The 144179-nt window shown below is 41.4% G+C and overlaps 1 long non-coding RNA gene and 3 pseudogenes across 2 annotated transcripts; 3 read left to right on the top strand and 1 right to left on the bottom strand.

Moving 5' to 3' along the window:
* Window positions 1–30251: 30251 nt before the first annotated feature.
* LOC110307290 (metallothionein-2 pseudogene) lies at window positions 30252–30468 on the bottom strand (annotated as a pseudogene).
* A 12584-nt stretch (window positions 30469–43052) lies between these two features.
* Window positions 43053–97452, top strand: LOC110306874 (uncharacterized). 2 transcript variants are annotated; one of them, XR_002379327.1, is made up of 4 exons: window positions 43053–43254; window positions 43697–43784; window positions 91807–91902; window positions 97307–97452. It is a non-coding gene; the product is annotated as an uncharacterized LOC110306874 (long non-coding RNA). The 2 variants fall into 2 exon arrangements; XR_002379326.1 differs by having other exon boundaries at window positions 91807–91929.
* Window positions 85801–86040, top strand: LOC147001094 (glyceraldehyde-3-phosphate dehydrogenase pseudogene; annotated as a pseudogene).
* LOC110306873 (glyceraldehyde-3-phosphate dehydrogenase pseudogene) lies at window positions 86152–86883 on the top strand (annotated as a pseudogene).
* Window positions 97453–144179: the final 46727 nt, after the last annotated feature.

Genomic DNA, 144179 nt, shown 5'->3' with positions numbered 1-144179 from the left:
CTCTAAGAGCTACAGTCTATTCAATGTCTTTGAAAATGTCTATTCAATGTCTTCAGAACATGGACGGAGGAATGATGCTTGAGTTTCTGGAAATTGGTGCCATCCGCATGCAACATGCAAGGACACAGTTGGAAATGGACACCGACCCTGTTGTCAGATCACTCTCCCCCTTGACCCCAAACATTCTTTCTTTAGAGGATCTGGGAAGGTTCTTCCCACAGCTCCCTTTTTTAAAGACAGTGTTTCTCTGTGTAGCCCTGACTATCCTAGAACTTACTCCGTAGACCAGGCTGACCTACCTACCTCTGCCTCCTGGGTGCTGTGGTTAAATGCCTCTTCCCAGGGCTAGCTCTTTTGTTAAAGCACAGAGGCTATCCTGATGTCTTTTCCTTGTCCTCCACATCTTCTCTCCCCTATCCCCAACACCATGGCTACTTCCTAGTATTCAGTACTTTACAAGGTCAGAACTCTATCTTCTCCACAATTAGGATCCTACATCCAGTGGGTTCACTTCAAAAATAGTTTTCCTTTTGTAGGCTTAACATCCCAGCCTTCTGGTCATTTCTACCCAGATTGCACTGCCCTCAGTCAACACAGGTCCAGAGCTGAAGAGATAACCATAAATATGTAGGAGAAAGGAGCAAAGAAATGTATTATTCTATCCATCGCGTAGTCTAGAAACAGACTGCAGCTTGTTGCAAAGGCATATTAAGCATACAATCAGCAGCATTCTCACGCCCAGATAAAGCTATTTTCATTTCATAAAGCAAGAGAGCAAGTCAAGTCATTAGGGAAACAGAAATGCGGAACTTAAATGCCTAATTGGAAGCTCTATTGCACTTGCAAAGTACCTTTGGTTTTTCTAAAAATTCAAGGGAAACACATTGAGCTTATAATTGCAGGAAGATCAATGCCATGTTCCTTCCTGCATTAGCACAGAAGAAAAATCCCTTCCTGTAGGCTCATGCCCAGCCCAGCTAGGTTGTATAAACATCTGAGACCTAGAGAGAGACAAGGGGCTCAAGGAACTTTGAAAGGAGAGCACAAGTCTTTTTCTTTTGCCCTAAATACAAAAATCAACATTCACAGTATCATTCTGGCTCCTGAAGTCTTTTCTACACCCCCCTAAGAAAGATTAATGCTTTTCATGCATATAGTGGTCAAGTCCCATGCATACTTGCAAATACAAGGCTAATACTTGTCTTCCAACCTCAGGGATTTCAATTGCAAAGCACAAAAGTTAAAAGAGGTCAGAAGTTTTCACCCTAGGGTTCCACGAGTGGACCTGGGAAGATGCTGATGGGAGGTGGCCATGCAGAAAATGAACAGATAAGAAGAGCATCCACTGCCATCCACTGGCATGACTCTCACCCCCACACTTGACCATGCCAGTGAGATGACCACAGTGATACCTGTTTTGGGATTCTATATATTATTTGTATAAGAAATTTTCTTTTTCTCTCTCCCCTCCTCCTCTTCTTCCTCCTCTTTCTCCTCCTGCTCCTCCCCTACTCCTCCTCCTTCTCCTCTCCCCCCTCTCCCTTTCATATGTGGGGGGTGGGAAGTGTGTGTCACACATGGAATCTACTAAGCTGAATAATCTCTGAAGATCCTGTTCCTATATCTGTCTGTGGAGTGGAAAGAAACCTACATTTCAACAGCCCACCAGCATGGTCAGAGTTGAATGCTTGTAACACATTCCAGGTGCTGAGAACAACACTGTCTCAATCACTGTTTCTTAAGAGATTTGGGGTTGACTTTGTTTTGTTCTATACCTGCAACTTGACTGTTTTGCAACAGAGCAAGAAGATTTCCACATCCCATGCTTCTATGTCATAAATGCATTAAGGTCATCCTTCCAACTCTTCTAAGCCATGGTTCTTAAAAAGCAAAGATATGAAAATATGAAGATTTTCCTAGAATTTCACTGGTATCATGGGCATCCCTTATGACTAAGAATTTTTTCTGGGAATCCCCTATTCAAGGCAGTTGTGGGAGCTTTTATTAACACAGGCATATCAATTGAGAGGAAGAATTAACAGGAAACACTGAAAAAATATTCACAGGTCTGATAGACGTTTCTGGAAATTCATATATAGCCCTCAACTGAATTGGGTTCTCTCCATGCAGGTAACAGAACCATTGAATGCTGCTGAGAACGAACATTCATGATGGCTGGGTAGTTAACTTTCTTGCACCTAACAAACTACCTGAACTGAAAAAAGGAAAGGTTTATTTTGGCTCTTGGTTTCAGGGAGATTTCAGTCCATCACAGTGAGAAGACAAGGCTTTATCATGGTGAGCGCTTATGGAAGAGACTCTATCTATATTGCTAGACTAGGAAGCAAAAACTCCAGCCAAAACAAGGGGTAGGTATAACTGCCCACACATAGAGGTATATTTCCACAAGCCAAGAAGCACTTCCTAAGATGTCACAGCTCTTCCTCAAACCAAGAGTTGCAGACATGAAGCTATAGGGTGTTGTTAACAGTTTACTCTAGGATTAAAACCTCCCATCTTGGAGGAAACCTTCTTAAGATTTAGGATACGTTCAGTGGAGTTAAACAACAGGATGATATCTAAGGTAGGAAGTGTCATTCCATCCCACTAGGAAGCTTATTAAGCTTGGGAAGTAAATAACTCTGAATAGTTTTAGGAAGTCACTGAAACTAACTATATATACTAGGTCCCTCCCTCCACAAGCAAACAGAAGCAGTTAGGATTACTGATAGATAGTCAGGTGATCTGAGCCTAGGAGAGGCTTAAAACAATTGAACTGCCTGGAAGAGTAGTTCACACATGCTGAGCTACCTGAAGATTGCACAATGCACTCCATGGTTCCTCCTTTTATGGATTCTCACCCATACTGGGGAGGAGGACTTGGTGACAGAGCTGTCTTTGAATCATTTTTGCTCCCGCAAGTAATCTTTCACCCACAGTTCTGTACATAACCCCAATAAAACTCAAGTTGGACTTTGGTGGTATCTGTGCTTTGGTTGGTCCTCTGTTCCCTATCTGGAGTGAGTAGATATGTGTCCCTATCTCTCTAGCAACAGTGTCACACAACATGGGGACACTTCAGACTTAAGATATAACAAAGCTTAGCATTCAACTTACTTTCCCTGTCTGTAAAATGAGAGAAAAGGTTCACACTACATTCTGGTGATCATCTTCCTTAGGTTGTGAAATGTCTGTTGCTCTTTACCCTCACTAAAGAGGAGGTAAGACGATAAAATGAGAAACAGCATCTTTCCCTTTACACTAGCAGTGACACACAGGTTTTAAGCTAGTGGATGACAATGATGGGTAATTCAGACTGATGTACAAAAGCAGATTTCCCAAAGTGTATGATTATGTTTCTAATTGTACTGAAAATGAAAGTACAGGTATGCAGTGGATGGCAATCAACCCAGTCAATAGCACCAAGATGAGTCCCATAGATCAGTCTATTTACTAGTGATGCAATGGGTCATACAACTCCACCACTGCCAGCTTAAGAGATAGGAATGTTTGTAGGAAGAGAATGAACAGTCTGCAGTGAACATGATCTAGGTTCCCCCAAAGACTATATATCCAGATGGACATAGCATGTCACTGGAGAAGTGGAATCATTGGAGAGAGGAAGAGTCGAGACAAAGAAGCAGAGTTAATGACAGCCAATCTTGTTTGCTGAAGCAGTTATCTCAGACCAGTTTGCCATTTGACCCCATGTATTTTTTAAAGCCTGCAGTTAAGGAGCATTTATTAAAGTGTTTCCAAGGTGTCCTCTGAAAGAAGAGATCCTGACAGGCCACTCCGTATACTGCAAAGGTGGGTTAAATGCTATTATCCCTGCATCAATGATGGGGAGACAATATATAATGGATTGCTTTAATTTCCTGGAGACACGCTGAGAATTCATTCTTGTGGGAAGTGAAGATCTGAGAGGAGACAGAACCAAAAGTCAGACGACAAGATCCCTTGCCAAGACTGCCAGCCTCTAAGAGGGGAGAAAGGACGAGCTCCAAACCTTGGAGAGCCAAGTTCTGCACTGTAGACTTCACCCACCTTTGAGGACAACAGATGAAAATGTCCAGGAAAATAAACAAACTTCAGGCAAAACTAGTGATTCCTGGTCTTCTGCACCTTGCACATGTGGGGTGGGAGCAGAACAATTCAGATTCTAATTTAGTTCATGGGCCTGCTTTCTTACACTGACAAACCTTTCTAAAACAAATAAAAAATAAAATAAATAAAAATAAAAATGATTTTCTGATGAAAGTCAAATGGCTGAGGCCAAAAACTCTGTGAGATTGGTCTGCCCTCAGCACACTAATGACGTTCCTTAGGAACTCTCCCTCCACTCTTAGGGGGAATAACATCTCTCTCTGCCAGGGGAGTAGAGACCAGAGACCAGGATAACCCATGGCCAGGGCTGGGACTCAGCCATGGAGTCTGATTAACTGATGGTTGTGGGGCAGAGTGACTAGCAGGACACAGGCATCCAGTGCCAGGGCAGCACGGACCTGTGTGGGGAAATGCAGGGAATTCAGTGAGAGACTCAGGCTGAGCCACCACCAGGTCTCAGTGTCTCTTCACTCCTTGTGACTGTAGTAATTGATGGTAGGAGGTGAAAAGTGAAGGGTCACTGTAGTCTCCCATGATCAGCTTGGCATGACCTTTGATCTGCATGTCTATTTTCCAAACACAGCCATCAAAATAGAGCCATGGAATCCACCTCTCCCTTCCCCGTCCCAACCAGGCTTATAGGTGTGAGAATGGTCAGCAGAGGTTAAGTCAATGAAGAAAAGAATTGGCTTTTCTGAGCTGGCTTTTTATTTTCTTATTTGTAAACTTGGAGCTCTGCTTCAGGGTTTTCAGAATTGGGTGGAAAGAAATGAAAATGTGGACTTTGTTTATCCATCGATGTTTTGATTTATTACACATTGACAGCTTGCCAGCTCCAGTCCTTTGTGAGTTTGCGTCACTCCTTTTAGCAATGAACTCTAAAGCTGGAAGAGACCAGCGTCTCCACCAACCTTATTTTCCAGAGGAAAATACTGAACCCTTGTGAACTTTGAGCTCACTGGTGGTTTGCTGACAGATCAAAAGCATGCATCCAAGTATTTCCACTGCTACCACTAATTGCTGGACCAGATGCTTCAAAACTGGACTTGGATGGTCTTGGTTTGAGAAAGGGATATGCGAGATTCAATTTGCCAATATTCTCATTCTTGGAGGAAATGATATCTATCCTAAGCCAAAACATACTGGTAAACTCTCTAATTTAGTCAGATGATGTCTCACTTTACATGATAAATGTTTCTAAAAAGTTGCACACAAATCAAATTTTTGTAAATTGAATTACTTTTTTTTAAAAGCACAAGATAGATTGCTTAGTAAAGGAACCCTGGGCTGAAAATGAGAAATATTTCTCCAATTTAAATAATAACTACCTCCATAATTTATCTCTTCTGTAAATTCATAATTTAATATTCCTTGGTTTTGTTTAGCATCACTTGTTTAAAACAAGAATGATCTATATTTATGTAGCTAGTGTCACTGGGAAGTTTGCAGTGCGTTAATAATAGCTAATTCATTTCTTACACATGGCCCTGAGAACTAATAAGAGAGCAGGACTCCCATTTGGCAGATGAGCAAAGTCAAGGCAAAAAGGGGCGTACATTCAAGTGCTGGGGGTAAATTAGTGGCATAGCTAAATATCTATATGTTCTTACTGTTTAATCCAGTGTGATAGGGTATGTTAGGCAACCATTGTGTCCAAAGGAGATATTCTCCATCAATCATAAACAAGAACTCCAAAGAAACTTCTAAACTACCTCAAGCTCTTGTGCTTCTGTAATCTAGGAAAAGCTTATTTTCCCTTTACCTTTTTTTTCCTGTGTATATGTGGTGTTTATGCACCACATGTATTTGCCGGTGCATAGGTGCATGTGCAGAAGCCAGAGGTTGTTGTCAGTTGTCCTTATTTATTGAGGTAGAATCTCCTGTTGAGCCAGAGTTCACTGGTTTGTCTAATCTAGCTAACCAGATTGTCCCTGAGATTCCCTCTCTTGATCTCCCAAGCAATAACATTATCAGTTTGGCTGCCACCATACCAGCCCAGCTTTTATCAAAACTCTTATCCCCATGCATGCTTGGCAAGTGCATTGCTCACTGAACCATCTTCTCAGCCCCAATTCCATCCTTTCTTGATTCACTTAGGAAATACCACAGGCAAACATTACTCTCCATGACTGTGTGGAGATCACAATGTGTGCTCACTGAATCCTCACTATACAACTACCCCCACCCATTGTAAGAGGAGGTGACGGTTCTGCCCACAAGGGCTGATGCTTTAGAGGAATAAGCAGAGCTCACATACAAGATTTCATGGCCCTCTTGATACCCTCTAGAAGATAGCCTTCACCTTTTCAAGGAAACATCTTGGCTTGGAAAATGTCAGTCTTTGGTTATTTTCAGATCATATTAAATTATGAAAATCTGGAGAGTTAGAAAGTATACTTACTACAAATATCTGAAAAGCTAATATAAATAGATTTGTGTGTGTGTGTCTCCAGAATAAAAGGACCTCATCTGCAAAGTGGGGATAATAATAACACCAGCCTTGGGGACTTTCGATAGTATCTGCATAGCACACTCATTCTAAAGCACTTTACAGCCCTGAGCACATAGACAGCCTCACCAAGAAGCACCTGTAATTTATACCAAGGCTTAACCTTTTCCATGTGCAATCCCTTTTCACCCAAAAAATAAAATAAAATAAAATAAAATATTAAGTGACTACAGCCTAAGTATGCACAAATCAAATATTTATGATAATAATCATAGAAACAATTCTCTGTTGTATCTTCAATTTTGCTAGTAATCAAAGATTAAAGTAATTATGAATACTAATACTTCCTGCTTCTATGAGAGTGTGCCCCTACCCATCCACCTACTCCCCCCCCCTCACAGTCCCTTACACTGGGGCATCGAACCTTAACAGGACCAAGAGCCTCTTCTTCCATTGATGCCTGACAAGGCCATCCTCTGCTTCATATATGGCTGGAGCCATAAGTACTCCTTGGTTGGTGGTTTAGACCCTTGGATCTCTGGTTGGTTGATATTGTTGTTCTTCCTATGAGGTTGCAAACACCTTTGGCTCCTTCAGTCCTTTCTCTAACTAATTCATTGGGGACCCCGTGATCAGTTCAATGGTTGGTTGCAAGCATCTGCCTCTTTATATGTTAGGCTCTGGCAGAGCCTCTCAGGAGACAGCTATATCAAGCTCCTGTCAGGAAGCATTTCTTAGCATCCACAATAGTGTCTGGATTTGGTAACTGTATATGGCATGGATCCCCAGAAGAGGCAGTGTCTGGATGATATTTCCTTTAGTCTCTGATCCACACTTTGTCTCTGTATTTGCTCCTGTGAGTATTTTGTTACCCCTTCTAAGAAGTAGTGAAGCACCCATACTTTGCTCTTCCTTCTTCTTGAGCTTCATGTAGTCTGTGAATTGTATCTTGGGTATTCCAAGCTTCTTGGCTTATCAGTGAGTGCATACTATATGTGTTCTTTTGTGACCTCACTCAGGATGATATTTTATAGTTCCATCCATTTGCCTAAGAATTTCATGAAGTCATTGTTTTTAATAGCTGAGTACTATTCCATTGTGTAAATGTACTACATTTTATATATCCATTCCTCTGTTGAAGGACATCTGGGTTCTTTCCAGCTTCTGGTTATTATAAATAAGGCTGCTATGAACATAGTGGAGCATGTGTCTTTGTTATATGTTGGAGCATTTTTGGGTAGATGCCCAGGAGTGGTATAGTTGCATCTTCAGGTAACACTTTGTCCAATTTTCTGAGGAACGGCCAGACTGATTTCTAGAGTGGTTGTACCAGCTTGCAATCCCACCAACAATGGAGGAGTGTTCCCCTTTCTCCTCATCCTCACCAGCATCTGTTATCACCTGAGTTTTTTGATCTTAGCCATTCTGACTGGTATGAGGTGGAATCTCAGGGTTGTTTAGATTTGCATTTCCCTGATGATTAAGGATGTTGACATTTCTTTAGGTGCTTCTCAGTCATTCTGTATTCCCCAGTTGAGAATTCTTTGTTCAGCTTTGTACCCCATTTTTAATAGGGTTATTTGATTGTCTGGAGTCTAATTTCTTGAGGTCTTTGTATATATTGGATATTAGCCCTCTATCGGATTTAGGGTTGGTAAAGATCTTTTCCCAATCTGTTGGTTGCCTTTTTGTCTTATTAACAGTGTCCTTTGCCTTACAGAAGCTTTGCAATTTTATGAGGTCCCATTTGTCAATTCTTGATCTTAGAGCATAAGCCATTGGTGTTCTGTTCAGGAACTTTTTCCCTGTGCCCATGTGTACTGGCTATTTTTGTGTCAACTTGACACAGCTGGAGTTATCACAGAGAAAGGAGCTTCAGTTGAGGAAATGCCTCCATGAGATCCAACTGTAAGGCATTTTCTCAATTAGTGATCAAGGGGGAAAGGCCCCTTGTGGGTGGGACCATCCCTGGGCTGGTAGTCTTGGGTTCTATAAGAGAGTAGGCTGAGCAAGCCAGGGGAGGCAAGCCAATAAAGAACATGCCTCCATGGCCTCTGCATCAGCTCCTGCTTTCTGACCTGCTTGAGTTCCAGTCCTGGCTTCCTTTGGTGATGAACAGCAGCATGGAAGTGTAAGCCGAATAAACCCTTTCCTCCCCAACTTGTTTCTTGGTCATGATGTTTGTGCAGGAATAGAAACCCTGACTAAGACACCATGTATTCGAGGCTCTTTCCCACTGTCTCTTCTGTTTTTTCTATTAGTTTCAGTGTATCAGGTTTTATGTGGAGGTCCTTGATCCACTTGGACTTGAGCTTTGTACAAGGAGATAAGAATGGATCCATATCTCAGAAGATGGAAAGATCCCCCATACTCATGGATTGGCAGGATTAATATAGTAAAAATGGTCATCTCACTGAAAGCAATCTACAGATTCAATGCAATTCCCATCAAAATTCCAACTCAATTCTTCATAGAGTTAGAAAGAACAATTTACAAATTCATTTGGAATAACAAAAAACCCAGGATAGCAAAAACTATTCTCAACAATGAATATATTTTTTTATCTGATTCCCCCACTCCCTTCCAACTACTCTCACACCCCACAACCACTTTCCCTCCCAATTTCATGTGTTCTTTTGTGAACTCACTGGGTCAAATTCAATAAGTGCAGTGGTGTAAGACCATCCATGGAAATATCAGGAGCTGAATACATAAAGAAAACAATCTCTCTCTCTCTCCCAGTAGCCATCAGTTGCCAATAGCACCACAGCAAGGGGTCGATTTTATGAGTCTTTCCCTGGTCTCTGTTGGGATTTTGGTTGGCTTCATCTTGCACAGGTCTTATGCATACAGCACAGATGATACTGTGAAATCATCAGTCTTTATTTTATTAAACATTCCCAGTGATTTTATGTAGTTCAACAATTTGGCATCTAACTACCTAAGCTTGAAAACTAGCTATGTCAGGAACACTTATAACTATAGTGTGACTTGCATATGATTTGCATGTGTACAGGTAGGGTACATGTGTTGATAGTTAATATACATAATAGAGAACTATCCAAATAGAAACACCACACACACACACACACACACACACACGCACAGACAGATAACATGTACACCCATGCAAACCCTACTACTAGTGATATGATGCTATATATCTCCCTGAGACTTTGTCAATAAGAAGGCTATCACTAGATGCAAAGCCTCATACTTGGGCCAGACTATCAAAATCAAATTCTTTTCTTTAGAAGTTAATATGGTTCAGGTATTTTGTTGTAGTAATATAAAAATAAACCAATATAAGTTTCTCCCAAAATTTATGACTCATTTGGAAGTTAAGCATGACATAAGGATGTGTTATTGTGTGTCAAGTTGACAAAGGATACACTTGTGATGGCTATTCTTAATTGTCTACTTGACTACCCCGGGCATTAACACAAACCCATGCAGCATGGTACACCAGTAAGGGATTGCTCCTTTATCAAATCCTTTGAAGTGGAAAGGCCCACTTTTAGTCTGTAACCTCTGAGGTGGCAATATTCACTTTTAATTTGAGCCACACCTTCCACTGACAGCATTATATAAAGGACATGAAAAAAGGAAGCTTTCTGTATTTTCCTGCTTGTTCTTGCTGCTGCTAGCAAGTTCATTTCTTCACTGTCATTAGAGCTCACTTCTTTGGGATTTTTTGACTCTGCAGAACACCAGCTGAGACCTTCAGCCTCATGAACTGAATAACTGCTGAATTCTTATGCCTTCTATTAGTAGACAACCATTGTTGGGTCAGCTTGGCCACAGCCTATAAGCCATGTTAGTAAATCCCCTTATATTTCTATCTAGATAGATCTGTATCTATAGACACATGATAGATAGATAGATAGATAGATAGATAGATAGATATAGATAGATGTTAAATTCATTTCATTTGTTCTGTTCCTCTAGAAAACTCTGGCTAATACAGATATTTGGAACCAAGAGTGGGGTTCAAACCCACACAGACATGTGTCCATTGAATATACGAGTTCCTCCATGTGTTCCAGATAGTGTCATAGAAAACAATACAAAGTCATAAATTGGAAAAGACTGAGTTCAAACCATTATTCTATTATTTCCTATTGAGATGATTTAAAATACATAGCTTGCCCTCTTAGACCCTCAGCCCCCTTATCTATAAAATATAGAAGAAAAAAACTATACAAAGATTCTCAAATCTTTCAAGCACATAATAAATCCTCAATGAGTATCTATGGACTTAATAGAAAAATACCTGCCCTGTTGCGAGCTTGATGAAGAGTAAGGACTTAACTCTATGTAATACTCTTATTCACCACCAACCTCAGCTCCTGTATTAGTAAGAAAAGTGAGTTTACCTAAACCATCAAGACCAATGAGAAGGAACCAATGAGAAAGGGGAGATACCAGACATGTCAAAAGTCAGAAAAAGAGCTCAGGGGATCCCCAAAGAAAGTGAGACCAAGTCTAAAACACAGCAACCCCTCTGTTCCCTAGGTTTTAGTGTAAGAGTAAATTAGTATGAAAACATCATAGATCTCTATGCATTTTGTTGGATGCTCTTAATCATTAAATTTGCATTTAGAAATACTTATATTTGCTAAAACCAAGAACCTTGGCACATAGGGAGAAAGAAAAGAGCAAGGGATGGGGGTCTAATCCATCATCGGGGAGCTGTCACGCTGACATCTAGGAGAATTGGAAAGTTACAAAGTACCAACACCAAGAAGCATCAATCACCCAGCGATGGTAAATAAATTAATCAAAAATCATTTGGTACCAAAAGGTCTGCGGGAAAAAAATAAAAGGCAGAAGAGAAAAATGATCAGGAGCAGCAGGCAAACAAAATACCAGTGCCTGAGCTGTTAAAACCGAATCCTGTGCCCTGGCAGATTTCCAAGCACCTTGCCTTCAAGACCTCTAAGCAAGTTACCAAGCACAGCTGGGTTTAAAATGACTTCTATGTGTAATGTTCGCACCTGTGACCCTTCTACTTGGGATAGGAGATCCACATGACATCAACCTCTGACCTCTTATTAAAGGAAAAGGCATTAGTCCTGGCCTACAATCCAACTTGAATGCCACTTTGTTCAAGCTTTCATGTTTGTGGTTTTGAGTTAAAGTTCTCCGCTCCCAAAGCCTTGGTAAAATACATGATTTTTTTTCCTTTTGTGATACCAACGATCTTTGATAACTTAGAATTATGATCATCTGGGCTACTCTCCCCAACCTGCCTCTATTTCCTCACATACTTAGCTGTCCTCTTTGGGGAAAAAATAATCATCATAGAGTTAATTAGCCAATTATCATCTTTCCTACTCTTCCCATTCAGAATGCATACCTGTCTCTCTAGGTCACCATAGGACACAGCTAAAAGGACTATCTACCTGAATACTGAATGGACTGTCATGCTATTCATGAAATATTTTAGTAGGATTCAATACACAATCAAGCTTAAGACCCAACTTTAAGAGATAAATGTGACTCATGCATGATATAGTACACATATCCTTTAGAATTTATTAATAAATGGTAGTTTGGCATTGGGTTCCACTTAACATATTCAGTAAACACACACAGGGATGATATAGGAATGGGAAGGGCCAAGTCTCTGAATTTTGAAAGCTCAAATGCTACTAAGAGATCATAACTTGCCTAGGAGAGATACCCATTGGTGCAATAGTGACAAAATGTTAGAGGGGCAACCATCTTTTCCGGGATTTAAGGTAAATTCTATGAGATGAAACCCGTACCTGATACTGTTAATGGGATCAAGAATCTAAGACTAGATAGGGAATGGGCCTAGGCAAAAACACCCTATTAGTATTCTGCTAAATGACAAGAACAATAAAACAACTACTAATGACACATGGCTATACCCATAGATTGGTGTAACCCTCAGCCCCCATCAAAGACACTTTATTCTTGCAGTAAATAGTAATTAACACACAGACCTACATCAGAACGAGGTCCAAAGAGTAACAGAATTTAGAGTGCTCAGCCCTGAATGAGATGTCCTTCCCCTCAAAGTTCATGAATCTATTTAGAAGAGGAGACAGAGAGATTGTAAGAGACAGAGATTGTAAATAACTTCAAGTAAATAGCATTTTTCAGACATAACAGGTCAGGTACACAGATGAACTACCAGAGACTGTAGAATCATGTACAAGACTTTCATAACCTCAAGCCAGAAAAAAAAAGCCACAGCATGGAGGTGCAAAATCTCACCAGTAGCCCAGAGGCTATTCACAATTGATAGCTGTTAGACAGAGATAAATAGGGTCCTCCCCTCCTACACATGGAGTGACAGTGGATATATCAACGAGGTTCTAGTGCAAGATCCATTTTCAAGAGTAGATGGACAACACAAATCAGATTTAGGTGTGTGTGTTATTTGTTTAGTTAGCTTGGCTCTGGATTTTTTATATATATTTTTTATCGGGTATTATCTTCATTTACATTTCAAATGCTATCCCAAAAGTCCCCCATACCCCCTCCCACTCCCCTACCCACCCACACCCACTTCTTGGCCCTGGTGTTCCCCTGTACTGAGGCATATAAAGTTTACAAGACCAAGGAGCCTCTCTTCCCACTGATGACCAACTAGGCATCGTCTGCTACATATGCAGCTAGAGACACGAGCTCTGGGGGTACTGGTTAGTTCTTATTGCTGTTCCTCCTATAGGGTTGCAGACCCCTTTAGCTCCTTGGGTGCTTTCTCTAGCTCCTCCATTGGGGGCCTGTGTTCCATCCAATAGCTGACTGTGAGTATCCACTTATGTGTTTGCCAGGCACTGGCAGAGCGTCACAAGAGACAGCTATATCTGGGTCCTTTCAGCAAAATCTTGCTAGTGTGTGTCAGCGTTTGGAAGCTGATTATGGGATGGATCCCTGGATAGCGCTCTTAACCACTGAGCCATCTCACCAGCCCAACTCTTGATTCCAAAGCCACATTGCAAATTAAGGCTCTGACTAAGGTAGCAAGAAGACATCAGAACACTAACATCCACAGAGAAGATCTAGAAATACCCATTTGCATACCCTAGAGATAGATGAAGAAGGGAACCGTTGTGGCTTCTCTCCTAGGAAATATTTTCTCATTGCTTTTTCCGCATCTAATGAGATGATCATGTGGTTTTTGTCTTGAGTTTGTTTATATAGTGGATTACGTTGGTGGATTTTCGTCCCTGTATCCCTGGGATGAAGCCTACTTGGTCATGATGGATGATCGTTTTGATGTGTTCTTGGATTCGGTTAGCGAGAATTTTATTGAGTATTTTTGCATCGATATTCATAAGGGAAATTGGACTGAAGTTCTCTATCTTTGTTGGATCTTTCTGTAGTTTAGGTATCAGAGTAATTGTGGCTTCATAGAATGAATTGGGGAGAGTACCTGCTGTTTCTATTTTCTGGAATATTTTGAGAAGAACTGGAATTAGATCTTCTTGGAAGGTCTGATAGAACTCTGCACTAAACTCATCTGGTCCTGGGCTTTTTTGGTTGGGAGACTATTAATGACTGCTTCTATTTCTTTAGGGGATATAGGACTGTTTAGGTCATTAATCTGATCCTGATTTAACTTTGGTACCTGGTATCTGTCTAGAAATTTGTCCATTTCATCCAGGTTTTCCAGAAATCAAAGAAGATCTCAGAAGATAGAAAGATCTCCCATGCTCATGGATTGGCAGGATCAATATAGTAAAAATAGCTCTCTTGCCAAAAGCAATCTACAGATTCAACGCAATCCCCATCAAAATTCCAACTCAATTCTTCAAAGAATTAGAAAGGTCAATTTTCAAATTCATCTGGAATAACAAAAAAAAAATCTAGGATAGCAAAAACTCTTCTCAATGATAAAAGAAACTCTGGTGGAATAACCATGACTGACCTAAAGTTGTACTACCGAGCAATTGTGACAAAAACAAAACAACAACAACAACAACAACAACAAAAACCCAAACAAACAAAATAAGCCAAAAACAAATCTGCATGGTACTGGTACAGTGACAGACAGGTAGATCAATTGAATAGAATTGAAGACCTAGGAATGAATCCACACACCTATGGTGACTTGATCTTTGACAAGGGAGCTAAAACCATCCAGTGAAAAAAGACAGCATTTTCAACAAATGGTGCTGGCACAACTGGCGGTTATCATGTAGAAGAATGTGAATTGATCCATTCTTATCTCCTTGTACTAAGATCAAATCTAAGTGGATCAAGGAACTCCACATAAAATCAGAGACACTGAAACTTATACAGGATAAAGTGGGGAAAGCCTTGAAGATATGGGCACAGGGGAAAAATTCCTGAATAGAACAGCAATGGCTTGTGCTGTAAGATCAAGATTCGACAAATGGGACTCCATAAAATTGCAAAGCTTCTGTAAAGCAAAAGACACTGTCAATAAGACAAAAAGGCCACCAACAGATTGGGAAAGGATCTTTACCAATCCTAAATCAGATAGGGGACTAATATCCAATATATATAAAGAACCCAAGAAGGTGGACTCCATAAAATCAAATAACCCCATTAAAAAATGCTGGGGCCTAGCAAACACAGAAGTGGATGCTCACAGTCAGCTATTGGATGGAACACAGGGCCCCCAATGGAGGAGCTAGAGAAAGTACCCAAGGAGCTAAAGGGATCTGCAACACCCATTCATGATAAAAGTCTTGGAAAGATCAGGAATTCAAGGCCCATACCTAAACATGATAAAAGCAATCTACAGCAAACCAGTAGCCAACATCAAAGTAAATGGTGAGAAGCTGGAAGCAATCCCACTAAAATCAGGGACTAGAATCACTTTCTACCTACCTATTCAATATAGTACTTGAAGTCCTAGCCAGAGTAATTCGACAACAAAAGGAGATCAAGTGGATACAAATTCGAAAGGAAAAAGTCAAAATATCACTTTTTGCAGATGATATGATAGTATATATAAGTGACCCTAAAAATTCCACCAGAGAACTGTTAAACCTGATAAACAGCTTCAGTGAAGTAGCTGGATATAAAATTAACTCAAACAAGTCAATGGCCTTCCTCTACAAAAAGGATAAACAGGCTGAGAAAGAAATTAGGGAAACAACACCCTTCACAGTAGTCACAAATATTATAAAATACCTTGTTGTGACTCTAACTAAGGAAGTGAAAGATCTGTATGATGGATATTTTTTTTTAAGAGAGAAAAAAATAACACGAATTCAAGTGGGTAGAGAATGAAGGCTAACACCTGGAAGATGGTAAAATATGTGATAAAAACTACAGTATATGAAATTTTCAAACTTAAATAATAAAAGTAAACTCTTCCTTCTTTAAGTTACCTTTACTGGATATGTTGTCCTGTCAATGGAAACATAACTAACAGACCAACTGTGCTGTTCCAGTCTTTGACTCAGCATGATTGTAAGGGGAAGAAAGAGAAGGAATCTGACAAGGAACTCTCAATGCAGAGGCAATCTGGTACTGATGCTCTAAGAAAATGATAAATGTATAAAGCTTTTCTTTCTGGGAAGTATGTGAAAACCTTAAACCCATATCCCTTCATAAGAGTAACCTTTCCTATGGTCAGCTATATTCCTTCAGTCTATGAAAATTTGTGGTACATCCCTGTCCCTGTGTCCCTTCTACCCTTCACTTCTTCAGCAGATTTTCTTGGGCAGCTGGACCCATGCAGATCTGTCTCCTCAGAAGTTTTATAACTCTATAATAAACATATATGTTGGGCCTAGTCACACCTATAGGCCATTTTGAATGGGGGAGGATAGGGGAGGGAGGGAAAAGCAAGGAAGAGAAGAGGGAAGCAGGGAGAAGAGAAGAGACAAGATGAGATGAGACAAGACAAAGGAGAAACAGAAAGGACTGAGATCCGTTTTCGTAGCCTACATCCAAGCTGAGTCAATAGTCTGGGTCCATCAAAGGTCTGGAACACAAACAAAGCTCCTAGATTTTCCTCTTAATCATCGGGAGGAACTTCTGCATCCCTTCCTATCCCAGGTTTGGAAGGATAGCTGACCAAATGTTAATATTCTTTTTCAAAAGAATCACTGATCAATGTCTCCTCTTTTCTACCTTTCTTTTTAAACTTAAAGATGGGTGATGTTTTTTTCTTTCATAATGAGTTGAGGCTTAGGATAACTCTTGTAAGTTCTTTGTAGGTAAACTGGCAAACAGCATGTGAGGGTACTTGGAATATATTTTCCTTATACTTGGGGCATCTACTAAAATTCCAAGCAACAATCAAATAATATGTTATTTGATATCCTAGTATATAACTACAAATCACTGGTGAACAGAGGCTCAAGAATACCACAAAATAACACAACGTTACCCCATCATTTTACACATTAGGAGTCTGAGATTCACTTCCACAACCTATACCCAGGTTAGAGGTTAGTAAAAGCTGGATGCAAACTGAACAACACTTGAAAGACAATGGTTCCTTCTATCTACTGGGGCAGCATTCCTCTTTGTAAGACCAAACTAAGCTTTTCTTACCCAAGAAAAAAGGGCCAGTAAGAGAAATAACGATTAAGCAACATGCATATTCAAGTCTAGGAAGGAATTACCACAGGGAGATTCATAAATCAACTGAGAGACCCGTGGACGAAAGGAGCACAGACTTAGGACTTACTCATACTCCCCTGGGAATTCCCATAGCAGAACACTACAAGCTAAGCCTACTTTTCATAGTTTGGAGGATAGAAATCTCACACCTAGGCACACTACAATTTTGTTTTGTTGGGACCTCTCTTCTTTGCTTGAGGATAGATGCTGTTTCAATATCCTCCTAGCACTCCTCAAAGCATCAGGAGAAGGGGACACAAGAGCACTCTGGTGCCTCCTGCGTGTGCAGTGGTTTGCACACAAAGCATGGATATATGTGAACATCAGTGTCAGGTGGCTTCCTCAACCTCCTCAATGACTTTTCACTTTATTTCTGAGACAGGGTTTCTCACTGAACCTAGAACTATACTGGCTGGTCAGTGAGTCCCTGGGATTCTTCAGTCACCATCTCTTCATGACTAAGATATTAGGCATAGGCAGCAGAGTTGCAGTAACTCTCCATCCCTAATAAGCCCTGGCAATGAAAACACGACTCCATCCAATACATGCTATGCACCTGGAATGGGCAGATCTACCACTACACTACCATCTTCCACATCAATGAGACCCCTTAGAACTTGCGATTTCTCCAGGTCACGTGCTTCTGCTCTGCTTTTCTTCTTCCTACTCTTCCTCTGCATCCTCTCCCTCTTCCATTTTCTCCTTCTCTCTCCCCACCTTCCACTCCACCTTCCCTTTTATCTGCCTGTTTTAGTCAGGGTTTCTATTCCTGCACAAACATCATGACCAAGAAGCAAGTTGGGGAGGAAAGGGTTTATTCGGCTTACACTTCCATACTGCTGTTCATCACCAAAGGAAGTCAGGACTGGAACTCAGACAGGTCAGGAAGCAGGAGCTGATGCAGAGGCCATGGAGGGATGTTACTTACTGTCTTGCTTCCCCTGGCTTGCTCAGCCTACTCTCTTATAGAACCCAAGACTACCAGCCCAGGGATGATCCCACCCACAAAGGGCCTTTCCCCCTTGATCACTAATTGAGAAAATGCCTTACAGTTGGATCTCATGGAGGCATTTCCTCAACTGAAGCTCCTTTCTCTGTGATAACTCCAGCTGTGTCAAGTTGACACAAAAATAGCCAGTACAATTGACCCCTTGTCAACTTGACACACAAACACATCACTAGTAAGCCTCAACTCTTACATTCTTTTTTTTTTATTATTTATTTATTATATGTAAGTACACTGTAGCTGTCTTCAGACACTCCAGAAGAGGGCGCCAGACCTCGTTACATATGGTTGTGAGCCACCATGTGGTTGCTGGGATTTGAACTCTGGACCTTCGGAAGAGCAGTCGGGTGCTCTTACCCACTGAGCCATCTCACCAGCCCAACTCTTACATTCTTATTCATCCCCAAGATCTAAATAACTTTAAAAGTCCCACAGTCTTTACATATTCTTAAATTTTCAATCTCTTTAAAATATCCATCTCTTTTAAAATCCAAAATCTTTTTACAATTAAAAGTCTCTTAACTGTGGGCTCCACTAAAACAGTGTCTTCCTTCAAGAGGGAAAATATCAGGGCACAGTCACAATCAAAGCAAAAATCAATCTCCAACTGTCCAACGTCTGGGATCCAACTCACGATCTTCTGGGCTCCTCCAAGGGCTTGGGTCACTTCTCCAGCCATGCCCTTTGTAGCACACACATCGTCCTCTGGGCTCCAGATGCCTGTACTCCACTGCTGCTGCTGCTCTTGGTGGTCATCTCATGGTACTGGCATCTCCAAAACACTGCATGACCCCTTCAGTCCTGGGCCTTCAATTACAACTGAGGCTGCACCTTCACCAATGGCCTTCCATGGCCTCTCACAGTGCTGAGCCTCAGCTGCTCTGCATGACCCCTTCATGCCTTCAAAACCAGTACCACCTGGGTGACCCTTACACATTACCAAGTCCCGCTGCAGAAGGAGTACAACCTTGCCTATCTCTGGAACACAGCCTCTTTGTGCTTTCAGAAAACACTTCCCAGAAGATGTCACCTTAACGATGCTGGTCTCTTCTTAATCACTGCTAATTTCTTAGCTCCAGCTAACCAGCATCAATAGTCCCAGTGATGCAAAGTTTTTGCTTTAGTAGTTCTGGTATCTTGTTAATCACAGCTGATTCTTCAGCCCCAGCTAACCAGAACCACAGAATCTTCACAACCAAAGTAACAATGGCCCTGAAAAGAGTCTTTAATTTTCCCTCTGAAATTTCACAAACCAGGCCTCCATCTTCTGCACTGTTCTCAATATTATCTTCCAAGCTCCTACACAACATCTGACAGAGCTCTTAACAACAAATGGATCTTCAAGCCCAAAGTTCCAAAGTCCTTCCACAGTCCTCCCCAAAACATGGTCAGGTTGTCACAGGAATACCCCACTCTGCTGGTACCAATTTGTTTTAGTCAGGGTTTCTATTCCTGCACAAACATCATGACCAAGAAGCAAGTTGGGGAGGAAAGGGTTTATTCGGCTTACACTTCCATACTGCTGTTCATCACCAAAGGAAGTCAGGACTGGAACTCAAGCAGGTCAGAAAGCAGGAGCCGATGCAGAGGCCATGGAGGGATGTTCTTTACTGGCTTGCCTCCTCTGGCTTGCTCAGCCTACTCTCTTATAGAACCCAAGACTACCAGCCCAGGGATGATCCCACCCACAAAGGGCCTTTCCCCCTTGATCACTAATTGAGAAAATGCTTTACAGTTGGATCTCATGGAGGCATTTCCTCAACTGAAGCTCCTTTCTCTGTGATAACTCCAGCTGTGTCAAGTTGACACAAAAATAGCCAGTACACTGCCCAATCATCAGCTCTCCTTTATTTTACAAATTAAGGTGGGAAGCAGGTTTACAGGGAATCACCTGAGAGTGCTGACTCATTCCTTGTTTGCAGCCACTCACAGGAGAATGGAATTAACATCAAATATAATTAGCCCCAAGGCTATCCACATTTTCCCCTTTCTGTCCAATTAAAAGACTATTTTATCTCAGATATAATTGAACATAACTATTATTATTTTATAATTTATAAAGTACAAGAGACCTAACACCCAGTCCATCATTTTTGTTAATTAAATAAAAACCTCTGTCATATATCCTTACTTAAAAGACTATAGTTCTGCACCTGGCTATGGCTTGGCTTTAGATTGAAAGCCATCTGAAAACCATCCTCTCAAATCTGTTCCGCTCAAAATAAAAAGCCTGGGTTGGCTAAGAGACTATGTAGTTTTTCAATCCCATCAGAAATCCAAGAATGACTGATATTAATTGAAAATATACAGGAAGCCTAACACAACTTCCAAAACTTAGCCAATTTATAGAGACCGCTGATCACTTGGACAGTCCCTTACTTCAACATGTTGGAGCATCAGTCTTCAGCCATCTGACAGACTTAGAGAAACAGGAATATTAAGGACTAGCCTACTCTGTCTCTGCAAAATCAAGCTGTCCTACCCTGTAATTGTGTCCTTTCTGGACAGTATTATGTCTGTAGATGAAATGAGGCAATTCTTGCCTAGTGACTGTTTCGCCACAACTGCAGTAACTCAAAGATGCTCAGTGTCTTTGAATCCAAGACAGGGAAAGCTGTCAGGATCAGACTAGTCTCGACAACAAGTGAATAAATAACACCCAGCTCAGTGGGTACCTGGGTATTATAGATTAAACTCAGGTTCTTATACTGGAGCAGTAATCACTTCACCACCTGAGCCATCATCCCAGCCCCAGTGATGTCCCTTTACTAAGAACACTAACACTATAAGATTATGGCCATATTTAATCTTAATTATTTCTCTATAGACATTGTCTCAAATATAGTCACATTGGTGGATTGGGCTTCAGCAAATGAATTTGGAGGAACAGTTAAGTTCAAATCACTGTTATATATCTATGTGGGCTGATAGGTAACCCTATCCAAGCAGTGATACAAGGATCCAGGCTGCTTTCTTAATGAGTTTATCTCATTACCTTGAGGATGTCCTTCAAGGCTATCAGCTAGTTAGCTAATATGGGGAGAAAGAAACACGAGTAATCAAATGATTCCTTATTGAACTCAGCCTGTATTATGTCTGCCCACATCTTTTTGGCCAGAATTAATCAGAGGTAAGCCTATATCAAGAAGTTGTGAAAAAGTAAAGAAGCCTACAGAAATCCCAGCAGGCCCAAGTCTGGATTATTTCCTGAACATTCATTGTACTCTGCAGAAAACAACAGGTCTTTTCTTTAGTCCACTATTAGAAGTATCTCTTGATTGCCTAAAGATCTTTGTTGTGATTTTATAGAGAAGAATATTGTATGCTTAGTCACAGGCCATATGGCAATAAAGTCAAGATTACAGACTTCACTTGAGAATGACAGGATCTGAATCCCATGTCTTGGAACTAGTCATGTTCCTGACCTTATTAATGTGGAAATGTGTGTGTATGTGTGTATGTGTGTGTGTATGGTAGGTATGTGTATGGTAGGTATGTGTATGGTATGTGTGTAATGTGTGTGTATGGTAGGTATGTAATGTGTGAGTGTATCTTTTCATATTTAGATATACAGAATGGGTTACATTATGAATGGGATAGAAGTCTAAGTGTGAAATCTATTTGTTTCATGCATACCTGATAAGCACCACTTAACTGTAATGTCCAACAATATTTTACTGTGCCTGTGTTTTACCTGTGACCCATCACAGAAAACTAGATGGAAATTTCAAAAAGTTTTAGATTTGGGAACATTAGGGTCTTTGGCCTTTTGTATTAAGGGTATTCTGCCTATATATCTACAAGATACAGGACTATCTCATGGCAATCTTTATGTAACTATTATTATTAATATCATTGTTATTAGTCCTATATCAACCCCCTTTCCCCATTAATTACAGTTCTTCCTGGTATAAGAATCACCTATGACAACATGTGCCTGGAGAGGCCAGAAGACTGTAGCTCTCTGATTTGTGGAAGCAGACAGTTCCCACTCTGTCCTAAACATTCAGCTCATTTGCCTAAGACCAAGCATAGTAGTAATAAAGCCTGTAGAGTCACTCAGGCTGGTTGATATGTTCCATGCTTTAGTAGCTTAATGGTCTCAAACTAGCCTTCAGTGGCCTGCAGCCCTCTACCGGAAGAACTGTGTACAAAGGACAGGAGCTTTTAGTTTCCCTGCCTGACATTCTAACTCTTGGACTTCTAGAAACAGAAAAACTATTGTCAGTGTGCCAGGACATGACGAATAATGTCAGGTTATGATACAACCATCCATCTATCAGAGGCCAAGACCACAAGGGGAAAGAAAAAGAACAGGGGAATTGTTAATTGTGTGGCTTTAAAGGCTACTCAGAGAAACTTGAGTAGGCAATGCTTTGCCTCCAGCCAGAGAAGCAGGATACACTGAACACCTTTCAGTGGCATGCTGCTTTCTAGTGAGGAGACAGGCAGAACTTGGAATAGAGGACTACACAAGAGATAGTAGAGGGAGCAAGAGGAAAAGTGCTATAGGCAATCATTGTGGAAAGTGGTTGTCTGATACACTTGGAGAGAGAACTGGAGCATTTTATGGCCCCATGTAAGTCTCTTAACACTTGAAATTGCTAGGATATGTAAATTAAGGTAAGATTACCATGCTTGCCTAAAGCCAGGGAGCTATTCTGGAGGACCCTCCAGAAACCAAGACTACATGTTTCTCGAAGTATTTAATGCCATTACTTTTCTCCAATTTTCTTTGCCTTTGATGTAGAATTCTTTGTTAGGTGTGAAGTGTGGGATTTCATGGTCCTGTATTCCACCTCATTCATAAACAGATATGAGTGGAATAGAGAGCATGTACACATTTAACAACATCTTTTCATGCAAATAACCTCTTTCTGAAGTGCAGGCTCCATCATCAGGCACATATCTAGCACACCATGAGGGTCTATTGCATAAAATGAGTCTTTCTAAGAGTAAAGTTCCAAGCCACATAGCCTTGATGCTTTAATTCCTCTAGACAGCAACTGAGACTTCCTGAAAAGAATTATCTCTTTAACCCTGGCATGAAGTCTGCAATATTCATATCAAAGCAACAAAGTAAGATTCTGCCTTTGCAACATGAGTAAGAAGGAACCTGACCCTTTGTATTATTCCTTTGTCTTGTTGCTTTGACCAAATACCTGATCAAAAGCAACGTAAGGAAAGAATTAGGTGTTGATCTCACAGTCTATGATGAAGAGGAGGGCACAGTGGTGGGAGCTATTCTACCTACAATAACTAACAAGGCTCCTTGCTCTCATTAGGTAGATCAGAAAACCAAAATATGAAAATCCTAGTACTCAGCTGGCTTTCTCCTTTCTTCCTTTATATTCAGCCTAGGGCTACAATGCACAGGATGATGCTACCAACATTCAGGGAAGATTTTGTCCTCTCCTTTAGTCAACTCTAGAATTGCCCTTACAAATGCACCAAACATATTCCTCAATAATATCCTAGGTATTTCTTAATCCAGTCTGGTTGACAATCAAATTAATCATCACAGCTTCCTAACTGGAAAAACAAACAAAGAAACAAACAAACAAGTTCTATACGTGAAGCATGGTTGCAAGCATTAGTCATCAATGAAGTCTGACAGAGGAGGCAAAATTGAGAAGAGACTTATTATTGATGTCCCAGCATACAACTTGAGTCTCTAAGTCATGACTCAAGGCCAGTGAGAGTAGGTAGAGCCTAGAAGGTTCCCTAAGTGATTCAGGCAGAGTTGGAGGCATAGAAAGACTTGAAATTTACTGTTACAAGGTGGTTTTCTGTACTGACTTAATCTTATCTGAAAGTAGGTTGTAATGATTTAAATATGTGTTTTATGAAATTTAAATAAACTACTAAAATAATTAAACAAAAATTATAAGTATAAGTAGAAAAAGAAGATAAAGTTATTTTGCATAACTCAATCCAAAATACATTATAACAAAGACAAGAAGACCTAAAAATAGATGGAACAAATCAAAACCAAAAATAACATGGTAAATTTAAACCTAACCATATCAATTATTGTATTAAATGTAAGAGATCTAAACACATGAAAAGTAGAGATTAATAAAATCAGAAAAAAAGCCAATACCAAAAAATGCCAAAAGAAAAGAAAGCAATATATCACATGAACTTACACACACACAACTTAATAAAAGACTAGCAAGACAAATCCAATGATACATGAAGATAGCTAAGTACTGTTGCCAAGTGGATTTATTCCAGGAATACCAGACTGGCTCAACATTAAATTTTAAATCAGTTAAAGCCATGAAACCAACATGTTAAAGAACAAATTTTATATGATTACATGAAATAATGTAGAAAGGAGATATTATTAAATTTAATACACTTTCATTATTTAATTAAAAAAAACCTCTAAACTTAGAAATTGAGGGAAACCACCTCAATTTAACATTTCTACAAACCCCACAGATAAGAACATGTTTAATGACAAAAGACTGAATATCATAAAAGGATAGCAGGTTAATGATTCTGGGGGGTTCGAGCAGATGGGATATCTGATTGGAAACCCAAGGGCCTTGACTTCAGTAGACTTCTTCTATGCCTTAATGATAGCAGCAGATACAAACTTTACATTGGAACAAAACATATTTAAAAAGCAAAAATAAACTCAAGTAAAACTTGGAAAATTGGAACAAATTTGATGAATTGTAAAAATATCAATTATCTTTTTTTTTTAAGATTTATATTTTTATATGTTAGCACACTGTCAATGTCTTCAGACACACCAGAAGAGGGCATTGGATCCCATTACAGATGGTTGTGAGCCAACATGTGGTTGCTGGGAATTGAACTCAGGACCTCTGGAAGAAGAGTCAGTGCTCTTAACCACTAAGCCATGTCTCTAACCCCAATATCAATTATCTTACAGTATTAATGACCTATAATTTTATGTTTCAAAGGGAAACTGGGCAGAGGATGCCACATTCTTTTGTTAAATACTTATGATGCTCACCTCCAAATCAAAGAATTCTTACATTAGAGATCCTAAGATGTGATTTAAAAACATGAGAACAAATATGTGCTTCCTATATGAAATATATTTTTATTATAACTATATAAATAGGTTAATAGCAGAAGAAATGTCTTTTTCTATTTTTTTTTAAGCTTAATGTAGCCTAATCTAGGCTGGTGTCAAACTTCCTATGTAGCTATATGGCCTTGTATTTTCTGAGCACGCTGCCTTCTCCCCGGTGCTGGGTTCACAAGCATGTACCACATATGGCTGTAATTGGTGCTAGGGATTGAATCCAGAGATTTGTATATGGTAGGCAAACATGCTACCAATTGAGCTCCATCCCCAGTGAGTAACCTTTGTGAGGTAGATACGTTTTACTCTGTGATAGCACAATATTTGGTTTTAGAAAGTAAATGGGGTATCTTGTGTACCTCTGGCCTGAGCCTATACCAAGGACCTCTGTGTTGGCAACAGCAGAACTTCAAGAATGGTCCTGAATAAGCCGGGCGGTGGTGGCGCACACCTTTAATCCCAGCACTCAGGAGGCAGAGGCAGGCTGATTTCTGAGTTCAAGGCCATCCTGGTCTACAGAGTGAGTTCCAGGACAGCCAGGGCTATACAGAGAAACCCTGTCTCGGAAAAAAAAAAAAAGAAAAGAAAAGAAATCCTTTTGACTGACTACACTACAGAGTTTATTGTGCAGAGAAAGCCAAGGCTTCTGCAGTTGGCTCTGTGCTTCACATATGCCAGAGGCTCAGGAGCCTTTGTGGGGAACCACACACAACCCTTTTGTCACCATAGCCTCAAAACTCACCAACTCCTTACCAAGGTGAGTCACAGTCAGGGCTGCCACATGACTAGTGATGCATAGATTATTGAACCTTACTTCCTGTATTATTTGTATTGTTTGGAATTGACTCAAAGAAGGAAAACATAAGATAAACCACATGTGTCATGAGCAGACCTTTGCTTTTCTGCACATGTGTCATGAGCAAACCTTCCCATCATTTGCTTACAGGTCATTTTTTCTGCACCTCCAACTCCAATCAACTGGTTTTAAAAAGGAAAGTCAATAGGCTGACAGCCTTAGAAGTGGATAAAGATATTAGCAGGAAGCCTGCTGTTTCCAACAAGCATCAGACAAATAATGATCAATAGTTTTTATCTCCTAATGACTACCTAGTGACTGGGTAGCCTCCAGCTAAGAACTTTACTCATGAGCCTGGTGTTGTTTCCGGGAGAGAGGAGAAGTCACTATATAAGAGACTTCAAATAGGTCTGCTAGTACATGGGGGCCTCTGTCTCTGAAGACTGTCTGCATCTTAGCATGCTTCCCTTGGAGATCTTTAGAAATCCCCCTAAAATAAGTCGTAACTATCTAGTTTCTGTTGTGAGGAGGGATGGGGTACCATTCAATAGTTGCCCTCCATATGCATCCCTCCACAGCAGCACTCTTTCCCCTTCTCCTCTGTGCATCAGTCAAGACAGGAAACACCTTTGCATTCTCCCCACCCTGATCCACCAATTCCTTCCTCCTCCCGTCTCTAAAACAATCATTTTTTGCCACCATACTGGAGTTATACCTTCTTATCACCATGCCCAGCTTGTCCACCGAATTTTGACAACATCTTTCCCCTATGCTTTTTCCTACTTCCTGACACAAACAGTCTGATGATATATTCCACATAGCTACGTGGTTGTGGGTGTCTCTTATTGGATGAATATTCAAATTAATTGCCCAACAGAAACAAACAAGTGCATCTTAGTCTTCTGGACCACAGTCCATGAGTCAAGCGTGCAGCACGTTTGTGAATGGACATACACTTCATAACATCTATGGGTATGCTGCACAGCTTAGAAGGGCATCTCCAAGATTGTACCAGGCCAAACAGAAGGTTATTTTTTTTCAGATCATGGGTGGCTATGGCCATCTTTTAATTAAGGAGCTCTACCCTGAATAAGCACGGTAAATGTTACATAAGAAACGTTTACTTCTAGCAGTCTCCATGTTTTCCATATGACCAAGTGAAAAAGTTCTTTCTAATGATGATACAGGACATGTGACATCTAACTCTCACAAGGGTGGAGACCATCACTCATAAGTATCTCATAAGGTGATGAAAGTTCATGAAATATTCTTTGGAAAAATATAACTGTGAGACATTCAGCACAAACCAACTCATGCAGGCTCACTTGAGTCCTCCACGTAAGAAGATATTATTTCAGAATATTCAGTTTAACAAACCACACCACACTTTTTCTTTTTCCTAATCCTCATACAGTCTCAGAGCATTATATCAGTTTGTGAAAAGAGAAAAGGAAAAAAGTCAAAACAACTGGGAAGCACTGAAATCAAAATTATTATCCTGTAGATGAAATTATAACATAAAACACCTTTCAGCAACCAGCCAAAGGGCAAAAAAAATGGAATTATATATAAAAATCAAACCGCACTCTAACCACCTGCTCAGCAATCAATACACCATTACCCGGTCTATGGACCAGCCTGTGAGTAGCTTTTCCCAGACAGCAGGGATAACAAGGGAAGAACTACAGAATTGCAGCGAACATTTACCAGGCCAGACTGCAAACTCAAGGTTCTGAACAAGTATTTGGAGAAGAATGGGCTGAATAACCCATGTTAGAAGCAAGGACAGCAACTCCATCTAGTTAGACCTTTAAGCCTGTGATGGAACAAATTGAATCCTTCTCCACCTAAGGAGAGCTAGAAGCAAGATAGCATAAAATTATATGTTTGTTTACATGAACAGTGAATGCCCCCCCCCCAAGAAATAAGAAATGAAAACCAAACAGAACACACTGAGAGATGGTACCAAGAATAATGAAGGGTCTGAGGTACAGTCCAGCTCCAAAGGAAATAGGAGGAATTAGGCAAAGAGGAAAACCCTAGCATTTAAAACAGCATTGTCCCATATCAGATCAGCTATATGACAGAGAACCATTTGGGTCATCAGGATGGCAGTTACAAGGAGATACATGTAGTCTTGAAAGTAAGAAAAGGTTTTACCTCTATATAGAGGTCAGCGAGCATCTTAGAATCCAAAAAGACATCCCTGAACACCATTCTGTGGGTTGTTAAAGGTCTGACCAGCCTCATAGGAGTTATTAAAGTGCTTGCTCTTTGGGAAGGGATGATGCTGCCTCCCTGCCTTTCTTTCCCAAAGCAAGATGGCTGCTGACTGCGCCTCTCATTCCTACCAAGATGAGAAAACACACCAGAGAACGTTTTTCACTGTGAGCCACACTGATAGGTATCCATAGGCATAAACTTGCCATGAAATAGCTCCTAGACAGAGAGAGATAAACAAGGTCCAGTGTTAGTGGACCTTGTGTTTGGAGAGTCTGTGACTCAGTGAAGGATGGAGGTAAACCGTGCTGGCAGCTCACATGAGTTAAAATCCTCATTCTTTTCTACCACAATGTTACTTGTGCCTAATGGAAATGGGAAACTTTCTATCAAAACAGCTCTGTGAGTCTACACTTTGACATTGTCACTCTGGCTCAAAATATGTAGTGATATATTCAAAACAAAGCAAAGCAAAAATACAGCCAGCCAGGCTCAGAAACAATAAAACAAAGCAAAACAACAAATGGTTTAAGGAATCAGAACTAGATCAGCAACTCCAAACTATAAGCTGCCCTGGCAGTAGACTGATAAGTCCCAGGGTCAGAGCAAGGCAGTGAGTACCTGCAGTTCAAGTCTCCTTGCAACTAAGAAGTAGGCTCAGTGCTTAGAGCTAAGAGATCCAGCTCCTCAAACCGTCCTCCGTTGGTAGGTTTGAATGTGTGAAGTCCTCCAAGCCTCAAATGGTTAAGTAGATGGTCCCCAGCTGGACCATCCCATGGAATCTTAGGGATGTGGGACTAAAGCCCCCAAAATTAGGGAACCGGAGGTATATGCTTTGAGACCTATAGCCTTGCTTCCCCTTGAATCTTTTCTCTTTTCCTCTCTTCTACAGATAGAAGCTGTTCCTTCCTCCACTAAGAAACTAAATAAATCATTCTGGAAGATCAGAATGATTAATCAGTTTCTTAAATCAGTTTCTTTGCAGTAATTTTGTCTTAGCAATGAGAAGAGTGACTGGTATACTCATAGATACACACTATTTGATAAAATAGAAGGAAAGGGGGCTGCCTCGGTGCTCTTCAGACGGGTCATGGAGCTGAGGGGCACAGCACTACAATTCCAGAGGCGAGGAACCGGCAAAGGCTTCTCCTGGCTTTTCAACACACTCCGTCATCTCTATGGTTTTACAGTTGAGCCAGTGACTAAAACAGCCATTATGGTATCTCCTCAATATAACCACCAAGGTAGTGAACAAGAGGAATCAGAGATGGAATACTAAGTAACAAGAAAATACCCCTGAAAATGAGGCATGAGTCAAAGTTCCAAACTATTTTTAAAAATATACAACAGTAAGCATGAAATGAAAAACAAAATGGATGAGTAAATGAATCCCAAACCCAGCCATGTACTGCCTTAGAGAAGCGAAGGAGGAACTGCTTATACGAATGAGTGAAAGGAGAGCCTTATTTAAAGGAGCCAAAACCTACATTGAAAAGCTCCGAGAGAAACACGAGAGTGAGCCAGTGATGACTCTCACAAACAGAAACTATAGTAATGAACATATACAATCTCTTCAAACCGATAATGGGATCAACTCTGGCCTGACTATAGAGGTGGAAGCAACCTAATGAAGGAGAGGCTGTGCTGAGTGGGGGAAAGGAAAAGAAAATAAATACAGAATAAATACCTACTCATTAGGACAGGCGAAGGGATATACTGAGAGGTTCAGTGTAGGTTGAGGGAGTGCTCCAAAAGAGAACGGAGGGAATACTATAGAAGTACCATTCAGAGGCCAGTTTTTTGGAATCAGAAAAAGGAAGTCCCACTTAGCAGATGGGAAAGACCAAAATAAGTCTGTTGCTAATGATAGTCATAATATTGAACATTGAAAGAAAATGTTAAAACTAGCTTTTTTTTCTTTATCAAGTCAACGGCTCTTATTGTCAGTTACATGCTGTATAGAAAACGGTGTGGAGGACGAGTCAGGGTTGTACAAAAAAGACTAGGTTCCTACATATACTATTTACACAGCTGTGGAGACGTCCCCACTCCAGGCATAGCAGCTGCACTTGTCCAAAGCCTCTTTGCCAGATGCAGCCCTGGCAGCACTTCGCACAGCCCACAGGGCAGCAGGAGCAGCAGCTTTTCTTGCAGGAGGTGCATCTGCATTGTTTGCATTTGCAGGAGCCAAGACAACAGCAGGATCTATCTGAGGCACAGGAGCAGTTGGGGTCCATGGCGAGTGGAGGAGGCAGCAGATCGATGAGAGATCGGTTTTAAGAGTTCTCGGAGCGTGATCTTAAAGCTTCATCTTTAAGACTCTCCAATGCAGACCAAAAGCAAACTTGCCACAATGAACCCCAGATACCAGAGCAGAAGAGAATAATACACAGTGCCAACTACTGTATAGTGCACATTATTATAGAGGAAATGAAGGCTAGAGCCGCCTTTCAGACATAAAAACAAATTGAAATGAGATGTGAGATACGATATATAGGAAAATGTTATGTGGTGGACATGAGAAGTGATCCTGTATACTACTAAATACACATTTAGTTATTATGCACTATAAAAGTACCTTCACCATTACCCTGAAATGAATTTTATAAATAACAGACTATTTCCTTCCCACATCCTCTCAGGGTAAGACTGGAAGAGAGGTGACTCCCTCAGCATCAGTGGGACACTGAATTAACAGCCCCTGTGGCCAGATGGTTAGGTCATTAGCTGCTTACAAGGTGACTGGAAAAATAAGTAAAGTAATACAATGCACACCAAGTTTCTTGCTGTCAAGAGTGGAAAGGGGTAGATTAAAATAAGCACATGATGGTGGATAGCTTTTAGAGACATTGATGTATACTGGGGAGGGGGTATCAGATAGATGAATATGCTTTATGTACTTGTAGTTATAGATAGGGGGAGATCCAGAGGTGTAGTTCTGTCTCCTGAGAAGTCTTAGAAACAAATTAAACCAGGAGTAATGAGCAGGTTCAGCACCAGGTCTTAGTTTCTAAAAAGAGTCAAGAGTTCCTGGGAAGATGGTTGATTCCAGAGTGAGGTAAAGAATGTGTGAGACTATCTTTTGTTGGAATTAAACACAAAATGTCCAATGATGCAGTATCTAATAGACATGAGTCTCAAGATCTAAACTGGCAAAAGCTTAAGCACTGAAATAAATTATTTTAATGGATAGTTACCTCCTAGTAAATCCAGGAGTCCATAATGAAATATGCAGATACACAGAAGAGAACTCAGATGTCAAGTGCCTTGTGAAATAATGCACCAAGAACACGGATTCTGCTTCACAAAGTTCTAATCAGAAATGCAGAAGCTGAACCTATTGATGAAGAAATCTCCCAAACTCCAAACTATGGGATAATCTTATGAACCTATTGATGAATAAATGTTCCAATGCCCGAACTGTGGGATAGTCTTCTGCATAACAGACCTGTGTTCAAAGCCATCAAAGCCATGACAGACAATGAAAAGCACCACACAGTGAAGAGAACTACACTTTGCAGGTGCAATGGCTGACACTGAATGGGCTCCTGCAGCTATAAAGGGCATCGCAGGGCCAAGCAGATCTGCAACTTGTGTGTATTGATGGTTTCATATTCAATGCAATGGGTACCATGGCAAACTTCAACAAATTAGGAAAAATGAGATATATATGTGCATGCCTGCATGTATGTATATGTGTGTTTACATATATACAGTTGCCCACTGGTATGCAGAGTTCCATTTTCATGGTTTCTTCTACCAACTCTGGATCAAAAATATATGGTAATGAAGTACCTGTACTAAAGACTTGGTCTTTTTTGACCCTATCATCCAACAGTAGATTATAATGGCATAATGCTATCTCATATTATTTATATTGCATTAGGTAATGTAAGCATATAGATATAGATATTGCTAGGTAATATAATTTAGAGATAATTTAAAGTAAGTAGGAGGATGCAAATATCATGCCATGTATTTACGATACTGGAGGATACACAGATTTGGTTATCTAGTGAGAGTTCTGGAAGGAATATTAAGGAATGACTATATACAGAAAGAAAAGGAAAAAGAGGGAATGCTAAGGTAATATGGTAGTGTGCTTGGAGGGAAGAACACAACAGGATCCTGAGCCTTTGGGTGGGAAAAAGAAGACATGTAGGAGAAACCAGAATCAACTCAATTGACAAATCACTGATGGGCAATTAGCAATCTGGGCTTGAGCCAATCATGTGGCTGCCCAGGAAAAGAATGTGAATCAGAAAGGTGAGTGCTCACTCTCATGAAGGCTCGAAACGTAAAGACTTATGCTTTCCACACAGCACAGATTGGCTCCATGAAGCTCTCACACAGTCACTCATCTGAGCCTCTCCCAAGCCAGCGTCTTCCTTCAAACAGCTGTTCCTAAAGTCCCCTTGCTAATCCCTTGTGAAAGCCACGGATAATATAACCTGCCCACATAATTTTCTAAAATGGAAATGCTGTACCTTAGTGTGAGCCAAAGGAGAGATCAGTTGAAATAATTTATAATACAACACACCTCTGAGTTTGTAGACGGGTATGACTAACTATGCTAGAAGGCAATCAGACCATCAGATACTCCCACCTGTGTAGAGGTAAACATAACACCTCAACAGGCTCATCCTTGCCATGCATGCCTCGATTGCTGACTCAGCTTGCTTGGAACACTGCTTGACCATCAGGGGACTGACTTCAAACTGGAAAACTACTCTTGCTGAAGTTCTGAGCACAATAATTGCCTTACCCCATTCAACACTGCAACACTTTTCTTTCTTTCTCTTTCTTTTTTTTTTTTTTTTTTTTTTTTTTTTTTTTTTTTTGGTTTTTCAAGACAGGGTTTCTCTGTATAGCCCTGGCTGTCCTGGAACTCACTCTGTAGACCAGGCGGGCCTCGAACTCAGAAATCCGCCTGCCTCTGCCTCCCAAGTGCTGGGATTAAAGGTGTGCGCCAAAGCAGCACTGATCAAACATGTGAAAAACTAAACACTAACATAATGCTCTAAATACAATGTGGTGCAGAAATACGTGGAAAAAAGTACACAATAGAACACAGGTTTTACTCTGTCAATCCTTCTGAGGATGACCAACCTAGAAGCCGTGATGAAGTGGCCAGGCACTTTGTATATTCACATAAGTCCCAGAGGAGTGGGTGATCAGGAGTACACATCATTATCAATAAGTATGGGGGACAGCTCCAATGCCAAGAGTGGCATCACCATGGGGGATCATGATTTTGCATGAACAATGTGAGAAATTCTTTGTAAGTCCCTCAACAAAATCCTACCCATTCTTCTTTCAAGTTTATGCAGTGGATGGCTTTCCTGGGAAAGCCAGTACTTAACCACAATCATATACCAGACACCCTCTGGTATATGTAGTTTAATTAAGATCTAGGCTCTGTTAACTGTGTGGTTTACTTTCTGGGTCATCTGCGGCTCTGAATGCTAAGGAGAGAATCCTTACAGAACAGGAGGGCCAAGGAGGAATAGTCCCAGAATTCCTTGTAACTTGTCAATATGGGCATCGCTGAGCTCTGGGAGTGGTCTTGTAGGTGTGTACAATCAGAGTCCTTGTAACGTGTCAATATGGGCATCGCTGAGCTCTGGGAGTGGTCTTGTAGGTGTGTGCAACCAGAGTCCTTGTAACGTGTCAATATGGGCATCGCTGAGCTCTGGGAGTGGTCTTGTAGGTGTGTGCAACCAGAGTCCTTGTAACGTGTCAATATGGGCATCGCTGAGCTCTGGGAGTGGTCTTGTAGGTGTGTACAACCAGAGTCCTTGGGAGCAGAATTACTGATTCTTCCATCTTTGCTCAATTTGATGTAAAATTAGAGTGTTTAACACAGTGTAGGTGTTCAAAACTGCACACGTATGATTGTTATTGTTTCTATAATTTTCTTTCTATAGACAAGTGGGAGAAAAAATCAATACCCTCCCAGCTATTTCCTGGGCCTTCGAATTCAGTCTTTATAAGACAGATAGTGGGTGTGTCTGTCTGTGAGGATAATTTTCACCTGATAAACATTTTATTGTCAATCTTTTTGCAATCTTTAACTGAATTGTTTAAAATGCAGCAAACCCATAGCAATCTTGGCAATTAAGTTCATTAGATAGGAGTAATTACCCAAAGATAGAGACAATCAGATTGTATGCATTGATAAAGGGGCATAAAATGAAGATGCCTTAGAAATCCACTTCACAGCTAAAGTAGGGATGACTGCTCCTCCTTTTCCAAAATACTTGGTATCATCCTTCCACAGGACACCAAGCTGATCTCACATTTCCATCTGGTTCCAGGATCTCTGCTACCAACTAGCTTGCACTTTTCTAGAATACAGGGATCCACAAAAGACATCTCAATTTGGATGCAAGTGACTGCTAAAGAATGCTGACCTAGCATGCAGAATGCCCTGGGTTTGGTCCCCAAGTACCACAACATAAACGTTATGCAAATAAAAAACTTAACCTGGCCTTGTGGTATAGGAGTACATTGCTGGCTGCTGGACATAGAAAAGCGAGCCTGTAATTTCAGGAGGCAAAGGCAAGAGGGCAACAAGCTCAACATCAGGCTAGGCTACTATAGCAGCCCAAGAGACTGATGTTCCCCATCCTACTTCCCCAGTAGCCTCCTGCCTTCTGTGGGACATGAGGGCCAGTGAGGCAGGCTGCTGAGCAAAGTCCCTTTTGCAAGTTTTCCTGGGACAGCTGAGCTCCAGCTGGATGCATCCAGACCCCTGGAAGACAGAGTTCCCTGATGTTCCACTTCTTCCTCTGTGTCCTTTATTTCTTCCATTCTTTCCTCCAATGTCCCCAGGCTTTGTAGGCATTGATATGGGTGTCCCATTTATGGCTGACCACTCAGCAGCTTGAAACTACTGCTTATATTTCAGCAAAGACTGTGGATTTCTATCAAAAACCTCCCTGCTGGAGCCAGAACCCCAAACACTGTAGGCTACATTCAAAAGAAATTTGCCAGGGATACAACTGAGTCCCACAACACTGATTCAAAACAGATCTGTATTTCTTCATACTCAAGTTCTGGTTTTCAATATAAGTGTGAATATTCCTTTTTTCTCTTCTATGTCCAGAATTTTATTCACAGCTTGACCAGTTAGGCACAGCCTATGAATGAATATAGGGCTGAAGACACAGCCATGGCAGGATCCAGGAGGCCAGCTCTTCAGACTGACAGTCACCGTCACCCAGCCTAATGAGCATCTTCAGTGTGTGTGTGTGTGTGTGTGTGTGTGTGTGTGTGTGTATGTGTGTGTGTACTTGTGTGTGTTTGTGTGCGCATGTGTGTGTGTGTGCATGTGTATGTGTATGTGAGCATGTGTATGTGTGTGTGAGCATGTATATGTGTGTGAGAGCATGTATATGTGTGTGTGCATGCGTGTATGCATGCATGTGTGTGTGTTCTCATATTTGATGAAAGAGATGCCTTAAGGCTCTCTGCCTTCCCTACCCCCAGTACTCTTTACACAAGGAAAAACATACACTTGTAACCTAAATCATATTGAACAAAGGAATGAATGAAATAAAGTCCTTTTGGCTGTGTTCCCGACTCTGGGAAAATAACTTGCAGCATATGTCTTCCCAGCACACTTTCTGAAATGTCTCTGTGAGATTCAGATGCTCAACGCTGAGCCCACAGACCCTCATGCCTCTCCCTCTGCGGAGAGCAGGAAGAAACCAGGTGTCTTCACTGATACCAGTGCCAGGAAGCGAGGGGTGTAGTCATGGCAGATGTGCCAACTGACCCTGAGAGAGGGAGGAGAAATTATTGAAATAAATGAATTTTGAAAAGCCTCTCACAAATGCACAAATGCTCTCCTGCCACCCCCTCATGCTTCCGGGATGCGGCAGGTGGCATATACTGTAATTACTGCAGACCACACACAGACGCACACATGCGTAATGTCAGGGCAAATGAAGAATATCGATGCCCTGTCACAGTAGAGCCAAATCTTCAAGATACAAAGACTGGGAGTCCACAGCCAGGATATCTTCACAACACCAGCAAATGTGCATCTGAATGGCCCACCCCATCCAAATACCTAGTATAGACACCATGGTCTGTAGTCACTACAAACCAAGGTGCATCTTTACTCTTGAATCTTGATTTCAAGTCCTTAAAAAATCATGTATTACACAGATATGTAGTAGTCCAGGCACCAACAAAAAAAAAGGCATAAGTAGCAGACGCTGCTGGCATTCAAGTCTGCCTTGGTCACTGTTAACAGTGAGGCTGTCAGGTCAAGTTTTCTATTGAGTTCATGCCAACTGACTGATTAGGAGAGAGAGTTAAAGAATGATAGGGAAGTTCAGATATGAAGTACAGCGGACAGCCTGGGGGTTTTGTATTCACAAGAAGATAAATTTTCAGCAGCCACAGCACACTATAATCAAGGTGGTATTTTATTTTGTTTTAATGGTGTTTATCTCCATTTAGTAGAGTAAGACTTCTTAAGAAAAGGGCCCAAAAAAGTAGATGGCCTGAAGCAAAATTACTAAGCAAAGCCTTGAAAGATCACGTGTGCTCTGGGAAGAAGCTAAGTGCTACAGATATTCAGGAAGACAATGGAAAATAGATGACACAGTATATAATGCTTATAATTCATACAAAAGAACAACAGAGGGGCTAGAGTGTGCCCCAGTGGTAGGATGCTTGCCAAATGTGTATGGAGCCCTGGGTTCAGTCCCCAGCAAGAAAGATGTACATTAGGTATGAGCATAGCTTATATAAATAGCACACTGGGCAAGCGCAACGGCTCAGCTAGAAAAGGTGCTTGCCCCCCACCCTCCCACCCTGATCACCTGAGTTTGGTCCCTGGAAGGAGAGAATCAATTTCCACAAATTGTCCTCTGACCTCCACACACATGTACACTGTAACACATACATGAACTGGGAAGCCACAGACATAAAATAAATCAAATATATTTTTAAACCATGTTAAGAATACCAGAAATGAACAGTCACATTCTATGAATATTGCAAGCCACCTGCTGCAGCTAAGTAGATGAGATTAAGTGGCCACAATAAGAGCAGCCTCCAAACACAAAAGGGCAGAGGGAATGAGTAGAGAAACAACTTCTGTATAGTATGTGAGCAGTATCTAAGAGTAACTGTAAACATGTCTGTTAACAATAATTCCACTCTTGAAGTCCAAGAGCTCATAGCTCCCTCCCATAACTGAAACCCTCCAGTCCACAGGATTTGGAAACAAAAACCGTATAAGCTTCCTGTGGTACCCAGGAACAGTGGATTTAGTGCAACAGGAAAGGTCAGAGAACAGCAGTGCAACAAACTGCTGTCATCACTGAGACTCTTTTCTTGAGTATCTGGCCTTAAATACATGTATCTAACAAAACCATGGTTTTGACTTGGCTGTCCGTGAAAATGCATCATTCTACCTCCTACTATCATTCTAGGCGACTAGTTTTAAAATTCTACTTCTGTTGTTTCTGAACTTCGACGCCACCAAACGGACCCTGCCCCCAAGAAAGAGACCTATGAAAGGCTTCCTGATAGAAGGAATCCCTTGCTACTCTGCCAAGCAAACACAGCTTTGAGTTCCCATTGGTAAGCACAAATGAGGCTCATGCTTGGCCCAACCCACAGAAATAACTAATGCTGACTTCAGACTTGGATGATAGAATGAGGGATGGGCGAGGAAGATAAAAGAACTGACGTGTGCTCATGCAGATTTGATAAGTCCCATGTACAAAATCTAGCTGTGTCCTGAACAGACAGAAAGCTTTATGGAACAAAGGAGATGAAGAAGGGCCTCTGGTCTATAAAAATCTGAGACTAATGAAGAAGAACATTGTACTCAAGAAAACAAAACAAGTCAATGCTAAATGGGAGGCCTAAACTAGGCACTCTTCACCCTAGGCATCCATTAGAGTCATTGGAATATGTAACTGAGCACAGCCTTTCTTACTTCATTCCAAAATGACTCAATCAAAGGTAGATGGAGTTCTTTCAGACTGTTCTGAGGTTTTTAAATGTGCAGCCACACTGAAACACTTCTAGCTACAGAGCCTACAACACCTCAGATGTAAAGTTTCCCGGAGATGAGCAACACTCGGGGAAGGTACAGGTGTACTTCACAAAAGTACAGTTGGGGAAGGGAAAGACAACCAAGGTTATGCTTGCTCCTGGAAGCCTTGAACACCAAGCTCAATTGTGTGCACATGCTGTACTAGGCAGCAGGCGATGGGAAGCCCACATCTCCAAGGTCTAGCTCCACATGCACAGCATGATTCTCTCCGCAAAGCTCTTTCTACCACGGTCTTTTCTGGTGCTTTCCACAACAATATCAGGTAGGCAAGCAGGGAAAACAAACATATCCATTTTTCAATGAGGAAATGGAGGCTCGAGGAGTCTGAGTGACTCTGTAAGAGTGGTGTTTTCAGAACATTAGCCCAGTGATAGCATGCAGTGTGAATTACAGTGTGGACGAGAGAATTCCAGGATACCCCTTAGAAGACAGGTACCTTGCTGCAAATGGGAGGTAATATCAATCCATGGCATGGCAGAAGCCTTGGGAAACACAGCAGAGAGAGGAGCTAAGAGCCACCTTCCTGCTATGCATCCCTCTATTTGCCTTTGGTACCTGGGCACCAATGTTTAACACAGTAGGGTAAAGATAGAGTATCACTCTCTGCATTATGACGTTGGAGGCTGCACAACAGAAAGGGTGGACACATAGAGCAGACAGGACTGAGAGAAATTGGTTTTCCAGCAAGAGGCGTCTGCCTATGCAATCTAATCTGAGGGGTAGAAACAGGTGTCGTTATGTAGGCTGTACTTGGTTAAAAAGTATTATCCTTCTTCCTCTTATATGATTGGCTTATTAGTGAATTTTCAAAAATTATATGAGAATCTTCTCATTTCATGGCTTTCAGAAGCCAGCCAGTCCACAGAGAGCAGGATTCTGCCCAAACACTGGCATTTGCAGTCTGCGTCTGTGCATACTTGCTCTATTCTAGGATAACTTGGGCTGGGTGGATGACTACATCTCATCCTGGCACTTTGATGAAGTTATACCCATGGCTTCTAACTTCGCTGTTAGAGGAAAAGCATATGGGATCCATCTTTATTCCTAAACTTATCAAGTGTTCAGCACCATAGCAGACACCAGGGAACCCATTCACTGGAGTGCTTCCTCAGAGACCCCAAGAAGTGACATCACCATCGGAGGAAGGAAACAAAGAGAGTCTTGGCATAAGTCTTGTGACACTGGCTGCCTCCAGCTGGGCTTTCATCCTTTTGTGGTCACATGAGGTAAAGGGCTGGTGACAACACTCCAAAGATTTCAGCAGCTTAATTAGTCTGCCCACATGCCCAGTGGGTGAGACTGCCTCTGAGTCAGCTCTAGGATGAATTCTGGCAAATACCATGAGGCACAAGAGAGGCCAGATTCTGCAGGCATCTTGTTTAGTTACACTCTGTTGCTTCTATCAAATGCATTCATCCAGGCAGCCCAATAAAAGACTGGCAGACTCTGTTCTGTGATGTTTACAACTCTGAGAAAGGACAAAAGCCAAGACAAATTATTTTAATATCTTTTACCTTGTTAAAAGGCTTAACAATCCCAGGGATTACATGGTGCACCTTTAAAAAGACAAAGGTGGCAAAAGGACCTTTCTTACCCAATTTCTAACTCAAATTCCTTCAATAAGGTTGAACCCCATGCCATTTAGAGAGCAAGGGCCAATGGTCATTCTCAACTCTCTGTAGCTCTGCAGATTGAACTGATAAATTTATATATTTTGTTTTCCTTTGAGAGTGAAGCTTTTCACGAGATCTTGAACTAATCTGAGCAATCTTGGTCATCCAGACACTGCAGCTGCCATCTTGTTGTGATCAGAAGGGGAAAAAAGTCTTCCTCCATACTGGATCATAAGCTTTTTTTGCCATATCACTTCCGTGTCTCTGGGACTTTGAACCCACTGGATGTCCTAAGAAAGGGTAGAGCAGAAGTGCATGTTCAACCAGTTAAATGATATGATAGGCTGAGAAAACACATATTTTTTGTTAATATGATTTTAAAAACAATTTCTACTGTTAATATTTGTTTCAGTCATTTGGTCCCAGTTAACCTCAGCTATCATTCAAAGATCCCATTTTAGCCCACTCTGTGGAGATAAAAACGAACTTGGCTAGGATTCAACCAGCTAAATGAAGCTCCAACACGCTAATTACCAAATGCAGGTAGTGGGTAGCTTTATATTATGACTAGGATGTTAACTATCCACCCAAAAACTTATGTACTGAAGGCTTGATGCCCGGATGATGGAGACATTGGCAGGAAGTAGAGACCTTAGGAGGTAGAACTTTGATGGAGAAAGCAGGTCATTGGACACAAGTGCCATTGAATAGGGTTGGGGAATCTAGGCCCTCTCTCTCTTTTCTTCCCTTCTGCTAATTACTTCTATCACCATGATATTGATAATCTAGTTCATTGTAATACAAAGGAACAACTGAGTCAAACACAAATCTTTCCTCCTTTAAGCTAGTTTATCTTTGGTATTTTGTCACAGTAATGAAACACACACACACATGTACATACATACACACATACACGTACACACACAAATGTACACACACACACACACACCTTACAATGAGGCAACGAAGTCATTTGCTCATTAACTCCTCTGTTTAAAGAATATGCAACATACCACATCAGAAATGGTTTCTGAGACTGGAGTTCAGCAGGGATTCAAACAAATGTCTTGTGCTCAAGAAGCCCATGCTCCAATGATAGATAGCCTAAGAAGAAATAACCATATATACAAAATGAAGTGATGGTATTTGCTCTGAGAAAAGATAAAGACATATCAAAGTATAGGCAGTGATAGATAGTCTGATGAGATAACAGTTGGGTAGAGATCTGAAAAAGGTAACAAGATAGACAATGTTAAAATCTGAAAAGTCACACTTGCATGAGGGAAGAACCTCTGATTCCAGGGCCAAGACAGGAGATTAAACCATCTGTCAAGTGAGCAAAGATAAGACTTGAGCAGTTGAAAAGCAGTGGAGACATAGAGGAAGCAAAGCTGGGGACAGGACAGATGTTAGGAGGGGAATGCCTACAGTGAGCTTTGTTGTTGATGTGATAGAAAAGTATTGAGGAGGCCATTGTTGGATATAAGCTTGGTACTGTTCATGGAAGTTGCTTTGGAAAACGGAACAGATTGTGCATGGAAGCCCAGGCTAGAGGCCCCATGCTGGTTCCTGCTACTTCCTTTGTGTCATCTTCCCAACTCAGCTGTAGCCTGTTCCAGGGCAGACTGTTCCTGTCTACCAGGAAACCCTGCTGCTTGGCTCCAAATAACCTTCTAAAGCCCAAAATACAACTCCCTGCATCCCCCAACTGCTATGTTCTTTTCCTCTGCAAATCTACCAAATAGATCCCAGACCACCATTTGCCTGGCTTTATTCCTGTCCACAAGCATTCAATCTGTCTGCTTCCATGGTCAAATTCTCTTCCCATGGTGCTATACTAGGTAACCAATCTTCCACACTGATTCTTGAGAAGGTATAAATGGCAGGGGTAATCTCAAAACCTGCTCAGTATTTATTACAAAAGCATGGATCTCTGGTAACATCAATTCAGAAATCTCAATAGATATCTTATGTGGTATTGAAAGGGTATTGGGACCTTCATAATATAAAAGAAAATTTTAAAAAATGAGAATACATATTATATGACTTTTCCTGGGAGGATATGAACAAATGTCTCTTCATCCTAGATAAGGCCCCAAGGACAGGCCAAAGGAAAGATTCCACCTAAGCCTCAATCAATTAACTAAGTAAGCCTACCCAGGTCACAGTGACTTAAGGGCAGCTATGTCATCAAGAAGTCCATTGCCAACCTAAGTGATGCTTCCTGAAAGCTCTGCCCCTGGAGCTCCCTCTAATTTTTAGACAGTCTGTCAGTCCGAATCTCTTCTCTGAAACCATCACTACTTGTGTAGTCTTGGAGAGGAGTCTTGTGAAACGTCTCAATTTCAGGAGCTTCCTGAGACTTCTAAGTTGATTTACTTCCTGAGTCTTAAAAAAACATCGCCCCATGAAGGAATGCTGCAGATCACAGGAAAGAGCTACACAACCACATTGAGTTTAATTCTAACATAATTTCAGGTACACCCAGTCCTTTAGATGCCAAGATGATAAAGGGTTCTCTCATTGAGACAACTAACTCACTTTAAAAACTGAAGCCTCCAAAATAGATTTGGGTTTGTCTCAAATTATAAAACTACAAAATATATCACAAATGCCTGAAGTGATGCTGATAAACTCTCATCACTTTTATTGTTTCTGAGACTTTTAGAAGCATCTTCTACTTCGTTTCTGTTCTCTTCCCCTTTGTGAAATCTATCTCCCATGACTCAAAGCTAAAAATGGCTTCTAAGGTCAGGTCTCTAGTGCACAGCAGATATAATCCACAGGCTCACATTTTCATTTCCCTAACCAGTGGGCTTAACTGCTAAAAGAGATCTGATGTAGCTTGAAAAAAATACTGCTTTATAGGTTTCCATGTCAATGAAATGAACCATTTAAGCCAAATGAAAAGTATAAAGGCAGGCTTATTGAGAGACAGATCCCCAGCAAGTTCACAAATCTCATGGGTGGAGGTCAATAAAATCACTTATCCAGGCTAAAACAATGGAGGTTTATGAGGTTTGGGCAGGTGTGAGCTAGGAGCTGGGATGTTTGCCCATATAAGGTAAAAAAGCTGAGCCCCTGGGCAGGCACTCATGGGTAGGCAGCTAGAAGTCAGAGACAGCAAGAGAGGAAGGGTTAGCATAGAATTTTCTTCTCGTGGGCAGCGTTGGGGTAAGAAGAGCAAACCATGTTTCTTAGATTGTACATGGGATGCGCAAGGGTTCCAATCAAACACTGATCCCTCCCTCGCTGTGCTGACCCCTAACACCAGTGACTGAGCACGCCATGATGCCTGTGAATTCCACACGTTTGTACACAATCAGCAGGTAAACAACTAAGAATTTTTGACTTGCTAGTCACGGCTTATGTACAGTTATGTGTTATATTTTTGAAATACTCTGCTCTCACCTCCAAGAATCCTGTCCCTTTCAAGCACTCAGAAAGAAAAGGAAGGCTGGGCCCCGGGGTCTGCAGCCCGAAGAATAGTAGTACCGACAAAGCTGCAGATCAAATACTTTTGACATTTCATACGCAGAAAACAAACTGTTCAGTAAACTCGGTGAATGACAGGTGCTACCCGGATGCCACCCATTAAATAATTAAAATGAAGTAGAAATTAAAAGTAAACAGTGGGAATGACTTGAAACACACACAACTGAAGGAAGCAGAAAGAGTAACTGGGGAATGGGAAGGAAGTAAAATTAGATCTGAGGCATTTCTGAATTCAATTGTGTCAAGATTAACTGGCTGCCTTTCTCTCATTGTCAGCATGAAATAAACACTATCTGAAATGGAGAAATCCTGTAAGTAAATGTAATCCTAACTCAGCAGCCACAGTGACACTTCTGATGGACAGGTAGGTGCCCAGTGTTTACTGATGAAAAAAAGATGGGCAGATATAAAGTGAGATACAATGAAAGAGAAATAGCATAGCTTTGTAATGGTCAGTGGATGCTGTGTAATGAACAATCACAGGCTCAGGTCCCGAGGCAGACAAATACTTCTTAAATTTATAGGTGTGCTGTGAATTTGTCAACCTGTTTTGGGTTTGGCTAGAGAACTCTGGTATATGCTGAAGAGCAGGCAGTGTTTGAAATATCACAAATTTGTGCTCTGATATGTTTTATTCCTGCTTAATCTGGGACCTAGGCTAGAATGGCAATATCACTCCAAAAGAAAATTGCATCATACTGACGATAGGTAGAGCTATCAAGAAGGTGAGTAGAGGGGCTAGAGAGAGGATGCAGTGAAAAGAGTATGTGATGCATCCAAGCATGGCAACCGAGATCAAATTCCTGGCACTTCAGTGAAAATCCAAGCAAAGTTATTGTGTCTGTAACCCAACAAAGGTAGAAATTCGGGGCAGCGATGAACAGATCCTAAGAGCTTACTGGTCAGGCAACCTAGCTAAAATGGTGACATTTATTACTTTGTGATACCAATAGCCATCTATGTGGAATTAAAGCACACTTAAAAGGAGCTAATTCCTGCCTAGTACTGTAAAGCCAGTGGGGCTGGGCCCTACATGATAGCACACTACTACAGTTTTTTTAAGGCAGTATAATTCCCAACTTCATTCTAAAAAATTAGACCTACATCCACAGGCAAGCGTAAATTTTATTCCCAATCATTGAAGCTCCTTTTTTTTTTTCAGCAGATGGTAATCATTAAAGAAATCCACAACTGCTCAAAATGCAAAGAACAAATGACCATGGGGTGCCCAGCTACAAAGAATACATCTACAATACAAACACTATACCTGAGGTTCAGGGACCATCACAGGAGAGGGGACAGATACACTGTAAAACCCATAGGACCATAATGTCTCTTATGAGATAGTCTTTCTTTACATGACAGGGAAGCTGCCCCCATGAAATCTCAACAATATAACCATAGTGTTTAGGTCTAAACAACAAGACCTAAACAATCACAATGCCAACTGACTTGTAATGGATGAGGAAATTTTTGAATGTCTCCATCCCTACAATATTTATAAGCAATTAATGGATGCTAAGAGATAAGGCCTCCTTCTGGGACAAGTCTCTAATAGGTTATCCTATCCCAAATGGTCAGCCCTAAACACATACACATAGAAAAATCTCTGCAGATACTATTTCTCTTTCTCTCTCCCTCTCTTCCCACCACTGCCCCCCCCCGTGTGTGTGTGTATGTGTGTGTGTGTAATAATTATAGAAAAGGTCATGAATTTGAGAGGGAAGGAGCACAGAACAAATAGGAGGAGCAAGAGAGAGATGGAAATTATGTAAATACAGCATCCACAGATTAAATTCTCAAAAAATTTAACTCTAAAACAAGAGGAAATTTGGGGAGATCTGTATCTGTATTTTTGGAACTATGTCTCTTAAAATGTACAAATGTGAGATAGACAAAAGGAAACTCAGCTGAGGTGAGATAGTTTTTGCTCAGTCCAGTAAGTTAATTTTCTTTTCTAAAAGCAAACGAATCTGGGGTTGGAGAGCTGACTTGTCAGTTAAAAGCATTGCTGCTCTTGCAGAGGACCTGAGTTTGAAGCCTGCACTCATATCAAGCAGGGCATAATCACCTACAAGTCCAGCCCCCTGCATCATATGCCTCCAGTATCCATGGGTACTGCATTTACATAGTCACACAGGACCCAGAAATGGGCACAGGCACAGACACAGACATACACTTAAAAATATTAAAATGCATCCTTCTAAAAAGCATACACTATATACATATACATATACATATACATATACATATACATATACATATACATATACATATACATATACATATACATATATATATATATAAACTTTCTAAAAAGACAGAAAAGAATAATCTAAAGTACCTACAGAGTAGAGTATATTATAGAATATCCTAGATAAAATCTGAAATCACTAGACACATTTAAATGCAACAAAATGAAGGCAGACCCTGGGATTACAGAGTGGATGTTGACATTTAAGTAAAAATTACTTTAAATCAGCTATTATAACTGTGCTCAAATGAATAAAGAACTGCATTCACCAAGTAATTAAAAACAGAAAGGCTCCCATAAGAAAAGGACTATAAAAACACATGAAATTACAAAATTGAAAATTTAAGTGATACTCCTTAACTTAGGACAAGGTTGCATGTATTAAATACCATGTATGTAAATTGACAATACAAGAACCTGATAATGTCTGGGGCTGGGGTGGCATATGCATTTAATCCCAGAACTCAGGAGGAAGAGGCAGAAAGATATCTATGAGTTTAAGGCCAGCCTGGTTTACAGAGCTTGTTCCAAGACTGCTAGAGTAGAGTTACAGAGAAACACTGTCTCAAAAAAACAAAACAAAATAAACAAAAACCAAATAAGTCCCTAACATAACTAAGTAAACACTACACCTTAGCAATATAATAGAGCACAGAACGCTGACTATTAAGCTATAGGATGCTATGGCTGCCTCAAACATGTGGCTCCCTGCACCACAGAGTCTGGTAAAAAGGGGACCAGAAAGCACACTGCACAGTATCCACTAAATTACTACATATAACTTGTGGACCATTATAAATCTGAAAGTGTATAAACCAGGGACAATCAGTCCATGCTCACTGGATGGAGTTAACAGGATCACAGAGAAAATCCTACAGAGGCGATTGGAAAAGTTACTAAAACAATTACATTAGAGACTATATGCTCAGTATAAAAAATCAATTGTATTGCATTTGCTAGCAATAAGTAGCCATCTTTTTAAAAATTCTAAAACAATATAATTTACAGCAGCAACTAAAAATATGGAATTCTTGTAGACAAATCTGTGTCAGTATTTCCAATATCTATACACCAAAAGATACAAAATTTTGTTGCAAGAAACTGAAGAAGACCTAAACAAAGGAAGATGCTGTTTCATGGGTTGGATGACACATGCCATTAAGATGTTAATCCTCTTAAAAACAATCTATAAATTCAACATGAGCCCACCCAAAGAACTGTAGAAGGTTTAAAGTAAAATTTTAATTGTGGAATCTTATAAAAATAACTCACTTGAGAGAAGATCTAAAATTTGTATAAGAACTTAAAGATTATAAAATGTCAAAATAATTTTTTAAAAGAACAAAATTGAATGGCTCACACTTCTAGGTCCCAAAGGAAGGTATAGAATTCAGATTTTTGTTGCTATTAGGAAATAACTGACATAATCAAGTTAAAGGAATAAAGGTTCATTGTAGTTCATAATCTTGAAGTCTAAAATTCATGGCCAATGTTTCCCATTATTTTGGGGAGTTTAGTAAGGTAGCCCACTATAGTATGACATTCATGGTAAAGCAAAGCTGTAGGGGAAGAGACAGGCCCCATATCTCTTTTCTGGGTGCTATCCTGTACAATGACTTTAAACCTCTCAAAGGGCATCCTTTAAAGGTTTCCACCACCTCCTATTCCAAGCTGTTAATAAAGCCTTTATTTGACACATGTTTTGACACACGTGTTGGAGGGACATGCCATCCCCAAAACTATAACATAAAGCTATAATAATAAAAGAGACAGTACAGCAGGCACAACATGACAAATGCATCCACAGAATGCCCGAGATTATCCAGGGAGAGATCTGCACATATATTACCACTATATTGTAGACAAACTGTAAAGCGATCCCAGAGAGATAGCCTTCCCTACAAAGTTGATTATATCATTAGACCTCAACATGCTTCTATTAGGTATTCAATTGATTTCAGTCCATCGGCCCTATAAACTTAAGCATAAAAATGGCGCATAAGAATAAAACCTAAAGTTACAATTCTCTTAGAAAAGAAAGTATCAAAAGTTTTTATTTACCTTAGCAATGGCATAAAAATAAAAATCCATAAAAGAAAAAATAGATAAATTGATGTTTATCAAAATTATAAAACAACTACCTCTCAATGACACTCCTGTTACAAGAATATCAAGACAAAGTACTAACTACAAGAGAACACTTGCAACACAGATTTTGATAAAAGACTTGTATCAGAATGCACAATGAACTCTCAAAACTCAATAATAAGAAAGAAAATAATGAAAAATAGCAAGATACAGAAGCCAACAATTCAGCAAAATGATATATGAAATGCACAGAGCACATTCTGGGAGCTCAGCCTCATTAGCTGTTGAAGAAATGCAAATTTAAGCCACAATGAGATAGTGTTACATGTAAACTAGAATGCCTAAAATTAAAAATAATGACCATTCCAATAACAAATGACAGTGAGGCTATAGCACAACCGAAGCTCTCATATACTGCTGACTGGTGGAAAACCCTCCAATCACTTTGGCCAACATTTTTGCTATTTCTGAAAAGCACACTTAATGTGTGTGTGTGTGTGTGTGTGTGTGTGTGTGTGTGTGTGTGTGTGTAGCACACTTACTCAGTTCTAGAGACTGATAATGAAAAACGAAAGCATGTTTTCACTCAAGGACTTGAGTATGTTCCTGGCAGTTTTGTGTGGAATAGCCATAAACTTCAAGTAACTAGGTGTTTAAGGGATTAGCATATGAACAGGCTGTGATATATTTATTTATTCTCAAAAAGTGACTGAAGCAGCCACACACAACTATATGGGAGCATTGTATAAAACTATGTAAGAGAGAAGCATAGATAAGAAAAGAAAACCATCTCATGCCATTTTTATAGAATTTTTTAAATTGGGGACTCATCACTAGTGACTGAAAATATATCAGTGTTTTTCCTGCAGGCTGATGGCAGATAAGAGGCAGGATGATGAATCTAAGAAAGCCTCTGGGATTGACTATTATCCGCGCTGTTTTGCCCATAGTGGTAATTTCGTGGGTGGATATGTTTGGATGGCAGAACCTAGCAATGTATACACATTGTGTGAGTATAGTTTGTTGTGTTTCATCTCTCCCTCAATAAAGCTGTTGACCAGCAGAACAGCCACCAAAAGCACTGAGCCATACATATACTGAAGGGAGAAGTCCACAGATAAGTGAATAAAAATTATCCAAACTAAAGAAAAGCTAGAACATTATGAAGATGATCAAGGTCCACTTCTCTGACTGATATGACACCCCCAACATGTCATCCTTACAAATAACAAAATCAGGAGAGAATGAAAGGGAGCCATGAGCAATTAAACAAAGTAACTTTTTTTTATTAAAAACAATGAATTTATTAAATTCCCAGGCAAATGGATGGATCTGGAGGATAACAACCTGAGTGAGGTTACCCAACCATAGAAGAACACATATGATATGCACTCACTGATAAGTGGACATTAGTTCACAGTCTTAGAATACCCAAGATACAATTTGCAAAACACATGAAACTCAATAAGAAAGAAGACCAAAGTGTGGATACTTCATTTTTTCTTAGAATGGGGAACAAAATACCCATGGATGGAGTTACAGAGACAAATTTTGGAACATAGCCTGAAGGATCGACCCTCCAGAGACTTCCCCAGTTGGGGATCTATCCCATAAATAACCACCAAACCCAGACACTTGCCAACAAGAGCTTGCTGACAGGAACCTGATATAGATGTCCCCTGTGAGGCTCTGCCAGTGCCTGGCAAATATAGAAGTGAATGTTCACAGTCATCAATTGGACGGAACACAAGGTCCCCAATGATGGAGCCAGAGAAAGTACCCAGGGAGCTTAAGGGGGTCTGAAGACCCATAGGAGGAACTTCAATATGAACTACCCAGTACCCCAGAGCTCCTTGGAACTCTACCACCAATATCACAGGGAGGAGAGGCCCTTGGTCCTGTGAAGGCTCTATGCATAGGGAAGTACCAGAGCCAGGAATGGGTCAGTTGCAAAGCAGGGAGAGGGGTAGGGGATAGGGGAATTTTGGAGGGGTAACTAGGAAAGGGGATATCATTTGAAATGTAAATAAAGAAAATATCTAATAAAACATTTAAAAACAACTGATTCTCCCTATTTTCTTGTTTCCCCTTCTCGTTGCTTTTTTTTTTTTTTTTTCGTTTCAGAGCATAAATTTGTTAGACATTATTTTCAAGAGCCATATAATATGGAAAAGGAGCAGTTGGTAGTTAATCAGTTAGAAGTATGTGGAAAACATCTTAAACAATCCTTAAAACATGTAACAGAAATAATAATAAATAATCATCAAGTAAGAAAAACAACATAATTATTATTGAGAAAGATTCAAATGGATTAGTGTCAAGTAGCATATGGTCTTGAATGTAAAATGTATGAAGTCCAGTGCTCTCTGATTTTAGAAAGAAAATCACAACTCAAAAGTCAGGTATTAACTCTATTCTGTATACAACAAAGGCTGATTTAATATATGTTCTTGAGAGTCAACAAAGCACATTAACATTTTCTCATTTCTTCCATCCACCTCCTTATACTGGACACATATAAATACTACCAAATGAAAAACATTTCTTTGTTTGTGTATATATGGTTTCTTTTTTTTTTTTTATCTAAACATTAAACTCAGCAATTGCATTTATTGTCTGACTTCCTAATTTACCCAAACTTTGTGACATCCAAAAGCCCAAAGTTATGAACTGTGATTCAAACAAAAACAAAAACACACCAGAAACCGTATTCTTTGGGGTTCTCACAAAATGTCCCTTCAGCCAATTCAGCTGGGCAGAATGTTAAAAACAACAAGCATTTGAACGAGACTTTAACATTCTTTTTTTTTTTTTTTTTTTTTTTTTTTTGCTTTGGATTTCTGCAGCTTTTATTTATTTTTTTTTTTAGGAGAAATTTTTTTTGTTTTGTTTTGGTTTTTTTTTTATTTTTAATATTTTTATTACATATTTTCCTCAATTACATTTCCAATGCTATCCCAAAAGTCCCCCATAGCGCCCCCCACTTCCCTACCCACCCATTCCCATTCTTTTGGCCCTGGCATTCCCCTATATTGGGGCATATAAAGTTTGCAAGTCCAATGGGCCTCTCTTTCCATTGATGGCCGACTAGGCCATCTTTCGATACATATGCAGCTAGAGAAAAGAGCTCCGGGGTTCTGGTTAGTACATCATGTTGTTCCAACAATAGGGTTGCAGATCCCTTTAGCTCCTTGGGTACTTTCTCTAGCTTCTCCATTGGGAGCCCTGTGATACATCCAATAGCTGACTGTGAACATCCACTCCTGTGTTTGCTAGGCCCCGGCATCGTCTCACAAGAGACAGCTATATTTGGGTCCTTTCAGCAAAATCTTGCTAGTGTATGCAATGGTGTCAGCGTTTAGAAGCTGATTATGGGATGGATCACTGGATACAACAGTCTCTAAATGGTCCATCCTTTCATCACAGCTACGAACTTTGTCTCTGTAACTCCTTCCCTGGGTGTTTTGTTCCCAATTCTAAGAAGGTGCACAGTGTCCACACTTTGGTCTTCATTCTTCTTGAGTTTCATGCGTTTAGCAAATTGTATCTTATATCTTGGGTATCCTAAGTTTTGGGCTAATATCCACTTATCAGTGAATACATATTGTGTGAGTTCTTTTGTGATTGTGTTATTTCACTCAAGATGATGCCCTCCGGGTCCATCCATTTGGCTAGGAATTTCATAAATTCATTCTTTTTAATAGCTGAGTAGTACTCCATTGTGTAAATGTACCATAATTACTGTATCCATTCCTCTGTTGAGGGACATCTGGGTTCTTTCCAGCTTCTGGCTATTATAAATAGGGCTGCTATGAACATAGTGGAGCATGTGTCCTTTTTACCGGTTGGGACATCTTCTGGATATATGCCCAGGAGAGGTATTGCTGGGTCCTCCGGTAGTACTATGTCCAATTTTCTGAGGAACCGCCAGACTGATTTCCAGAGTGGTTGTACAAGCTTGCAATCCCACCAACAATGGAGGAGTGTTCCTCTTTCTCCACATCCTCGCCAGCATCTGCTGTCACCTGAATTTTTGATCTTAGCCATTCTGACTGGTGTGAGGTGGAATCTCAGGGTTGTTTTGATTTGCATTTCCCTGATGATTAAGGATGTTGAACATTTTTTCAGGTGTTTCTCTGCCATTAGGTATTCCTCAGGTGAGAATTCTTTGTTCAGTTCTGAGCCCCATTTTTTAATGGGGTTATTTGACTTTCTGGAGTCCACCTTCTTGAGTTCTTTATATATATTGGATATTAGTCCCTTATCTGATTTAGGATAGGTGAAGAACCTTTCCCAATCTGTTGGTGGTTTTTTTGTCTTATTGATGGTGTCTTTAGCCTTGCAGAAGCTTTGTAGTTTCATGAGGTCCCACTTGTCAATTCTCGATCTTACAGCACAAGCCATTACTGTTCTATTCAGGAATTTTTCCCCTGTGCCCATATCTTCAAGGCTTTTCCCCACTTTCTCCTCTATAAGTTTCAGTGTCTCTGGTTTTATGTGAAGTTCCTTGATCCACTTAGACTTGACCTTAGTACAAGGAGATAGGAATGGATCGATTCGCATTCTTCTACATGTTAACAACCAGTTGTGCCAGCACCATTTGTTGAAAATGCTGTCTTTCTTCCACTGGATGTTTTTAGCTCCCTTGTCGAAGATCAAGTGACCATAGGTGTGTGGGTTCATTTCTGGGTCTTCAATTCTATTCCATTGGTCTATTTGTCTGTCACTATACCAGTACCATGCAGTTTTTATCACAATTGCTCTGTAGTAGAGCTTTAGGTCCCGCATGGTGATTCCACCAGAGGTTCTTTTATCCTTGAGAAGAGTTTTTGCTATCCTAGGTTTTTTGTTATTCCAGATGAATTTGCAGATTGCACTTTCTAATTCGTTGAAGAATTGATTTGGAATTTTGATGGGGATTGCATTGAATCTGTAGATTGCTTTTGGCAAGATAGCCATTTTTACAATGTTGATCCTGCCAATCCATGAGCATGGCAGATCTTTCCATCTTCTGAGATCTTCTATAATTTCTTTCTTCAGAGACTTGAAGTTTTTATTATACAGATCTTTCACTTCCTTAGTTAGAGTCACGCCAAGATATTTTATATTATTTGTGACTATTGAGAAGGGTGTTGTTTCCCTAATTTCTTTCTCAACCTGTTTATTCTTTGTGTAGAGAAAGGCCATTGATTTGTTTGAGTTAATTTTATATCCAGCTACTTCACCGAAGCTGTTTATCAGGCTTAGGAGTTCTCTGGTGGAATTTTTAGGGTCACTTATATATACTATCATATCATCTGCAAAAAGTGATATTTTGACTTCATCTTTTCCAATTTGTATCCCTTTGATCTCCTTTTGTTGTCGAATTGCTCTGGCTAGGACTTCCAGTACAATGTTGAATAGGTATGGAGAAAGTGGACAGCCTTGTCTAGTCCCTGATTTTAGAGGGATTGCTTCAAGCTTCTCACCGTTTACTTTGATGTTGGCTACTGGTTTGCTGTAGATTGCTTTTATCATGTTTAGGTATGGGCCTTGAATTCCTGATCTTTCCAAGACTTTTATCATGAATGGGTGTTGGATCTTGTCAAATGCTTTTTCCGCATCTAACGAGATGACCATGTGGTTTTTGTCTTTGAGTTTGTTTATATACTTGATTATGTTGATGGATTTCCGTATATTGAACCATCCCTGCATCCCTGGGATGAAACCTACTTGGTCAGGATGGATGATTGTTTTGATGTGTTCTTGGATTCGGTTAGCAAGAACTTTATTGAGGATTTTTGCATCAATATTCATAAGGGATATTGGTCTGAAGTTTTCTATCTTTGTTGGGTCTTTTTGTGGTTTAGGTATCAGAGTAATTGTGGCTTCATAGAATGAGTTGGGTAGAGTACCTTCTGTTTCTATTTTGTGGAATAGTTTGTGAAGAACTGGGATTAGATCTTCTTTGAAGGTCTGATAGAACTCTGCACTAAACCCATCTGGTCCTGGGCTTTTTTTAGTTGGGAGACTATTAATGACTGCTTCTATTTCTTTGGGGGATATAGGGCTGTTTAGATCATTGACCTGATCTTGATTCAACTTTGGTACCTGGTATCTGTCTAGGAACTTCTCCATTTCATCCAGATTCTCCAGTTTTGTTGAGTATAGCCTTTGGTAGAAGGATCTGATGGTGTTTTGGATGTCTTCAGGATCTGTTGTTATGTCTCCTTTTTCATTTCTGATTTTGTTAATTAGGATGCTTTCCCTGTGCCCTCTAGTGAGTCTGGCTAAGGGTTTATCTATCTTGTTGATTTTCTCAAAGAACCAGCTCCTTGATTGGTTGATTCTTTGAATAGTTCTTCTTGTTTCCACTTGGTTGATTTCGCCCCTGAGTTTGATTATTTCCTGCCGTCTACTCCTCTTGGGTGAATTTGCTTCCTTTTGTTCTAGTGCTTTTAGGTGTGTTGTCAAGCTGCTAATGTGTGCTCTCTCTAGTTTCCTTTTGGAGGCACTCAGAGCTATGAGTTTTCCTCTTAGAAATGCTTTCATTGCGTCCCATAAGTTTGGGTATGTTGTGGCTTCATTTTCATTGAACTCTAAAAAGTCCTTAATTTCTTTCTTTATTCCTTCCTTGACCAAGGTATCATTGAGAAGAGTGTTGTTCAGTTTCCACGTGAACGTTGGCTTTCTATTATTTATTTTGTTATTGAAGATCAGCCTTAGTCCATGGTGATCTGATAGGATGCATGGGACAATTTCAATATTTTTGTATCTGTTGAGGCCTATTTTGTGACCAATTATGTGGTCAATTTTGGAGAAGGTACCATGAGGTGCTGAGAAGAAGGTATATCCTTTTGTTTTAGGATAGAATGTTCTGTAGATATCTGCCAGATCCATTTGATCCATAACTTCTGTTAGTTTCACTGTGTCCCTGTTTAGTTTCTGTTTCCATGATCTGTCCATTGGTGAAAGTGGTGTGTTGAAGTCTCCCACTATTATTGTATGAGGTGCAATGTGTGCTTTGAGATTTACTAAGTTTCTTTAATGAATGTGGCTGCCTTTGTATTTGGAGCATAGATATTCAGGATTGATAGTTCCTCTTGGAGGATTTTACCTTTGATGAGTATGAAGTGTCCCTCCCTGTCTTTTTTAATGACTTTGGGTTGGAAGTCAATCTTATCAGATATTAGAATGGCTACTCCAGCTTGTTTCTTCATGCCATTTGCTTGGAAAATTGTTTTCCAGCCTTTCATTCTAAGGTAGTGTCTATCCTTTTCTCTGAGATGAGTTTCCTGTAAGCAGCAAAATGTTGGGTCTTGTTTGTGTAGCCAGTTTGTTAGTCTATGTCTTTTTATCGGGGAGTTGAGTCCATTGATATTAAGAGATATTAAGGAAAAGTAATTGTTGTTTCCTGTTATTTTTGTTGTTAAAGTTGGCATTCTGTTCTTGTGGCTGTCTTCTTTTAGGTTTGTTGAGGGATTACCTTCTTGTTGTTTCTAGTGCGTGGTTCCTGTCCTTGTATTGGTTTTTTTCTGTTATTATCCTTTGAAGGGCTGGATAATGTGTGAATTTGGTTTTGTCGTGGAATACTTTGGTTTCTCCATCTATGTTAATTGAGAGTTTGGCTGGGTATAGTAGCCTGGGCTGGAATTTGTGTTCTTTTAGTGTCTGTATAACATCCGTCCAGGATCTTCTGGCTTTCATAGTCTCTGGTGAAAAATCTGGTGTAATTCTGATAGGCTTGCCTTTATATGTTACTTGGCCTTTTTCTCTTACTGCTTTTAGTATTCTATCTTTATTTAGAGCATTTGTTGTTCTGATTATTATGTGTCGGGAGGTATTTCTTTTCTGGTCCAGTCTATTTGGAGTTCTGTAGGCTTCTTGTATGTTCATGGGCATCTCTTTCTTTAGATTTGGGAAGTTTTCTTCTATAATTTTGTTGAAGATGTTTGCTGGTCCTTTGAGTTGAAAATCTTCATTCTCATCCACTCCTATTATCTGTAGGTTTGGTCTTCTCATTGTGTCCTGTATTTCTTGGATGTTTTGAGTTAGGATCTTTTTGCATTTTACATTTTCCTTGATTGTTGTGTCAATGTTCTCTATGGAATCTTCTGCACCTGAGATTCTCTCTTCCATCTCTTGTATTCTGTTGCTGATGCTTGTATCTATGGTTCCAGATTTCTTTCCTAGGTTTTCTATCTCCAGTGTTGCCTCATTTTGTGTTTTCTTTATTGTGTCTACTTCCCTTTTTAGGTCTAGTATGGTTTTGTTCATTTCCATCATCTGTTTGGATGTGTTTTCCTGTTCTTCTGTAAGGACTTCTACCTGTTTGATTATGTTATCCTATTTTTCTTTAAGGATTTGTAACTCTTTAGCAGTGTTCTCCTGCAATTCTTTAAGGGATTTTTGTGCTTCCTCTTTAATGTCTTCTACCTGTTTAGCAGTGTTCTCCTGTATTTCTTTAAGTGTGTTATTAAAGTCCTTCTTGAAGTCCTCTACCATCATCAGGAGATATGCTTTTAGATCCGTGTCTAGCTTTTCCGGTGTGTTGGGGTGCCCTGGACTGGGTGAAGTGGGGGTGCTGGGTTCTGATGATGGTGAGTGGTCTTGGTTTCTGTTTGTAAGATTATTACGTTTACCTTTCGCCATCTGGTAATCTCTGGGGTTAGTTGTTATCGTTGTCACTGTTTAAAGATTGGAGCAGAAGCTGTGTTCCACTCACCAGCAGTCTCAAAATCCTGTGGCGGGGGTCGTGGGTAGCTGGCAGGTGTCAGGCAACCCTGCGCTCCAGCAACCCCGGTGCTGATCCAGCCTGAAGTGGCCTGTGGCCCTACTCAGGCCGGTTTCTGCTTCCCTAACTAATGCAGTCTCAGGTCCCGCGCACAATTGGATTGGAGCAGAAGCTGTGCTCCACTCACCAGAAGTCTTAAGATCCTGTGGCGGGTGTTGTGGGTAGCTGGTGAGTGTCAGCTGACCCTGCGCCCCAGCTGCCCCGGTGCTTTTCTGACCGGAAGAGGCTTGTGGCCCTATGTAGGCCGGATTTCTCTCTCCCCAACCAGAGCAGTCTCAGGTCCCGCGTGATTGGACTGGAGCAGAAGCTGTGTTCCACTCACCAGCAGTCCCAAAATCCTGCGGCGGGGGTCGTGGGTAGCTGGCGGGTGTCAGGCAACCCTGCGCTCCAGCAACCCCGGCGCTGATCCGGCCGGAAGTGGCCTGTGGCCCTACTCCACAAAGTAACTTTTTAATGAAATTGTCTTATTTATTTACATTCCAAATGCCCCCCCCCCACTTCCTGGTACTGCCTCCCAGAGTTCTTCACCCCATTCCCCATCTCCTTTGCCTCTGAGAGAATGTTCACCCATCCCTTCATGTACTCACCCACCCCCATTACATCTCCTACAGCACCCCCTTCCCAGGTACATCAACCCATTACAGAATTAGGCACATCCTCTCCCATTGAAGCCAGACAAGGCTCTGGCTTCATGTGTGCCAGGGGCCACGGACCCTGGTTGGTGGCTTAGTCTCTGGGAGCTCCTTGGGGTCCAGGTTAGTTGACACTGTTAGTCTTTCTATGGGGTTGTCATCCCCTTCATCTCCTTCAATCCTTCCCCTAACTCTTCCATAGGGCTCCCCAACCTCAGCCCAATGGTTGGCTATAAGTATCTATATCTGTCTCATTCAGATGCTGGTAGAACCTCTCAGAGAACAGGTATGTCAGGCCGCTGTCTGCAAGCACACCCTGGTATTACTAATAGTGTCAGGGTTTATTACCCACCTGTGAGAGGCTCCCAGGACTCCCAGGACTTAGTGAAAATGCCAACAGAGGGCAGATGGGACGTAAAGAGACAAAGTAACTTTTAAAAAAATCTCCTGTATTCTGTCAAATATGCATCCTCTGCTCATGAGACTGCCAAACAAGAAAAACATCTTCATAGAGGGGGAAAAGCAATGCAGATAAAACCCTCCAGTATTAGAAGGTATTTGAAAACCTTGCATCAGGTAAGAGATTAATGTCTGAAATATGTAATGGGCCTACTACCGAATAGCTACAAGTGTTTCTGAAAACAACTTAAAAGGGTAAAGGGTGTGAGTGGCATTTCTCTAAAAAAAGTCATTGAATTTAAGTAACGGACACAGAAAAAGGCATTCAGCATGGCCAACTAAGAAGGGAATGCAAATTCAGACCACAGCGTGATGTCCTTGAACACTTCTTAGGATAGCTAATTAATTAAAATACAAGTACCCCTACATCTGTACAGAAATTAGAACTTGTGTTCACTATTGGAAGTGATGGGAAGTGCTGACTCCTATATTTGTTGCCATAGTCACAATCACAATGATACAGAAATATCCCAAATGAGTATGGAAAGACATAGAAAGTATGGCATATACACAACGGAGTATTAGCTCACCGTTTACAAAGAATAAAAGCCATACTACTTCCAATATTATGGAGAGACCAAAAAGGCATCATAAGTTGGCTACAGAATGAAAAATATTGCATGTTCCCACTTATATGTTATTGTAAACAGGCCTATAGAGAGCTGATAGCTAATGTATACAAGGAACTCAAGAAGTTAGACTCCAGAGAACCAAATAATCCTATTTAAAAAATCAGGTACAGAGCTAAACAAAGAATTCTTAACTGAGGAATGGCGAATGGCCTAAAAACACCTAAAAGATTGTTCAACATCCTTAGTCATCAGGGAAATGCAAATCAAAACAACCCTGATATTCCACCTCACACCAGTGAGAATGACTAAGATCAAAAATTCAGGTGACAGCAGATGCTGGTGAGGATGTGGAGAAATAACACTTTCCATTGCTGGTGGGATTGCAAGCTGGTACAACCACTCAGGAAATCAGTCTGGCAGTTCCTCAGAAAATTGGACATAATACTACCTGAGGACCCAGCTATACCACTCCTGGTTGTACACCCAAATGTGCTCCAACATGTAATAAAGATACATACTCTACTATGTTCATCAAAGCCATATTTATAATAGCCAGAAGCTGGAAACAACCCAGATGTCCTTCAACAAAGGAATGGATATAGAAAATGTGGTACATTTACTCAATGGAGTACTATTCAGCTATTAAAAATAATGACTTCATGAAATTCTTAGAAAAATGTATGGAACTAGAAAATATCATCCTGAGTGAGGTAACCTAGGCACAAAAGAACACACATGGTATGTAATCATTGATAAGTGGATATTAGCCCCAAAGCTCCAAATAACCAAGATATAATTCACAGACCACATGAAGCCAAGAAGAAGGAAGACCGAAGTATGGATGCTTTAGTCCTTCTTAGAAGGGGGAACAAAATACTCACAGGAGGTAGAGGATGGAAGGGACTTGGGAGGAAGAGAAAAAAGGTAGGGGGAAGGAGGGCAGGATCAGGTATGGGAGGAGACAGAGATGACATACAGTGGGTTAAGAATTTGAACAGAGCTTTCCTGTCGGTGCCAGCACCAGGTCACCTTGGGCATGGAGTCAGCGGACACCCCCAAGGTCCCCTAGAGGACTCTCCACATGATCTTAGGACCACCGGTGACCGGAACACAACTTCTGTTCCAATCCAATCACACGGGACCTGAGACAACATTAGGGAAGCAGGAAACCCGGCCTGACCAGGGTCACAAGTCCCTTCCGGTCAGCAACAGCACTTGGTCACCTGGGCGCAGAGTCGGTGGAAACCCCCAAGGTCCCTAGGGGACAGCTTCTGAGACAGATCCTGTTTTGGGCTCCAGCTATCCGGGCACCTTCCCTGCCAGAGGAGAGGTGTCTGCCCTGCCAGGGAGGGTTTTGCTGGAGCACCTGGGGGAGCCATCTTGGTTCCCAGATCCCTCTGAGACTAGTCTGTGCAGGTGAGAGTGTGGACTACAGAAGATAACAGCTTCTGTGACAGGCCGAAGCAACACAGCTTCTGGGACAGGTCCTGTATCGGGGCTTCATCTTCTGCCAGGAGGGAGGTCCGAACGCCAGATATCTGTGCACCTTCCCTATAAGAGGAGAGATTGCCTGCAGAATGTGTCTGACCACTGAAACTCAGAGGAGAGAGCTAGTCTCCCATGTCTGCTGATAGAGGCTAACAGAATCACAAAAGGAACAATCTCTAAACCAGAGACAACTATAACAACTAACTCCAGTGATTACCAAATGGCGAAAAGCAAATGTAAGAATCTTACTAACAGAAACCAAGACCACTCACCATCATCAGAACACAGAACAATCAGAACAAAATGCAAAATGCAAAAAGATCCTCCCACCTCGCCCAGTCCTGGGCACCCCAACATACCTGAAAAACTAGACCCGGATTTAAAAGCATATCTCATGATGATGGTAGAGGACATCAAGAAGGACTTTAATAACTCACTTAAAGAAATACAGGAGAACACTGCTAAAGAGTTACAAGTCCTTAAAGAAAAAGAGGAAAACACAACCAAACAGGTAGAAGTCCTTAAAGAAAAACAGGAAAACACATCCAAACAGGTGATGGAAAGGAACAAAACCATACTAGACCTAAAAAGGGAAGTGGACACAATAAAGAAAACCCAAGGTGAGGCAAAGCTGGAGATAGAAACCTTAGAAAAGAAATCTGGAACCATAGATGCAAACATCAGTAACAGAATACAAGAGATGGAAGAAAGAATCTCAGGTGCAGAAGATTACATAGAGAACATTGGCACAACAATTAAAGACAATGCAAAATGCAAAAAGATCCTTCCTAAGTCAAAACATCCAGGAAATACAGGACACAATGAGAAGACCAAAACTACAGACAATAGGAGTATATGAAAATGAAGATTTGCAATTTAAAGGGCCTGCAAATATCTTTAACAAACTTTTAGAAGAAAACTTCTGAAACCTAAAGAAAGAGATGCCCATGAACATACAAGAAGCCTACAGAACTCCAAATAGACTGGACCAGAAAAGAAATTCCTTACGACACATAATAATCAGAACAGCAAATGCACCAAATAAAGAGAGAATATTAAAAGCAATAAGGGAAAAGGGTCAAGTAACATATAAAGGCAGGCCTATCAGAATTACACCACTTTTCACCAGAGACTATGAGACAGATGGAATACAGACACTAAGAGAACACAAATGTCAGCCCAGGCTACTATTCCCAGCCAAACTTTCAATTAACATAGATGGAGAAACCAAAGTATTCCACGACAAAACAAAATTCACACATTATCTTTCCACCAATCTAGCCCTTCAAAGGATAATAACAGAAAAAAAACCAATACAAGGATGGAAACCATGCTCTAGAAAAAGCAAGAAAGTAATCCTTCAACAAACCTAAAAAAGACAACCACAAGAACAGAATAACAACTCTAACAACAAAAATAAGAGGCAGCAACAATTACTTTTCCTTAATATCTCTTAATATCAATGGACTCAATTCCCCAATAAAAAAGACACAGACTAACAGACTGGCTACACAAACAGGACCCAATACTTTGCTGCTTACAGGAAACCCATCTCAGGGAAAAAGACAGACACTACCTCAGAATGAAAGGCTGGAAAACAATTTTGCAAGCAAATGGTTTCAAGAAACAAGCTGGAGTAGCCATTCTAATATCAAATAAAATGGACTTCCAACCCAAAGTTATCAAAAAAGACAAGGAGGGACACTTCATACTCATCAAAGGTAAAATCCACCAAGAGGAACTCTCAATTCTGAATATCTATGCTCCAAATGCAAGGGCAGCCACATTCATTAAAGAAACTTTAGTAAAGCTCAAAGCACATATTACACCTCACACAATAATAGTGGGAGACTTCAACACACCACTTTCATCAATGGACAGATCATGGAAACAGAAACTAAACAGGGACACAGTGAAACTAACAGAAGTTGAGAAACAAATGGATTTAACAGATATCTACAGAACATTTTATCCTAAAACAAAAGGATATACCTTCTTCACAGCACCTCCTGGTACCTGCTCCAAAATTGACCATATAATTGGTCACAACACAGGCCTCAACAAATACAAAAATATTGAAATTGTCCCATGCATCCTATCAGATCACCATGGACTAAGGCTGATCTCCAATAACAGCATAAATAATAGAAAGCCAACCTTCACGTGGAAAATGAACAACACTCTTATCAATGATGCCTTGGTCAAGGAAGGAATAAAGAAAGAAATTAAAGACTTTTTAGAGTTTAATGACAATAAAGCCACAACATACCCAAACTTATGGGACACAATGAAAGCATTTCTAAGAGGGAAACTCATAGCTCTGAATGCCTCCAAAAAGAAACTAGAGAGAGCACACACAAGCAGCTTGACAACACACCTAAAAGCTCTAGAAAAAAAAGGAAGCAAATTCACCCTAGAGAAGTAGATGGCAGGAAATAATCAAACTCAGGGGTGAAATCAACCAAGTGGAAACAAGAAGAACTATTCAAGGAATCAACCAAATGAAGAGCTGGTTCTTTGAGAAAATCAACAAGATAGATAAACCCTTACCCAGACTCACTAGAGGGCACAGGGACAGCATCCTAATTAACAAAATTAGAAATGAAAAGGGAGACATAACAACATATCCTGAAGACATCCAAAACACCATCAGATCCATCTACAAAAGGCTATACTCAACAAAACTGGAAAACCTGGATGAAATGGACAGATTTCTAGACAGATACCAGGTACCTAAGTTAAATCAGGATCAGGTTAATGATCTAAACAGTCCTATATCCCCTAAAGGAATAGAAGCAGTCATTAATAGTCTCCCAACCAAAAAAAGCCCAGGACCAGATGGGTTTAGTACAGAGTTCTATCAGACCTTCAAAGAAGATCTAATTCCAGTTCTTCACAAACTATTCCACAAAATAGAAGCAGAAGGTACTCTACCCAATTCATTCTATGAAGCCACAATTAGTCTGATACATAAACCACAGAAAGACCCAACAAAGGTAGAGAACTTCAGGCCAATTTCACTGATGAATATTGATGCAAAAGTCCTCAATAAAATTCTCGCAAACCGAATCCTAGAACACATTAAAACAATCATCCATCCTGAACAAGTAGGTTTCATTACAGGAATGCAGGGATGGTTTAATACAAGGAAATCCATCAACATAATCCACTATATAAACAAACTCAAAGACAAAAACCACATGATCATCTCTTTAGATGCTGAGAAAGCATTTACAAAATCCAACACCCATTCATGATAAAAGTTTTGGAAAGATCAGGAATTCAAGGCCAATGCCTAAACATGATAAAAGCAATGTACAGCAGGCCAGTAGCCAACATCAAAGTAAATGGTGAGAAGCTGGAAGCAATCCCACTAAAATCAGGGACTAGACAAGGCAGCCCACTTTCTCCCTACCTATTCAACATTGTACTTGAAGTCCTATTCAGAGCAATTCGAGAACAAAAGGAGACCAAGGGAATACAAATTGGAAAGGAAGAAGTCAAAATATCACTTTTTGCAGATGATATGATAGTATATATAAGTGACCCTAAAAATTCCACCAGAGAACTGTTAAACCTGATAAACAGCTTCAGTGACGTAGCTGGATATAAAATTAACTCAAACAAGTCAATGGCCTTTCTCTACATAAAGGATAAACAGGCTGAGGAAGAAATTAGGGAAACAACACCCTTCTAAATAGTCACAAATAATATAAAATACCTTGGTGTGACACTAACTAAGGAAGTGAAAAATCTGTATGATAAAAACTTCAAGTCTCTGAAGAAAGAAATTAAAGAAGATCTCAGAAGATGGAAAGATCTCCCATGCTCATGGATTGGCAGGATCAACATTGTAAAAATGGCTATCTTGCCAAAAGCAATCTACAGATTCAATGCAATCCCCATCAAAATTCCAATTCAATTCTTCAACGAATTAGAAAGGGAAATCTGCAAATTCATCTGGAATAACAAAAAACCTAGGAGAGCAAAAACTCTTCTCAAGGATAAAAGAACTTCTGGTGGAATCACCATGCCTGACCTAAAGCTGTACTACAGAGCAATTGTGACTAAAAACTGCATGGTACTGGTATAGTAACAGACAAGTAGACCAATTAGAATAGAATTGAAGACCCAGAAATGAACTCACACACCTATGGTCACTTGATCTTTGACAAGGGAGCTAAAACCATCCAGTGGAAAAAAGACAGCATTTTCAACACTGCTGGCACAAGTGGCAGTTAACATGTAGAAGAATGCGAATTGATACATTCCTATCTCCTTGTACTAAGGTCAAATCTAAGTGGATCAAGGAACTCCACATAAAACCAGAGACAGTGAAACTTATAGAGGATAAAGTGGGGGAAAGCCTGGAAGATATGGGCACACGGGAAAAATTCCTGAATAGAACAGCAATGGCTTGTGCTATAAGATGGAGAATTGACAAATGGGACCTCATAAATTGCCAAGCTTCTGTAAGGCAAAAGACACCATCAATAAGACAAAAAGGTCACCAACAGATTGGGAAACGATCATTACATATCCTTAATCAGATAGGGGACTAATATCCAATATATATAAAGAACTCAAGAAGGTGGACTCCAGAAAATCAAATAACCCCAGTAAAAAAATGGGGCTCAGAGCTAAACAAAGAATTCTCACCTGAGGAATACCGAATGGCTGAGAAGCACCTGAAAAAATATTCAGCATCCTTAATCATCAGGGAAATGCAAATCAAAACAACCCTGAGATTCCACCTCATACCAGCCAGAATGGCTAAGATCAAAAATTCAGGTGACAGCAGATGCTGGCAAGGATGTGGAGAAAGTGGAACACTTCTCCATTGTTGGTGGGATTGCAAGCTTGTACAACCACTCTGCAAATCAGTCTGGCGGTTCCTCAGAGAATTGGACATAGTACTACCGGAGGATCCCGCAATACCTCTCCTAGGCATATATCCAGAAGATGTTCCAAACGGTAAGAAGGACACATGCTCCACTATGTTCATAGCAGCCTTATTTATAATAGCCAGAAGCTGGAATGAACCCAGATGCCCCTCAACAGAGGAATAGATACAGAAAATGTGGTACATTTACACTATGGAGTACTACTCAGCTATTAAAAAGAATGAATTTATGAAATTCCTAGGCAAATGAATGGACCTGGAGGGCATCATCCTGCGTGAGGTAACCCAATCACAAAAGAACTCACATGATATGTACTCACTGATAAGTGGATATTAGCCCAGATACTTAGAATACCCAAGATATAAGATACGATTTGTGAAACTCATGAAACTCAAGAAGAATGAAGACCTAAGTGTGGACACTTTGCCTCTTATTACAATTGGGAACAAAACACCCATGGAAGGAGTTACAGAGACAAAGATTGGAGCTGAGACGAAGGAACAGACCATCTAGAGACTGCCACATCCAGGGATTCATCCCATAATCAGCCTCCAAAAGCTGACACCATTGCATACACTAGCAAGATTTTGCTGAAAGGACCCTGATATAGCTCTATCTTGTGAGACTATGCTGGGGCCTAGCAAACACAGAAGTGGATTCTCACAGTCAGCTATTGGATGGATCACAGGGCCCCCAATGGAGGAGCTAGAGAAAGTACCCAAGGAGCTAAAGGGATCTGCAACCCTATAGGTGGAACAACAATATGAACTAACCAGTACCCCCTGGATCTCGTGTCTCTAGCTGCATATGTATCAGAAGAGGCCTAGTCGGCCATCAGTGGAAAGAGAGGCCCATTGGTCGTGCAAACTTGATCTGCCTCAGTATAGGGGAACGCCAGGGCCATGAAGTGGGTAGGGGAGTGGGTGGGGATGATATGGGGGACTTTTAGGATAGCACTGGAAATGTAAATGAATAAAATACCTAATTAAACAAAAACAACAACAAAGCAAAACAAAACAAAACAAAGGTATCATTTGGAGTCAGGAGTAGGGTATCAAAAAAAAAAAAAAAGAATTTGAACAGAGATGTGTAGCATTGGGGTATGGGGAACTGGCAATAGCCACCAGCAAATCCCAGCTGCCAGAAAAGAAAGAGGCCCCCAGTACCCAATGGGTCTGAAATTAGCTGAAATGCCCAACAAAGGGAAGGGAGAAACCTTACAGGTTTACATATCCAGAGTTTAGGCAAGGCCCTGGTTTGGGGTATGGGGCCACCCACTCAACTCCAAATATTTAATCCAGAATTGCTCCTGTCTAAAGGAAACACAGGGACAAAGTATGGAGCAGAGACTGAAGGAAAGGCCACACAGAGACTGTGCCACCTGGGGATCCATCTCATATTCAGACACTATTGCTGATGGCAAGAAGTACTTGCTGACAGGAGCCTGATATAGCTGTCTCCTGAGAGGCTCGGCCAGAGCCTAACAAATACAGAGGCAGAATACTCACAGTCAACCATTGGACTGAGCACAGGGACCCCAATCTAGGAGTTAGAGAAAGGACTGGAGGAGCTGAAGGGATTTGCAACCCCATAGGAAGAACAACAACATCAACCAACCAGACCCCCTCCTCCCAGCTCCCAGGGACTAAACCACCAATCAAAGTGTACACATGGAGCAATCCATGGCTCCAATCACATATGTAGCAGAGAATGAAGAGCCTTGTTTGGCATTGATTAGAGGAGAGGCCCTTGGTCTTGTAAAGGTTTGATGCCCCAGTGTAGGGGACTGCCAGGGTGGTGAGGTAGGGGTGAGTGGGTGGGTAGGGGAGCACCCTCATAGAAGCATGGGGAGGGGGGATGGGATAGGGGTTTTGTGGAGGGGAATCCGGGAAAGAGGATAACATTTGAAATGTAAATAAGTAAAATATCCAATAAAAAATAGGATGATGATGACCAGGTGCTATAAGGGGAAGAAGAAAATGAGCTGTCCATTAGCTATAGAGATCCACCCACACAGGACGAATGTGTTCCAGAGGTCTGTTACACAGTGTGCAGTAACTAGAAGTGACATGCTACCATAAGCAAGGAAAGGAAGGACCCAGAAAACCTGCAAAGGAGGTGGATGTGTTGATATGGTTTATAGTGTGGGCTCATGGGTGGATTCACACACTCAAACTCACCAAATTATAATCACTAAATATGTGGAGTTTTTAAATATCAATGAAGCTGAGATCGAGGGATAAAGTTCAACAAACCACAAACAGAATAAATATCATAAAAATCGTGTAAAGTACATCATAGTTATGTTTGTGAGAACCAAAGAAAGAGAAAAGATTCAAAGTCACGAAAAACAACACACATCAGACACTGAGGAGCTATTGATGACATCCAGCATCTCAAGCCGGCCATGGTGACACCCTCAAAATGCTGAAAGGAGAATCTGCCAATACAGAATTCTATAGCAGAGAAAATATTCTTCAGAAGTAGAAACCAGATAAATATTTGAAAATATATTTGTTTATTCTTTGAAAATTTCACATTGTGTATTTTGTCCAAAATATTTTTAAATAAAAACTAAGACAATGTATGGCAAAAAAAAAAAAAAAGTTCACAGAAGAAATTGTTATGGTGTCCTTCAAGTCCAGAAGAAGAGACACCAAGTGAAAACTTGGATTTTTAGCTAATTAAGAACACCATCCAATATGGTGATAGACATAATGACACTTCTTTTTGATTTCTTCAAAATACACATAATTATCTAAAGCAAAAAAATTAAATGTACATAATATAAAGAATTGCAAGAGTTCATTTACGTGTACAATTTCAAGCTTATTTCCATGAAATAAATAGTAATTTTAGGCAATTTATAAAATTTTAAAAGGTGTGTTGCAATTCATGCAACAATATTTCTCAACCTCACCACTACTGCTCTTTAAATATGGGGGGACATGATGCAGTGTCTCTGGCCTCACCACTACTGCTCTTCAGTAGTGGGAGGACATGATGCAGTGTGTCTGGCCTCTTTCCACTAGATGCAAGAAGCACTGTCCAATGTGACAACCAAAAGGGTGTCCAGACATTTCCAAATTCCCCTAAAAACAAAATATGTGTGTTGAAAACCACCACCAGGAAAGCAAACAAACAAAAACAAAAACAAAACAATAACAACAACAAAACCCCAATCATATAAAGAGGGGTAGTTAAAGAGCCAATGAAATGAATTGCAGATGACTTCTGTAAGATATTGTTAACTCAAAAATAATTCAGGAAAGAAAAAAAAAAACCATAAAACCAAAACTAATCAGTAAATAGTGCAATGTTACAGGTGGATACAGCCAGGTTGATAATTATATCATATTCAACTAAATAGCAAAATGAATAGAATGAATAACGAAGCAAATCGAACCATCTACTGTCTGTAAAACATGGGCTTTAAAGGTAAAGGCACAGAAGGATTGAAACTAAATGGCTGACGAAGTGTTTCTCACTAAGCATATGAAGACTGGAGTGTATATATTAATAGCAGGTGCTGATTTTAAAACAGATTTTAAATTCACAAAGAGTATTGGTTTTGTGCAAGAGTCAATTTTTCAGAGGAATATAACAGTCATGAATGTCTCTCAGTCCAATAATGGTCTCAAATATATAAAACAAAAATTTGTCATAATTAAAGGGAGAAATAGACAATCTGCAATTACACATGGGGTTTTCAGCACACAGAATCAGCAGATGATAGGAAGGCTCATTGCTCTCTCTGATAAGATGGTTCCCATCAGAAAACAGCCTACACAACTATATAGTAGAGACTCAGATAGGCAGTCATCCTTTCACCTGTACAGTGATACATTAGTGACTAGAGAATTGACAGTTTTAATCATTTTTAGCAAGCACCATTGAGTTAATCACTTGAAGAATATAACAATGATTTTCAACCATAGCTGCATCTTAAAATCCTGTAGCAAGATATTTAACAAGAGCCATAGAGATGCTGACTTCTAAGGGTAAATCATACTTTGAGGCAACATCATTATACTGGGTATAGTACTAGATTTTTCGGAACACACCTTAGCTTGGCACTGACTCCTCTACCCTATTCATAGGCAGCTGAGGTCGTTACAAAAGCAGATTTACATGTTTCTATGTCAAACTCTATTTTGTTACAGTCAACAGCTCTCATTGTCAAAATCCTCTAAGACCCCCTCCTCACTCTAGTACTTTCTTCTTGTTTGATGTGAAGCACCCAAATACACAATGACCCTTCCCAGGTCAGAGTCCCCCAAACTGCCATCTTCTTACTATACAAACCTTACCCATGCACAGATGACTTCCTCAATCTGAACCAACTACCTGCTGTGTCTACTACAAGAGATGCTCTCCATGCCTCCATATCTTCACAGGAAATTTCTTCAAGTGATCTTCTATTCCTAGCTTCAACTACTCCATCCTTTTTCCATTCCTTGAATGTAAGGCATCCCTCTGCAATGGCACAAATAACAATCTAAACTAACTTGTATCTGAAATTAAAGATCCAAAATATTTTATGAATTCCTTTGATTCAGATGCCACTCCAGACCTCTGAATAACAATATCTTCTTTTATCACTTACAGAGCAATGAATAACATCACCTCTTTCAAAGATGAAAAATTGAGAATTGAAACTATTGCTGGCTCATGGATAAAAAGAAATATAACTTTGGCCCAAATATAGATCTTAGGATTTAAGGATTATTTTTTCTAATTTCCCATTATACATACATATACATGTACATATTTACATATAAAATTCCCAAGCAAGGTCTCAATAAGTTCCCCAGCTCAGCCTCAGACCAACTCCCTCAGCCCAGAATGAACTGGAACATGTGATCTTGCCTTAGATTTCTATTTTCTTATAAAATATTTCACATTCCTGAAGTTAAATGAGTTGAGCTGCCTGGCATTGGTGAGACATCATTGCTTCTCTGTGATGGATACATATATGGGTATTTTATTATAAGCCATAAACACTCCTAGGTATGCTAGGTGTGGCAATGTCCTAGGTGTGGCAGATACTCAGAGATTTCTAACCCCAACCTAAATCCAAAGTCCCCAGCTAGAACCTGGCTCCATCTCATACTCTTCCTAGGCTTTGAGTGGATAGAGGTAATTTCTTGATTGTCCTTTGGTCCATTCTTCCACCAGAATCCACATTTGACATGGACAATGAAAGCAACTTCAGGAAGGATAGAATGTCAGATGAATATTCAAGGGTGGTCAAATGTGAACACAAAGACCAAGTGCACTGTGCTTGAATCATGATGAAAGACTTTGTAAAACAAAACCGCTAGTGTGGTAAAGTCAGTGTTAACTTCCAGGATTGGCAGACCAGAATACATGAGCATTTGGTGGGGGCTAAATGCTACCACCACCTGTGACTACTACTGCTGCTGCTTCTCTTACAAAGCATAAGTCCTCTATTCCTCTTGCCTATCAACATGATAATAGAGTTCTGGGAACAAGAAGGAAGCCTACAAGAAGTCATTGAAAAGTCAGGTAAGGTCTCTAGATCTCACATTCAGCTTCACCCTTGAGTGATGTGCAGCTTCATCCTCAAGCTTTACATATAAGGATACCCACTAGAGCTGTGTCCTCTAGCATGTGATAGAAAGCTCCATTCCAAAAAAACCCAACCAAACAAACAAACAAAAACAAACAAACAAAAAAACCTTTACAGAGTATCTAGAAATAAAGATAGATCTTTGAAAAATGCCCATGTATACAGATATCAGCCTGTCCCAGAATCACAGGGGCCACTTTTTAAATAGCTTCTCACATTTCTACTGTGGCCATTCTGATTTCTGAGGTATAGAAGAGGGTTCTACATAGCTACAGCTTCCCGGGTCCTATGCTAAGCAAGCTAAATCAGAGAAGTGTTGGAATTGAAATGTATAAGGTGTTCCCAAGGGCTTTTTTTTTTTACCACACAGCATGACTGGAAAGTGCTGAGTTAGAGGATTCTGCTTTCCAACCCAAGTCTCTGTCAGCCTCCTGTACCTGTGGCTCCCTGCTCCACCCTCTGTGGCTACCAAAGGACTCAGGAAGTCCTCCTCAAGGATCTTCTCAGTGTTTGAAGAACAAATGGCATCTTCTTCAACCAAGTCAATTTTTTTTCAGACTCAAAAGAACATTGCTGTGGGAAAAGGGAGTGATTTCCCTGCTAGGAACCACTGGAAATTAGTCTCAAAATAGTATTGCTTCAGGGGCTTTTTTATATTATTATTCAGAAATAAAGCACTGAAAGTGGAGAGAATATTCAGACTGATTTGTCTCACCTGTGTATCCGTGTGATCAAAATGCTGGAGAATGTTTGCTCTCAGAGTAACTTTGCTTTGGCAAGTGAGCCTGTAGAAAAATAAAAAATAAAAGCGATTCAGACTGATTCATGGCTTGTCCCGCAGTGAGGCCATCATTTGTTGGGTACAGGTTCCTGGTTCTTCTAGGTAGGCAGAGTTCTCTTTCCTTCAGAGCAATCGCCCCATAGATCCACGTGCCATGAACGAGAAGTCCAGCTTCATTAGGATTGGGCTCTGGATATGGAAAAGCAATCAGCTCCAGATTCGTGGCTTGGTAAACTAGTTGAAGAAGAAAGCTGAGAAGGAAAGCCAAAGGCTGCAGTGCATGAATTTTACCTCTCAGTCAAGAGTCCTGACCTGAGAAAAAGAACTGGGAAGAACATGGAATACCCAGTACAGAGGCATGATCACTCAATACCTGAGGCAGAAGCTGATATCAGTGTGATCAGTGGAACCATGTTAAAAAAATAGAGACTTATACATTCTGTTGGGTTTATCTTTATGTTGGTTAAAGACAAGTAGAAGGGTCAAGGACTACGATAAAGCATCCTGGTGTGTGTGTGTGTGTGTGTGTGTACATGCATGAGCACATGTGTGCACTCACATGCCAAATTTGTTTATGACAACCTCTACTCTTCATGGAGGATTACTGCCAAATGTTGAAGAAATTAAGGTGTAAATGATCAAATACAAATGTGATTGATTATTATTGGTGGAAATGGCCAGTCTAAGACTGCTGGGCCTCAAATTATATTGCTACCTAAGTGCAGTAAAAAAGAGGATGAGTAGGAATTTCCAACATAAATGTGCTATTTTTCACCTAATGCAATCCTCAAGACTCTCTTGTGCTTTCTGCTTCAGTTCTTTGGGCAAGGTAAATACTATATTCCCAGGTTGCAGAAAATAGAAACTATAAGATTCAAAATATAAAGATATGATGCCAAAGCTAGTACAGAGAGGAAATAGCTACATCAACACTCAGATTTTGACTCAACAGCTCCTAGTTGAAGAGTTTTTCCAAAAGGAAGTAATAAAGGCACTATGATCTAGGACACAGCAGGACCAAGAGCTGTGCATGCGCTCACCCAGGCAGTGACTTTAACAGCAGTGGCTTGGCTATTGGTGGCATGACTTCACTTCTGAGCTCCTTCTGGGCCAGAGCCTAGGTGAATAAGTTAAGTCCTACGGAGAGAGCCTAGGCCTTCATCTTTCGATCAGTAACTCTCACCTAAGACTTCTAGATCTATAGGTCTTGCATTAAGAGTTACATATGCTATATACACCACCCCCCCCCCCAAGTAAGAAGGAAAAGTAATATGGCAATAGATCCTGGAGGGTGTTGGATCAAGTTCCCTCCATCCTAAAATATTGATAAGAGAGATTGAGAGCAAGAATGGGTGTCAATTTTTAGAACTATAGAGGGGAATGTCAGGACTTGAGACCCTCAAGGAAGTGATCCAGTCCCATTAGGCTCTGCCAACCAGGGGAAACTGAGGTACCTGAAGCTGTAGGTACCTGAAGCTTCTCTTAGTTATGTACCTCCCAGTAATGATTAAATTTTCCCAAAAGATCCCCAAGGTTTCTAAATGAAAATCATAAAGATAAACTAAGAAAGGGTGAGGTGAAAAATACAGTGTTGTGACAAGGGCTGGTAAGAAGAGGGCAAAGAAGAAGGGATGGAGAGCCTGGAGGCAGGCCTAGCCTGAGGGTACCACAGAAGGCAATACAGTCTCACATGGCACTTGCAGGCCGACAGGGTGACCTTCTGTAGATGAGAGAAGAAAAAACAGGCCTTGCTTTCTCAAGACCCTTTATGGCCATCTGCTGGAAATTCTTATAATAATGATAAATTTAGAATGAAAGTGCATATGAATATTGTTCTCTGGAGTTGCACAGATACAATGCATGACTAGGAATGGAGCCTGTCCTCTTCAAGCTCAGATTGGTATCATCAGGACCAGCCCAGCAGGCAAAGGCACAACTCCATAATTGATTAATAGGACAGTATCTGGGACCTGGGGAAGTTCAGGCTTTCCCATTAGGAGAGGAAGCTTGGAGTACAGAAACCCTTTAATCCATGGGAAGAAGTACCTGTGCAATGGGCAAGGGCATGGATCTCAAAGTCTTCATCTCACCAGCCTTTCCCTTCTCCTAGCCTGATCTGCTAATGCAGATGATTGTACCTCACAACCTTCTGACATTCACAATTTCCCATGATAAAACACAGCAAAAGAAGTGCACCAGATGAATGAACCTGGTGGCTTGTAGCTATTATCACCTAAGCTCAAGGGGTAGAGGCATGAGGACTCACTTGAAGTTTGAGACCAGCCTGGGCTATAGAGTAAATCTGTCTCAGAAAACTGAAGAAGACAGGAAAGAAAGAAGGAAAGGAAGAAGGAAGGAGAAAAGGGAGTGGGAGGGGGAGTCATAGTGAAACAGTGCATGATACAACAAAGCCACAAAGATGCTGATGGAGACAACAATGGCAACATAGCATCTTAGATCTTGATAGAAAACAGAGGAAGGACTGGGCTCTGTGCTACTTTGCCTGTTCTTCTTTCTTCAACCGTTCTCCACTAATTTTCTTCCCCTTTTCAACACCCTAACACTAAATAAGAGAGAAAAAAGGATAGAGAAGAAAGGAAAGAGATCCCTGAATAAATTCAGGGGTTGGAAAGTGGGTGGCATTATAATTAGACTACTTCCTGCTGAGTGGGGGCATTGAGTTCCTTGGGGCAAGATGATCTTTGCCATCAGGATATCTAATTTTTTCTTGTTTTTTTTTTCCTTCTTTGCACACAACTATGTAACTAATCATAGCCCATAACCCACAACCCACAACCAACAACCCACAAGCCACAACCAACAACCTACAATTCAACTCTCTAGGCCCTAGCATTTATATACTCTCTGAAAGGTCCCCAGAATTCCAAACATCACACAATCACAGAAACTATCTGCCTCTGGCAAAATCATGCTTCTGCTAGAGCTTGAAGCAAAACATAGTCGGCTGCTGTGGACAATCTGAAGCAGCCCTATATCTCATACCTGGGATTAAAACCAAAACATATTGTTATAATACTTCTGTGTTTTAAAAATAAACCAAAATTCCAAAATTGTCTCTCCAGAGGTCAATCTGTTCTGATCCTCTGGTTTATAAATGGTGAAAATAAGACATAAGGAAAGATAGTGCCATATCCCATTCCTTAGTTTCCACAGATAGCAAGCCAGAATTAACTCAGCTCTCTTACTTCTGACCAAAGCTTATCCTTGCCAAACAAATAATGGGATTTCAATGTACACCAAGGAGCTCAATCTGAGAGAGATGGAGATGTAAGTTTTATCAAAAACACACAAGAGCCATGAGTAGGAAGGACTTGGATAATGAAGATTCATGTTTCCAACTTGAGCCCTTCCAACACACAAACACACACACAGAAAGAGAGAGAGAGAGAGAGAGAGAGAGAGAGAGAGAGAGAGAGAGGTGGGGGGAACAGAGAGAGAGAGAGAGAGAGAGAGAGAAAGCCCTTATACATACAGATAAAACACAGGCAAGCAGAAACTGATCATCCAGATGCAAACAGCACACAGGCATGCACAATACTTACCTGCACAAGCATGTAGAAATAATAACAGGAGGCAGTCTCTGGATGGTCCTTCGTTCTGTCTCAGCTCCAGACTTTGTCTCTGTAACTCCTTCCATGGGTATTTTGTTCCCAATGGTCTTCCTTCTTCTTGTGTTTCATGTGTTTTGCAAATTGTATCTTGTATCTTGGGTATTCTAAGTTTCTGGGCTAATATCCGCTTATCAGTGAGTGCATATCATGTGTGTTCTTTTATGATTGGGTTACCTCACTCAGGATGATATCCTCCAGATCCATCCATTGCCTAAGAATTTCATGAATTCAATGTTTTAATTGCTCCATTGTGTAAATGTACCACATTTTCTGTATCCATTCCTCTGTTGAGGGACATCTGGGTTCTTTCCAGCTTCTGGCTATTATAAATAAGGCTGCTATTAACATAGTTGAGCATGTGTCCTTATTACAAATTGGAACATTTTCTGTGTATATTCCCAGGAGGGTATTGCTGGATTTTCCAGTAGTACTATGTCCAATTTTCTGAGGAACCGCCAGACTGATTTCCAGAGTGGTTGTACCAGCTTGCAATTCCACCAGCAATGGAGGTGTGTTCCTCTTTCTCCACATCCTCTCCAGCATCTGCTGTCAACTGAATTTTTGATCTTAGCCATTCTGACTGGTGTGAGGTGGAATCTCAGGGTTGTTTTGATTTTCATTTCCCTGATGATTAAGGATGTTGAACATTTTTTCAGGTGCTTCTCAGCCATTCGGTATTTTTCAGTTGAGAATCCTTTGTTTAGCTCTGTACCCCATTTTTAATAGGGTTATTCCATCCCATATACAACCACCAAACCCAGACACTATTGCATATGCCAGAAAGATTTTGCTGACAAGACTCTGATATAGCGGTTTCTTGTGAGGCTATGCCCAACCCCTGGCAAATACAGAAGTGGATGCTCACAGTCATCTATTGGATGGAACACAGGGCCCCTAATGAAGGAGCAAGAGAAAGTACCCAAGGAGCTGAAGGGGTCTGCAACCCTATAGGTGGAACAACAATATGAACTAACCAGTACACCTCTTCCCCCAGAGCTGTGTCTCTAGTTGCATATGTAGCAGAGGATGGCCTACTCAGCCACCAGTGGGTGGAAAGGCCCTTGGTCTTGCGGAGATCATATGCCCCAGTACAGGGGAATGCCAGGGCCAGGAAGCAGAAGTGGGTGGGTTGGGGAGCAGGACAGGGGGAGTGTATAGGGGGCTTTGGGGATAGCATTTGAAATGTAAATGAAGAAAATATCTAATAAAAAAAGAAATAATAACAGTTCCCCTTTGTTGAACTTCTTCAGTGATCAGACTCTGTCTCTGATAATGCACATTTCCCATCCATCCCTCCACCCACAACACTCTTGTTAACCCCTCTTCACAGTTGGGAGACCGAAGTTTGAACTGTAAGTAGTACACCCAAATGAACGAAGTCTGTGGTACAGGTGTGTTAGAATGAAGTCTCTGATGGCCTTGACCCCTAAGTCCAAGCTCTGTCATTTACTTATATTATCATGTCTAAGTGGTTATGTTACCATGATGTTAATATGTAGTTCACATAGACCATTATAATAATAACACAAATTTAAAATAATCACAATAATGATGGAAATAGCTAACATCTCATGGCATCATTTCTAAGCCATTCATTTTTAAAATTTTTTGTTGTCTTATTAAACAGTATTCATTTAATATTCATTTTAGATGTTTTTGTGTTATTCTTTTTTTTTAATGTAATAACACTATGAAGTAATAGCATTTTAGAATTGGAAAACAAGCCAGGAGAAAAACAAGGTAGTTTTCTGGAGACACCATTGCTGGTGGATGCCAAACCATCCCATGTGGATTCGGATGAAAAAGACAGCAAATGCAGCTCAGCCCGGACTCAGGACTCAACCCCAGGAACCGTCATCCATTCTGTTCTTCTGGGTGGGCTGACTTACGAGGAGTGGCTCTCTGAGGCTATGCCTTTGGCCTATCCTTGCTGGATTTGCAGTTTCTATCAACCAGTTCAGAAGCAGTCTCCTGGGACAGGAGCAGTGGGAGCAGTAAGGCTGGACCAGAAGTAGCAGCTCTATATCCCCAGGGAGGTATGGAGAGCCCACTCCGATTGTTCAACCCCTGAGAACTTTAGGTCTCCCTGAGCACAAAAACCAAGGCCATTTTCCAGGTGGCCGAGCTTAAGGCCTAGGGAACACTTCGTTGCTGGTTGCTGCTGGGGCTGTCCCCATCACCTCCTAGAGCATCTGAATCCACTGCCCCGTCCCATGCCTGCACCTAGCCTCCCACTCCTTTTGTTTCTCAAACCTCCCCTATCCCTCAGAGACAGCCCCTCTCCTAGTCCCTCTCTTTCAGCAGATCAATCCGTTTTTTGTATGAGCAGAGGAGTGAGGAAGAGATCAAGCTGCAGAGACTGAATGCACAGCTCTGATAAGAGAAGCAAGAAGAACCATCTGTGACACAAGGGGCCGAGCGAGGGATAATAGCCCAGACCCTCTGCTCTGTGCGGCCACACAATGGTCTGCATTCAGCAGGCGCCCTCCTGGTCTCTAATCTAGCAGGAAGGGCACGTGTGCAGTCTATTAGCATTTATTTTGCCTTTCTGCATTGTACTGATAACCCAGTTTCTGACCCAACCTCTCGCTTTTTCTTTTCACTCCACATTATAATTCTGCTTTCTTAAAATCCTATTCAACTACATTTTTTTTAAAAAAGCCCTCAAACTCTACCTTTTCAAAGAACATCAGTAATTTTACCCCCAACGGAACCAAGGTGACTTCTACAAAGAATTCACCATTCTGGATTCTATTGATGGTTCAAGAGCTGGGGGACAGGTAGCATTCTTCAAGCTGTATTTATATATTCACTAATAGAAATCAACATAAAAGATGAGCCTCGCTGGTGACACACGCAGCTGTTGTAGAAACCCGGGACCTGAGTGGGCAAACGGTTCCTCATCAGCCTTGCTTTCCAAAGATCTAGACACCCAGCACATCCCGGACTGACGCGGGCTACGGAAGCTTCTAATGACCCCGTGCTCAGCACTGTCATTTGTTGCATTATTTGTGACTTTAACAAGTTTGTCAGATGGAAAATGGGGAGTTTAATCAATAGCTAATGATAATGAAGAAGAAAAAAAAAGACATTTTGTGGAGCCCTCTTAACGGTTTACTTCTGAGAAAACCAGCAAATTACTCATTGCCATAGAAAGTGGTGACTCCACTGCCAATGCCTTGTGTTGATTACTGGGGCCTCCCAGACAGGCACTACACATATTGATCACTGGAATGTTCTAAAACAGCAACTGGATAAATAAAAAGACAGCTGCGATGTGACCGAGGTGTAGAATGTAGAGGTTGATGTCAGAATCCCAGCTTTAGACTGTGCTGGCTTTATGCTGTCTATTTGTATTCTTTCTGTGCCTTAAAAATCACCTCCCAAAATAACAAAATGAATAGGCATTTTTATCCCAAGGGAAATCTCCTGGACTCTACAGCTATGCACTATGGTTGTATAAACATGGAGAGAGATTCTGATTCGCAACTTCATCTCACAGAGTCATTTCTCACAGAAGGCTCACCTCCTGCCACCCTTGAGAAATAAAAAAATCTCTGGGAACTCAGCTACGTATAGATTGAAGAAAACAAGAACAAAAAATGAGTGACACCCAGTTCTGATCCATATGGGCTTTTTCTTTTCTTGGAAAGATCCCAGCTCCTGGAACACAAAAGTATAGCAGGGCAGGGGATTGATTTGAAAGACTCAAGCACCTGATGCTAGTGATGTCTTGATTCTGAGCTGTGAAGGAGGAAATTGTCTGGATACAAGTGACACTTGAACTATGGGTTCTTCTAGTCAGTGGGTTCTACCAATAACCATGAAGTAGATCTTGAATTCTGAGTCATTTTTCTAAGAGTAGAGGCTGTGGTTTAGTTAACATCTGCCAATTGTTTTCTCTCCAACACAATTCTTTGAAAATGTCTGGGACAGAGAAAATGCAAAAGATGCTACACTGTGCCTGACACACCCAGGTCAAAATGGCTGCCAAATCTCAAATCTCCACAGGGCCATGTGGAACTGGAGACTGACCTCGGGAAAGTGGGGACTGGAAAACTTTCCTGTATGGGAGGAAAACTCTAAAAAGGCAGATTAGCAAGGGCCTTGGTCCCAGAGGCCCTCAAGAACCAAGTAGTTATCTTGGCAAAGAAGTGAAATGGGCTGAGAAAGGTCCTTCTTCAGCCAACTGGAAAGCAGGGCCTGGCCCTAGAGCAGCAACGTCAATGTTCTGGTAGTTGGGAATGTGAGTTCTATGTTGCCTGATGGCCCAGGATCTCAGGAGATCTAGAAAAATTGCCTGTTTAATTTTCTCAAGTTATTAAAACAATTAAGTACTGTGCAGATAAGCACCTCAGTAGAGCAACTTGATCCAGAAGATGTTAAATCCATGACCTTAACCATCTAGTAAAATTAGATAAACGCTTCTGTCCCTCCTGTGTGTGGTGACTCCCATCTGGAAAATATTTCATTCTCAGCTGCAACTTCACAAGTTGCCTTTCAAGGTTTGTTCAACTATCCTGGGTCCAAAGCACATAAGGATGGAAGACTGAGTGCTAAGGATCTGGACTCCAGCTGGGGAGATGACGCAGTGAGCAGACTGCTTGAGAACCAGAGTTCACATCCCTGGAATGGATGTAAAGAGCAGAGTGTGGAAGTACTCACCTGAGTCCCAGCTACCAAAAGCAGAAAGAGGAGGATTCCAGATGCTTGCTAACCCACCAAAACAGCTACTGGTGAGTCCTAGTTTCAGCAAGAAATCCTATCTCAAAGAGAGAGAGAGAGAGAGACAGAGAGAGAGAGAGAGAGAGAGAGAGAGAGAGAGAGAGAGAGAGAGAGAGAGAGAGAGAGAGAGAGAGAGTTGCTGCTGGCTCAGCAGGGAACAGCACCAGACCTGATGATATGACTTTGATATCTGAGATAGAAATGGTGGAAGGAGGGAACTGACTTCTGGAAGTTGTCCTCTGACCTCTACACATATGTGATGGCACTTGCATACCCAAGCACAAACCTACACATAAAACTAAATAAATACATACATACATATATACATAAATAAATACATAAATACTTACATAAATGTATATTTTAATAAAAAAAATTAAGGTAGAGGGCCTGTAGAGATGGCTCAGTGGTAAATAGAATTGTCATTCTTATCAGAGGATACGGGTTTGATTGTGATAACTGCTCACAACCACCAGTAACTCTAGTCCTGGGGGGCCTGATGCCCTCTCTGGCACTGCCCACACATGGTACACAGACATACATGCAGGCTAAAGGATCATACACATAAAAATATGTGTACACTCAAACATAAAGTTTTGTACACCTCTTTGTGTATACGCATGCATGTACACATGCACACGCACACGCACACACACACACACACACACACACACACACTCAAAGTTCTTGCTCTTACAGTACACTCTAGTGAAGGCTGGTAGAGAAAGACCAACATTAAATATATATCCATGTGGACATACACTACTGCTGCAGTTTGAACCTGGTATGTTTGCCACAAGGATCCACAGCCTCCCAACCCCAGAGTGGTGTTGTTGGGAAGGTTATCAAACATTCAAGAGGTAGGGCCAAGAGGGAGGTCTTAGGTCTCTGTAAACAAGCACCAAAAGGGCCACTGAAACTCCAAGTCTTCCTCTTCTCCATCTTACATGCAAACATGAAGTAAGAGAATTTACTCCACTGTGTGTTTCTGTTATGATGTATGGCCTCAGAACTGACTGAACTCAGACCAGACCTTCCCAAACTGTCAGCTAAGATATGTAACTTTCTGTTTGCAAGTTAGTGGCCTCGTGTATCTCTTACATCAATAGAAAAACAGCAGGTTAGGACACACACAAGCATGCCCATGTGTACATATACATAAAACTCATGTGTATTCATATCATCAATGAATGAACAGATAAAGCCAAAAGGATTTACATATCAAATATGGAGAATATAAGAAAAATCCAAAGGATTCTTAAATTTGTGGTTGTAGAACACAAAACTGAGGAAAAGAGATGAATGAGAAAAAAAAAAGATTAAAATGAGACTTCTACATTAAGCCTATAATGCTGGTTGTATGGTAGAGTGGAGACTTCATGTAGAATTCTGAAGATATACTTATGGTCATAGAATCATATGTGATGGTTTCCTAAAAGTTCAGGAAAATTAGGGTTTAGAGATATTGCTTAGTGGTTAAGGGCACTGGCTGATCTTCCGAAAGACCAAAGTTCAATTCTTAGCATCTATATGGCTCTTATCTATAACTCCAGTTCTAGGAGATCTAATGGCCTCCTCTGGCCTTTTATGGTTTCAGATACACACATGATGCACAGACATTGATGCAGTTAAAACATTCATATATATATATATATATAATAACACTTAAATAAAAAATCATAAAACTTAAAATGGAATATCTCTAATTACTTGCAATAATGTCAACAATCGCCACATCTAATGGTAAAATTGATGCAGAAATCAGGACCTGAATTTTATCAACAATATCTAGAAACATTATGCTAATTTTACTGGGACAATAATACTTTTATGATGGAGTGTAGGGACTCCTTGGGTTTTTATAGATTTGTTTGTGTATCTTACTGAGGAAACTGTTGCTATCCTTCACTAGGAACAAGCTTTGGAGTTAGCTCTCCCTGCTTCATCACAGACCACACACAAATCAAGAAGGTAGCTTTGATACAACGTCAATTAAAGTGCAAAGGGGCCAGTCTGCTTGTACCCAGACACAAGTCCTTCTGAGCCCATCTTAGAGGAATGGCCACATTTCAGGGTGTGAAGGGCTACACAGCCATCTTAATAAATTAAAGTTATTATTATCACACTATAAAAAGTATCTCATTCCCTCTGGTATTAGAACCATGCCTACCTTCAGCACCTCTTCTTAATGGAACTCAAGGCTCTACAGCACTCTTTGCAGTAAGTGTGACTTTTGAAAGTGTACACATGATTTTCCCTCCTAATTTACTGAGCCCAGTCATCTCTCAAAGCTGTCCTGAGTGATGGTTCTATAGGATTCCTGGCAAAAGGCAACATGGATGTCAAAGTACAAGGAGGAGTGGAGCTCTACATCCAAACAAAGGCAGAATAAGCTACCAGAAGTTAAAACCCAGACACAGACGGTGCAAAGGGGGTTCTTATAGCCAGAATCGCTGAATAGCAAGGGGTCTTTCGGACAAGTTATCACTGCTTACAGGAATAATAAAAATAAAAGATGACCTATAGCACTCTTCTGATTTGTATCAGTGTTCTTCTCTCCCCCAAAGAGTGGGCATAGCCGTAGCAGAAAGGAACAGGGAATTCTTCAATCTACACTGTGCTGCTTCTGAACTGCGTCAAGTCACTGTTCAATACAAAAGAGAAAAAGTTGCCACATTAAATGCCATACAGTCAAACATCAGCTGGTTGAAATGAACATGTCTCCAAGTATTGCTTTCCAAATGTTATAAGCAATGACCTGGAAAAGTAAAAACTTATTTTAAGAGAGCAGATATCTTCATCAGTATGAATGGGCTTTTAGATGTCAGAAGAGCAAGGGGGCCATTGATTAGAGTCAAATAATCTCTTCTTCAGATATGAAACTACCTATTGTCCCCAATGAAGGCTGCTACTCAGCAGGACAATAAAAATATTCAGGAGTTAGAGTTGTGAGGGCATGCTTTTCCATCTTGATATTAGAATAAATGTAAGCTGTAAAAGTATGACTTTAAGCCCATTAGAGAGCTATGAGTATCAATAAGCCAAAATGAATTACATTTCAGAAAGGACATGTGGATAGAGATCCAGAGCTGCTTTCACTCTTACTGGAATTGTAGACAGAGGAACTCAACGTGGGCAAAAGGAAGGAAGGAAGGGCCACTTAATCTTCTCATCTCCACAGCCATGTAGGATGCGAGAAGCCCATGATTCTACTTCAGTGAACAACTCAGGTCTCCTTGCTTAAACCTCACCAAGTTTATGAGAATGATGAACAAGATATCAGGGATGAAACAAAGAAGACAGTTTTCACATCACAAGGCATATGGGGATTTCCCTCAGTGCAAGACCATGTGACACGGTGCAAGTGTAGAGGAACAAAATGGCTAGCAGAAACTCCCTTGGACACCACAGATTACATCCAGTACCCAAAGCAGCTAGTGGAATGATGGAACAAGGCAGGCAGAACATCAGGGGGCATACTCCAGATCTTCTGAGAGTTTTGGCACAGCACATGCAACCCTCCTGCTCAGCTTGAAGTGGGTAGCCTGATGGACCTCTTAAAAGAGAGACCCAGGAGTACTGGGAATGTATACAATTTTTCATGATGACCCCAAATGTAGGTATGTGAGCTTTAAGAAACACTGTCTTATTTAGAAAGCCATGAAATTTCGAGATCTCTAAAATTTCATCTCCTCACAGATCTAAACCCTGCTTCTGGGAAAGTTTCAATTACACTAATGTTAAACATTTAACAATAGAAAAGAACTCAATATATCCAAAAACTAGAGCAAAGCTTGGGCTCTGCTCAGCTGAGTATTAAAGCAAATTATCTTTCCATATACTAACTTGATAAATAAAGAAGCTTGCACTATTCTGGGTAAAAAGTTCATGTATTTCGTTTGTTTTTTACATGTATGCTTTTGCACACAAAGAGATTCATTTAAAAAGCAAGATATGACTCTGGTCAAAGAAAAAACAATGGAATAAAATCTAGAGAAGATGCAGAATTTGAATTTCTTTTATAGAAAAATTTAAAACATGATAAACATGTTTTCAAACGTTATAGGAAACCATGGACCATATATGAAAAGATGGAGAATTTCATGAGGGAATAGAAGCTACAAATGAGAACAAAGTGGAAATTCTATAAATAAGAAATACAATCTCAGAAATGAATGATTCATTAGATGGGCTTACAAATTAGATTCACTACATAAAGAGATGTGTGAACTTGAAAACAAGACAAGAAAAATTATCCAATCTAAAATATAGAGAGAGGAAGCTTAAGGGTGAGAGGAACAGAGTTTATGAGATCTCTAGATAATATTGAGTGATACTACATATATGAAATTAGAGTCCCAGAGAAAAGAAGAAATAGAATAAAGCGAAAAAAGAATATCTGAAAAGATAGCAGTCAAGAATCTTATAAAACTGATTTAAAGATACAGATGGGAAGTTGCAAAAAGCCAATAAGCTAGTTCAACCATCATCACCGTGACACCTGGACAAACTGCCAAAAGCCAAGGTCATCAGGAACAACCTCAAATGAACAAAGATGACACTCATTACATCACTAATACACTCACAGTAGCTGTTTACATAGACACACTGGAGCCCCTAAAACAAAACAATGAAGTAGCTTAAATTGTTCTTAAAATTGAATACTACTAACCTAGACTTCCATATCCAAGAAATAATCATTTAATAATAAGGATAAAATACAGACTTTTTCTAGACAGACAAAAATCTGAGATAATACTTTGCCGACACATTTGTACTATAAGAAAATATTTTTAAAATATTTCTGGCTGCAGGAAATGAGGTAAAAGCCTTGTTCTTTTCAGAGACATAAGAAGGACGATCAAAGCTTAAGTATCTGTGTAATTATTTAAGGCCTTTTCCAAAATTCCTGCTCTTATATACACACCTATATTTCTTCCTTTTTTCCTCTTCTTCCTTATAAACTTGTCTCCCTTGCTCCATGTATTCATTTATACATACATATGTATACACATTTTTAACATCCACAGACTATTTCAAAGGTATTATACGGCTTATAACCTTTATAGATGTAAAAACACATAAGAACAAATCTCAGAAAAAAATAAAGTTTAATCTTTAAGTTCCTTGCATCATTCATGGAGTAATAATTAGTTGACAGTTAACTGATAATAAAGATGAAGAGTGACATATCTGGGACGACTATGCTTCAAGCAACAGTAATAAAAAAATTAAGATCAACAGAAAAATTAGGATGGTATATTAAAACTGTTTCAGTTACACAAAGCAAAAACAAATTTGTTAAAAAGAAAATGATACAAAAGATAATGGAAAAATACATCTTAATGACATAATGATAGACTTAAAAGTCACCATTCCTAAATGTATATTAATGAAATATCAATACTAAAATCCCAAATGAATAAGACAGAATAAAAAATATAACAAGATGTATTTTGCTTACAATGAACATATTTTAAATATAAAGAGGCACATAGGTTTCAAGTAAAACTATACAGCATAGAAACAGCATGCACAAAAAAGGCGCGTGGCTAAGTGAATGTAAGACCAAGATTTTCTAGTGCTTAAGCTCATAGACCAAGACCTAGGGACATATCTACACAAGACATCTCTGCCAAGTATGCCAGCTGAGTCCATCAAGGATCTGGAATGCCAATTTCTAAGATGCTTAGATTTCCTTCATGTGAAATTGCACTATCCACTGAGACATGAGGCCAAAGAACATTCTAGTGACAAATGATGGGACAGTTAAGCTGGCTTGACTTTGACCTATGAATCTATAGCTACAAGATGGGTCTCATACCTGTGACTATTGCATTCTGGTACCTAGCTCATAAAGTCCAGTCTACTTATGTAACACGTGTAGACATGTGGACTGTTGGGTGACAGTGGACATGGAGGTGTCTGGCACACAGCTGTACTGCACATGCTGATGTTTAACTCTTACAAGAGCATCTCTGCCTCCCAAGACCTTTGGCACCTTTATCTGTATAAGGGGGAAGGTTGTATGGACTGAGCAGTAAAGATCCTGCTCCTCTGACTTCTGCACACTTGACAGGAGAGCACCCTACTGAAAAGATGACCTCTCTCTGCCTTCAAAGCCATGGAGAGTTCTTAAACTTTTACACAGAATATTTTAACCCTTAAGAGACCTTCCCTACCCTCCTTTTGTCTATTATCCTATTTCTCTACACTGAAGGTTTATCTTCTCTATTCTCTCTCCCTACCCTTATATCAACATTTTATATAGAAAATCAAAATGAGATAAAATCTTAAAGGATATAGGAATGTCCTTTCAGCATATGAAACTATCTTTCATATCATTAGCCATCCAAACTACACTTTAAGTCTATAAGATGCCATTTTATATATACTAAGATGTCTGGGCTCTCTGCTCCTCCTTGTTCCAGAGACAGCCGCATCTTCTTGTGCAATGCCAGCCTCATCCCATAGACAAAATGGTGAAGGTCGGTGTGAACGGATTTGGCCATATTGGGCGCCTGGTCACCAGGGCTGCCATCTGCTCTCCACATGGCAAAGTGGAGGTTGTTGCCATCAATGACCCCTTCATTGACCTCAACTACATGGTCTACATGTTCCAGTATGACTCCACCCACGGCAAATTCAATGGCACAGTCAAGGCAGAGAATGGGAAGCTTGTCATCAATGGAAAGCCCATCACCAACTTCCAGGAGTGAGACCCCGCTAACATCAAATGGGGTGAGGCCGGTGCTGAGTATGTCATGGAGTCTACTGGTGTCTTCACCACCATGGAGAAGGCGGGGCCCACTTGAAGGGTGAAGCCAAAACGGTCATCATCTCTGCCCCTTCTGCTGATGCCCCCATGTTTGTGATGGGTGTGAACCATGAGAAATATGACAACTCACTCAAGATTGTCAGCAATGCATCCTGTACCACCAACTGCTTAGCCCCCCTGGCCAAGGTCATCCATGACAACTTTGGCATCGTGGAAGGGCTCATGACCACAGTCCATGCCATCACTGCCACTCAGAAGACTGTGGATGGCCCCTCTGGAAAGCTGTGGCATGATGGCCATGGGGCTGCCCAGAACATCATCCCTGCATCCACTGGTGCTGCCAAGGCTGTGGGCAAGGTCATCCCAGAGCTGAGCGGGAAGCTCACTGGCATGGCCTTCCGTGTTCCCACCCCCAATGTGTCCGTCATGGATCTGACGTGCCACCTGGAGAAACCTGACAAGTATGATGACATCAAGAAGGTGGTGAAGCAGGCATCTGAGGGCCCACTGAAGGGCATCTTGGGCTACACTGAGGACCAGGTTGTCTCCTGTGAAGTCAACAGCAACTCCCACTCTTCCACCTTCGATGCCGGGGCTGGCATTGCTCTCAATGACAACTTTGTCAAGCTCATTTCCTGGTATGAAAATGAATATGGCTACAGCAACAGGGTGGTGGACCTCATGGCCTACATGGCCTCCAAGGAGTAAGAAACCTTGGACCACCCACCCCAGCAAAGACACTGAGAGCAAGAGAGAGGCCCTCGGTTGCTGAGGAGTCCCTATCCCAACTTGGCCCCCAACACTGAGCATCTCCCTCACAATTTCCACCCCAGTCCCCCATAACAGAAGGGGCCTAGGGAACCCTCCCTACACTCTTGAATACCATCAATAAAGTTTGCTGCACCCCCCCCCCAAAAAAAAAGATGTCTGAAAGCAAAACTGACAAACTTTTTTGAGCATGCAGAACAGCTGGACCCATGCTGTGGTAGGGTTGTAGCAGGGCATTACCATTTTGAGGAAATGTTTACCAATTTCTTATAAAGAGCAAGCATATCTCTCCTAAGACACAGCAATTCTATTCCTAAATATACACTCAAAAGAAATGAAGACATATGCGTACAATAAGATTTATGTAAGAATTTTTATAGCAGCTGTATTTATAATAGCTCAAAACTGAAAACTAGCCAAATATCCATCAACAGAAGAATAGATGAACACAGTCTGATATAATGGAATATTATTCATGAGAAGAAGGGCAAGCTACCAATACTCAAAATGATACAGATGAATCTTGAAAGCATCATGCTAAGTAAAATAGTCCAGAATCAAAGGAAGAGCCACTGTATCATTTTACTCATATGAACTACAAGAATGGATACAATTAACCAAAGATAATGAAATCCAGAGGAAATTGCTTTGGTCAGAGAGTATTGGACTAAGAGTATGATAGAAGCTTCCAAAATGGTATAACTCTTTTATGTACTGTTCTCAACGGTGTTTATACAACAGTATAAAATTTCAACCTTCACTGATGTAAAAGATGTAAGCATTTTATATATCAATCATATATTAACAACATATAAGTGGATAGAAATATGGAATAACATTATTCAACACATTTATTGGACATCTTGGTGCAACAGATACTATACTAACTAAAAATAAAATCAGGTTTTATATGTGCGTTTGTGTGCTCTGTGTGTGTATATATGTGTATGTGTGTGTGTATGTGTGAGGGAAAGAGAGAGACAGACAGAGAGAAAGAGAGAGAGACAGAGAGGGGGGGATAATGAGAAGAGAAGAAGAGATGCTAAGGGAAGTGGGAAGAAGAATGGTAGAAATGAACACATGTAGGGGGATATTTTCTTTCTGAAATGCCATTCATTTGGAAAATGTGGTAGCTCTTTCCCTTTAATCCAAGGACTAAGAATAAACATTTTTTTAATCATATGTGATTTTTTTTTAATGAGGGAGAAGGAAAAAGTGGGAACACATTTACAAGAATGGCTAAGTTACTTACTCTAAGAGGCATGGGGAGACTTGCTATTGGGTCTAGTTAACATGTCTTCTAGAAGCTATCAGAATATTCCAGAAATCCAAGACACCCAAAACCCCATGTAATGTTAACTATCAAAAGACAGGATACAGAAAAGGTCCAAAGAATGCAGCTGTAGTCCTTCCTCTTGCTCCCAGAGGTCTATCCTCATTCCATAGGGCCTCTGCAAAGATATCCTGGTGACAGGGATGCCTGCTGTATCTCACTCTGCTACCCAGGGATAAACCCTGTCTGCCCTAATCAAGCTTCTGCTTCATGAGAAATTTGGCCTCAGGCTCTGTCTTCTAGGCTCATACTAATTCTGAACTGGTATTGGAAAAAACAGTTGGAGTCATTTTTCATTACTAGTGAATTTTGCCATATGTGTTTTCTAATTGTTTTACCTAAGTTAACTCTATGTAACACAAAGCTCTAGACAGTAAACATGTGTTATCATCCTCATCTGGCAGGTGATAGAACAGAGACCAGAGAGGTCATCGTCTTGCTCAACGCTGCAATAGTTACTAAGGAAGAGAATGACAAAAAATTCCAAGCACCCTGCTTCTTGACTGTCTCCTAATGCCTATGCTATAGTTTCTCCTTAATATCAAATGGGATCAAATCAATAGGCACAGTAGCACAGAACCTCTGACCACATACAGTTATGAAAGGCTCAACAGCCAAAGGAAGCTAGAAACACCAACCATAAGTGCAGGCTGGGCCTACATGTGCCAACCACAGCTTGCAAGAGCCCCACTCTGTACATTCATATGGCTCCATATGGCTTCACATGGTATAGGTGACATCCACACACCTGTGCACACTAAAGTATGCAGAAGTCAGGGTGAGGGAGCTGATAGTTAGAAAGGACATCCCTACCACTGCCATGTACTTGGAATGGGAAGAGAAGTTAAGCCTCCTCATGTCTCTCTGTCTCTTCCCATCCCTCTCCTATCCCTGAAGTCCTTGCCAGTGCACTAAGAGATTTGTCATGAGATAATGAAAAACTGAAATGTGACGGATTCAATTACAATTTATATCTTCACTTAACAATCAATTACCATCTCCTTATTGGTGGAACATCATTAAGCTATAATACCAGCTCTAGAGAGAAATTCTCTCCAGGAGGAAAACAGCTGGTCCCAGAGCACTACACTAGACTGGGCTTTCCGGATCTGGAGAGAGACAGGCGAGACAGGTGGTAGATGCAGGCAGTGTGGCTTTCTGGAGCTGTCCTAGGACTAAACAAGGAGTTGGTAGGAGTAGGGAGTCATACCTGCCTATCTGTGCCAAGAAAGGAGCAAAGAGAGTCCACCTTCCTCTTGTCTGTATGCATCAAACAACCAAACTGAAGTTGCCATTGAATGTCATCTAGAGCAGTAGCTCTCTAGTGTTAAACACTTGCAAAGCAGGAACAAAGGACTCAGCACTCAGCAACACAGGCTAGCTGAGGACTCAGAAGTGGTGTACTAAGCAGGCCGCTTCCACTGTGCAGCTGCTGAGAGCCTTCCAGAGGTTAAGGAAAATGAATGTACACTGTCTTCTATAGTCAGGCTTTGAGGAGCCCAAGAGCATCTCCAGGCCAGAGTCTGAATGTGTGGTCACAGAGGCTTCATAGGCGCAAGGAAATTGAAATTGCTAGTCCCCTCCCTTCATCTCCTTCTTTTATCATCTCCCTCTTCCCCTCTTGGTCCCCTATATGGTGAAGTTCAGACTGAGAGTGGTCTCCCAACTTCCAACATCTAAGGAGTTACTACCTCTCCAACCACAACCAGAATACATTCTCACACATATAAATCTGACCATGTCTCTTAAAGCTTAAAATTTCTTCCTGTTATATCATATAATCCTGATCCCTTAGAATGGTATTTGAAGTGTATCAGAGACTGCCACCCCCAAAATGTGCAACCCATAGGAAATATTTAATGAAGGCAGAAGGGAGTTCTGAAAGTCAGAAGGCATTCTCTGCCTCTCTGTATCTGTTTAGAAACATGGTATCAATTTTTCCATCACATTCTGGAAGGGTCAAGAGACTCATCCCCAGAGAAGAAACTCAACAGAAACATGAATTTTTATAAACAGAATTAACCAATAGCCACTACTTACCCCCACATATTTGCTAGACATTTTTCCTTCAAAAACCCAAATTCTATTTCCTTTGTTAAAATAATATTTGAGCCGTAGAGTCTTTCAGCTTCTTGGGGTTTTGCTTCTTTTCTATGAATTCCTGTTCATGCCAATATTAATAAAAGTTGTTTGTCTGGAAACCTGTCTCCCTTTTATTATGTAGGACCGGAGCCTTGGCAAATTCAAAACCCGTCCTAATCTTGCCTCTACTTCATGCATCCTCTGCCCTCTTCATACACACCTCCATGTTATAGTAGCATCACCTTTTAGACACATTCTCCATTCCCCCAGCTTCTTCACTTGGCCCAACTGGGACTGAACCCTTTAAGTCCCATCAAATATATCCCTCTCCTGGTTCCATCAAATATATCCCTCTCCTGGTTCCCTCCTTCAACACCATAAGAAACCAGTGGCTATTATCATTTGCTCTTAAAGTACTTATTTGCTCATGAACTCTTATAGCAATGGTATGACTAAAAGTTCACAGTGGGAGGAAAAGCCCCCAAAGCCCTGGGGAACAATGCCTGGGCTCAAGGACAGTTCTGACTCTGTGTGCTCAGACTGCTAAACCAACCAGAGGGTCAAGTTGACTGGCTGTATAACAGGATTTATCTGGGACTCGTTGGAAAATTTAAATGAGTTGCTATAGGGTAGTACCTGGGCTGTTGGCCTGACACATAGCAAGTCTTCAATAAATGTTGGTGAGTGGTTATTTGATTTGGGGTGAGCTAAAGTTTTTATAAAAGTATTGGTTAAATATTGATGATCTTTATCCCCATTGTCAAAAAAAAAAAAAAGCATATCACAAAGCCTGATGTTTGCTATGCTTTCAAAAGGGAAAGTTCACTGAATGAACAGTCGGGCGTTGTGTATGGATGCTGTCTAATAGGATCTGGAACATTAGCTGGAACATTGAATTGAGGTGCTATATGGTGACACCTGGACTGTTGGCCTGACACATAGCAAGTGTTCAATAAATGCTGGTTAGTGGTTATCTGACTTGTGGTGAGCTGAAGTTTTAATAAAAGTATTGGTTAAATCTTGATGATTTTTGTCCTCATTGTCCAAAAAAAAAGGTATATCACACAAAGTCTGATATTTGCTATGCTTTCAAAAAGGGAAAGTTCACTGAATGATCAGGCAGGCATTGTGTGTGGATGCTGTGAAGGCAGGAGTTGCTGGTGTTGCAAACTGAATACCCAGCTAGTGGAACATTTCAGATGCTGATCTTGTCAAAGTTGCTTACGGTAAGTATTGTGAAAACATTTTAAGGGCTGATACTGTCAAATGTATTGAAGAACCACTGTGAATGTTGACACTGTCAAATGAGGTGTCAAGTACAGTTCTGTGGAAACAATGTGAGCACCGTGGATGTGACATATGGATCTATATTAAAGGGACTCGCCAAAGAGCAAACCTGAAGCAAAGCCTGCTTCGGAAGCACTTCAAAATTCTTCCTCATGGCTCATTGTCTTAAAACTCCGGAGAAACCAGAAATTAGACACACAGTAACTCTTTCTTTCCAAAACATTCTGTGGTCCACAGAAGCAGGAATGATCATCAGATGCAGCCTCTGGATGAGAAGCAAAAGTCCCGTTGCACAGCGAGAATGGGCCACCTGCATGAGACTGACACCTTTTGGTAAAACTTTCAGCAGCTGGGAACAGTGTGAGCAATGAGTTGGGTGCTGTCGGGAGGCGTAGGTAACAGTTTGGGGTTTTTTGTTTTGTTTTAATTTTTAATATTTTTATTACATATTTTCCTCAATTACATTTCCAATGCTATCCCAAAAGTCCCCCATACCGCCCCCCACTTCCCTACCCACCCATTCCCATTCTTTTGGCCCTGGCATTCCCCTATATTGGGGCATATAAAGTTTGCAAGTCCAATGGGCCTCTCTTTCCAGTGATGGCCGACTAGGCCATCTTTCGATACATATGCAGCTAGAGACAAGAGCTCCGGGGTTCTGGTTAGTACATCATGTTGTTCCAACAATAGGGTTGCAGATCCCTTTAGCTCCTTGGGTACTTTCTCTAGCTTCTCCATCAGCTATTGGATGTATCACAGTTTGGGGTTTTAATTCTAAGCTGGCGCTTTTCCAGGCTCAGTCCAGTCATGAGGATGTCAGAGGCAGCATGCCCTCTGTCTCTTGGCATAGATATCTGGGCTGGTAGTAACTATGGGGTCTTGTGGAGTGGAGTGGGTGGTATAACCCAAATCATACCATACCCACAATTCCACAGTGATGTTCTCTTAACCTCCAGAACACTGCAATCAGATCTCACGTAGTATAGATCATTCTGCTCCTGAAAGCTTTCAAAGGCACACAAAAGACAAGATGTCTGTGTACCACATTAGTTTGTATTTATGAAAAAGAAATTATAATTTAATTTAACATCTTCTGGTAACATCTTAGCTGAAATCAAGTCTCCAAGCTAGAAAATGTACCAAAAGAATCCACTAAGATTTGGGGCAACCTGCATTAAGAAACACAAACTGTTTCTACATTCCGCTGCAATGTTTACATCCTCTGTTCCACTAATTCCAATTTTGTGAATTATGCCCTAGAAACTTATACATAATGTGATGATTATGCTGTACAAAGATTTTTTTTATTGTAGCATCACTTATAGGAAGAATGTGTAAGCTGAATACAGTCAACATCCAATAATGCTAGAAAGATTAAGTCAAGTAAGGGCATATGACTTTCTCTCTCTCTCTCTCTCTCTCTCTGTGTGTGTGTGTGTGTGTGTGTGTGTGTGTCTGTGTGTGTGTGTGTCTGTGTGTGTGTGTGTCTGTGTGTGTGTCTGTGTGTCTGTGTGTCTGTGTGTGTTTATTGAAATAGAGTTCAGGAAAAGGTCAGGATATAAGGAAATGTTTCTTCTAGGATAGATGAAAACCAAGAACACAGATTTCATATACAAATGATGCTTATTTATAATTAATGATATAAAGTAACTTGATGGTCTGATCTGGATACTGATAATATATATGCTTTACACTCCCTCTTGTTTATGGTATTTATTTTCTAAGTTTTCTGGACTTTTCCTGGACGTTGACCTTCATCTTCATGGTCTCTGGTGGTGTGTGCTGGTGATTTAGTTTTCTTATTATCTTACAGTCATTGCATATAATGATAGATTTTACTAGGTAACTTCACTCTTTTATATCACGTACTTTGACTATATCCCTTCTCATGTGCCTTCTCCTCTCTTTTTCCCTCCTCTTCTCACTTCTCCTCTTTTTTTTATCAGAAAAATAAATGGTTTGCTTTCACAAACACACATGCACACACACACATGCACATATATGATTTATGCATATATAAACTCTAAGAGACTCTAAGAAACATAGGAGCTGCTTTCTTTCTGAGTTTGGCTTGTTTATCTTAATATGATCTTCAGTTCCACACATTTACCTACACTAGACCGTTTGGGGTAGGGCTTGGTCTTGTTTAATCAACTTTGTTTCTCAATAACAGGTGGTGGTACCATCATGCTGAATGATGAATGCTGTTGGGATCAGGCCTTGAGAGTTAAAAGCCTCATGCTACTTCCAATTTGTTCTCTCTGCTGTGTACTTGCCCTTGAGGATGTTCTAGCCATCATGTCTGTCTGCTGCCATGACTCCCCACCATAACACATAACACATATCCCTTTGGTGTTATAAGGCAAAATACAACCATCCTTCTGTAAATTGCCTTGAGCATAGTATTTTATCATGGCAACAGAAAGTTCTCCATGTGGCCCTACCACCAATCTAGGCACAAGAATTACTTCTTGAATACGATTTAAAGTAAATGAGAGACTTAGGCCCTCTCTTCTAGAGGACAATGGCTTCTACAGTAACAAAAAGAAAGTGAGTTCTAGAGAGTTAACTATAAGTAATTACAGGTGGGAGGAAGGAATGAATCAATGTTCTGGAGAGGACATAGCCAACTTACTCACATATGTGCACCTAAAGAGTTCCTTCAAAATGCTTCATGGTAAGCAACTTGCCTATGAAGACATGAGTACTTCCTTTCTTCAGTGTGATGCACCTCTGGCCATAAAAAGTGACCACAGGACACCCCACCTACACCTTCAATAGAAGTAAGGGTCATGACCACTACAGGGAAGTGCCACCATGGGTAACCATGGAAATCCAATCTGACCCTGTAGTTCCATAGCCAAGAAGGATCTCCATAAAATGACTCAAAAGGAAGAAATTCCATGGATTGGAAGACATGTGGTACAGTGGCATGCATCATCTTTAAAATCCTCCTAGTCACGTGAGAATTGTTCAGGGTGCTGGCAATGTACAGCAGTAGATTCTGCAGTTATAAGAAGGAATGATTTCAAGTCTACACACATGGCTAGAAGGACTGAGATCGTGCTGGAGCTATGATTGTGTCCATGTGAAAAGATGTGCACTGTGGCCAGAACACACCATATACCAAGAATCCAGTTATCTGTCAAAACTGGGAGTAATTGAGGGATTCAAAATGTGCTTTCCATCTGTAAAATTTCTTTGTTGTTTCCTTAGGAAGGGCTGTGTATTAAGATCTCTTTCATAGACAGCTCTCAGCCATTTTGATATATGCTCTGATACCACAGCTTTAGAACTCAGACAGGCCCCGTTAGCTGTCATTGATCTACATACCCCATAAAATTTAGTCATAACAGTTTTCCCAGGAAACTTTTCTATGGGGAGAAGTCTCTTCTTGTAAGGTGGCAGCTGCTTGCTCCTCCTCTGGAATCTTCCCAACTTAGAGATGCTTTTGCAAGCCTGGCTTTGGTTCCTCCCCGTGGGTCATAGCTTACTCATATAATAGTCAATCAGCATTCGCTGAACACATGTGCAGATCTTAATACCCCCTCCCATTTCTGTGTCCTGGATGATGTGATGATAAAGTCTACATTCTGGCAGGATGTACTCCAGGGGGTTTAGGTAGGCAGATGCAGATGAGAGAACCCAGACTATTCATTGGCAACTGAGGTCAGTCTTGGATAGATTGGAATAATGGATACTTTATCTCAATTACATTACAATATTATAAAATGCCTCTCTAAGCATGCTGGATGCAAACAGGTACCTTCCCAATTGATTCTCTCTCTTTAATCACACACCTCTCCCATGCCCATCCTTTAACAGCACCTTCATCAAATTTCATAACTTTCTCATCACTTGTGGTTATTAAAAGTCATATATACAGCTTAAAATTTCAACCTCAAACTTAATTTAAATTTTTATCTTCTCTTTCTTGCCACTCCCCAATAAGGATAATGGGGATCCTAGCAAATGGATCAGGGATTCTGGTCCCTCGGTCCTCCTACCCTTTCAATATATGGATGTTCCCCTAGGAGGACGGAGGGGGGCAGCTTTGCTATTCAGTCTCTTGACCTCCACTGCCAACATGGAACCTCTGAACAGGGCTATTCTCCTCCCTGTGTATGTCCCTAGATGTGAGACAGGCTCCTGCTCTTGTCTCTCTGTACAAGTACATACTCTACATGTTCTAGGCTCTTGAGGGTGGGTGTACAGCCACCAGGGAGCAGGTGATATAATTATGTAGGTGGGACATCTCCATCTCACCCACTTTCCACAACACCCACAGAAACAAACTCTCTTCTCTAGGGCATCTAGTCCCATCCCTGCTTCCTTTCTTCCCCTCCTGTCACTACAGACATAGAACCTGGTCAGAAAACTGGTGACCAGCAACATTTAAGATGGGAATTAGAATAAAAACTGCTGCTACCTTGACTGGGAGCACTCCGTTGTCTTGAGCCTCTTTACTTGACTTGGGAATAGGAAGTGGAAGGCAAGAGTTTCTCTTCTCCTGCAAAGTCAAGTGTTGAGATGGCAAAAGATTCATTTTTTTTCTCACTCCACCTATCTCTCATACAGAGACAGAGGAGGGGCTTAGGACAAAGCTGGTGGCAGCAAAATGAGAGCTACTCCTGGGTATTAGCAGGTTCAGTAGCAAACACGGGGCTTCTCTGTCCTCTGTTTTAGCTCTGGGCACTAATTTTGGACTAACCAGAAAATCCAGTAAGCTTTCTGTCATATGTATGCATTTAGACTACTATATGGTCCAGGTCTTTGTTAAAATATAAATCCCCATGACCAATGAAAGGAAGGAAGGAAAGAAGGAAGAAAGGAAGGGAGGGAGGGAGGGAGGGAGGGAGGGAGGGAGGGAGGGAGGGGGAGAGAGAGAGAGAGAGAGAGAGAGAGAGAGAGAGAGAGAGAGGAAGGAAGGAAGGAAGGAAGGAAGGAAGGAAGGAAGGAAGGAAGGAAGGAAGGAAGGAAGGAATAGGACAGTGGGGGCAGTGGGGCAGTGGGGAAAGAAGGAAATAGTAGAAGGGCCCCTGTCTGTGGCCCCAGCACAGCACAATAGGTCCCCATCAAGGTTCCATCCTGTGGCAGGAGAGTTGAGTAAAGTGATGCACCAAGGTTTGAAAATGCAAGGAGCCAGTTGTCAGGAGAACTGGAAGCCCCTCCCCACAGCATCCAAATACAGGAGAAGACAGACACACGGCTCTCCTGACCCAGCACCATCAAACACCTGAACTTCCTTCATCGCTGGCCCACTTCATTCTCAGAAGTGCTCTTTCTCCCTTAATAAACAGTCCCTCTTTCGTCCCCCATTTGTAAGTTCCTGGCCCAATTCTTGGTTGGTTATAGGGTGTGAGACCCAGGGATTGCAGTAGGTACCTTCAGGACTTGACTCTATGCCTTGCCTGGGTGAGTGACATTTGATCTCATCCAACATTGTATCCATATCATTCATGATGATTAGAAATGATAGAACCTTCTTCAATTTGAGTGAGTGCAAAGTGTCCCCCGCCTCTTCTTCATGACTCCTGTGACCCATCCAGCCTTCAAATCCTGTGAAATGGGGCAAAAACAAATATAATTTAATGGTATGTCTGAAGACTAAATGAGTTAATACAATATGTGGAGTCCAGGAAAGTGCAGAGTACAGAGTACAGAGAAGCAGAATGGAGCCCCTACTCACCACCCTGAACAAGAGACCCATGGTCCTCCTGTGTTCTTCTCTCTATAGGCACTGCACTGTTCACATCGCCTCCTCATCTCCAAGCTGGCTTGCTGCAACACTGCTCCCCGCCATTGACTCCTGGACTCCACCTGTGTAGTGGGTAGTATCAATTGTTAACCTGCTAGAATCTACAATCACTTGGGAGATGAACCTCTCTGGCCATGTCAGGAAAGGGGTTTGTAGAATGGGTTAACTTATGTGGGAAGACCGATCCTATCATCCCATGCACTGGAGTTCCAGACTGAACAAAAAGTACAAAATGGATAGAGCATTGGTTCTTTCTTGGCTTCCTGAGTGCAGACACAATGTGACTAGGTCCCTTAGGCTCCTGTCATCATGCCTTCCCTGCCACCGTGGACAGTATGCATGAACACAACAACTATAAAACAAGTAAACCCTTCCATCATTAAGTTGCCCTTTCTGGGCCTTTAGTTACATCAATGAGAGAAGCAATACACCACACAACTTACTAATTTCTTTCTCTGTAACCCACTCCTTCCTCTATATACATCAGAAGGCTTTGCTCTGTTTCATTCACTGCTGTACTCCAACATCTGAGACTGTGTCTGGCACATAGCAGGCGCTCAATGAACATATGTTTAATGAGTGACTGAATGAATGGCAAGACACAAGAACTCCTGTGCAGGAGGTATATGACCCAACTGCTCAGAACTCCGGCTCCTATTTTTCATCAGAGGACAAAGCTGAGAATGAATCAGAGAAAGGATGAAATCGACTCAGAAGAGACTAAGGCTGAGTAATTAGTCCTCATCCCTCCTCATCTCAAAATAGACCCAAATTCATTTCAGAAGCTTCCAGTTTAGTCATTCCAATCACTTGTCACTTCTAAACCCCACTTGTCTGGGGACCGAAGTCCAAAGCTTTTGCAATGAAAGCTGCACCATGCACAAACAGAAGTCCAGTTTGTCCACTCTGACTTGAGAGGGTAAGTTTGCTGCCGATGCCTCCTGGTACACTCTGAGGCTCTCTCAGATACCTGCTGCCAACTCTAACAGTCTACACAGAACCTTGACTCACACCTTGAATGGAAGGGACGCAACAGACCCCAGTGTCTTCTCCTTACACAGACTTCTAGCAAAGGAGTGGCTCAGGTCGCGTGGCTGTGGTTCTTGGGTAAACGTTTTTCCCTTCCATGGGATTTAGACTAAAATCAAACACAACGTTCTACGCCTGAGACTCTCATACCTTGAGTCTCTCCAATGCAAAGGAGCCTTTCAGCTATGTGAAAAAACAGTAGGCACTTAATGAATGCTTCGAGACAGTTGGAGACTAGCATTACATACTCACTGGGGTCCCAAGACAAAGCCTTAACCAATAACAAAGGGTTCCATTTCAGAAAGGAGCACTTCCATTTTCCATGTACAGTGTGGAGAACTTTCTGCTTTCTCTCTGTAATCCCTATTCCAGGCAACATAAAAGTATCTATCTATAAAGCCACCTTTATAAATGGAGCTGAACACAGAGCAGGGTCTGACTGTGGAGAAAGGGCAAGCAAAGGGGACACAGAGATGCAGAGCAGGAGATGAGTGGTTGTCACACCCCAGTGTAGCCTCTTGGGCTGGCTTTTGTAACTTGTGCAAGAGGAATTCACACTTCCCAATCACATATCACACACACACACACACACACACACACACACAGAGCCCTTCCTGTTTCATCCAAGTCTGCTTAACCCACTCAGTAGCCTTTAGAAATCCTCAGGACATTTGCTGTGTTAAAACAAGTGTATTTCCATTTTATTGCACCTGTATTTCTTGTAAAGAGCAATTTCATTTTGTGTGTCCATTGTATTCAATCTGACTTTTGCACTCTGAAACTTCTTCAAACAAAGCTCTCCTTCTGAATTGAGAAACACAGCCTTCAGCCTCCTGATCCCCCAGTGGTTTTTGCCAGGGTGAGAAAAATGCACAAGGCTCAGCCTAGAGCAGGCTGATGCATCCAAGGGAAAGGTGAGCAACCCCACAAGCAGCAAGCCATGAATGAGTAAATGGAGTTACCCCTCTCTACTCCACTGGTCCCCTGCCCTACCACTGGTTCATAATGGAGACTCTGTAGCTGGTGAGTGAGTGGGTGAATATTTATATTAGTGCAACAATCTCTTCAGTCATCACCTGCCTGCAATCCCATCTCAACCCCAATCACTCCCAGCCTTAAATCCAGAGGGGTAACCACACCCCTCTCAGACTTGAAAGCCTCATGCTTTCAGCTTAAATGTAGTCTTCAGGGACTTGCTTTCCTGAAGGAGCCAGACAATTATCTTGCATTCCATCCTCCAGCCAGATCTACCAATTTCATTTTGGGCATCTGCCATGTTTTCTAACACCTTTGACACTTTGTCCTTTTGTACCTTTGTCTAGAATATTCTCTCCTCCCACAGTCCCTCCTATTTGGGAGCCAAACACCCTTGGCTGAGTCAGGAATGAGTGGATAAGTGATGAGATCAAGGGAAAATATCCCTTGAGAGTTTTGGAGAAAGAAAACAGTTGGTCACAGAGCTTGGGAGTCACCACTAGACTTCAGTCTCTCAGCCTATGAAGGGAAGAGAAATCTGCTAGATGGGAAGGTCTTCCATGGTCTCAAATATGTGTCCCTGAGAGAGAACACTGTGATGAGCCCAGAAGCGTCAAGGAGCCAAGAAGCTTCCATTCCTTCCCTGCCTCCCATTTCTCTGAACCCCTCAGTAGGAAAGCAGCACTCCTGGTTGATTAAGATTTCTCCTCCTCTCCCTTGGTGTCCATCCCCTACCATGACTATGAAGATCTAATCCACCAGTGAGACCATATCACATCCACATGGCCCCTAAAAGCCACCCAAGTTTTGCTAGATTGCACAGTAGTAACCAAAGCTCTCAGTGGTGCTGAGTGATCTGCCAGCAGACCACAAAATATTCCAAACGAGCGAGTCAAGTGAAAGCCACTGACTAAGGAGAAGGAAGCTACTCAGACATCTGCAGAAGGAAAAGCTTCGCCATAAATAAATCACTCTCCCCAGAAATGAGGCCCAGAGCTCTAAAAGGGCAACCAGACAACTAGGGATTCATTTTGTGTAGCCTTAAGGAGACAGGAATTATCCTAGAAGAAAGATCGAGAATTGACAGGTGGGACCTCATGAAACTGCAAAGCTTCTGCAAGGCAAAAGACACCATCAATAAGACAAAAGAACCACCAACAGATTGGGAAAGGATCTTTACCTATCCTAAATCAGATAAGGGACTAATATCCAATATATATAAAGAACTCAAGAAGGTGGACTCCAGAAAGTCAAATAACCCCATTAAAAAATGGGGCTCAGAACTGAACAAAGAATTCTCACCTGAAGAATACCGAGTGGCAGAGAAGCACCTGAAAAAATGTTCAACATCCTTAATCATCAGGGAAATGCAACTCAAAACAACCCTGAGATTCTACCTCACACCAGTCAGAATGGCTAAGATCAAAAATTCAGGTGACAGCAGATGCTGGCGAGGATGTGGAGAAAGAGGAACACTCCTCCATTGTTGGTGGGATTGCAAGCTTGTACAACCACTCTGGAAATCAGTCTGGTGGTTCCTCAGAAAATTGGACATAGTACTACCGGAGGATTCAGCAATACCTCTCCTGGGCATATATCCAGAAGATGTCCCAACCGGTAAGAAGGACACATGCTCCACTATGTTCATAGCAGCCCTATTTATAATAGCCAGAAGCTGGAAAGAACCCAGATGTCCCTCAACAGAGGAATGGATACAGAAATTATGGTACATTTACACAATGGAGTACTACTCAGCTATTAAAAAGAATGAATTTATGAAATTCCTAGCCAAATGGATGGACCTGGAGGGCATCATCTTGAGTGAGGTAACACAATCACAAAGGAACTCACACAATATGTATTCACTGATAAGTGGATATTAGCCCAGAAACTTAGGATACCCAAGATATAAGATACAATTTGCTAAACGCATGAAACTCAAGAAGAATGAAGACCAAAATGTGGACACTGTGCCCCTTCTTAGAATTGGGAACAAAACACCCATGGAAGGAGTTACAGAGACAAAGTTTGGAGCTGTGATGAAAGGATGGACCATGTAGAGACTGCCGTATCCAGGGATCCATCCCATAATCAGCTTCTAAACGCAGACACCATTGCATACACTAGCAAGATTTTGCTGAAAGGACCCAAATATAGCTGTCTCTTGTGAGACTATGCAGGGGCCTAGCAAACACAGGAGTGGATGCTCACAGTCAGCTATTGGATGTATCACAGGGCTCCCAATGGAGAAGCTAGAGAAAGTACCCAAGGAGCTAAAGGGATCTGCAACCCTATAGTTGGAACAACATGATGAACTAACCAGTACCCCGGAGCTCTTGTCTCTAGCTGCATATGTATCGAAAGATGGCCTAGTCGGCCATCAATGGAAAGAGAGGCCCAATGTACTTGCAAACTTTATATGCCCCAATATAGGGGAATGCCAGGGCCAAAAGAATGGGAATGGGTGGGTAGGGAAGTGGGGGGCGGTATGGGGGACTTTTGGGATAGCATTGGAAATGTAATTGAGGAAAATATGTAATAAAAATATTAAAAATTAAAAAAAAGAAAGAGTATATATCTACCTCATTTTGATCAGAAGTTGCAATGCAGAAACTTGTTTGTAATAAGAAATAGAAAAGTCAAGATTTCCTTTAAATTATTTCTCTCCATTTGAGATCTCATATGAACAAACATGTCACGGGTCACACTGTATCTCCCTAACATGTATATGTTGAAAATTTAATACCTAGCACCTCAGAATATGATCTTATTGGAAGATGCACTGAACATATAATAAACTAAGATCAAATTCTATGGGTGGGCCTAATCCACTATAACTACTATTCTTGTAAAAGGGGGAAATCTAAATGCAGATACAGAGACACATAGAGAAAGCCACAGAAGATGAAGAGAGATTAGAGCAATACTTTATAGATCAAGGAAGACCATAGGTTGTCACCAACTTACCAGCAGCTAGTAGAGAGACATGGAGTAGACATATCCCTCAAGAAGTAAATTCTATTGACATCCCAATGTGTGGCTTCTGAAGAGCCTTAAGTCCACAACTTTATGTATATGAAATCCCATTTTACAAAACTTCATTACAACTGCCATGCAACTATACATCTCACAAGGGATAGATCCAGAGATCACCCTACTCGGTGCTCCATGTAACCCAGAGAAGTCACCTTAAATAATACATTGACACCATGCCCCACTGGTCACCAAGAGCTTCCAAATTGCAGGTCCAACTCAAGTTTGCTTTCTGCCTCATTCCTAACCATCATGCCATTGCAGGGATAGAGTCTTGAGTGAAGAGACAGAGTGACACAGGTGTGACAAGTGTGAGCTTGGTTTAAGCAGGCCTGTGTTGGAACCTCTTTCTCCTCACTAATGGGATGTACACAGCTGCCCACTGATGCTTCTTGGCAATGAGGAGCTAAGAGCATTGTCTCCTTCATGTCCTTGTGAAGAGCATGGGAGACAGCGCCCATGGGGCATATGCCTACAATCACACTCAGTGAGAAGTCCCCAAATAGGAGATAGTATTCTGTAATCCCAACTTAGGGACCAAAGGGAATAAAGTTAAGTTAGGGAAGTTCCTTCAGATAATCTTAGAGTAAAAATAAGTCCAAAAATGCAACAAATGTTGGTCAGTGACATAGCCCCACTGGGTCCTTGGCAGCGTATGCTGGCCCAGCAGAGGGACCACCCTGAGAGCAAGGAAGGGGAGTGAGCAGATGGTGGCAATCAGCTACAGGGCTTAGATAGAAGCAACATGTTCATGGTGAGAGGAAAAGGGGAAACTGTAGGTCAGAGCAACCAGCTTTGCACATGTCTGACAGGCAGTGCCAAGAGAAATAGCAAGTGTCACCTGAAGGTTGATGGGCCTCTCCCCTAACTGAGAGGACACACAATTCCCAACCTGTAGGGCAGACATGGCAACCTGCTGTGCACCTGCCGGAGCAGAGTAAAAAGAGAATGAATATAGGTCACCCCAAATCAGGAGCGAGGTTTCTTGGAAGTCTTTGATAGGACATATGTAAATGGAAGGCTCAGCACAATCTAGAGATAGACCCTAGGTCTGAGCTCAGAAAGGGTCCTCCCAGGGACCCTAGGTCTGAGCTCAGAAAGGGTCCTCCCAGGGACCCTAGGTCTGAGCTCAGAAAGGACCCTCCCAGGGACCCTAGGTCTGAGCTCAGAAAGGACCCTCCCAGGGACCCTAGATCTGAGCTCAGAAAGGACCCTCCCAGGGACCCTTTCTTCTGCTGTTTAGCAACTGAAGGTATTATCAGTGACCTGGTGTACACTTTCCTATTGTGGACAGTTAAAACCTAAGAGTATATCTGGTTGGGGATTAGCTCAGCTGGGATGGTTCCTGAGCACTTGCAAGCCTCTGAGTTCAATCCCCAGAACCACCAAAATCAGAAAGAAGGAGCTCTGCTTGCTGTGCCTTGTAATCCCAGATACAGAAGGCTCATCAAAGGCCAGTTAGTGAAACCCTACCTCAAAATTAGAAGGTAGAAAGGCAGTAGGGAAATAGCTCAATACTTACCTATCATCCTCAAAGCTCTGCATTCAATCCCCACAAAAGGGAGGGAGGGAGGGAGGGAGGGAGGGAGGGAGGGAGGGAGGGAGGGAGGGAGGGAGGGAGGGAGGGAGGGAGGGAGGGGAGAGTTCATCAAATTCCTAAAAAGTCAGTTGTGAGCCTAGAAACCGGCTCCAACCCATGCTGAATTATAATTGACGGGAGGGAAGACCCAAGTTAAGGCATCATAATCATTGCTTTCTCGTTGCCACAACCAATAAGCAGCAACTTAAGGAAGGAGTGATTTATTTTGCCTTGTCATTTGGCAGAGTCCAGGAAGGAGAAAACCTGACAGCAGGTGTGTGAGGTGCCCATATGCAGGGAGCAGAGAATGGCAGGAAATGGGACCTGGCTTTTACGTTCAAGGCAGGTAACTAGTGACCCACTTCCTTCAGGAAGGCTCCACGTCCTATAGGTTCCCCAAACATTCAAAAATATCGCAATTTGCTAGGCACCAATATTCCAACACATAAGCCTCTAGTGAACATTTGCATTTAAATCACAGTGGGTGATACTCACTGTCTGCCATGCACATCTGTCCTCCCTGGCCATAGCAAGTTAAAATACATATCTATCCTCTGCTCAATACTTGATCTACCGTGATATCTAGTCATTTTCTACACACAGGTAAATTCATAGCCAATAATGACAATGTGATATCAGCCTGGCTCTACAGGTAGGAAGCCACTGCCAGGTACAGGCAACCTGTAAGAGTTAGAAAGCAAAACCTGAAGAGAACTTCAGCAGCCATTCTGCAAGCTTCAGGCCAGGCTCAAGGATGCCAGAGTGTCCTGGGAATGAATTTAGTCCTTTTCCCATCATTCTCAAATCCAGATGTGCACTGACCTCTGCCACACTGAGCACAGTTCAGAACGTGTTTCTTTTGGGTTGGGGAGAATCCTGCAGAGATGCTCTGGACACACAAAGTCGGCATTAGGTCATATCCATCCAGGGTTGCTCTTTTTTTTCCTGGGCAAGACTCAGCCTCAGCATCCATGTGCCTGCAGGCTGCTTAGAGGGCAGCTCAATGGATTCGCACTGAAATCTTCTTTTCTTCTCAAGTAATTAGGTCCAGAGGAAAATATGATCAGTAACCAGCATGTCCAGACAGCAGGGGAGATAACCCTCCAGCCATGACACCATCATTGAACATGTGGCTGCCTGCAGCCCACCCAGCAGTGAACACTACTATTCAAATGGGGGGATGGTGGGGTGGACACTGACCCAGGTCAGGGAGGTTTCTGAGCACATTGCTAAGTGAGGTGTTGAACACTGTATCACAGGCAGGTTCAGGATCTGAGAGCCTAGGCTCCTAATCCACCCTCCATGACCTCACACTGACCCTAGATGAATCAACTAGATGAAACCCCTCTGGGGTTTGGCACCTTCAATGGTACAAATACCTCTTCTTAGCTGATGTGAGAAATTATTAGGAGGAATACATGGCATGAGGGGTATAAGGGTGCATCTGAGATGATTTACAACCCACATTCCTTAAGAAGTTGTTTACAAAGGCAAAGTAACGCTGGAAATTTGCTAGAGGCAAAACTGGGGTTTTATCTGAAATGCCTTATTGATCATCTAACCATTGCTGACCTCACTAAATCCCCAGCTTGTTTAGAAGTAGCCAAAATGTTGAGGTAGCAAATACTTCCCCAGTGCCTCTCTCAGCTCAATACTACAAATACCAGCAGAATGCAAGATACACCCAGCTGAGAGGAAATGGACCTAAGTGAGTGCTTGCCTCCCTGGAACCAACCCCACCCACACCCAGCTGAGCTGCTATAACAAAAATAATCATTCCACAGTTCTGCAAGTCGAGGCCAGCAGAAGCAACAGTGATTGTTGAATGGGGAGAAGCAAAGAATGAATCCGCCTCTGCATGCTGGATCATGAAGAAGTCACACAAGGGCTCCGACGAGACTCTGTGGACACCAACAGCCCTGCAGAAGCCGGCTTCCCCCTCAGTCTCAGGAGATATCTGCCTAATGAAGATGTCTCCTATGTACATACCAAGAAATACTCCTCAAGTCTATGACAGCTGAGAAACCAAAGGAAAAAATCGCATGGTCCCAGGCCCTGAATCACCTAAACTTTCACTAAACCAAACTACTCAACAGCTTTGCTTTGTAGTTTAACCCTATGTGGAGCTGGTGTATCAGGACACGTAACTGTTTTGAAACAAAAGTCTTTCCCATGTGGCAGAGTTTGGGAAATTGCAAGTTAGTCTACTAATACATTAGAGAATTGGAAACCTTACTGAGGTCACACTTACTATGTGTGACCCCATCACTTTTATATTGTGGTTGATTACATTTATCCATTATAATAATCCTAAGAGATGATGGTCTCATTTCGTCAATATTTAAATAGGGCAAGAAAGATTAGTAATTACTTCAAAGCTATGCAGTGCAAAAATTGAGTTTCAGATAATGGTAGCTGCTGTAACAAATAATGACCAAAAATGTATAGATTTGAAAGAGTGGATACTTGTATCTCACTCCTGAGAGGTCTGATGGTGGTCAGGAGAAGGCAACACTCAGCACACTATTGAAAGAGGCTCTCCCGTCCTCACTAGGCAGCCTCTGTGCTTCTCAGAGCATCAACCTTTGGGAGGGAACATGTAGAGAGCCGTGTTTTCAGGCCATACTCAGGAAAGTGCTCAGACACGCAGACCAAAGCAAGAGCTAAGACTATGTGTCCTAACTGGACAATCAATTCCCAGTCACCATTCAAGATTATGAAAAGGCAAACACAAACCAAGGTACTTCTGCCATCCTTGGAACTTGGATCAGAAATGCTCAGGAGGTCCTATAAAAATGGGCAAGGCCAACTTCCAAACTTTTTAAATATATAACTCTGTGCATTTATCAGATGCTGTTTTTAGGGAAACTGTAGGTTATCCACAGCCACGGTCTAGAGACGCTATCACATGTCAGTAGATATCAGAGTTGGGGGGGTACAAATTATGTAACTAGGACTGGCTAGTAAAGTCAGCTTGCAAAAGGTGACAATACTGCATTATTTGGCAGAAAGGTTTATAATGGCTTGTAGTTATCAACTCAAATTCTTGGGTGCTTTCAAGAGGTAAAAGCCACACGCCTTTCCCTTGAATAGAAGCTGAACTGAGTGGCCTGGTTGCACGTGACTTCCGAGACTCCGCTGTGGAGGGCTGATCTTTCTTGTCCTCATTTTCTCAGGAATCATGTATGTATATGTATTAATCACTTCTTTCTCTCGATGCCGTGTGTGATGAAACACCTGAAAAAAGCAACTAAAGAAAGGTAGGGTTTATTTTAGCTCACAGCCCACATTGTGGGGGGTGGGGAGAAGGGGTGGGGAGGTTTGATGGCAGGAGCATGAAGCAGCTGGTCACTGCCACCTGCAATCAGGAATCAGTGCAATTAGTGCTCAATTAACCTTCCCCCTGTGTGTGTGCTGGACCTCCAACCCATGGAGTAGTGCTAACCAGTGATAGTGGGTTCCATCTCAGTTAACACAATCTAAATGTGTGTGTAAATATGTGTGTGTGTGCTCTGTGTTCTTTCTATCATATTGTATTGGCATCCACAAAGTATCCACTTTGGTCTTCCTTCTTTTTGAGTTTCATGTGTTTCACAAATTGTATCTTGGGTATTCTAAGTTCCTGGGCTAATATCCACTTATCAGTGAGTGCATATCATGTCTGTTCTTTTGTGATTGGGTTACATCACTCAGGATGATATCCTCCAGATCCATTTAGTTAGGGTTTCTATTACTCTGATGAGACATGATGACCAAAAGCAACTTGTTGAGAAAAGGATTTATTTGACTTACACTTCTACATTGTAGTCCACTTTTGAAGGAAGTCAGGACAGGAGCTCAGACAGGAGGTGATGCAGAGGCCATGAAGAAGTGCTACTTACTGGCTTGCTCCTTGTGGCTTGCTAAGCCTGCTTTCTTATACAACCCAGGACCATGAGCCCAGGAATGGCATCATCTGCAATGAGCTTGGACCTCCCCTATCAATCACTAATTAAGAAAATGCCCTACAGTCCTGCCTGCAGCCTGATTTTTATGAAGGCATTTTCTTAGTTGAGGTTCCCTTCTCTCAGATTATTTTAGTTTGTGTCAAGTTGACATGAAATTATGTATCCCATACCTGTAATCCCAACACTTAGGAGGCTGCCTGACTACATTATAGGAAACACACAGACATAGATACAGGTAGACACAGGAGAAATGTAGTCCAGATACAAGCCAATTCAGACAAAAGGGATGGGCACTGATCAGCACTAACAACATTAGTACGCTGATCAAGTCCCCTTTCTTACCCTCACTATCAAGATATGCACAACCTATGTCCACTCACATAATCATAGAGACCTCTCTCTACTAAAACCTGCCAGTGCATGCCAGATACAGAGGCAGATTCTAGCAGCCAACCATTGGACTGAGCATGTGGTCCCCAACGGAGGAGGAGTTAGAGAAAGGACTGAAGGAGCTGAAAGGGTTTAGAATCTCATAGGAAGAACAACAATATCAATCAACCAGACCATATCCCCAGAGCTCTCAGGGACTAAACCACCAACCAAAGAGTACACATGGCTCCAGCCACATATGTAGCACAGGATGGCCTTGTTAGGCATCAACTAGAGGGGCCTTTGGCCCTGTGAAGGCTTGATGCCCCTGTGTAGGGGAATGCCAGGGCAGGAAGGTGGGAGTGAGTATGGGGGAACACCCTCATAGAAGCAAGGGAGGGCGGTGGAATGGGGGGAGAGGTTCTGGAGGGGAAACCGGGAAAGGGGATAACATTTGAAATGTAAATAAATACAATATTTTTTTTAAAAAAAAGCCTGTAGTCGCTGACAAGTGGCCACAAAGAAGAGGGGAGAGAGTAGAGGCAGGACTCCCATCCAGACTCCACCTCCACAGTGAATGACCTACACAAGGCCAATACTATGTAGTTCAAGGAGATAACCAGAGACCTTCCAACAACCACAGACCCAAACCAGGTAAACTCTAGCAACTCCGGGAGTCACCTCTTACCAAACATTCTTGACTGCAACTTTGTCTCTCGTTTCCAGGGAAAAGGATTTGTTAATTGCCCATATTTTTCAAAACCCAAGAAGCAAATCTGAAAATGACTCTGTAATATCACTTTCATAAGTCATTTCTACTTCGGTTGATGGGGCCTGACCGCTCAGCCCATGAGAAGATGGGTTTGAGCTTGAGTGTTTGCCGGGAGCATAGTCATTTGGTAAAGGAGAGCCAAAGGCGAAGTTCGACAGCTCATGGCTTATACCCATCGTTTTGAACATGTATTTCATCATCAAATTGTTAAGAGCTAAAATAAATAAATAAATAAACATACAAACAAACAAATAAATAATTTTTTAATTTTTAAATTTTTAAAATATGTTAAGAGCTAATTTTGTGTTCCCAGTTTAAAATTACAAAGCAAGTACAGTGTATGTGTTTGTGCATGCATGCATGTGTGTGTGTGTATGGATGTTTAATAAAAACTGTAGGCAACCACATTATGCCCCAAATGGAATCAGTTCACATTCGCCCAGTTCTCCTCCAATCACAGGGTCTGAATCCCATTTCTTTGTCCTCTTCCTTTCTTCAAGCAGGAAAGCTGTCCTCCTGCTGCCTGTCAGCCCTGTGGGTGCTCTGTAATCCCATAGTGCGTGTGTGCGTGCTGGAATGTAGCTAGAATGCAAGATGCTATGGGTAATAAAGTTTATCAGAATGCCTTGTCATTATTTTGCATCATTATACAATTACCGAAGCTTTGGAAGGTAATAAATCACCACCCAGGTGACAACTTGAGGGGCTAAGAAGGACAGTTATTTTCACAGATAAAATAACTGCTGCCACTAACAAGACATGGTGACTCAGTGGTCAAACTTTTAAAAAGTGTCCTGTGGACCCATAAGAGCCAGTGGGAAAGCCATTCACAACTGAGCACATGCCAGGCCACAATCAAGACCACAGAGGAGCTTGAAATCCCAACAGCTCCAAAAACGAGTGCCCCAGTTTCATGCCTCGACAGCCCAGAGGGAGAATTATAATGCCAACAACCAAATTTCAGTGAGTTCAAATTTCATTGACTGAATTGTAAATGCCCAGACAGCCCATTATTCATTCATCCTGACTTAAAAATCTCTTTAAAGTGATTGGTATTGTGTGTGATTTTATGAATGCATGTATGTGCGTATATAATAGATATACTGAACCTGCATGGGTATTGGCTATATTTGTATGTACCATGTGTATGTTAGTATGTGTGTGTGTATGTTTGCTTAGGTGTGAGGTGTCATGTGTATGTTTGTGTGGAGGGTGTTTCTATGTGCCGTGATGTGTATGTTACATGTGTATAGATGTGCATCACAAGTTACCATGTGTACCATGATCAGCTATGTGTGTGACATGTATAAGGATAAGGGGCAAGTATGTATTTATTGGGGGTTATGTGTTTACTGAGTATACATTTGCCTTAGTACTATGAAACTCTGTCCTCAAGGCTCTGCCTTCCTAAAGTCAGAGAGAGAGACTATATTCTCTCTCTCTCTCTCTCTCTCTCTCTCTCTCTCTCTCTCTCTCTCTCTCTCTCCTTCCTTCCTTCCTTTCTTCCTTGTTTTCAAAACAAGGTTTCTCCGTGTAGCTCTGACTATCCTGAGAAACTATGCTTCCTGAGAAACACAGGAGACCCTCATGAAGCTGAGTCTGCTAACACTGTTCCATGGAAAGGAGATGGGGACCATTGGATTCTCAACTGAGATTACAGCAACTTGTTGCCTCCTGTATGTATCCTTTCAATGGAACATAATTCTGACCTTTCGCATGTAGTCTTGGGAGGTGCTAGAGTATTTAGGAGACGAATTGAAGGAGAGGTGACATATCTCTGCAGCTTTAGGGAAGCTGTCACCCATTCTGGGGTGGCTTTTCAGAAGTAGGCTCACCCACACTTTCATAAGTAATCCTGCACCATACTCCCATAAGCCCAATAAACTACTTATTCATCAGACTGAAACTGGATGGTACTGTTTCTTTAATCTATCACCACTGCATTATCTGGAGTGATACCGCCTCAGAAAAAGTTAACATAGTACAGAGTGTGTAGGTACTATGGGTGTTTTTGCCTGGATGGTGTGTGGGGGGGGTGGGTGTGTGGGTGTGGGTGTGTGGGTGTGGGGTGTGGGGGTGATGTGTGGGTGGGTGTAGTGTGTGCATGTTAAGGGATAGGGATATATTGGTGCTTATTTTAGGTTGTCTGTGTACTATCTGATACTGTAGAATTTCTAACACATTAAGTTTTGTGATTTTCTTTAACACTCAAACAAAAAATAGCAGAGCATATTTTCAACATACTGTTTAAAAAAAAAAAACAGATCTCAAGACTGAACTCAAGCAGGTTCAGTCCAAACTGCTATGCTCAGAGAAAGAATGCCCAATGTGCCTGCAGGATATGGAGAAGGAGACCTATACTACTATGAGCTGGCTGAGATGTTACATCCTACCCAAATCTATCACCAGGCTCACAGAGTATAAAGAGTTTCCGGGGAAACAGAAAGAACCTCTTTCTGAAGTTTCCAGCAATGCCTGGATCTGGGGATCAACCTATAGTACTATAAAAAACATCTTTGGACTTTCATAAGCAAACCAAGTAACCAGAGCTTGGATGCAGGACATTCCACCTTTAAAACTTAGCATCCAAAGAAGGGGTTCTCAAAACTCATGCCCGGGCCAAGAGCACCACTTTCACTTTGAAATTAAGAATCAAAGTCTTAGACTCTACCTTGTTCCATCAAATCTATTTCACACACACACACACACACGTACAAGCACACATAAGTACATATATGCATATACATATACACAGAGAGAGACAAACACAGAAAGAGAGGAGAGAAAGGGAGAGAGAGAGAGAGAGAGAGAGAGAGAGAGAGAGAGAGAGAGAGAGAGAGAGAGAGAGAGAATTCTGACACAGGCTTTACTTTAAGAACCATTACTGGAGAGAAATAGGAAATTGGTGTCAGGATTCAAAGGATTCAGGAATCAGATATTTAGACCTGTCTGACTCAGAGTGTCATTATGGGGTTTTTCCCCTCCATGGAGGCCTGTCGTAATCTGGAAGCCCAAGCTGAGCACTCTGTAAATTATCCATGATCACAGGCATGATTACAAAGGTAATATGCAGGCCTTTCCTGCTCCTAGGCAATGAACTCCTTCTGTCCTGAAGGGGTGCTGTTTTCCTAATGTGGGCCCTCATATCAGATAAGCTGGGAGCTCGGTTTATTTTAGCTCTTTATTCAAATGAATCTCGACCTTTGTGATGAAAAGGGATGAACAGCAGGTGGAAACCCAAATCTTAGCTCTTGAGATGGATGGATAAGCTGCTTATCCAGGAAGGGTGACTTCATCCCCTACTGTGACTTCAGTTCACTAAAGCAAAGTTCCCACAGCCAATCTAAAACCAATCACAAAACAAGATCTAGCCTAGGAGCCTTCCTCCAGCTTGTGCCATCCTGAGCCAGGGTTTTTCAACAATGGAAGTCATTTGTAGTCCTGCTAAATCCTGCCAGGGTCCAGGACTAGGAAACTAGCACAGATGGCAAGGGGGACTGAGTTCTGCACAGGATCCACTTAAGAAGGTTCTTTTCCATCCTGGGAGAGGGATCAGCACTTATTTTACAGGTCTTGGTGACCTCCTACATAAAGTGTCAGTCCTTCCTCCATGAAACTTCCCCAAGTCACAGCATCTCCCAGAACAGATGGGGTACCCTTTCCAAATTAAACACGGTTAAGCACGCTGAAAAAATCCTGCTTTTCCTCTTCCATAGTCTCCTCCAGAAAGAAGTTTCCAAGAGACTTTCTGCCTGTGCACTCCATGATTCCATTCCATCACCAGAAAACCCATGGGGTTAAGTAGTTTGGCGTAGAGAGGTACTTCCAACCCTCAACTTCGTTCCCATTGTTCACCCCATGCAGAAAAAAATAATCATTTTGTGTGGTACACTCTGGGTAATCAATTCCAGTCCCCTGGAGAATTCCTGGGTCTGTTAAGCACATTCATGCTCCAGTTTCTAATCTATGCCTTTGATTTGCACAACTTGAACATACTGTCATCATTTTAAAGGAGAAGAGAGAAGAGGAAATGAGAAATAAGAGCAGAGGGAGCGGTAGGGAGGGAAGGAGGGAGGAGATTGAGCCTGCCCTTCTCCCACTTTAGAAATTCCCATTTTTCTGTAGCACAGAAATGTCTTTGCCTCCCCCATACTCCACTCTGTCGGGGTCTTAACAGCCTGTATCCAGAACCTGCCTGTTGGCATCTCTGTGAGTTCTCAAGGGCAAATTTAATAACAATGATAATATAACAATATCATCATTATCCTTAGAGCTGGGCTGGCCCAGACTAAATACTAACATATTCTCTACATTCAGTTTACAGTAGTCTTGCAGAACCAGTTACTATTGTTGTTACTACTGCAGTGAAGAGGAAATGAAGAGCCAAGGTGCTTAAATACCTCACTCAAGTTAAATCTGGGTGTGAGGGATATTTCTGGTTTAGTTTCCAGTTGTTGTGATAAAACAGGGACCAAAAGCACCTGAAGATAATAATGGGTTTATTTGGATTCACAGGTTTTAGTCAATTGTCAAGAAGAGTGGGGGGAGGGGAACTCAAGGCTGGAATCTGTAAGCAAGAACTAAAGCAGAGACCATGAAGGAACACTCCTGACTGGCTGGCTTCTCATGGCTTGCTCAGTGTGCTTTATAAATACACAACCAAGGAGTGGTACTGCACACAACAGACTGGGCCCTACCACATCTATTGTTAATCCAAAAAATGCCCCACAGATGTGCCCATAGGCCAATATGATGAGGGAAATTACTTCACTGTGACTCCTTTTCCCAAGTGACTCTAGTTTGTGCCCTATTGACAAACTACCCAATGTAGAGATCCTGGATTCTGACCTCCGTGCTCAACCGCTAAGTCAGTGGGTTAACGTTTTCCTGGCATGGGTCCTTCTAGGCCACATATTTCATAGACACCTTAGACTACAGCGATTCTCACCCTTCCTAATATTTTGACCCTTTAATATAGTTCCTCATGTGTAGTGACCCCCCAACTATAAAATTGTTTTTTCTGCTACTTTATAACTGTACTTTTGCTACTGTTATGAATTGTAAATGTCTGCATTTTCCAACTGTCTTTAGGTGACTCCCAAGAAAGGGTCATTCAACCAAAGAGGTCACAACCCAAATATAGAGAATATGTTATAAGGGGTGGGGGTAGAACAAGCTACCACTTAAGAATGTAATTCTTCCTCTCCATACCCTGAACCTGAGACCCAAATTGGAGGAAGCCTTGTGTATACTGCAGCTGTATGAAAAACAGCCAGGACATAAAGGCATATCTGATTCCCAGAACTAACCTGGGATTCCACAAAACTCATTACTCAGTAAATACATGGTGGATGAGTGACCTATTGGGCATTTACATGACAGGCACCATGCCAGGTGATTTCTTGAATGTGACTGTATTGAAGTCTCAGAAATGCAAAGAGGCACTTCTGTCCCATTTTAAGATGTTTTAAGATGATAACATTAGGTTCAGGGGGGAAGTGGCTTGGGTCTTGCCTGTGGGTTCATAATTGAAACAAGAAATGAATCTGGGAATGCAGGAGCTCTTTGGGGAGCTGGGCCCACAGGCACAGGATATAGGGCCACCTGTTATTGATGACAGGCACACTTATCAGTCTACATGATGCCTTTCCTCCATTCCCTGAACTCTTACGTTGGGATTTGATTTCAAGTCCCGAAACAGAAATGCTCCCAGGAGATTTCAGAAGTACTCCAGTAACACCACTGCTTAACAACTCCCCTCGGAAACTAATGGCTTAAAATAATGACCTTGCTCCCCGTCTTGTGGGTCAGGAGTCATCCAGAATAAAAGCTTATCTCTGCACCTTTCATTTGATGTTTCACTGCAATAGTAGTGAGATGTCAATAGTACCTGTATGGTGCATGAAGCTTCAAGTGACCTAGGCTTTCAAGTTAGCTGACTTGTTTGGGAGCATGTAGTGACAGGTGCTCTCTAGGAGCTCAGCTGTGTCTCTCTGGATAGATACCACTTGGCGGTGTGACTCTCACATGGTACCTGGCTTTTCTCAGAGTATATAGTCCAAGAGAAGGACACAGAAGCTATGTGGTCCCTATGATTTAGCCTTAGCCTTTGAAGCATCCAGCATAATTTCCACAATATACCACTAGACAGCCAGAGGCATACCTAGATTCAAGAAGAAATCATCACATCTCTATGGCTGGGGCACCAAAGAACTCATAGACATTTTTAGTAATTCCTATTGATCATCTGCCACAGTGTAAATTGAAGCCAGCCTGACTCATTGTGGCAAAGAAAGTCTTCAAAGATGGTCTCTGTCGATTCCTTCCACCATTGTGACATGCTTGTCACTTTCATTAGAAAGTGACAGGTTTTTTTCCTTCCCTTTGGAATGGACTGACTATAGATGGCACTTGCTTTGACCAATATGGTGTAATGGTAGAGTGATTCCACAGCTATTGGTCTAACCTGTAGAAGGATCAGCAGCCTCTATTTCCATGGAGAAAGTAAATACAACGTAGTAAATCTGACTATTTTGAGACTACATGCTGTGAGGAAGTCTAAGCTAGCCTTAAGAAGAGATCACAGAAAACAAAGTGTAAATCGAAGTCAGCCTGACTCATTGTGAATCAACCAACTTCTAAAATCAGAGCCAAAAGAAACCCAACAAATGAAACTCTAGAACCATGGAAGACCATGACGCCTTTTCAAGTCAAAACCAGACATTGTGAAACACACAAACAGGCAACTATCTCACTCTGCTTTAGCCTGACTCAGAACTCACAGAACCATTAGGCAATTAACAGTGGTCATGGTAAACCATTAAATTTTAAGATAGTCCAGAGAGCATTAGTTGATGATGGGAACATGTCTACTTACCAAGACGAGTCAGAAAGTGGTCCTGAAAGCTGTGCACTCAAGAGTGTAGAGGTGTTGGGGCCAGAAAGCCTGGGAAAGGATGGAGTTGCCACTTGGATGAGACAGAGATGTTGGATGGAAACTGGGTGGGGGTTGCAGAAGGAAGCATGGGAGCAAGCCAAGAATATATCTGCCTGTTCCCATGTTTTCGTTTGTTTTTGTTTTGTTCCATTTCGTCGGTCCAGAAAAAAAATGTGGGAAGGGATCCCATCTCCCCCTCTTCAGGGTCTCCCTCATTGCCCTCGAACAATGCTCCCAAGTCCCAGGGAGATCAGTATATGTGTTCAAATGAACTTAGACTTTATTTTACATGTGATACATTTCAAATATACTGAAAATAACAGAAAACAATTTAACAAATGCTCTCATACTTACCACCCAGCATTTAAATAGACTGTTGAAGACTAGCTGAGAATCTTAATAAGTTTTCATAGCATTAGTATTTAGGGGAAAATATGTTCTACCTCCTGAAAAACTGGCATGGTTATGAATTCCTAAGGGACCCCTCATAGTCAGCCATGGAACTGAAGATCTGCCTCCAGCAGCTTTTGAAACAAGGTCAAAGAATCCGCCATCTAGATCTATAGTCTTCTCCTCTTCCACTATCCAGATAGCCACAGCAATTACACAAGGTTCCCAAAGCTGGACTTCTTCCTGCTGAACCACCCCATGTTTAAGCTAGTACTACCACTATCATCTCACAATGCCTGTCCAGTGTTTCATCCCCAGAACAAATGATAGACTGACAATCTGCTGGATCATCCTGGACCACTCCCTAGAAGATATGTCACTTTCCCTAGGTTGATATCTGCAAGTGACCAGAACCTTCAAGAGGTAATACAGTGTAACCTGCTTCAAGCCCCTGCTAGGGGTTCTGGACACAAGAGATGCTGACGGGGGTACACCAAGACCATTTGTTTGTACCTCTATGTCCTGTGTTCACTATTCACTGTACCTCTGTGTCCTGTGTTCACTACTCACTCTGCAGAGGCTGGATTCCATGGATTAGGTTAGGGATTCCCTTGCATCTAGTATTCTGTTGAATTCAGCCAGTGGGAAAGGGAAATGTCTGTATCCGCAAAAGAGGAGAAAAGTTTATAGGGGTGATACCATCATGAGCTGTCTCCTAGTTAAAGCCTGAGCTCCTCTAAGTAGCATTTCCAGCTCATACACTTCCACATCTCAAGTTCCGGAAACTGTTCTCTGCCCTTGCTTTTACAGATCTAGGAACAGTTGAGCTTGCCCCTTCTATTCTGAAACTATCCCCTGAGGGTTCCTTCCGCCTGCCCACACCTTTGACAGGAGTCTAATAAAGTCCTCTTGGTTTATTTTATTTGTATGCCATCATTTTTCCATTGGGTCAATAGTAAGAACCAACTTGGCACCCCTTAAGTCTTGCCAGTATCCTCTCTATTAGACAGATGACCTAGACAAAAGCCATCTACACAGGCAGAGTGGCCCTGCTCTGTGCTCAATAGAGCAAAAGCCCTTTCCAGAATTCTTTTAGCTGTATGCACCCTGGGCACTTAGTCCCTCACCTCTCCAAGGTGCATGGTAGCATGAGATTGCAGATGAAGATGCCTCTGCACTCCTGTTCCCTACAAAATGAAGTCACCCCCAATTCTAAGCAGCTCTCATGCTTTATGCTTCTTCATAAAAGGACAGGGTATATTATAAGCAAAATAGGCTTGCTAAATATAGTCTATTCAGCCTAGGAAAGGCTAAATTATTCATAACCAGACCAGGATATACAAGGCATGCTAAACACAAATCCATGTTTGATTCTGGTATTTTTTTTCTGGGGGTTCTATATATTGGATGCCCCTGCATTGATCGGGAGCAACCCTCCTGATGCCTGTATTTGCTGAGGATGAAGAGCCCAGGATCAGTGCCAATTACTAAGCTGTGAATAACCCTGGTCTCACCCTCTGCAGGATGGCAGCCACCACAAGGTCATCAATTGTCCATCCCTTGTAACTGGTGCTAGAGGCACCTGCATCTCTTGAAAGAATCATCAGCTCCCTGCAGAGCCCAAGGATAAGTAAGCCAAGAGAGAGAGAGAGAGAGAGAGAGAGAGAGAGAGAGAGAGAGAGAGAGATCATTGAAGCCCTGACAGCTCAGCATCCATTGCACCATGAAAGGCAAGATGGGACAATGTGACAGTGACAATTAAAGCCACCTCTGAGTCCTAGATATGATCAATGCCAAAGAAACAATGTGTGAATCCCCTTCATACCAGAGGGCTCAGACTGAGAAGTTCATTGCAAATGATTTTCAACCCAGGCTATCGTTACCCAGAAGCTACTGATTAGATTTATTTATTTTTCTTGAAGTATGAGAATCACAGTTGAAAATAGAGACATCTCTGAGACACTCACTCCTGGTATTTTCCAAATAGGACAGAAGAGAGCCATGACATAAAACATAGACCTCAGATATGAGCTGTTCTCTCTTTTGCTGGGTGTCACTCTTGGATCTGAACACCAGGCATTTGCCATGATCTGGAGGGCAATGGGGACCTCTGAATATGAAGACAGTGGGATTAGGATACAACACCATGGACTATAAAGAATCTTTCAATAAACTTCGACCAACTGTGGTATTTTCTATCCCAATAGTACAGAAAACTCTATACAAATCATCTCACAATAGAAGTAAACTCAAAGTTTAGTGAACATAGTTGGAAAGAAGTGGAGAAGATTTGGGGACAGATTGAGACTTTTAAAATAAAAAAATCAGGAGGTTAGTGACACAATCTGTTCTCAGGTTCACTACCATTGATTGGGGGACGTTGAGATGGGATGACTTATGCTTCCTGGACCTGGGCACTAGCTATGCAGATTGAAATGACAAACACACAGTTGCTAACTTAGGTGAATAATTGGAGTCCCAGGACTCCCAGATCTGACCTGAGGCCAGCCTGACCTTACTGGATAGAGACTTTAAATTGAGAAGAGTGGACAACAGCACAACCCACTGTCATCTGTCTCACGATGTGTGGAGATGCCGCTCACTGCCCCAGAGATGGGCTCACACCTGCTGATGCTTCACTGTGCATGCCTTAGCTGGTTTCCCTTCTAATGAGAACTGTGAGTCAGAGAGCCTATGACAACAGATTCTAAAGCATGTGTGGAGCTGCCAACCCTTCAGGAAGGGACTGAATCTTTGGCTTGACTGCCTGCATTACTGAGGGAGGGGTTCCCAGTAAAGTAAGGCCAGAAGAACAAATCCACAAAGAAAGAAGTAATGGGCCAGGTCTTAGAGGCCCTCGGATATGGAAGAGAGGGTCTGGGCTCCAGCTCTTTTATCTGTCACCTGGAGCCTTGAGCAAGTCTTCCTACCTCTCTATAATTAAACAAACAGAATTCAGCAAACATCCTGTAAAAAGCAACATGCTGGGGCTAGAGACATGGCCCAGAAGATAGAAATGCCTGCTGCTCTTGCAGAGAACCAAGAATCAGTTCTCAGCACCCATTAGGTAACATAATCAGCTGTAACTACTATTCCTGTGGATCCAGCATCCTCGTCTGGCCTCTGAAGCCACCAGGCATGCATGTAGTGCACACAGAGACAGTCATAAAAACAGGAAAAGGTCATTTTGTTTTGCTATTTTAAAGACACATGTTATACAACTGCAGGACATAGCTTTTTTCTGTTGGACAGTATCATAATCTTCAAACCATAATTCAAGATTTTTTCTTTAAATTCATGTTTCTCAAAGTAGAGTCTTCTCAGCAGCATGGCACAGACTTGCTAATAATGCTGATTAACAAGCCCTGCATCCCCTGAATCAAAATGCTTAATGAGCTCAGAGGTGACAATCTCAGTGTTTAATCAGCCTTTCTGTGGATTCCACTGCATACACCAAAGTTTGAGAATGTCCTCCTTAAGGAATTGTGACTCGTCAAATTGTCACACGTGTTTCCTCCTTGATATGACCTCTACTGACTTACTTAGTCCATCATGCATCCTCAACAAGGAACAACTGAAGAATGGTACAGAGGCAGACAAGAGAGGCCATTGTCTTCCCCAATTTGGAAGAAATTAAGAGTGAGTGGTATCCATAAAGAATGACCAAATGACCAGAGGTCATCAGATTGTGTGCCAGTCTGTCTTGCAGATACTGGCACAGCAACAGAGTCCGATAAATAAAGAGCAAACAAACAATGGATCTCTGGGAACTTTAGTTGCACATGGAAAGGCAGAAGAACCTCATGTGTGTTTGGGAACAAACAAATAAACATGAAGTCCTGCATAGACCATTGGGTGGGAGGATCAAAAGACAGAGTAAAACCCCAGCCATTCCTTTCAGGGCACCTCTGAGCCTGAAGCTAATTTTCTGCATTCAGTTCAGAGGTAGACTCTTAAATTAGTAAGCCATGCAGGCTTTTCCAAGCTACACACTGTGCTTAATCCTCAAGCATCCCCCAAATCTATCTTTGCCCTCCCTTCCAACCACATCAGGCCTATAAATAGAGAAGCTTCATGGGAAGGGGTGGCTAGAATTGCATGGTTTATTAGGATGATTATATATTATTTATGCAATAATTACGTACATGAGTACATAGCATTGTAATCATGCCTATATTCTAGCTTTATTAACCATAAAATATCATTTTTGTTTTCAAGGCTTTTATGGGGTTTTTTTTAAGGATTTTAATTATTTGTAATTTTATTTGCATGCACCCTGAGGTTTAAGGATGAAGGATGCTGCTTTAAGAATCTACTAGATAAATAAATATTTGACATCTATTCTCATTTTGAGAAATTTAGTCTACCATTAAAAGGTTTGAGTATCCCAGCATGTGGCTGAAAATGATACCGTATTTCTGAAACCATCATAGGAGAGGCCGTTCACGCATTCATTCAACTCACTCATTCATGCCAAGCACCGTGCAAGGAATTCCTGAGATAATGACTGGCTAAGATCTCCTGTTTCCAGTTCTCTATAAAGTGGGTCCTCTTACATTCTCCAAAAGGAAGATGCTGGTCACAGTACGCTGAAGCTCTGCTCCTCTTTGAATGCTAGGCCTGTAATAAGTACTCCGATATGCAGACCATATAGATTGAGACCAAATCACAGGTTTTTACTTTTTCACCTGTACTAGCAGTAAATTTCAGTATAGGAATTCTGAGATCCAAGGGCCAGGGAGGCTAAGTGGGCATTTTCAATGGCTCCTTTGGAAGCCCACCTCTCTCAGTCACTGTATTAGCCAGTCGTATCACTGTGACCAAATGTCTTACGTAAAACACCTGAAGAAGAGGGAGGATTTACTTTGGTTCACATTTTCCAATAATTCAGGCTGTAGTCCTTGGCCTGCCCCGTTGATTTCTTGTTCAGAGTAAGTGGAACCCCACAGTGGCATGAGTATATAGAAGGGGGAGCAGTTGACTTTATGGAAGACATACAGCAGAAAATGAGAAAGACTGGAGACCTTCAAACATATGCTCCCATCCCCCATACCTACTCCCTACAGCAAGACTCTACATCTGAAAAATTACAGAACCTCCCAAAATAGATGTCCAGGAGAAGGCCAAGGGTTCATCATGTAACAGTCACCCTCATCTTGCCTCACAGTTCTGACCAGGCTTCCATTAGCCAACCCAAGCCACAATCAGGACACTAACAAAACCAGAGCATCAGATAGATGCTAGAAAAGAATTCAGCATTTGAAATACTTCAAAACCTCTCTGGGTCATTGTTTTAAAGGAAATGCTTAGATTTTAATACTCTTTTTTGTTTTTAATTACATAGCAAGGGCTCCTTTGTCTGCTTCGCATTTAGTCCCCTAAAGGTTGCCTGAGCAGGAGAAAGGAGAATCTAATCATGCTTGCTGTACCTGTCTTTCCTCCACTTAGACATCTGTCAAGGGCAATCCTACTGAAAAAAGAAAACATGCCTGCATTACTGGACTTCAGAATTTATTCGGATGATCCATGACAAAGATCTTTTTAATAGGTACTTTAACAGACTCCTTCCCAATCAGGGAGATGGCTCGGTGGGCAAACTGCTTCTGAGCAAGCATAAAAACCTGAGTTTTGACCAGAACCTATATTAAATCCAGGCAGTAGCGCATATCTACAACCCCACCTAGGTATGGTTAGGCAGGAAATGAACACAGGAGGCTTTCCAAAGCTTGTGGCCCAGACAACTTATCCAAAACTGTGAGCTCTTGGACCATGGGAAGAGAGAGAGAGACCCTTTCTCAAAAACAAGGACAAAACAATTCAAGGAAGACGTTCAATATTTTAATACACACTGCACATACACAGGCACAGGCACATGCAAGAGAGACAGAGGCAGAGAGAGACAGAGAAAAACAGAGACACAGTGACACAGAGACACAGAGGCAGAGAGGCATTCCAATCACATGTAGACTAACAACTACTCTCTTGTGCACCTAAGAAAGGGGAAGAAAGATGGTGCTGATGGTCTACTCAATCTGTATCTCCCTCCCCTTCCACTCAAATCCAGGACTGACTATAGAAGCCAGGGATTCGCCAGAGCAAAACAAAAGACTCTGCAAAGCAGAAGAGACTATATTCATTTCTAAACTCTACAGCAGACAGAGAAGATAGACATGTTGCTGATGTATTAGTGAGAAACAGAAACTCCAGAATTCCTGTCTGTATTAGTTAGGTTTTTACTGCTGTGAACAGACACTATGACCAAGGCAAGTCTTATAAAAAAAAACAACATTTAATTGGGTCTGGCTTACAGGTTCAGAGGTTCAGTCCATTATCATCAAGGTGGGAGCATGGCAGTATCTAGGCAGGCATGGCGCAGGAGGAGCTGAGAGTTCTATGTCTTCATCCAAAGGCTGCTAGTGGAAGACTGACTTCCAGGCAACTAGGGTGAGGATCTTATACCCACACCCACAGTGACACACCCATTCCAACTAGGTCACACCTATTCCAACAAGGCCACACCTTCAGATGGTGCCACTCCCTGGTCCAAGGATATACAAACCATCACACTGTCTGAATGGGAGCTTGTGTCAGGAGAGCTGGCCAGGCACACTGGATAAAGACATAATGTAAACAATGACCCTGAGAAATCACACTGGGTGAGACCAAGGAGCCTCCAAATGACTAGTCTGCCTTGGACTTAAATAGAACATGGAACAGCATGAGACAATGCAGAAGAAGTACCCATCGAGTAGAAATAAAGCCAAAGTGGTAGAAGGCAGAGCAACGGGTGCTAAGAGAAAGTCTATATCAAGTGTTACTAAGGGACCTGCACATTAAATCAAACTCCAAACTTCATGGGACTTCCATAGCATCATGGTGAGACTGGTGAACTAATAAACTCTGCCCACTAATTAGTATGAACATCCCCATTCTTTTTTTCCTGGTCAGAACTCTGGATTGAACCAGGTCCTCAACACATGCTAGGCAATCACTCTACAACCCCAGCCTCTATCTCCCATCATTTTCTGCCATTAAACACAGGGTTTGGTTGGTCTTGTTCTATTTTGCCATTATATACAGCATTGCAGAACCAGGTTGGGAATCTGGAAAATGGGCACTTCAGTAAGGAAACCACAACTTGCAACAGTGGTCAGGACAATGATGCCTCAAGTAGACAAACCAATTCATTTAATTCTCTTCTCTAATAACATCTGAAGAAAGGCCAGTCCTGTCTGGAAATGCATGCTTCACCTCACACTGGTGTAGATCCAGAATGAGGTTGATATTCTAAAGAAAACCTTAACTCTGTCAGTCTCAGACAAAGCTACAAAAAGATGTCTAACCTATGAAGATATACACTGTACTGGTTGGGTTTGGTCAACTTGATACAAACATAGAAGTATCTGGGAAGAAAGAATCTTTTTTAAATTTTAACTTACTTTATGTATTTATTTTAATTGATTAATTAATTTTTTATACTCCATATTCCCCCCCATCATCCATCCTCCAACTTTTCCACATCACATACCTCTTTCCCACCCTCTGTCTCCACATGGATGTTCCCACCTCCCATTCCACCTGACCTCTAAACTCCCTGGGGCCTCCAGTCTCTGGAGGGTTAGGTACATCATCTCTGAATGAACACAAACACAGAAGTCCTCTACTGTAAGTGTGTCGGTGGCCTCTTATCAGCTGGTGTATGCTGTCTGTTTGGTGGTTCAGTGTTGGAGAGATCTCTGGAGTCTAGATTAATTGAGACTGCTAGTTCTCCTACAGTATTGCCCTTCTCCTCAGCTTCTTTCAGTCTTTCCCTAATTCAACAACAAGAGTCAGCTGCTTCTGCCCATTGGTTGAGTACAAATATCTGCATCTGACTCTTTCAGATGCTTGTTGGGTCATGCAGAATTTGGTCGTGCTAGGTCCTTCTTTGTGAGCTCTCCACAGCCTCAGTAATAGTATCAGGCCTTGGGACCTCCCCTTGAGCTGGATCCCACAGAATCTTAATTGAAAAAATCCTCCATCCTCTATAAATCTAGACAAGTCTGCAGGAATTGTCTTGATTGAAGGCCAAGCCCACTCTGGGTGGCGGCACCCCTAGGAAGGTGGTCCTGACTGGATAAGAATGCAAGCTAAGCAATCTCTGAGAAGTAAGCCTGTAAACAGAATCCTCCAAGGCATCTACTTCACTTCCAGCCTCCAGGTTCCTGCCTTGAGTTCCTTCTTTGACTTTTCTTCATGATGGACTACAACCATAAGCTAAAACAAATGTCACCTTCCCCAGAGTGCTTTTGCTCATAGCCTTTGTGACAGCAATAGAAAGCAAACCAAATAATGTTCTTCCAGGTCTCTGGTCCTATCAGCTTTCTACAACTTGATGCCAGGTCAAAATCAGCCTCCTTTCTTCTGAAACCCACTCTCCTTTATGTTAAAGGACTCCAGCCTGTGCTGGTTTATAGTAAGTAAATACAGGTTGCAACAAATTTTAAGTTTTCTAGTAATTCCCCTTTAAGGAACGAAAGTGAAGCAGATGAAATTCACTGAAGAGTATACTTTGTTTAACCAGTATATTGAAAATACCACCATTTAGCATATAATCAATTTAAAAACTATTAAGATTTTTTTCATGTAATTCTTTTATGCTAGGTCATTGAACTCTAGCATGTACATTCGATATGTAAGCCATATTTTAAGTAAGGCTAACACCATTCTGTGTGCTCGGTGGCTACATGCTCCTATCCTGGCTGGTTTCATTTGCCAAAGTGCCTCACCTGCTTTTGTGGTTTAAATCTGAAATGTCACCCACAGGACTGTGTTTCAATTTTAGGTTCCTGGATGGAGGTAGTAATTTTCAGGCGGGGGTAACTTTAGAATGTGGGGCCTAACTAGCAGAAGGAGGATACCAAGAGTGGACCTTAAAAAGCTACTCCCACACAGACTCTGGCCATAGTCTCTGCTTCCTGGTCTGCCAAGATGGGAGGGGCCTCTGTGATAGAGTGGTTCTCTGCCTTCCAAATTAAGGATCCTCTGAACCCAGGAGCAAAACTAAACTTTTCAGTTGTTTCTGTTGGGTATTTTGGTCACAGCCACGGAGAAGGAACTAACACACCTGTGTATCTAAACTGGCACATAGGAAATTGAGCCAGTCAAATCTGGCCAGAAACCAGAGCCCACCCCTAGCCCAGCAAGCTGGTTCTCCTTATTTCAACTCTCCCATTGGAACCCCTAGCCCTTGTTCTACTGAAACAGTAAACTCTGCTCCAAAAATATCTGAGAAGATGACTTACTTCTCTGTGTAAATTAAAAAAGACTGTATTTTAAGTCAAAGAGTGGTCAGTGGGGAGAAGCAAGCCCTTGATGGTGACCTGTTAGAGCACTTTTCATTGACCCCTGGAAGGAGCCCTTGGCATATCTAGGGAATGTGAGTGCCAAGCCCCTCATCTAACCAGCCAAGCAGCTTCGGGTCAGTGGAGGAGACTTCAGAAAGCAGAGATATGGATGGGCTTTTAGAAGGCTAAATGCCTGGGACATTTCTTCAAATCAAATCCATGGTGTGTGTTAGGCTCAGACCCTGCTGCACCTAGAAGTAGGTGCTAGGTACCAGAAATGACTCATTGACCATATTACCACCATCCATGGCTTGCCGAATACCCTAGTTAGCACTTCTGTCTAAACCTGACTACAGAAACCCTCAGGTGTTGCCACCCCAGAGAGAAAGAGAGATAGATCTAGGCACAAGCTCCAAGAAATGTTATATTTATATCAATAGAAACAGACAGCCTGTAAGAGGTAGGCACTGCCTGGGTGCCTTTATAATGCCAGGCACACCACTGTACAGGACTAAGCATGCAGGAAAGCAGCAAATGGCTAAGGCAGTCATCTAGGCAATGACCTATTCTTTAGGGTTCTTCAGCTTCTCTCAGAACAGGACAAGAACCAGAATCTATAGAACAACAGTCAACACAGCTGACAAACCTCTGAGACCTCAGTGAATCTCGAGGTCCAGTTATTCACAATTCCCCCAAATGTATGCTGAACCCCAGGGTCTCAAGTTAACTCCATAAAAAGCTCATCCACTACCCTCAAGCAATTGTACTTTAACTGATATTTGGAATTCTGGACCTGGGAGCTCTTCTTACTCCCTCCCCAACTTAAGGATGCCTTTGGGACTCATGGTATGAATACAGTTCTGTGAAACCACAGAGAACTGAGAAACCCCCTCTATTGGCCAAGTCTTAAGAGCAGGGAACATAAAATCCAGGTCCTAAAGTCTGTGTGGGACATTTCCCACTCAGATGAGAGGTACATCCCTGGCAAAGGGTATAATGACTTATAACTCAATAAAGCAGAGAGATGGGTAAGCAAAGTTGGACTCAACTCTAAAGGCTTCACCAGCTGCCCCAGGCTAGTTCAGAGAATGATCCAACACTGAAGGATCCCTGGCTAGAACTGATTTCTTTTGGCACAAGAGATAGTGGGAATGTTTCTGGTGCCTCTGTCATTTTGCTTGCAAACATCTGCTTTCACATTGTTTTCAATCTAAACAAGCACACAGGGAAAAAAAAAATTACCCCAGATCTTGACACACCCAGAACTTCCAGCCAACTTCCAAATCTGTGAGCTGTTCTTACAAACACCACAAGTGATGTCGACGGTTTTTCCACCGACACAGCTATAGCACTTTTAATGTTTACAATCCTGTGTCACCCTGGGTCTGAGATGTTCTTCCAATTAAACCCTGGTTACACTTTTCTTTCCATGTGCGAAAGAATCCAATTAAAGTTAATGAAAGCAATCAGTCTGCAAGTCTCGGGGTGTTCTGCCCCATTTGTGTGTACAGGTAATAACACCACTGACCTCATGGAGAGAGAAGAGATATCATAGTTCTCTGTAAATGAGCCAGACCTGAGCCAGCCATGGAAACCTGGAATTTAAGAGGTTGCCCTGTTCGGGGTACTCCCCCCACCCCTAAGCTCAAGATTCCATTAAGTGTTAACTATGAGAATCTGCCTTCTATGGAACTTCAGACTCATTTGGCCACCATATGGCTTGGGCTTAGCAGTGGCTCTCTTCCCTCAAGCCTGAGATCCTGAGGGATCCCCCTACCCTAATCAATGAAGCAGCTCTTATTCCAAAGCACACCCCCATTAGCACCCCGACAGCCCTTGGAGCTGAGCTAACTAACTGCCCGCCAGCTGTGTTCATAGGGCATTTCACAGCCCCTTGCAACCTCAGTGAGAGCTGCTGGAGTTCACTTCAGAGGGCCGGATGCTTTCCTGGGACACATGCCTCACATTGGGTAAAGCTAGTGCAAATGTCCCTGTCCGCATTCATTACCAAAGGGACTTTCTTTCCCATCTCATTCTATGTCACGGCAGTCCCTCATTGCTCTGTGTGTGTGTGTGTGTGTGTGTGTGTGTATCCCAGTGGCTGACTCACTCACAGTCACTTCTTGGCAGAATCCTACTACTCTGATCTCAAAGTGATTGTCCCTATGGTCCCCATTTCCTCCTATCAGCACCCTTCCGTGTGAGACCCTGACCCTGGTCCCACTGGGCTCGGGTGAATGACCCTGTGCCTGTTCCCAGGGAGCTCCAGCTCTAGTTGGGAAACAAAGCTGACACTTGTGAACAGTAGGAAAACCGAACAAGGCAGTAAATAATTAAGTGCTACTCAATTACATAATTGATTAATTATAACTAATTGCTACTTAAATGAACTGCTCTAGCCCACATTGATCTTCCTCAGCTCTGACCTCCTCAAGCAGCAACTATGGTCTAAGCTACTGACTTGACCACTCATGCCATGCCCAGAACCTGCCCTAAGTCTGTCTTGAGCAAGTCTCCCCTCTCAACACTGAGAGCTAGACCTTTGCAACCTGAGGACAGACCTTGAGTTCTTGCTCCTCTATGAGCAGAGTCAGTCCATTCAAAGCATAAGATTCTCTGTAATGGGCACTGCTGATAAACATCAGAAACATGGGCCAAGGCTCCTGTAGCTTATATGTTAAGATTCACACACCTAAAAGTATAAACTAGAGTTTCACAATTCTATCAGTCTTGCTACATACCTTATCATGTCCCCAGATGGTTTGTGGGGTTCCCTTGACTAAGTCCCTATATGAGTTCTCTTATCTCTGTATTATCAAGTATTATACATGTTACCAGTCACACTGGCCTGCTGGGGTGTGTGCTGAGGCCTCTGGCTAACAGCTCATCAAAGGCCTTACCTTCATTAATGTTCTGTTGTTTGGATGGTGGGAAAGAAGCCAGAGCTGTCCCACACACCTAAGCCTACAACACTCCAGGTTTACATTAGGCTCTGAGCAACCTAAGATGTACCTGCTCATCACTGTTTTAACTTCATAGTATGTGTCCTCTACCTTCTCCTTCTCCTACTCCCCTCTCCCAGCAGGACAGGGTCCTGTTCTGTAATTCTGGATGTCCTGGAACTCATCACTATGAGGACCAGGCTAGCTTAAAACTCACAGAGATCTGCCTGACTCTGCCTCTTGAGTGCTAGGATTAAAGGTGTGTGCCACTATACCTAGCATCATGCCCATGTGTGTTTTCATACAATCTTTTTTTTTTCTCCATTAACCTCTGCTGAGAAAGACACCAGTCATATAGAATTAGGCCTGCACATTCATTATCTTTTTAAATGCCTTATTTCCTAGCATAGTCACATCCTGAGCCCCTGGGAATTAAAACTTCAATAGACAAATTTGGGGAGAAACACAATTCAGTTCCTAACAACAGGTAGTCAAAGAGCTTAATGAATGTGTAGGATGTAGATGAGAAGATGGATGGGTGGATGGATGGATGGGCAGATGGACAGACAGATGGACGCATGGATGGATTGGTGGGTGGATGGATGGATAGGTGGGTAGATGGATGGTTGGATAGATGGATGGATGGGTGATTGAGTGGGTGGATGGGTGGGTAGATGGGTATCTAGCACATAAAAAGAGTGCTAAATAAGAGGTTGCTAGGGACAAAACAGAAAGTAGGATGAACAGGTTGAATGATTTGAACCAGTACTAGGCCCTTCATACCTAGCTATACTCTTTCCTTTATTCTTAGGAAGGGCCTATTTTTAAGAACACAAATAATTTCAATTCATCTTTAGGTCAAGAGCAAAGATACCGTGGTAGTTCACACAAAGAAAGGCAATGGATGTGGCATCTGAGACAAGCATGCGCACAGGATGTTACTGTCCCCACTGCTCCTTGGGAATAGCCCTGTTCTCTTTGCAGGAGAGAGCAAAAGAGACAGGTAGGCACGGAGAATCCCGGGGGTGTCACATAAGTGAGAGGCCTGCATGTGAGTGCCCCCACAGACCCGTTTTCCATACGACACCTGGAAATTCTTTCTAACTCAATAATAAGAACAGACTTTGTAAATAACCAACATCAGAAATGGAGACAAAGGCCTTGGAATGAGGCCCCTTCCTCTTCATGTTCAGCTAAATCATTCCTGTGGCTGAACGTGCCGCGCTCCCAGTGGCAGGAGAGGCCGTAATTACGGTGGGGCTGAGAGAGCACTCAGGGTCAGCAAAACAAAGAGGAGGAAATTGCTGCACAGATTGGCTCAAATATCAGACTCAACGAAGAAGAAAACACAATTTGTTCATTTGGAAAATGACTCCAGTGACGTGCATGCCCCGTGTGTAGTTGGAATTCAGAGCATAACAGCGTGAAGGCCCCACAGGGCAGGGGTTCCTCTGGAGAGAAAAGGCTGCATGCTGCTATTAGGCCAGAGGCCATTTTGGTGGGCTGAGCAGCAGATTGGATCCTCTGTTGCATGTGCAAGATGCTGCATTCGTGAGCCACAAGTCAGCCAGGCTCTGAGAGGCTCACAGTCCTCTCTGAGGCCAGTGACTCTGCCATGTCTGGCTTGAGTTTGAAGAACAGGTAATTTTGTGTACACAGCACAATGCAGATGGCAAGGCATGGGACACTGGAAAGGAGAGCTACAGAGACACAGCAATAAGCATCTAGCTCCCTTACAGCTGCGATCATCTCATCCCAAGGACATTTCCAGTGGCTTTTCGCTCCATTTCCTATTTCAAACCATGAAACACTGTAAGCATGTGATGACTCAATACAAAGGGACAGAGGCAGGGAAGTCATAGGTAGAGAGTATTGGAAACTATCGATTATCATAACAAGAGACTGCTTTTTGGTGCTATCACCAAATATCATGAAAGTAATCTGCTTTTAGTTGCTGCCTCTGACTTCATGGAACTACCCTGAGACACAGAGATGAATATTTATTTTCAAAGCTTGCCTTTGTTTCTGTTATCACCAGAGACTGGTAACAGACAGCAAATAAAGGATTGTTCTGTGAATGAAGTGATCTAAATTGGGACTTGAAGAATTAAGAATGTTTTAGGTCTGTGAGGGGGTTGCAGCAAGCAAGACAAGCAGAGTAGAGTAACATTGATGTGTGAAACCCAGACAAGCATGACTAGGCAGAGAGAGGGCAGAGAGGGTCCATGGGAGCAGAGACCCCAACACATCTTGAAGGTCCAGGATGCTTGGCACTCACTCTCCTTCTCCCCTGGATCCTGCCATCTGCATTAATCCATGTAATGACATTGCCTGCAATTTAATTGACTCTTAAACATAATGCTGCTATTGTGGACAGTTTAGTTTTAGCTAATTAATTCTTTGAAAATTGAAATAAAGAGCAAAGATAGAAATGCTTGCAGTGGTTCAGTGGAACGGAATAACCTCATAATCTACACAGACCTAAGCCCTGTGTCGTCACCTCCCATGGGTTCTGGCTAGATGGTTCAGGGAATAGGTGAGATGTTCTTAACACTGCCTGGGGAAGCTTGCACAAACCTGTTCCATGCATCTCCCATCCTTCCCTCCTTCGTGTGACTTTGCAGTAGCCACTGTTTCCATATTTATACAAGAACTGTCTTTGTAGTTTAGTGACCTTTCAGATTCCACACTGTATACAAGTTCTCCCAGTCTTCCTCATGTAAAGGATACCACAACATCAAAGAGTAAGTTAAGGAAAGACAACCAGTATTTCTTTAGGCAACCTGGAGAAGGCATAGCCATAGGTAATACCTACCATGTTCGAGATAGAAAGCAAATAGGAAGGATTTTTTTAATCCAAGCAGCTATTTAAATGATAAACAGTAAATACACATGAAATTATACCAACTAACTGTATTACCAGCAGTCAATTGCTATAGAATAAACATTCTTATTTCCAGGCTGCTCTAATATATTCAAAGACAGGGAGAATGGCACCAGAAGAATTTATCACTGACATTTGCTAAATTAGATATTCTCGAGACTTGCCTGTATAGATGACAACATTTTTAGCACTTCAAGGTCCTTGGAAGAAAAAGTCCATATAAAAATTCAGGGCAGTATTGTTATCATCAACACTTGAAAATTGACTGTGATTGTTACAGCAGTTTTGAAATCAAAGAGACCTAAAAGGAAGGGGGAAATTATACATGTGCTCTAGGTTTGAATTTTTATATGTGAGATTTAAAGCATAATATTGTGATGTTTATTTCAGATGCATTTGTTTTTGCTAGTCGTCTATTCTGAGCCAAAGTCAATGCATAGATTAGCAGACCCACAGGCAAAATAATCTCCATTAACAACCCACCAATTAGCCAGGGCATCATGTTTGACAGTTCGGCTCTCAACCTGTTCAACCGTGCATTCCACTTTGGCTGCTGTCCTAATTAATGACTAATCTATAAAAGGGGGATAATAATATGTACCTCACACATGCCACATGCATAATGATAAGGATCGAACCAGATCACACACACAGTACCTGGCACGGTAGGTGCTTGGTAAATGTTTGGACTTTTTGTTCCTCCCACTGCTAGAGAGCCTGTACATGTTCATTTATCCTTAGTGTTATACTTCCCAGACTACAGAGAAATAAGTAATAACAAACTTCCAGGGTTCTTTACACATGATTATATCTCCTTATATGGACATTATTTAAAGGAATCAGAAGTGAAATTCCAGGTACTAGTTCAATACTGTGGATAGCAGGCCCCTGTTTTCTACTGGATTAAAACCAAACTGCCACCATCACCACAGCCCACCTCTATGCCAGAGATCAATCAAAATGGAAAGCCTAGAAAGGGCTGAGGTTCAGACACTTTTAAAACTTTTCACTGCAAACATGTTAGCAATCCCGTATCCTTGTTTCTGCCACTGCATTAGAGTCTCAATGTCCACTTTAAGGAAACTAGAATAGCCATATGACCAGCTGCATCATTTTTGAGAAGAACCCAAAGGAATCAGAGAGATGCTCTTACACCCATGTGTACTGTGGCACTATTAAGAAGAGCTAGTTTATAGAATTGATCTGGGTGCCTGTGTTGGTCAATTTTCACTGTCAGCTTGATAGAATTTAGAGCATGTCTCTGGGTATGCCCACAACTAGTATGTTTTGTTTCATGGGCAGAGTCTAAATTTAAAAACAAACAATAACAACAAAAGAAAGTTGAAGATAAGAGTATTTAGAAAGAGATAGAAGACAACAGGTAGAGGGGAAAATAGATGAAAGAGGGTATGGAGGTGTGACCAAAGTATATTATGTACATCTATCATCAAGAAACTCCTCATTTTATACAAAGAATATTTGATAACTAACTTAGCAAATAATATGCCACCTTCCCCTACACTCACCAGCAGACTTGGGATGCCTGATCACCTGTTCCCCAGCCTTTCTCTCTTCTCACTTCTTCAGCGACCTCTCAGCTACATTTCTCCATCTATAAATTTTGTTTGTTAAAACCATGCAACATGTAATTAAACAAGCAACAAACTCCAGAATTCACAGTCAATACATTTATTTGAGCAAAGACCATGGCTTACGTTTGTGTAAAACCTTCCCTAGGCGTGGTCATAGACAAGCCTCAATCCTCTTTAGCTGAAATAATGCAATACTACCTGAAGATGCTAGTGATGCCCTGATTGTGGACTCTGAGCATTATATTGGTAGCTCAAGATAAGCCAGTTCTCAGAAATAAAAAGCTTAGCAAGATCTCCTCTATTCAGACACAGGTGGCCCGTCCTCAATGCCACATATAGACATGAGACTAAGCAGGAAATGTGCAGTTTTAGCCAATGACTCAACCCTGCAATGCTCAACATCGGCAGTGAAGAAGAACAAACTATAATTTGCAAACCTGCCATTAACCATCAATTAAAATCTTCACCCTTGGCCCTATTTATGGAGTTTCTCATAACTTTTGTTGTATGAATATGCAGGTGCATACATGAATGCATATCCAGTTATATTAACTAATACTTTATGGACAAATAGGACAAAATTACATATCATTTTTCAACATAGATACTATCCCTTATAAATCACAGACATGGCCTTAAAATGTCTGGGAATGAGACATATCAGAATGTAACCATATCCATCAAAGACCCATTTCCGATATAATAGAAGGACACAAGAGAATCTGAATCACGAGTTAATGTTCTGATCTGTGGGTAATTCCTAACCACAATTTAAGTTTAACCAGCCCCATAACTTTTTTGGCTTCCTTCAGCAGAGGACCCACAATGCATAAAAGTAAAGTGTCTCATCCTGGTTTGTCTCCTCTAGGGCATCCTTTTATGTGAGGAGACATTACATGCTCAGACCCATGAAAAGAAATTAGATTTCTCTGATCGTTTTTATGGGTTGAGGCCATATATACATCCTGGGAGGTCAAATTCTCTCCTAGCAGAAACTTGGGCCCTGGCTGTGTTTACCACAGCTGGCTATCTTTGACCCCATCATCTCTTAAGCAGTATCATCCCACAAGTTGACCAGGCATGGAATAGAAAACTTTTTATGTGTTATACATACCCAGACCAAAGTACGCTTTTATGAACTTCCACTTGTAAAGCAGACCTTCCATTTGAAAACTATCCACAAGCACCAGATACCTCACCACCTAACCCTCCCTTTGATTCTCAGCCCATTGCACTAAAGGAGCAACGTACGGTGCAACTCACCATCCTTTGGCAATTGTTAACTGAACCACCCATAAAATAACAACAGAAAAATCAGATTCTCAATTAAAGTTTGAGTCATGAGTCTTAATGCCCGAGAGTAGCTTTGCAGGCCACTCCAGCAAACACTTCTCCTGTTACACCAGACTCCCAGGAGTCTGCTGTGACCATGCTCTCTAGATGGCACACTGATGTCTTCCACTCCTGTGCTAATGCCAATCACACGTCTCATCAGTACACACTCAGAACTCCAACGCACCAGTGATTTCCAGCACAGACTCTTCTCTGCTCTCTCTGAGTTCCCACTTCCCTTGATAGACAGCCCACATTAGAATTATATATGTTAACTATTTTTTAAATGTATGCCTTTGCCCTAGCCTTTCAAATAGAAGCTGATGCAATGTATTACTCTCTTCTGATCAAGTGAGCAAACACCAGGCTTATTTGCTCAGAGAGTAAGGCACAGAAAAAGCAAAGAAAACACATGAACGAAAAAAAACCTTCAGGTATTAACAAACATTTTAAGATATGGATGGAGCTTCACGAAAACATACTTATTACTTGGGGGGGGGGCGGGGATTGAAGTGAAAAAGCCTCAGATCACTTCCCCATCATGATACTCTTCAAGAGCTCAAGGCTTGGAAGATGACCTATTTGTGGGTGTAAGTATAAGAACTTAGGGGACCACTTATTTCTATGTGCATTGAGGAGAAAAAATAGATTTAGGTCCCCACTATGATTTAGTCAGCCACAGGTTTGGGGTCCAATTAAAAGTACCAGGTATGAGTTCAATCCTATGGAGCAGGCTTTAAATCCAATCACAAAGAGGCTGGTTACTTCTATAAAATGATACCACTATTGAACTTACAGGTATATCTTGCTAGGTCCGTTATTATTGTAGGTCCCAAGGCTAACGGCTGAGTAAGACTATTCATTACTTTTCTCCTCTGATAGCATGCATAGAACCTTTAATCACTGCAATTGCTGGCCAGTAGGAAAAGGGCTTCCAGCTTGGTATGAGTTTGATTTTTCCATGTCCCATGACTGAAGCAGCAATAGAATATTACAGTTGAGTTATAGAGGTTAGCCAAAAGCAATAGCATAACCCATAATGTTGGGGGGGGGGGGCAGTCAAAAGAAGTAACTTGACACAGAGGGTTTTTTGTTGTTAGACTATAGCATCTAGGAAAGGCATTGTCCCCTGTTACAGCATTAATTCCTTTGACCTCCTTTTGTCCATGTGTTGTGTAAATTTGAGGAAGCTTCTACTGTAATGTTTCCATATGGGTTTTTCAAGTGTTTTTAGTTTTAGTATTCCTTCTCCAAACTTCCTCTTCTTCCCAGCCCTCCTATAGACACCTATTTAGCCCTCTCTGTTTTACTTCATCTCCCAACCCTCATCCAAGAAGCTTCTTTTTGCAATAGATGAAGATTAAGACAGAGATAGATTGTGGGAAGCGGCCGCAGGCCCTGTGAAACCCACTTGTTTACTGCCTTGCCTGAGCATGCGCAGTGAGGCTGCATGCATGGGCTGCCTGCCAGGCTGGACAGTTCCTCAAGATCCAGACCTGTCAGCCTATCTGTGAACGACCTAAGCTCGTGCCTGGAGCGTGTGTGAATTCTGATTGGATGAGGTGGGGTGGAGCTAGAAGGAGGTGAGTTGGCAGGAATAGTGAGTAGTGAGTTGTTTAGCCCTTGCCCTAGGTAGAAGCCAGTAGTAGTGAAGAGAGTAGTTTAGCCCTTGCCCTAAGAAGAAGCTGCTGGGGAAGAGAGCTGTAAAAGAAAAAGCCAGAAGTAAAGTTGCTGCGTGAACCCGACTTGGTGTCTGTGTCGTTCATGTCCCCGCAGATGGAAGGACCTGCGACAATAGATGACTGAGAAGTTGTCAGAGAATAAGACTGTGGAGTGTTCACACTCTCTCACCCTCGAGGCTCAAGAATCACTGCAGAAGAAAGACTAGAAAGAGTCTAAGAACCAGAGGTAATGGTATCAACAATCAAACAGTATTCGACCAAACGTTTGCTATTTGACAGGGTCATTGTACACATGAACTCAGAGAGACCCTATGTTCTTGTTCAACACCTAAAAGATCAAATCAGCCAAAGCCACTGCATGAAATGAAGTGGGCTCATGAAGGTCCATTTCCAACTATGGAAGTATGGACAATTCATGGCTGCTGGCAAAGTGAGACTTAATTTTCTCTAAAGGATGTGGTCCTGAAGAAGCTAGACATGTTGTCATAGACCACTATCCATCTATGCACATACAGGCAGCACTAAATGTACTCAATGGGATTTTTTAAAAAGTAGATGATATTGGGTGGAAAAGGTAGAGAGGATAGAGAAGGAATTGGGAGGGAGGGATTGGGGAAACAATTTGATCAAAACATAGTATATGCATGTATGAATTTTCTAACAAAAAAGTTTCTAAGGAACTGGAGGCTGAGCACCTATATGAAGCAGAATCATCTCAAACCTCTTCAAGGATCTGACCTTGGACTTTTCAGAGTTGCTGACCTTGGAGTCTTCAAGCTGTAAAACTCCCAAAGACTCCCACAGATCATGCAGTTCCTCTGGAAAGGCAAGACAAGGATTTTGTATTGAGATAGACAATTGAGACTTATCACAGAATCCAAGGCAAAAGCCACTGCTGACTGATGTCATAGCTCCCTCCTCTGACCCACTGGGCTGGTGAGAGCTCATGGCTTTGGAGGATGAGTTATCATCTTACATTCATAATATCAGCCGAGGTGATAATACCCAAACTGTTACTCCCTAGTCCCAAGTGTGTCAGGTTTGCATGTCATTCTAACATTTCCCCCGCAGTCACATGGGAATATTATTTGAAAAGCTGTAATATGGCTCTACAGTGTGTGCCTTTTTTCTTAACACTCTCTGTTGTATTCTTCTTCCACATTTCTACAGCTCCCGTGTCACAAGGTTTTCACTCATACTTTTACAATTTTTGTGGTATGAGCAGTGGTCATATTATCCTTAATTTATAAAAAGAAAACAAACAAACTTACCAGTGACTAATGAGCCATTTCACTAGGGAAGAGCTAATTCAGCCACAAATGGGAAGCATGACCTATTTGTTAGGTAAAGGCTAAGATGCTGGAGGCTGTATCGATCATCAAGTGCCTCAAGAAGCCAGAGCTAACCATTCCAACGACTCAAAGAGGTGACCCATGCTTGAGGGAGAGAGACACAGTATCTGGGCAATGAACATTTGACTATTCCCTGACAGTTGAGGACAGTTATCTAGGTCCTATCATCACAACAGGATCTAGATAAAGACCTCAGCTCTAACCCCTGGTTTCCAGGCAGTTGTGGGTAATAACTACTCTACATGCACAATACGTTCCCTGCTTATATGACAGGCTTACATGGGCGCAGCTAGTATTGCTTTTGTTGTTTATCTCTTCTCTTTATGACATAAAATGTGTTTCTTTATGAGACTTTAATACTTGTTTATTATTGTTCATTTTTGGCCTCATTTGCTTTCTCACATGCTCTTGAACCATTTCGATTGGTTCTCTTCCTCCTCCTTTTTTATTTACACACACACACACACACTCACACACACAAATAAATAAAATTTAAAATGAAAGTTAGCAGCATGAATGAGAAAGTCATCAAGAAAATTGAAATGTTTGAAAATTAAAAATAGCAACAACAACAGAAAAGCATTTCTGGAAATGAAAAAAATCTCAATAAATCAAATTAAACACAGTGGAAAATATCACCAGTGGACCACATCAAGCAGAAGGCTGGTCACAGTGTTTCATAACTCTAGGAAATGACCAGGAGGCCAATGCTGGGAATCTGTGGAGTAAGTGGCACTTAGATAAAAACAAAAGGCTTATAAAATCTATTTAATGAGATTAGAGCAGAAGAGTCCCAAAGCCTGAAAAATAAAAGGACTAGAAAAGTCTGTAAAAAAAAAAAAGCCTAGACAAGTTATTAGGCACATATGACCCATCAAATTTAAAGCAAGAGAACATTAGACACCTTAAATGGGTGTATAATGAACAATACTTCTTTTAAACTCACATATCCATATAATGAGCAATAAGTAATAAAACAATTCTCCCAGTAAAGCAAAGCCCAGAATGGCATGGATTCACTGCCAAAGTCTACCAGACCCTTAGGGAAGAACTAATGCCATTGCTCCTCAAACTATTTCATATAATAGGTAAAAACTACTAACAAACTCATTCTATGAAGCCAGTATTTCTCTGATATCAAAACTTGATAAAAAAAGACCACAACAACACAGAAAACAATATATAGCCATAGATGTGAAATGTTCAATAAATAGCCAAGTGAACTCAGTAACACATTGAAAATACCACATGCCACAATCAAAAGTGATTTCATTCCAGGAATGCAACAGTTGTTCAACATACACAAATCAACATAGTATAATATGGATCCAGGGACAGAAGCCACACATCATCTCAATAGGTACAGAAAGTGCCTTGGCCAAAGTTCTATATTTCTTCATGAAAGAAAAGCTCCAAGGACAGTAGAGATTATAGAAACATAGGTCAGCATAATAACAACTATATGCAATAAACTTCAAATTATAATAACATATATCAGCATAATAAAGACTATATACAATAAACTTCAAATTATATTAACATATATTAGCATAATAAAGACTATATGCAATAAACCTCAAGCCAACATATATTAAATTGAGAAGAACTGAAATCATTTCCTCTAAAATCAGGAACAAGACAAAGGAGTCCATTCTCTCTCTTTCTCTCCTCATTCAACATACTATTTGAAGTCTTAGCCAGAGTAATAAGATAAGGTAAAAAAAAAAAAAGAAAAAGAAAAAGAAATGAAACAAGACAGATACAAATAGGAAAAGAAGTCAAATCAACCCTACTTGCAGATTCTATACTTAAAATGCCCTAAAGACTCTTGGATCTGATAAATGTATTCAACAAAATAGCTGGATACAAAATAAACCAAAAAAAAAAAAACCCAGCTTTTCTATATACTAAAAATAAACATGGTGAGAAAGAAATCAGAAAAACAATCCCACACACAATAGCTTCAAAATATTCCTAGGAATAAACCTAAACAAGGAGATTAAAGATACCTACAGTAGAAATTTGAAAACACTGAATAGAGAAATTTAAATAAACACTAGTAGGTGGAAAAACATCTCACATTTATGTATCAACAGAAATAATATTGTGAAACTAGCTACATGGTCACAGTGACCTACAGATTCAATGCAATACACATCAAAATCACAAAGACATTCTTGCAGAACTGGGAAAACAGTCCAAAAATTCACATGAAAGTAAAAGCACCAAGTAGCCTAAGCAGTTCCTAAGAAAAGGAGCAATAATGGTGCTATCACAGTGCCTGATTTCAGACACTATGACCAGACAGCATGGTGAGAGCATGAAAACAGACATGTGCCATACAGACAGACCAGAAGACCTTGAAATAGACCCACACTGATACTGCCACCTGATTTTTTTTTTCACAATGGTACCAAAAGATTCACTGACTGAAAAAAGACAACTTCTTCAATGAATGTTGCTAGGAAACTGAACATCCACATGTAGAAGAAAGACATTAGACCCCTTTCTCTTTTTTTTTTTTTTTACTTAGACAGGAGAAATGTGCTGGGTGCTGGTGCTTTATTACACAGTTGGGTAACTATACATAGCGAGGATATATTTTTTTTTAATTTTTAATATTTTTATTACATATTTTCCTCAGTTACATTTCCAATGCTATCCCAAAAGTCCCCCATAGCGCCCCCCACTTTCCTACCCACCCATTCCCATTCTTTTGGCCCTGGCATTCCCCTATATTGGGGCATATAAAGTTTGCAAGTCCAATGGGCCTCTCTTTCCAATGATGGCCGACTAGACCATCTTTCGATACATATGCAGCTAGAGATGGTTAGTACATCATGTTGTTCCGACAATAGGGTTGCAGATCCCTTTAGCTCCTTGGGTACTTTCTCTAGCTTCTGCATAGGGAGCCCTGTGATACATCCAATAGCTGACTGGGAACATCCACTCCTGTGTTTGCTAGGCCCGGGCATCGTCTCACAAGAGACAGCTATATTTGGGTCCTTTCAGCAAAATCTTGCTAGTGTATGCAATGGTGTCAGCGTTTGAAGCTGCTTATGGGAAGGATCCCTGGATACGGCAGTCTCTAAATGGTCCATCCTTTCATCACAGCTACGAACTTTGTCTCTGTAACTCCTTCCCTGGGTGTTTTGTTCCCAATTCTAAGAAGGGGCACAGTGTCCACACTTTGGTCTTCATTGTTCTTGAGTTTCATGCGTTTAGTAAATTGTATCTTATATCTTGGGTATCCTAAGTTTTGGGCTAATATCCACTTATCAGTGAATACATATTGTGTGAGTTCTTTTGTGATTGTGTTACCTCACTCAAGATGATGCCCTCCAGGTCCATCCATTGGCTAGGAATTTCATAAATTCATTCTTTTTAATAGCTGAGTAGTACTCCATTGTGTAAATGTACCATAATTTCTGTATCCATTCCTCTGTTGAGGGACATCTGGGTTCTTTCCAGCTTCTGGCTATTATAAATAGGGCTGCTATGAACATAGTGGAGCATGTGTACTTTTTACCGGTTGGGACATCTTCTGGATATATGCCCAGGAGAGGTATTGCTGGATCCTCCGGTAGTACTATGTCAAATTTTCTGAGGAACCACCAGACTGATTTCCAGAGTGGTTGTACAAGCTTGCAATCCCACCAACAATGGAGGAGTGTTCCTCTTTCTCCACATCCTCGCCAGCATCTGCTGTCACCTGAATTTTTGATCTTAGCCATTCTGACTGGTATGAGGTGGAATCTCAGGGTTGTTTTGATTTGCATTTCCCTGATGATTAAGGATGTTGAACATTTTTTCAGGTGCTTCCTGCCATTCAGTATTCCTCAGGTGAGAATTCTTTGTTCAGTTCTGAGCCCCATTTTTTAATGGGGTTATTTGACTTTCTGGTGTCCACCTTCTTGAGTTCTTTATATATATTGGATATTAGCCCCTTATCTGATTTAGGATAGGTGAAGATCCTTTCCCAATCTGTTGGTGGTTTTTTTGTCTTATTGATGGTGTCTTTAGCCTTGCAGAAGCTTTGCAGTTTCATGAGGTACCACTTGTCAATTCTCGATCTTACAGCACAAGCCATTACTCTTCTATTCAAGAATATTTCCCCTGTGCCCATATCTTCAAGGCTTTTCCCCACTTTCTCCTCTATAAGTTTCAGTGTCTCTGGTTTTATGTGAAGTTCCTTGATCCACTTAGACTTGACCTTAGTACAAGGAGATAGGAATGGATCGATTCGCATTCTTCTACATGTTAACAACCAGTTGTGCCAGCACCATTGGTTGAAAATGCTGTCTTTCTTCCACTGGAGGTTTTTAGCTCCCTTGTCGAAGATCAAGTGACCGTAGGTGTGTGGGTTCATTTCTGGGTCTTCAATTCTATTCCATTGGTCTATTTGTCTGTCACTATACCAGTACCATGCAGTTTTTATCACAATTGCTCTGTAGTAGAGTTTTAGGTCCGGCATGGTGATTCCACCAGAGGTTCTTTTATCCTTGAGAAGAGTTTTTGCTATCCTAGGTTTTTTGTTATTCCAGATGAATTTGCAGATTGCACTTTCTAATTCGTTGAAGAATTGATTTGGAATTTTGATGGGGATTGGGTTGAATCTGTAGATTGTTTTTGGCAAGATAGCCATTTTTACAATGTTGATCCTGCCAATCCATGAGCATGGGAGATCTTTCCATCTTCTGAGATCTTCTATAATTTCTTTCTTCAGAGACTTGAAGTTTTTATTATACAGATCTTTCACTTCCTTAGTTAGAGTCACGCCAAGATATTTTATATTATTTGTGACTATTGAGAAGGGTGTTGTTTCCCTAATTTCTTTCTCAGCCTGTTTATTCTTTGTGTAGAGAAAGGCCATTGATTTGTTTGAGTTAATTTTATATCCAGCTACTTCACCGAAGCTGTTTATCAGGCTTAGGAGTTCTCTGGTGGAATTTTTAGGGTCACTTATATATCATCTGCAAAAAGTGATATTTTGACTTCATCTTTTCCAATTTGTATCCCTTTGATCTCCTTTTGTTGTCGAATTGCTCTGGCTAGGACTTCAAGTACTATGTTGAATAGGTATGGAGAAAGTGGACAGCGTTGTCTAGTCCCTGATTTTAGAGGGATTGCTTCAAGCTTTTCACCATTTGCTTTGATGTTGGCTACTGGTTTGCTGTAGATTGCTTTTATCATGTTTAGGTATGGGCCTTGAATTCCTGATCTTTCCAAGACTTTTATCATGAATGGGTGTTGGATCTTGTCAAATGCTTTTTCCGCATCTAACGAGATGACCATGTGGTTTTTGTCTTTGAGTTTGTTTATATACTGGATTACGTTGATGGATTTCCGTATATTGAACCTTCCCTGCATCCCTGGGATGAAACCTACTTGGTCAGGATGGATGATTGTTTTGATGTGTTCTTGGATTCGGTTAGCAAGAACTTTATTGAGGATTTTTGCATCAATATTCATAAGGGATATTGGTCTGAAGTTTTCTATCTTTGTTGGGTCTTTTTGTGGTTTAGGTATCAGAGTAATTGTGGCTTCATAGAATGAGTTGGGTAGAGTACCTTCTGTTTCTATTTTGTGGAATAGTTTGTGAAGAACTGGGATTAGATCTTCTTTGAAGGTCTGATAGAACTCTGCACTAAACCCATCTGGTCCTGGGCTTTTTTTAGTTGGGAGACTATTAATGACTACTTCTATTTCTTTGGGGGATATAGGGCTGTTTAGATCATTAACCTGATCTTGATTCAACTTTGGTACCTGGTATCTGTCTAGGAACTTCTCCATTTCATCCAGGTTCTCCAGTTTTGTTGAGTATAGCCTTTGGTAGAAGGATCTGATGGTGTTTTGGATGTCTTCAGGATCTGTTGTTATGTCTCCTTTTTCATTTCTGATTTTGTTAATTAGGATGCTTTCCCTGTGCCCTCTAGTGAGTCTGGCTAAGGGTTTATCTATCTTGTTGATTTTCTCAAAGAACCAGCTCCTTGATTGGTTGATTCTTTGAATAGTTCTTCTTGTTTCCACTTGGTTGATTTCGCCCCTGAGTTTGATTATTTCCTGCCGTCTACTCCTCTTGGGTTAATTTGCTTCCTTTTGTTCTAGTGCTTTTAGGTATGTTGTCAAGCTGCTAATGTGTGCTCTCTCTAGTTTCCTTTTGGAGGCACTCAGAGCTATGAGTTTTCCTCTTAGAAATGCTTTCATTGCGTCCCATAAGTTTGGGTATGTTGTGGCTTCATTTTCATTGAACTCTAAAAAGTCCTTAATTTCTTTCTTTATTCCTTCCTTGACCAAGGTATCATTGAGAAGAGTGTTGTTCAGTTTCCACGTGAAGGTTGGCTTTCTATTATTTATTTTGTTATGGAAGATCAGCCTTAGTCCATGGTGATCTGATAGGATGCATGGGACAATTTCAATATTTTTGTATCTGTTGAGGCCTGTTTTGTGACCAATTATGTGGTCAATTTTGGAGAAGGTACCATGAGGTGCTGAGAAGAAGGTATATCCTTTTGTTTTAGGATAGAATGTTCTGTAGATATCTGCCAGATCCATTTGATTCATAATTTCTCTTAGTTTCTCTGTGTCCCTGTTTAGTTTCTGTTTCCATGATCTGTCCATTGGTGAAAGTGGTGTGTTGAAGTCTCCCACTATTATTGTATGAGGTGCAATGTGTGCTTTGAGATTTACTAAAGTTTCTTTAATGAATGT

Source organism: Mus caroli, unplaced genomic scaffold, assembly GCF_978045245.1.
Source record: "Mus caroli unplaced genomic scaffold, Mus_caroli_1 scaffold_14, whole genome shotgun sequence".
Lineage (NCBI taxonomy): Eukaryota > Metazoa > Chordata > Mammalia > Rodentia > Muridae > Mus > Mus caroli.
The sequence above is the reverse complement of the archived record's forward strand: the minus strand, read 5'-3'. Positions and strand labels throughout refer to the sequence as shown.